Consider the following 113,921-nt stretch of genomic DNA (forward strand, 5'->3'; position numbering starts at 1 on the left):
ACAACACACTGCTACGACAACAACAACAGCTATAATTTGACATAGCTCCCATATAACTCGATCTTACGATTAGACTTGTTTAGAGTCCTAAAGAGAGCAATTTTAACCAATTTCGTCCTATTAGTCTGTCATCCTTTATGCTCAAGACTCTAAAGAAGTTGATAGAAACATATCCCAAGGATCTTTGCCCTAAGTTTACTTCTTATCGTTTTTACATTTACATTTAGTTTTAGCCATACGAGTATCTTAAAAATTACTCAGGTTGTGTTATCAATGTAATATTTTTATGGGCCTTATAGGCTTCATATTACAAAGAATGCTTAATAAAAATTAAATTGCGGATTAATGTGCGGATTGCCCGATTTTGGAACTTTTTACCAGTGGATTTGAGGGTTTTCTCCCACTCAAATAATGCTTTTCGTTTAAAAATTGTCAACTACTTGCAACTCTGAAGTATCAGATATTTCTGCACACTTTAATTGCGCTTACTTTTTAAATGTACGACTGTGCTACTGCTTCTAGATATGTTAACTGTTAATTTTTATATATAATGCTAAATACTTCCTACTTTTGACGTTGTTGCTTTCAATATAGGACTTTTTTGGTATATTTTTTGTATTCTACCAATAATTTTTGGCTGGGGAGCCCATAGGAATACGATTTGTAATCTGAAAAAAGATATAGATTAAGAATAGTTTTATACGCTTATTGCTACTTAGGTGTATAAGTTATGTTTGTAATACAAGTATTTTGGCCTAATTGGCTTAGTATTGCAATGAATGAATAAATAAATAAAAATAAAAAAAAATAAATTAAATGAATCGCCTGTCTTGGCAACAGGATGCATATAGTAAGGGCAAGTCCACTGAAACTGCCGGTCGCGACCTCGTCGCCTACATTTCTCTCGCTGTCAAGGAACATACAATGGTAGGATTTCTTGACATTTAAGTTTGTTGTTGTTGTAGCAGTGTGTTCTACACTGGGACGGCAGCCCTTGCCGATGATGCAATCTATCGGGTCAATCCGGTACGTACAACCGGCTGCCATGGGATTGTGAAATTGAAAGTGCTTTCAATAATGTAAAACCGATGTCAATCATGAAGGGGCTGCAGTTTCTAGACATCAACACTACCGTAAGAAAGTTTATAATAACTTACTAAAAAAAAGATGCATTATCTGTATATCTAAAAAGATGGGTCAGCAGTGGAACGCCTCTAGGTGGTGTTCTGTCTCCTCTACTCTGGAATATAATAGTCATTAATAATATATTATTGTCTCTGAAAGAAAAAGGTTAGAGAAAGTTTCCAAGCCCTTTTAGAGATATACTTTAGGAACCTCTACGTGCGACAGTGGGCTCGTTGTCTATGTGTCCTGTTGTGATGCCGAAAGCTATACTGATCTACTGTTTACTTTCTTTCAGTAATATTCTCGTTTTCCGGCAATCCGGATCTGCCCATAGGAGTTTCGCAGTTCCACAGTGTAACATACGCGTTCGTAGCCCTTGCTCTTAACTCGGACTGCATCGACCCGAAAGGGTTCGGGTTAGCGAAGTTTATTGGCGAAAGTCCTCTGGCCTTTTTGATAAAAAGGACTATACTATTACTCCTGATAGGACCGTTGGAACTTCAATATTACTGGTAATAGAAGTTACATAGACTTCTATACGGATGGTTCCAAACTAAACGACCAGGTGGGCTTTGATGTGTACTCTAAAGATCTGGAACTGGTTATATCGAAAAGGTTACCCGACCACTGCAGTGTGTATCAAGCAGAGATCCTTGCAATTAAAGAAGTGGTGGAATGGCAAAGATATAATTTCATTGCGACGATTGGCATAAATATCTTCTCAGACAGGCAGGCAGCCATTGAATACCAACAAGTAGTATTGCACCATTTATAAAGTTCGTTGAGATCAAATTGGTTGGCCTCCTCATTAAAAGTATAGAAACATTTTACATCATCTGCGTACATTAGAACCTTACACTGAAGTATTGCACTAGGCAGGTCATTTATAAACAATGTAAGTAAAATTGAACCCAGATGGCTTTCTTGAAGGACACCAGACGTCACATTAATTTTATTAGAAATAGAATTCCCTATTTTCACCATTTGAGCTCTACCCAAAAGGAAGGATTTTATCCAGTTCAATAATGCGCTGGAAAACCCCATAAGATACAACTTTAATAACAATAATTCATGATTAACCTTATCAAAAGCTTTGCTGAAGTCCGTATAAATACAATCCGTCTGATATCGACTTCTAAGCCCTTAATTCACAATTGTAGTTAATTCCTAAAGATTTGTTATAGTAGACCGATGTTCCCGGAAGCCCTGTTGAAATTTATTAAAAATTTATGAAACTTGAAAAGATAATATTTCAGTCACCATCTTTTCAAATAATCTCGGAATTGTGTTTAATTAAGCAATTCCTCTATAGTTTGATGCTTCAGTTATACTACTCGATTTAAATAAAAGAGCAATGAAATATTCTTTCCAAATTGGTGGTAAATTGCCAGTATCCAAAGAGGAAGTGCAACATTTTCTGCGCAGTATTTAAGTCTACACGAAGGGATTCCATCCGGGACCCGGGACCGTTGTGCCCTTTAGGCATTTCAGGTTACATAACACTGTTGTAACATCTATTGTAATAATCCAACATTCTGTAATACCATAGCGATTGTGGTGTGTAGAATTATGTACTTTATCAGAACAGGTTGTTTTAATAAATGAGGCTAGTAGATTCGAAATTCCAATGTCAGCATCTGCAACATCTTTTCCGAAATGTAACCCCTTTGGACAATCATTAGATTGACGCTTAGATTTAATGAAATCATAAAAAGATTGATGATTATATATCAATTTATTCTTCATTCTCGACATATAGCCATGATATAATATATTATTCAAGATAGTATATTCTGATCTTCTGACGAAGTAATTTACAAAGTCCGAAGAAGAACCACTTTTTTTTAAATCTTTTATAAAGCTTTTTTTCCTATTCTATAACCTTGCAAAGCAGCAGAATTCCACGGGGGACCAGTATTCCTAGAGATAATTTTTTTCGCAACAACTTTAGATATTCAATTTTTCCAAACAGAGTAAAACATTTCGAAGTATAGCTATAGAGAAACTATAGCTAGTTTCATCTAAATAAGAGTTAGCAGAATCCTTAGTAGAGGATGATATTTATCTCATGGAAAACCCAAAAAATCGTCAGGATGACTTGGACAATACTTACCATGGGTGTTGGAAGTCTCTTATCATTTTGCTTAAAGAAGAATCGGGCAGCACTCATTGATATGCAAGAAATGTTCCGCCTGTTCCTTAATGCAATGTCGTGGGCAAATTTGCAACATTGCTCTTCAGCCCATCAACTATCCAAAACAATCCCATGACAGCCGGTTGTACGCACCGGATTGATCCCATGGAATCCTTCATCGGCAAGGGCTGCCGCCTCGGTGTACAACACACTGCTACACCAACAACAACTATCCAAAACTACATGGTGCCATATTTGGCAGCATTTTCTCCGCCCACTGTAAGTTATGACAAATTCCGTAGTAGGAATAAATCCTTAAGCCGCTTTCCGGCAGCACTAGGTCCAGCAGCCGTCCCAACCACCAAGAAAAGCAGCAACTGACCGGAAACAACCCCTGACAACCCCGGCACGGGACGACTATGAACACAACATAGGATAGAACTTTGAGCTCCAATCTGTTGAGAGCTACCGGGCGCTTCCATAAGTTTTTGGCGCCTTTAAATAGCCAATGGCCACAAAGTTCCTGCGGCGATCGGTCCTATAGGCTGAAACGAACATATTCACCTATTGGAGCTTGACGAGGATCACTAGCTCCATAAAAAGGCATGTGGGTACAACAACAACAACCGTCACAGCATTCTTCACGAACAAATATAAGTAAATCACAATACTACTCACTAAAGCAGTTTTGCCAAACAACGATCCGGTTGATTAAGCCACCTAAATTCCTTTTGGTAAGAGAAAAACACCAACGTGCTGGATGCGTATGTAACCAGGCGCAACACGACACAATTATTCTGTTAATCTGTCCACCACATCACTCTGGAAACGTCATTTTAGCTTACGATTGTTGCATGAAAACGGAGTTGCTATCACAACACAGAAATAGTATTGACAAGCTGTAGGCCATAATTGTGCACTACTAAAATACAAGAAGTAAAAGCGTGCTAAGTTCGGCTGGGCCGAATCTTCTATACCCTCCACCATGGATCGCATTTGTCAAGCCTTTGAAAAACTTTTTCAAATAGGAAAACTTCAAATAGAAAAACCAAAATTTCAGCAAATCGAGTAATAATTGCGCCCTTCAGAGGCTCAAAAAGTCAAAGTGGGAGATCGGTTTATATGACAGCTTTATTAGGTTATATGCCGATTTAGACCTTACTTGAAACAGTTGTTGGAAGTCATACCAAAACGACATATGCAAAATTTCAACCTAATTAACTACGCCATCTAGAAGCTGAAGAAGTCCATACTTGGCACAGTTGTTGAAAGTGATATCAAAACACTACGTGCAAAATTTCAGCCAAATCGGAGAAGAGTTGCGCCCTCTAGTAGCTCAAGACCTCAAGACCCAGGATCGGTTTATATGGCAGCTAAATTAAAACATGAACCGATTTGGCCCATTTACAATCCCAACCGACCTATACTAATAAGATGCATTTGTGCAAAATTTCAAGCGCCTAGCTTTACTCCTTCGAAGTTAGCTTTCTTTCGACAGACGGACGGACGGGCATGGCTAGGTCGACTTAAAATGTCATGACGATCAAGAATATATATACTTTATTTCGAGGTGTTACAAACGTAATGACGAAATTAGTATCCTCCCCATCCTATGGTGAGGGTATAAAAAGTAAAAAAAAAAAACATTACAAAAGAAACACTAAACATGATGCAAACTTTTTTAACAAGTTTCATAACTTATTTTCGCTTGTTTTTCGAAAATTGTACTCTCCTCTCTCAATCAGAATAGAAGGATTTTACTAGTGGGAGAAATTTATTCTCTAGTTTATTCCCAGGAAATTTTCAGAATTGTGTTGATAATAAAAACCTCTCTGCAAAATTTCAACAATATCGGACAAAATGCGGCTTTCAAGGGCTCAAGATATCAAATAGGGAAGTCGGTTTATATGGAAGATATATATTACGTTATTGACCGATCTTAAATGTACTTGACACGGTTGTTAGAAGTCGTTGTTATTATTGTTGTAGCCACATTCTCATGTGGAGGTGGCGATCCTCGTCAAACTCCTGTAGGTGAGCAAGCTCGTTCCGGTCGAAAGGGCCGTTCGCCGCGAGAACAGGATGGCCATTGGTTTTTTAAAGGCGCCAATAACTCGCCTTGTCATATCGAGCATCGTAGGCACTCAGTATATGTGCAGGAGCCGGTGCCGGCCAGCCTCTCAATGAGACTCTCCGATCGATAGTCGCGGACAATCAGCAGTGTCCGCGACTGCCGTTGCAGCTACTCCGTATGGAGCATTCCGCTATCCGCAACCTGTGGACGCGCCCGGTATCTCGCAGCTAAGCTTCTCGTGACAGTAATGAACACCGCACCGATCAGACCTCAATGCTCCAGCCTGTGCGGTGCTCACTGCTATCTCCGTGCAAAATGTTAGCCCAATCGGATAACAATTGGGCTGAAAATGTCAATTCGGAGGACCGCTTAATATGGGAGCTATATCAAAATCTGAACCGATGTGCCCACTTGCTTTCTCCCGCGACCTGCATCAATAAGAAGTGTCTCCAAAATTTTACGCAAAATGAAAATTTGCCATTGTTTCATTACATTAAGGAACAGGTGAAATACTTCAAGAAAATACATACTTTATATCAATCCCATTGCAGCTGGTTGTACGCACCGGATTGACCCGATGGAATCTTCATCGGCAAGGGCTGCCGCCTCAGTGTACGTGTTCGTGTTTTTTCGTTATGGGAGAGGAGTGCTTTCTCCGCACGCTTCTGGTCCGTGCCGGGATTGAAAAGAACCCCGGACCCTGATTCTGTTCGGTTTGCCAGAACCGCCTCCATCATAGGTCGGTGTCGGTAAGGTGAAACCGGTGCATGGAGTGGGTACATTTCCGATCTTGCTCTGGCCTCACTTCACTACGGGAGTATAGTCACACCGGTTATGTCGCAAGGTGCTGTGCGAACATAGCCAGCAGTGGGTCACAAGCGTCGTCGTCGTCGCCTTTTGCGTCCTCGTCGTCGGACTATGTGACCCCCCGACCTCTTCGGTACGTCAATTTACGCAACGGCAGCATCCCAGACCAAATATTGCCAGGCCAGTGGCGGAAAGTGTATCGTTTTTGCAGTTAAACTGCAACGGACTTCGTGGCAAGAACTTTATGAGTCGGAAGAGCATATTGGTCGCAGCGATCCAGAAGACAAAGCTGACCAACACCTGCAGCTTGCACAGTTGTCACGGTTACAATGTGCTACGTAAGGATCGCTCAAGGAATGGAGGTGTGGGATTGGCCTTCGTTATACACCATTCCGTGCAATATAGACCTATCTCGCCTGCGCATGGCGCTAGTGACCCCTACAAGGAATGCATGGGGATAGCAGTCAGGTCCGGTACTGCCGAGATAGAGCTATACAACTTGTACATACCGTCAGTAGCTAGCTGTGTCCCGATTAATGCCCAGGCTTACAACCTCGACATAAGTGGGTTGCTATCTGGCCATATCGCATCACAAGTTATGGATTCTCCCCTAGGTAACGACCAGCGTGGCATCACGTTTTGCACGGAGAATGAGGATTCCCCCACTAGGATTACGAGGACGTGCAGCAGCTCGCCAGACATCTCCATTGCATCCCCTGATCTCCTGAGTGACGTATCCTGGCAAGCCGTCATCTCTTTGGGGTCAGACCACCTCCCCATAATTCTCACCATCGACCGACCACCCGACTTCATAACCTCTGACCGCCGGACGTTTATCAATCATAAGAAGGCCGATTGTGCTGGCTTCAGAGAGTATACCAATCGCCGCTTCAGTGAACTGCTACCCCCTCTGATGTGCTAGTGGCCGAGAGGAAATTCCGGGACATCATTAACACAGCAGCCGTTCGCTTTATACCGGCCGGTCGAATACCCCAAGTGCGGCCCAATTTCCCGGCGCAAGCAGTGGTACTCTCAGACGAGCGTGATGGGATTCGTGGTATGAACCCCGCTAACCCCAGAATCAGCGAGCTGAATCTGGAAAGAAACAGGGTAGTCAACGAACATAAGCGGAATTTGTGGTTGGAACACTTGGAGCAATGTAACTTAGGCACCGGTGTAGGCAAACTGTGGTTTACTGTTAAGTCACTCTCGAACCCCGGTAGACGGGATGACAGGACCTCAGTCACTTTTGGCGCAATAACCGTGACTGATCCGAAAAGATGCGCCAGGTTGTTCAACCGTCAATTTATTGTGCATCCCGAGAGAGACAGGGCAAGGAGGAGAGCCATTCACCGTATTCGTGGTCTCCGAGACGATGAACAGCCATCACAATTTACCGTGGGCGAAGTTACGAATGTCATCCGTGGCGCCAAATCTTCCAAGGCGTTGGGCCCCGACGGAATCTCTACATTGATGCTGAAGAATCTGAATTTACCTGGAGTTGAGTATCTTACCACTGTCCTTAACCTGTCATTGAACACTCTTATAGTTCCCGATGTCTGGAAATGGGCAGTGATCCCGCTACTGAAGCCTGGTGAAGACCCGAGTTTGGGGGAGTCGTACAGACCGATCTCCCTTCTCTCACCAGTGGCTAAGACGCTTGAGGCATTACTGCTCCCGAGCCTCGTAGGAGAATTTCCATTCGCCGAGCATCAACATGGATTTCGAAGACTGCACAGCACAACAACAGGTTTGCATGCCATCACCGCACTCAGCCCAGGCCATGTGATAGGACGGTCCTCTTGGCACTGGACCTATCGAAGGCATTCGACACGGTCAGCCATGCCAAACTATTTGATGACATCGCCAACACGTCCCTCCTGGCAGTCATTTGTGGAATTTAGAGATAAGAAGTCGAAGCACCGTAGAGTGAAACATGGAGTTCCCCAAAGTGGGGTGATATCTCCGGCACTGTTAAACCTCTACCTATCCTCCATTCCACCCCCTCCAGACGGCATAGAAATCGTATCATATGCGGACGATTGTACGATCATGGCATCAGGCCCCCTACCCATTGATGACATCTGCGATAGGTTGAACGTCTACCTCAACGAACTTGCCTCATATTTCGCTGCAAGAAATCTGAAGATATCCGCCACCAAATCTTCAGCCGCATTGTTCACTACAAATACGCGTGAGGTGAATACGCAGTGGTATAATATTCAGATCTGTCAGAATGCCGCCCTCCGAACTTCGACGGGCTGTCTCCTCAGTTCTCATGTGGACCCCCTCTATCAGGAGACAAAGATCCTACCAGTGCGAAGACATAACTACTTGTTGTCTAAGCAATACCTTTTGGGCTGTTATCGCAGAAACCATACAAATCATCATCTTGTGGGTAGATATCCACCGCCCAGAAGACTTAAGATAGATCTACATAATCTAGAGCGTGAGGTTGAGCGCTACAAGAGAGAACCTCTAGATCAAGCGCAATATCAAGCAGGTCTGACTAATATTCATGCAAACACGGTAGCAGAATGTAGTCCTTGGAGAACGACCGTCTCCCATTGCACCTGAAGAAATCGACCTTCCCCGGCAAACTAGAGTAGTTCTGGCTCAATTACGTTCCGGCAGATGCAGCCGCCTCAATTCCTACAGAGCTAGGATTGGTGCCGACGTGCAAGATGTATGTCCCGATTGTAACCAGGGCCCGCACGATACACGCCACCTGTTTAACTGCCCGGCCAGACCTACTCGACTCAGACCGAGATCCCTGTGTACGCACCCCATCTTATTCGCAGAGTTCCTGGGTCTTGACACTCAACAGAATCAAGCAGGCGAAAGATAGAACACAATAAACTGCTACAAAAACAACAACATACTTTATAAAATCGCAGATGATGTTACCTCGAAATATTGAAACGAAATGGCTAGATTAGTATACGCCCCATCTTGTGGTGGTGCGTAAACAAAATTAAAAAGATTTGGGTGTTAAATTCATTAGGGTCCAACATTTTTTTCCTTTCATAAGAATAGTTTCCGTAATTCGAGATGCGCCAAGTTTCGGACTCCTCCCGTCAAAGGGTGATATTTGTCGCCGCACATCTAACCTATAGATCATATAACGCATTATAAGTACGTAGAAAATGAAACTGTACTAAAAATATGGGTAAATTCCTAATATGGTTCCATATTAATTCCAAATTACCTAATGATGCAAACAGTTAACCGGTTTTCAAAATTTCTACCTATATTTGCCGATTGTGTATGACGTTCACTGTACATTGCATAGAATTGATTTTAGTGGCTGACAAGAACCGATATAATATTCCCATCTAAAGGGCACACATACACATTGACCTTTCGAATAAACATGGTTGTTTTTTTTTTTTTAATTTATTAAATTAACATTAATAGAATTTTTATTTAAAAAGTGTATAGTATTTGGTTAATGAAAGTTATATAAATATAATTGTGTAATTTAAAACAAAAAAAAAAAAGAAAAATACTCAACAAAAAAGAAAATTAGTGCTTATTCGCACGTAATATACACTTGTATGACTTCCGATGATACATATGATATGTATACATATGAATTGGTATACAAGTGCTTACAAATGTGAATGAAAGTGTTAATAAAGCATTCTTTTGTTTTCCAATACAAACGAGTACATACAAATAAATGGTCATTGATCCCCCTTGACCGGCAGTTGGAACGTTGCATTTGAAGATGGTGATTGTGCTCTTGTCAAAAACTAAGAATGTATCTCAGACTTCTTATGTTTATGGTTTAAACGATAACCTTAATCCTGCTGCCACTGTAATTAAGATACAATTATTGATTATTAACCATGGCCACAAGATAAAAGAATTAGCTTCAATATCAAACCCTTAAAACTGGTTGTCCCCCAGTTCGAGCGGCTTCATCTTCACGCTTTTGAATTTCTTCAGATCGTTGTTGTTGTCGTTTTACCCTCTCCGGATCTTTTATTCCTCTTGTTTCATTTTCCATTCGTCGGCGTTCAGCTGCTTCCAATTGTTGCTTTCTTCTAGTTTCCTAAATCATTGAAGACTCAAAATTCGGGCGTGTGAGTTCTTAAGTTATTCTTCAAATACTCACTGGTGATGGCATTAGATTGGATTCCTCGGAGGAACTTCCACAACATGATGAACATAAATTGCCCATAGTTTAAATGCGTTTCAATCTTGTCCAATAAATATAAAATAAATTATTTATTGTTGTACTGATACTTAGTCATTTATTTATTGCAATCAGATGTCTTTGGAATCCGTTATGTTGCGTTCGCTACTAAACGTCACGTATTGGTGAGCTGGGGCAGTGTTTGGTGTACTTTATTTACACGATGGTGACTTGCATGCGATTCGACGATATAACCAAGTAAAAGCCGCATCTGACTGCCTTCGTACAATGTATGTATGTATGTATATATTTATTTGAGTCTTCTTCTTTTTCGATTACATGTGAATGTGGTTTTCGATTTCTTAATAATATTTAGAACTATTGTTGTCTCGTTCTATTACACGATTAGTATAGATAATTGCTACGCGCTTGGAAGTATAGAGTATACTTATGAATATGAATAACATAACAAAATGAAAATGAAAACAAAAGGCTTGCTCTCGGCCTTTACTGTTGCTTACAGAGCAAAGAGAGTCTGTATAATAAATAACTTATAACTAGACAACAACTACAACGAAATAACAAAATGTTCTGCAATTACTATAGCTAACAGAGCGAATTGGCATAACCAGTTATGAATGAAAATGTAAATATCACAGTTTGTACGAATGTATGTATGTATAAAAATATAATGTATATGACATATGTTTATATGTTTCGTCTCAATCATCAAAGAAGAGTATTAGAAAACGAGTTGAGCTGTGCTCATGGTAAGTATTTAGAAATACATAAAGAACAATTAAAAGCAAATTTATGTAAAAAATTGCGTTATAAAACTAATATTATTTTATATTTTTTTTTTATTTCTCATCCACGATGTGATCCAGGTGTAGTCTTGCGGAAAAATTCTGGCAACATGGAAGGGGCTGATTCATTGTCGAAAGTTTCATTGATTATGGCAACTGGTGAAAGGTAAGCTGAATCAGCCCATGATGAACGTTCTTCCAATTCATAAATGTCTCTTATCAGGTCATTTTCGTGCGTGGCCATTTTTTTGACGAATATTTCTAGAAGCTTGAAACCATAAGAACACAATGGTTCGATGTCTGAAATATCGTAGATGTAAGAGTTGGAATATTTTTTTGTGCGGCTTTGGTAGTGCTTATTTATACATTTCCTTAACACTTTCCTCTCTAGGATTTCCATTTCTTTGGCCACTGTCGGAGAGATAGTGAACCAGATTGGAAAGCCGTATATCAGCACGGGTCTAATGGCCACTTTGTAAAGCAGTAACTTAGTGGATTGTGGTAAGTATTTGCTATTAAATAAATAGGAAAATGAACCTAATATTTTTTTTGACTTTTGCAGTGATCCTCTGGCATGTGGGTTGAATTTAAGCAGCTTGTCAAATGTGACACCGAGATATTTGACTTTGGATTCGACGGGTATGCTGACTCCATTAAGGGTAAGTTCCAGTCTCTTACTCTGAGGTACCACATAATTTGGGCATTTGCCTGATGCATTCCTTACACAAACTGCTCGTGATTTCGCTTCGTTTATCTTAATACCCCATGTCTTATAGTATTCATCGATGCGTCTAAGGTGTACTGCTGCTTTCTCCATGGCGATCTCTGGGGATTTATCGTGAGCATATATAAGGCAATCATCTGCGTATAGAATGGCCTGCGAATCTTGCGATGTATGGGGAAAATCGTGCAAAAATATGTTGAAAAGATGTGGTGCTAGGACACTGCCTTGGGGTACGCCACTGCCAACGGACCCGAAGTTCGACAGTGTCCCCTGTATATCTACACAAAATCTTCGATTTGAAAAAAAGCTGTGTAAAATCTTAACAAGGTACGGATCAGTCTCTAACTCTATTAGCTTATACAAAATGCCAGTATGTATAACAGAGTCGAAAGCCTTCTCTATATCAAGGGATATGGCTACCGTGCAGGATTGATCTCGAAGATTGATGGTGATGTCGCTATGAAATTTCAATAATGCGTGTTGGGTGGAATGTGTCTTTCTGAATCCAAACTGGAAGTCAGGTAAAGGTTCAATTATGTAATCGTTTTCAATTTTCTCTTTCAGAATGTGCTCAAATATTTTCCCAATGTTGGACAGGAGAGAAATTGGGCGGAAATCGGACGGAGCAGCACACTCAGTTTTCTTTTTGATTGGGAGAATTTTTGCTACTTTCCAATCGGACGGGAAGTAGCCATTGTTTATGCAATTATTGAAGATGAAGGTGAGAAGATTTAAAGTTGATTCTGGTAATTTCTTTAATACAAAATTTGATATTCCATCTAGGCCACTCGATTTCTTATTGTTCATGCGTTGAACAATATCTTTGACACTTTCTGGAGTTGTGAAGTGCAAATTATCCTGATTTCGGGCTGCGTTGATCTCGTAATCGAAATTATAGATATGTCGGGGAACCGCGTTTAAACAATTGGAGACCTTTGATTGCAGATCCTCAACTGGATGAAGGGGTAATCTTGTACGGAAGGTGTCTGAGTAAAAGGCATGGAACTCGTTTGCGATGTCAGTACTATTGGTGAGTATACTGTTGTTGCGGACGATTTGTTGGCAGAACGGAGATTTAGATTTTCCCGTAATTTGATATACTTTTTTGAAAGCGGAAGGACCTGGTTTTATATCTTGCAATCTTTTGTTAAAGTAATCAGCTTGTTCCATGTTCACTGATTCTTTAATAATGGTCTTTAGCAGCTGAATCTGTTTGGACAGCACATTATACTCACTGCTTAAGCGGTTCCCCGTTCGATGAAAGATTTTCTTCAATTCCTTCTGCCAGCTATGCTTGATCTTATAAAGTTTTTTGGTTTTCTCCGAAAGTGGAAATTTATCACCCTGCGTTAAGATTTGCCTAGTGTGAGCGTTGTGTATGCAATTGAAAGATGTTTTAAACTGATCTATCATTTCATCTATTTCATTGTCCTCTAGATTAAAGCTAGAGATCGGCATAATTCGGCGGGATGCCGAGTCCATATCCTGAATGAAATTCGGCCAGTTGGTGTCCTTATAGGAGATGTATGTCCGGGGGGTCCTCAAGATGAGCTCTGGATGATCTATTCTGAGTGACAACTTTATTGGGAAGTGATCGGAAAAGGTTGGTAATGTCGAGATCTCAAAATTTGGCAGCGTTCTGTTCAAGAGATGCGGACTCATCAAAAAGTGGTCCAAAAATGAAGGGCCGTTTGGATATGACGGCTCTGCATCGCATAACCGGTCCACTTCGAGGCTATTGTCTTCTAACCATCCACGCAAAGATTTACCGTTTATATTTTCCATATTATCACCCCAAACCGGGCTCCTTGAATTCAGATCACCACCTAGGATGAATCCATCAAAATTGCCACAAAGCTGCAAAAGTTTGGCCAGATCTGCTTCAAATTTATGCGGAGGATAATTGCACTGGACATAAATCGATCCAATTAAATATCTCTTTCGAGCGCCATCATTCATAAACTCTATCTGGGCCAGGGAAAGATTTAATCCAATGTCATCCAAAAAGATCCGGTTATATTGAATTGTATTTTTCATAACAATGGCAACTCCAATTGGGGAACTGTCATAAATGAAATTGTAACCATCTATTCTTGCCCTCTTATTCCTTTTCAGATGACATTCTTGGATGAAGCCAATGTCAATTTTGTTACGGTGGAGAATGTCTTTAAGATCTATTTGACGACTAGTATCAACAAGAGATCTTACATTGAAGGTTAGTAATTTTATGAATCTATGGTCCATAACTAATTCTAACTTTGTTTAGAAGGCGCAAAAATTCAGCTTTGGCCTCAGACTTTGACATATTGGCGTATTCGGAGAGGAATATGTTGACCTCCTGTTCCAGGGTCAATTCATCGGGATGCAAGAAGAGAGATGCCAATTTCAAAAATTGGTCGATTATTGGCGGTTTTTGTTGAGTTGCACCTTGCTGTGACGGACGAGTCTGGAACAAGTTAGAGAATGTATGGCCTGGAGTCACCATGGACATATTGACCGCCCTACTGACGTTGGATTTTGCTCGAGAATTCTCCTCAATGGCCTTAGACAATCTCTGCTGACGTGCAGCAACATATTTCCTATAGGTTGGGCAACCCCGCCAATTCGCTGGATGGCCCGCCTCACCGCAATTATTGCAGAAGGGATCCGACGAATCCTCCTTTGTTCGTTGGCATTCGCCTGGGCCGTGCTTTTTGTCACATTTCACACAATTGTATGCAGAGTTGCAATTTTTTGAAATGTGGCCCCAGCGTTGGCACCTGCGACATTGGATCTCAGAATCCTTTCTTCTTGGTTTCTCCCAAGATACAATTTGGCTTTGTATGCCCCTTATATTAGAAACATCGGATAGCTGTTTCCCAGGTAATAATGAGACTAAGAAAAGACCAGTTTCCTTATTCCTTTGTGTTTTGTAGATTGTCACATTGGCCACAGTATTCGGAACCAATTCATCTAACTCAGACTTTATTTCTTCTATTTCCGTGCTAGAAGTAAGCCCACGCAATATAAAGGAAGGCTGTTTCAGTTCCTTCGGAGTAAAGGAGTATGAGTGGATGCCCTTCTCACGTAGAAGAGCCATCATTGAAGAATGGACAGACGGATCAGAGAAAAAAATCTTGCTTTTATTCTTATTAATATTCTTTACTTTAAAAGAAAATTTAGGTATTGTCTCCCTCAAAGAATCAACCAATGCTTTGATGTTGACATTATAAATAAAAATTGGTGGGCACCATTTTGGTTTTGTCTCACCGTTGTTGTTGTTGTTGGCGTTTGTTTTACCATTATTGGCCTGGTTGTCTTGCGTTGCTGCAGTTGAAGTTGCTGCAAAATCAACTTGTGTGAGGACACTAAGTATTCCAAATGGGTTGTCATCCGTCTGCTTATGCTTTTTCAATCTTTCCCTCAGCTCTGGGATTTCAATGTCGTTAGAATTCACTGCCGTCTCATTACGCTGCCTCTTGATAGCGCTAGTCTGCGCGCCCTTGTTGCTTATTTTGTCTGCATTCAAATTATGCTGCGAAGTAGAAATTTCCTCCTCAACGACATCGCAGTCCATGTCGTTGGGTTTATAGCCAGGCATCTTGTTTGCAAAATCTGCAGGTGGGATGCCTGTTAAGCGGTTTATTTATCAAAACAATTTATGAATTAAAAGATTTATTCTCCGTGTTAAAAAAAATGCGTCTGGATGCTTTCAGAGTTGCCGTGTTTTTCCCTGCCTTCGTACAAGTGGTACTGAGTTCTATGAGTAAAATAGTAGCGACATGTCGCTGCATCAGAACAAATTTCGCACAATTTTAATTGCAAATGTAATTAAATGCTCACGAAATGGGCCGAATCAACTCTGCATCAGTGTCTGTCAAAATCAGTGATTAATGCAACTCTGATTTTGTGTGTGTTACAAGTTTGCGCCATTTTTTGTTGCTTGTGTGTGCTATGTGCTCAGCTATTTACGGTACACTACCTGGTAGTTTTGTCATGTTCAGTACTGTTGTCTTTCAGGATTCACTAATAGAAGGTTAGGTCACTTGCGATAACATAAGTGGATACGCTCCATGAACATCATTAAGGTTGTCAAATCTGCCAATTGAAAGTGTCATCAACTAGCATGGCGAAACAATTAAAGGTGGTCTCATTTGTACAACAACCACAAATCATATGATGCAATCTGCCAACTTGTCATCAAGCTGATCGTACAAAGAGAATGCAAACACAAATCTGTTATCTCAATACCGTCAAACCTGACCAGCTGTCAACGGCAGTTCGCGTGAGACCACCTTTTTAAATCCGCCTTGATCAAATGGGAGAAAACGTAAACTAAGAATGAATGTTAAAAGAGAACAAGTTGACATGTTCAATGCCAAGAACTGCGAAAAATTAAAAAAACTGTATGTCGGCTGATCGCTTGGCTTAACCTTATTCAATGAATCCTGGCTGTTTTTCTTGTGTGTTGTTGTTTCACTTTTTTGTGTTCTGACAAAGAAAAGAGTCCTTCGAATTTCGTAATAATTTTATAGTCATTTTCGCTGTGAATGAAGTTAGTACTAGGCTTAAATGAAAATGAGCGGTTTTCGTTCGCTCCAAAGCCTAGTACTGGCTGAGCGAAAGTGCCTATTAAATTATTGGCGAAACTCTATTCTTTGCCAGAACATAAACAAAAATCAAACAACAACACACCAAAAAGACAACAACACTGAAACAGAGATGATTTGTGCCCATTTCGTAAGCATTTAATTACATTTGCAATTAATTGAAGTGACATTTCGCTTATAGAACTCAGTACCATTTCTACGAATGTGTTCGCATTTTCTTCATCGCCAAATCTTTTAAAATGAGTTTTGACGAATATCAGTATTAGACTTTAGGGTTGGAATTTTATTCTGCTTTCGGAATAGTCGGTGAAATTTTTAATTGTTCCGCGAGCGGAATTTGACAGCGATTAAATGGTTTTGCTTCCATACCAAAACATGTTTTTTTATCTGCACTCATTGTTTTCGCTATTTAATTTATTTTTTCGCAAATAAATAAAGAATACTAAGCATTGAAACCAATAAAACATACAACAATGATGCCGGCAATGGTTTCAAGTGCCATTTTCATCACTATAAACGCAGTACTACTATTTCGCTTATTTTTAGCCAACGTATCGCCGACGTTTGTTTTTATAAGGAGTTTGACCACAAAAGCTGAACAGAATACTCAGATTTAAGCCCAGAACTGATTTCCACTTTTAAACGGACAGGATTTGTTTTTGGATTTAAGGCTGGTACTATATTGATTTTTGTGATATTATTCGCCAATTACTTTTTTTAGATAATAGATTTTAAGGCAAACAAACTTGCTTATTTCATTCAGTATCAATAAATAAAATTTTTATTTTTTCATTGTTGTTTTCGTAATGTTCCAAAAAATAATCTCAAAAAAAGGGTTTTCAACGGTGAAAAAAGAACAAAGTACCAGCCATTAGTTAAATCATTTGTACAACAACCACTAATCATATGGTGCAATTCGCCATCTTGCTTTCAAGCTGATCGACGTTTTGCCAACACAGGTAAAGAAATTTGTGTGCTTGTGTGTATACGTGTATACATATGCAGAGAATATGCGAGAAAGAAAATAACAACAAAGAGAATGCAAACAAAAATCTGACATCTTAATACTGTCAAACCTGACCAGCTGTTAACAGCTGCTCGCGTGAGACCACCTTATTAAATCCGCCTTAATCCAGATCATAACAATTTTAATGTAAAACGCTGCAGGAAGAAAACTTTAAACCGCTTCATGTGTCGTCCGCACTGTTTCCCTTTTTTGATATTTGGTCACCCCATGAAACTGCAATCCGTGGCGCAGGCATGGTATCAATTCCAGTGATTGAATGGAAGGAAAAAATCAAAACAGAAACTTAAAATTTTTTGTATCATCCAAATTCGTTTGTTAGTTGTATGGTTGTGTCAAATCAGTTGGCGGCTATTTTCGTGAGTTTTTTTTTGTCTTGAGTTTGAGGCGATAAGAATATTTATTTCGTGATTCTGAATTGTAAAAACCGGCGCAGGGTGAAGTGCAGATAATTTGTTGTAAATTGATTACTGGAAGTAAACAAACTGTGCATTGCCAATATGTTAAACGTTCCAGATGAAGGAAAGGTAGGAGAAAAAGACCAACCAAAAACTTCAACAAGACTTCTTATTGGACTCGAGGTTACAATATTTTGGTCTCATTTAATTTAATTGACTACAATTTTATGATATTTTTTATAATATATATATGTATATATAAGGATGAATGTAGGGGCTATCAATTAATACAAAGAAATATTTAATGATAGCAATGGTAGATAGTTTTTTTGTAAGAGTATGATTCTATGTTCCTTCAGTTGAATTCACCTTCATGTGACCTTAATGTATTAACGATTTTCAATGGTGCCTTAAGACGAGGGCATTTTCTTCATGATTGACAAACATAATACTTGAGTAATCTAACTATATAAAGCCGATATCTTGCAATATTGTTTCTTATATTCATTTTGAATATAACATCTGTATAAAAAAAAACATCGCCAATGTATATATTCTTTTGTGACTACCCCTGTGAGCTGGCAAGGGATAATAAATCAAATAAAAAATTTAATAAGAAATTCTACTGATAAATGTGAATGGGAATTCGTTATGCGTTTCGAATAATTTCACCATATAAGCAGAAATTGCTTGTTCGAAAAAAGGTTAAAACCCATGGTTTAGTGAGTGCTAAGCCTGATAAACTTTGCTATGCATTGACATTCAAGTGTTTTGGAATATTATCGAGTTCGTCATAAAACTAATATTCACTGAATGTGAAGACATGACATAATATACATATGAAGTAATGCCGTTCCAGTTAGTCATTACTTTAACGGTTAGCGGAGGTGACAAACAATCTTCACTTACGTGGAGTTTCAGACGAAACCTGATACAGTTAAATGGGGAGCAGAGAAATGATTCAGAACCCCTATGTACGAACGCCAAAGGGGCTACCGAAAGTGGTTATGCAAATTTGTCCACGAACACTCCATTACGGAAAAGGGAAAATTTCTCACATATAAATGAATGCCGTCCGATTCAAGTTTAAGCCTTATGATAAGTGGCCTCCTTATTATAGACGAGCCTGAACGGAATGCTGCAGTGCGACAACTCTTTGGGCAGAAGTTTTTACATGACTGCCATACCAATGGTATTGTACCTTTCAAATGTCTGTAGCGTTAGGAGGGAATAGATTAGGTTAGGTTTAAGTGGCAGTCTGCCATCACTCACTTAGACGTTTTCGTCCATTGTGATACCACAGGAACAGAAGAAGGAAGATGCCTTCTAGTTCCTACCGTCGAACATCCAGATCGCTTTAAAAAGCCCAATAACTTGCGTGTATTCACATCCGCTAAATCAGGCAGGTTATCAAAGAAATGAGAACCTAAAGTGAAACTCTTTCTGACTGCTAGTGCGGAACACACACACACAGAAGGTCTTCTATACTCTCTTCTTCTTCGATGTCCTCACAGCGTCTGTAAAATCGTTGCTGGCAACCTTCAGTCTGTCAGCATGTTTTCCTATTAGAAAGTGACCTGTCATGATGGACACAATGACTGAGACGTCTGTTCTAGCTAGTGACAGCAAAGCGATCGACCTCTTCAAGTCTAGATTAGGCCACATAGTTTTAGAGCGCCTACAGCCCCCTCTTTGTGGTCATCTATCATTCGTTGTCCTTTAGGCCTGATCCTAAAAACTTAGCTTACGTGTCGCTAGAGGCATACCCACAGATTCCAGTATCCATGGAATATGTAGGGTGTTTCCAGGTCTCGCAAGCTCGTCCGCTTTACAATTCCCTGAGATATTTTGTGTGGCCCGGCACCCAGAACAGGTGAACTTTGAACTGTTCAGCCATCTCGTTGAGAGACCTGCGACAGTCGAGGGCGGTCTTTGAATTCGGAAATACGTTAACCAGGGATTTAATGACTGCCTGACTGTCTGAGAAGATATTTACGCCAATCGTCGTAATGACATTATAAATTAGCCATTCTATCACTTCCTTAATTGCAAGGATCTTCGCTTGATACACATTGCACTGGTCGGTTAACCTTTTCGATATGACCAGTTCTAGATCTTTAGACTACACCCCAAAGCCCACCTGGTCGTTTAATTTGGAACCATCCGTTGTTGTTGTAGCAGTTTATTGTGTTCTATCTTTCGCCTGCTTTATTCTGTTGTGTGTCAAGACCCAGGAACTCTGCGACTAAGATGGGGTGCGTCCACAGGTTACAATCGGGACATACATCTTGCACGTCGGTATCAACCCTAGCTCTGTAGGAATTGAGGCGGCTGCATCTGCCGGAACGTATTTGAGCCAGAACTACTCTGGTTTGCCGGGGAAGGTCGATTTCTTTAGGTGCAATGGGAGGCGGTCGTTCTCCAAGGACTACATTCATCCGGTAGCCTTTACCATCTACCCTGTCTGCATGAATGTTGTTTAGACCTGATCTCTTGTAGCGCTGAACCTCTCGCTCTAGATAATGTAGATCTACCTTAAGGCTTCCGGGCGGTGGATATCCATCTATGATTTGGATGGTCTCTGCGATAACACAGAAGGCGACGCTTGTTATCCTGCTGGCTATGTTCGCACAGCACCTAGCGACATAGCCAGTATGACTATACTCCCGTAGCGAAGTTAGGCCAGAGCAAGAACGGAAATGTACCCACTCCAAGCACCTCACCGACACCGACCGATGATGAAGGCGGTTCTGGCAAACCGAACAGAACCAGGGTCCGGGGTTCTTTTCAATCCCGGCACGGACCAGAAGCGTGCGGAGAAGGCACTCCGGGAAAGGCCTCTCCCATGACGAAAAAAGACGAACACGTACACTGAGGCGGCAGCCCTTGCCGATGAGGATTCCATCGGGTCAATCCGGTGCGTAAAACCGGCTGCCATGGGATTGAAGGGATTTGTAGAACAGACGAGCTTGTGAGAATCGAAAATACCTTACACATTCCAGGGGAACTGAAATCTGTGGGTATGTCGCAAGCGACATATCTTGCATGTAGCGAAATGTAGGCGGAGGATTCAAAAAAAATAAGTTGCCCAAACTAGACTTGAAGAGGTCAACATCTCAGTTACTGTTGTTGTAGGCTCATTTGTCTGTAGGATAGCGATCCTCGTCAAGCTCCATAGGTGGGCAATCTCATTCCGGTTTATAGACCCGATCGTCACGAGAACTTTATGGCCAATGTTCCGGCACGGGATAGCTGGCTAGACCATTAAGGTCCAATCTGTGTGGTGTTCATTGCTGTCACGCGAAGCTACGAGCTACCGGGCGCGTCCACGGCAGTGGCGGACAATCAGCGCAATCGAACGGAGTGCCTCAGTAAGGGGCCGGATGCCTATGATGCTCGTTATGACAAGGCGAGTTATTGGCGCCTTTAAATAACCAATGGCCATCTTGTTCCCGCGGCTTTTGGTTCTTCGGGCCGGAACGGGCTTGCTCACATAGGGAGCTTGACGAGGATCGCCACCTCCAGATGAAAATGTGGCTAAAACAACAACAACATTGCCATTGTTTATCTAAGCGTGCCATTGTGTCCGTTATGCCATGTCACTATCTGATCCAATCCCGATCCAATTGACCCGTAGAGATTCTTCAACGGCAAGGGCTGCCTCCTCAGTGTACAACACATTGCTACAACTGTCTGATCGGAAAACATTATAGAATTCCCCTTGTTAAACACTCAAAGATCCTAGGGCTTACTTTCGACACCATCCCCTCATCGTCGGCCCATATTACTATAATCTGCTATAAAGCAATAACCATAAAAAAGGGTTTCAAGTCGATAATTGGGCCTTAATCGGATGAGTGGCAATGTGAAAAAAGACGTAAGCAATTTGCTTTGTAATCGGGTTTCACTATAGATGTATTGGCGTGAATTATAAGAAGACATGTGTTAAATCGCGCGCGTTTTAGGAATTAGCTTTCATTTGTTTTTTTTTTACATATTCCATGTTCCAATTAATGAAGACTACTTTTCTGTTTTTCTACGAGTTGTAGCGTTTTTTTCGCCAAATGTACGTTTTTCTTCAAACTGTAGATCTGGACACATCTTCTCTCACTCTCAAAACGTAAGGCGATGCGAATAATAATGAAATAGCTAGTGAAACCCATACTCACTTAAAGAGTGAGTGACTACCAGTCTTTCTCATAGCTTGTCACTCAGCTTAGTGAAACAGTCTCTAAACTAAAGGATCATTGAGAGATTTTCTCCAATTAATAGTTTCGCCTGGGTTGTCTTCGTAGGAATTACCTGAATATTTGGATGTTTGGAGATGCTGTCCAACAACATACCCATACCATCTCCGATCCCAGCTTTGTATGCATCACAAGACCCCTACAATAACAATAATCTATTTTAGTATTCGAAAAACCAGTATAGACAAACTGCACAGTCCTTATAGACTGCTCCAATGAAATAAAACAATTTGTATACTTGGAATGGGCCAATAACGTGACTACTGTCAATTTAACGCCCCACCTTTATGTTCTAACCCGAATATTTAGGAAGTAGTTTGCCTAGTAGTTAGCATGGGTGATCGGGAGTAAAGAATGGAAAATTAAAGACAACGTTTTATAATTTATCGCTTAAGCTTTGAAGAAGATATTGAGAGAAGACAGCAAAAACAGATGATACCGATTTCATGATTCGGTTTGTGATAGATCAGTAGATGGTACATCGGTCTAGCAGAAGGTCAGAGGATCAAATCCTGGTGAAAGTGTATGAAATTTGGCACAGATACGTCTTTTTGCTGCATGCAGGTTAAGTTCTTGAACGGGCAAAATCGGACCATATTTGGGTATAGCTGTCATATAGACCGATCTGTCTATTAAGGGTCTGAAACCCATAAAAAAACTGCATTTATCCCCGATATCTGATTTAAATATGGTTCAGATCGGACTATATTGAAATACAGCTGCCATATAGACCAGTCTGACACTAAGGGTCTGAAGCCCATAGAAGCTGCAATTATTACCCGATTTCGATGAATTTTGAAACATTGAGCTGTTTTAAGCCTCGCGACATCCGACCTAAATACGGTTTATAATGGACTATAGTTATATAGTCCGATCTATCGAATAGGGGTCTGAAGCCCATAAAACCTGCATTTACAACCCTATTACGGTCAAATTGGTAATAGAGAGTTTTTTTAAAACTCTTGACCCAAAATATCAGACTATATACACCGTTCTTCCAATTAAGGGGCTTAATCCCATAAAAAACGGATTTGTTGCCTGATTCGCTTAAACTGTTACTTGTGTAAGAGTTCTCGGGACCTGAATAAAATATGATCGAGACCAACCCCAATTTAGATATAACTATGGATATGGTAGTGGAGTTATAATAAAATGGGATGATTAATATATCCATGGTGGTGGGTATCCAAAGTTCGGGACTTCCGAACTTAGCAAGTTTTTAATTGTTTTTATTTATTTATTCAATTTCAGTAGCAATACAGAAATAAGCCACCAGGGCCAAAAATTGAATTACATTGTAGCAAAGCCCAAATTAAATATATTTCAATTTAGAATACTAAGTCAGTTACAAGTGGTTCCCCAACCGCAATTAAAATACGTCAGCAAGAAAGATGTCAGTAAAGTGGTTGTGAATTTCCTGTCTGTTTATTGTGAAAATTTTACGCCTTTTTATCTATTTCCTCCGCTGCTCAATCGTAGAACCTAGTATTTACACATTTTGCCCTAGTATTCATACATTCCATTTACCAAAAAATTTATAACTTTAAGTTTTGCAAATATTTTTTTTGTTTGTTTCTCCTTCGAGACGAGCTCAATGATCGGAGATGCAAATGGAAAAGGAAAGCCAAAGATAGCAACACACACCAACCACTATGGCACGCGTTTCGTCTTTGGTTAGAAGACTTTCTCAACCATATTAGGTGTGATGGCTTCAAGGGCCGGGCGTTGGTATGTTGTATTTGAATCGTATTAATTGCGAAAATGCATCTTTTATACAATTACCACATTAACCAAGCTCGACAACCCTGCTTATTAGCTGTACTTTTTCCAATGCATTTATTTTTGTGTAATGACAGACATTCTGTCTGTGGTAAATTACACTTCCTGCAAATAAATCTAACTATGCAGTGTAATACTCAAATCCTATAGTTTAACCTTTCAAACCTTTGTATAAAAAATCGGAAGATTGTTGAAAAGGAAATTACAACACATTGGTAACTGATTCGAGAAAAAATACTTATTTAGTTCAAGATAAAAGATTGGAATAGTCAAAAATGTTTCATCTGTGCGTAGGCAATTAAAATCTATGAATATCTACCAGAAGTTCACTGAACCGCTTGTGATTATTGTAAATGCAAACATGGTATACGCTGCCAATGATAAAATATTTAAATGAAAACATTTATAAAAAGAAAAAAACCCAAGCCAATCAAAGAAACAAAACGCAAATTAACAGTAGCAGTCCACATTTGAATTATTAATACCATAAGAAACGGGGTAACATCTAAAATTCCGAATATTGTCCTTGTTATCATCTTTAGAATTTTCTTTTGTTCGTCCCACCATTGATTAAATAAATCCTGTCTATTGTTAAAAGTTGAAATATTATGAAGTTTTTTTTTAAGCAATATAGCGCCCCTGTGCCTTAATGGAATGTTTATGAGCAAATTTGTGCGTCTGCGCCTTAAGTACATAAAAACCAAATCCCTTAGTGATTTTTTTTGGGTGCCGGGCCATAACGGAGTAATGGGAAATGAAAGGGCAGACGATTTGGCGGTGGATAACCCGAAGCCTTTCGGGTCGACGCAGTCCGAGTTAAGGAATTGGGTGATGAATGCGCATGCAACATTGTGGAACAGCGAAACGGTCGGTAGGACGGCGAAAATCCTGTGGGGGGATCCAGATCGTTAGTAGACTAGGCTATTACTGAAAGGAAGTAAGAAGGAGGTCGTTGGAGCTCACTTATGTAAAATCGTTGCGGCAAGTGATAGCATGTGTAGGCCATGAGGGGAAGATGATGGGACGTTGGGGCATTTCCTTTGTCATTGCCCGGCTTTCGCGTCTAACAGATACCGAAACCTTTTAAGAGGTTACTTTATAGTTTTTAGAGTGCCAATAGTGGCATGGGGCGAATAATATCTGCACCCTCTTTTCAACCTAACCTAACCCAGTGAATTTTTGCCCAGGATCAAATTTTTTCCCTGGGGAAGTTGCTTCAAATGACTTGTCCTTTTTGATTTGTTTAAATGCTCGCATAGCCTAGGTTATTATTTAGTAGAATGTAAGAAATCAGCTGTGGAAGATTTATCAAAGATTGTTAAATATATGGGTATAATATATGTATATAAATTAAAATATTTACTATAAATGTCTATTAAATTATGTAACACCCAAACTAAGACGGAGTTTCTTACACATAAGTTAAAATGGGAATGTACATATTCTTAGCCGTAAATTGATGAAAAAGAATAAAAACCGAAAAGATTTTATTTGTGTGGACACACTTCCAGTTGGAGTTACGATTTATGGATTGTCTACGGATGAACCAATTCGAACCATACTTTGCACAGTTGTTGAAAGTCATAGCTAATACTGTGCGTACGAAATTTCAGTCAAATCGTTTGGTAATTGCGCCTTCTAGAGGCTCGATAAGTCATTTCTGATGGGTTTATATGGCAACTATGTCAAAACATGGACCGCTACGGCCTATTTACAATCCCAAACGACCTACACTAATAGGAAGTATTTGTGCACAAATTTCAAGCGCCTGGCTTTACTCTTTCGAAAGTTAGCGTGCTTTCGACAGACAGACGAACGGACATAGCTTAATCGACTTAGGCCGGGTTATTCATTCTTCGATTAGAATTTTTCGTATCGTTATTCTTCTTGTCAAGGGAATTTGTTTTTCTGAATATATGCTTTTCGCTTATACTAACGATAAACCTCAACCGGCAGATGGGTGCAGGTTAGTGATTTATCGGTGCATTAAATTCAAAGAGATGGCAATATACAATCACCTGTTTTTTGTTTACCTATTGCTGCGTAATGTAAGGTGTGTTCGCGTACTTATCCAGTAACAATTTTCCAGTCAAAATTTGCAGGAGAGTAAGCAAGGCGGATTTAATAAGGCGGTCTCACGCGAGCAGCTGTTAACAGCCGGCCAGGTTTGACAGTATTAAGATGTCAGATTTTTGTTTGCATTCTCTTTGTTGTTATCTTCTTTCTCGCATATTCTCTGCTCATGTACGCACACGTATACACACACGTACACAAATTTCTTTGTGCGTGTTGGCAAAACGTCGATCAACTTGATGACAAGATGGCGGATTGCACTACATGATTAGTGGTTGTTGTACAAATGATACCACATTTAATTGTATCGCCATGGAGAGTAAGAAATTTCTGCTGTAGAAAAAACGTTCAGTATAAATTCGCAACCTTCCATTTACAAAACTGCGACTGAAAAACATTTGGGTCGCACGCTTTTTCTTACTGGTAAAGTTTCAGTAAAGTCGTTAGTCAAGACGATCAAGAATATAAATACTTCGTTAGGTCTCAGATCATTATTTTGATCGAGTCTTAACCGTTTCGTAAGTGTCTCGCGAGGGTGTCCTGAGTTGCCCTCGCCCTCACGCACGAAGAATTTAATTCAATCACGGACACGCACATTCACATGATTGGATCTTGATCTCACTCACGAATCACGTGACTCACGCGTGACACGACAACTCATCAAGTTATGAACCGATTTGGATCATACTTAGCGTGGATGCTGGAAGTCTATACAAAATTCGACGTTAGAAATTTCAGCCAAATCGGATAGTAATTGCGCCCTCTAAAGGCTCAATAAGTCAGATCGAGAGATTGGTTTACACGGGAGCTATATGAAAACCGACCTCCTTCACTTTTGACAGACGGACGGACAAGGCTAAATCGACTTAGAATGTCAAGACGATAGATAATATATATACTTTCTTGGGTCTTAGATCAATATTGCAATGAGTTATAACCGGAACGACGAAAATAAATAGTATACCTCCATCGTATGGTAAAGGGCACAAAAATATGTTTTTAAAAGAGTTTCTTTTTTTATTTTGTTGGAGTGGAGCGGTATTTGAGAATGGAAACCTCTGCGATTCCGCTCCGCTCCGGGCTCTAAAAATGTCGCTCCCGCACCGTTTAAATTAGGCCTGCTCCACTCCGCTCCGAATCCTGATAGATACATTAATAGAAGAGCTATGGTGGCGTATTACGAATATTTCACCTGGTCAAACTTTGCTTTATTTTACTTGTTTCGCAGTTATTCGTAGGTTTGCTAAAAGTAAAATAGACTATTGTGTTTGTGAATACGAAAAAATTGGGTGATCAATAAACCCCCTTTTTCCCAAAAACGGGTTTCGAACCTTTCGAAAAATAGTTTTTTTTTTAGCAACCCGGTTTAAATTTATGAGACTTTAAAAACCCGGTTATTTGCATATAACAGTAAATCCTTAGATTTTTAGAGCTTTTAGAAGAAGTCACAAGTCAACCAGCATATCCTTTTTAGTTTCTGAGACAACATTGATGAAGACAACATTTAAATTTCGGTGAAATTTTTCTTAGAAAAATTAGTACAACATTTTATGAATAGAAGAAATTTGAATGAATTTTTCAATGCAATTTTATCTTAAGACTTTTTTTTCAAAAAAATGTTGATGATTTTCTTTAAATTTGTTTTTTGAAATCTTGTCAATCTGCATTCTTTTTTAATTTTCTTTATAGAAAAAAAAGTTTGATATAATTTCCCTTAAGACAGAATTTCGATAAATTTTTTAAGACATTTCCTCTATAGGCCAAACTCCAAGAATTTATTAAAAAAAACAAAATTTCAATGAAAAGAAGCGACAATTGTCACAAATAAAGTTTAAAAATTAACCATTAGTAAGAAATCGGTTATTTTGGCTGGTTTATTAAAAACCCGAAAAATTGGAATTTTCAAGAAATCAATTAGCATATTCAGCTCAAAAAACCAAAAACCTGGTTTTCAAAAACCACATTGATCCCCCTAAAACACACATTTTATCTATTTTCGGTTTAGATAGCTGTTTTCATTCTTTGTCAATTCGTCTGTGAATTTCTTAATTTGAGATAGATATTTATTAAAGAATGGTTGTAGGGAATAAGTGCTCTATAGATTGTATCTCCTTCTCAATCTCAAACGCATTGCTGGAGTTGTGAAACCCATGCGTCTAGCATTATTTCAGGATACTGATCGAAGATAAGGAAAGTTTTCCAGCCGAAATACTGGCCGTTGTTGCACGCCTACCCCGTAGCTGAGTCATACTCCAGTCTGGAGCAGAATCGAGGTGAGCCCGAATTCGAAATAGTGCAGGGTTGCGGCACCCCTACTCCGTAGCTGCTGAGCCATACTCCCAGTCTAAAGCAGAGTCGAGGGGAGTTTCAATTCTGAATGGCGCAGGATTGCTTAATCCCTAAGACAAAGAACAGGATAATGTTTCCCCATTATTCACACTGTAGTTCCCTATACCTTTCGGATTACATAAGTACACCTTCATCCAACGGGGGTGGAATATTAAACAAGCTTTTTAATTCTAATTTTACCAAATCTTTTTTATCTCTCCTGAAAAATTTGAATTTTGGACAGAAGCGATTACTTTTGAATACCATAGTTATGTATTTTATTTTGCCATCCTCTTAATGACCCCATACACTTATGAATATGTAGTCATGTGGGTTTGTCGAAATTACGATATAGTTTGAAATGAAGCTTATTAGCTTTTCGTTGAGGATGGCATATGAGCCACATCGATTCATATTTGAATATAACATTCATAAACCGATCCTTTGATTGGATTTCTTGAGCCTCTTGCGGTATTAATTTTTATTCAATTTGATAGGTGTAGTATAATTATCCCCTTATATACCCACAATCAATACGGTTCAGTTGGTCCCTAAATAAATGTAGCGCCCATATAAACCAAACCTGCGATGTGTCTTCCCTTGTGTGCGATTTGTAGCGTCAACTGTTAACCAATTTAGCAGAATTTTGGTATATGACCTTCACTTATGACATTCAACATCCATAGCAAGCACAGCCCAAATAGGTGCAAAACTTAATATAGCCCACATATAAACTGATACTTCTCATTGTGAGTCAGAGCCCTCGCACTTTGGCTGATATATTTAATCATAATTACACTTACGATTTGGTTTCTGGAGCTCCTAATAGTCGTATTCTTTCGCGATTGCCTTTGTCCCAAATAAACCATATAAAAATATGTGTTGGTGCGTATCAAAGTTTCGGCCCGACCGTACTTTGGATATTCTCCTTCTTCCTACATATACTTTTCCTTTATCCAAAAATTTTCTTTGATTTTATGTAACGATTTTAAATTCAATAACGCTATGAAATCGATAAGATTTACCAAACATATCTCCAAAGTATCTTAATGACTTTGTAGCAAATAAACAATATCAAAAACTCGAGTTCGTAAGCTTGTTACTGTTGCCGGCGTTAATGATTTTTTGGGTCTGGCCCAGGGTTTTACTTACTGACCCTTATCTCAATAACCGCACACGACGGAAACATAGTACTCAAACGCACCACTTATGGCCATGATCGGTATGGTCAGATGAACCTAATATGTAAATACTCGTCGCATATCGGTTACCGGCAATAACAACCACTAATAGCCTGGAACAGCGGTTCATCGCAATGCCAAAACAAAACAAACAAAATCCAACAATAAAACAAACAAGTAAAAGCGTGCTAAGTTCGGCCGGGCCGAATCTTATATACCCTCCACCATGGATCGCATTTGTCGAGTTCTTTTCCCGGTATTTCTTCTTAGGCAAAAAAAGGATATAAGAAAAGATTTGCTCTGGTATTAGAGCGATATCAAAATATGGTCCGGTTGGGACCACAATTAAACTAAATATTGGAGTAAAATGTAAGCCAATTCGAATAAGAATTGCGCCCTTTGGGGGCTCAAGAAGTAAAATAGAGAGATCGATTTATATGGGAGCTGTATCGGGCTATAGACCGATTCAGACCATAATAAACACGTATGTTGATGGTCATGAGAGAATCAGTCGTACAAAATTTCAGGCAAATCGGATAATAATTGCGACCTCTAGAGGCTCAAGAAGTCAAGATCCCAGATCGGTTTATATGGCAGCTATATAAGGTTATAAACCGATTTGAACCTTATTTGACACAGTTGTTGAAAGTAAGAATAAAGTACGTCTTGGAAAATTTCAGCCAAATCGGATAGGAATTGCGCCCTCTAGAAGCTCAAGAAGTCAAGTCCCCAGATCTGTTTATATGACAGCTATATCAGGTTATGAGCCGATTTGAACCATACTTGGCACAGTTGTTGGATACCATAACAAAACACTACATGCAAAATTGCATTCCAATCGGATAAGAACTGCGCACTCTAGAGGCTCAAGAAGCCAAGACCCAAGATCGGCTTATATGATAGCTATATCAGGTTATGAACCGATTTGAACCGTACTTGGCACAGTTATTGGATACCGTAACAAAACACTACATGCATAATTTCATCCCAATCGGATAAGAATTGCGCACTCTAGAGGCTCAAGAAGTCAAGACCCAAGATCGGTTTATATGGCAGCTATATCAAAACATGGACCGATATGGCCCATTTACAATACCAACCGACCTACACTAATAAGAAGTATTTGTGCAAAATTTCAAGCGGCTAGCTTTACTCCTTCGGAAGTTAGCGTGCTTTCGACAGACAGACGACAGACGGACGGACAGACGGACGGGCATGGCTAGATCGACATAAAATGTCGCGACGATCAAGAATATATATACTTTATGGGGTCTCAGACGGATATTTCGAGTAGTTACAAACAGAATGACGAAATAAGTATACCCCCAATCCTATGGTGGAGGGTACAAAAACAAAAAAATAGTATTTAAAAAATAAAAAAAAAATTACTTTATCATCGCACCAGTACTTGAAGATTTCCAGCTGACAACAGTACTTGATTGGAGCTCCGTCCATGTAGTACGAGTGTTAATAACAGACGATTCCGTTGGTTTGCTCTGTGGCAGGAGAGACGCTGCTGCTCGCTCAGTGCTCTTGGCGGTGTCAGTATCGGTTTTGTTTGTTTTGATCGCGGTTGCTCTCAGTTCTACTACAAAAGCGTCCATATCTCAATGTGCAGGCAATTATATAGTGGTGCTATACAATTGCGCATTCTTTTTTTTTTTTTAATCGAAAACACTTCTCATCGGAAAGTTTCATTCATATTCGATGTCTAGACGCGGACGAAAGTTGTGTACAAAAATATTGGGGACATTAGAACTATAGCCATTCCATTAATCTAGAGTTAAAAAAAAAGTAAAATTTTGATACAATAATTTTGTGAAATTGTCAAAGAAGAAGAATACAAAAATTACAAGAGCCAGAAAAGTGATAACATTTTCATATTTTTTTTTTATTAAAGTGCACATTGTTTTAGTACAAATAGATATTTTGAAAAAAGAAATAAAATAGTAAAAAAAGTATTCTCCAAAGGCATTTCAGCTGTGATTCTTGTAGTTTAATTAAATATATGTTCCCGCTTTATCATAATTTGGAAAAAAATAGTTAACAAGTAACATGAGCCGCCCTATTGATATTCTTCTCGGTCGTGTAAGTCATGTTATGAATTATTAATATTTAAAAAAAAAGTTTTATTTCAAACCATATATTAAATAATGAAAATTATGGTCTTAAAATTGACAATAATTACATTTAAAAATTAGTATAAGAGTATGCAAGTTCCACTTAAGGTCTCATACAGATCCAATAGAAAAAAAAAACAAGGTGAAGGGTGCATAAGATTTCGCTCTCCACCATGGATCACAAGTGACAAGTCTTTGAATGACTATTTCACATAAGGAGCTCGGCTGCTTATGTAGGAGCTTTATTTGGTTATGTAGCGATATGGACCTTACTTCCCGTGGCTGCTAGAAGTCGTAAGAAAATACCACTTGCAAAATTTCAGCCAAGTCGGCTTATAAATAGGCCCTCTAGAGGCTCAAGGAGTTAATTCTTGAGATCGGTTTACGTGTGAGCTTTAACAGGTCATGTACCGATTTGGATCACACGTAAGATGGATGTGGAACAAACCAGACACTGCGAGCAAAATTTTAGCCCTCTAAAGGCTTAAAAAATCAAATCGGGAGATCGGTTTAAATGGGTGCTTTACTTACTTTACTTTAAATGGCTATGAAAAAACATTTGTTCCACTAGCCAAACGTAGAATAGCGTTCCAAGCGTCTCGATCTTCTGCGCTCATTTCACATAAAATCTCTGACACATTAAGTTTTGAGGTGTCTCCCATTACTTGATCTTTCCATTGGGTTTTTGGTCTTCCCGGTTTGCGTGTACCACCGTGTTTGCGATCAAAAGACTTCTTTGCTTGAGCTCGTTCATCCATTCTGACAACATGACCTAACCAACGCTACCAATGTATTTTGTTTGTTTGATACGTGTAGCTATGCTATCGTCGACATACAGCTCGTGGTTCATATGACGCCTATATTCTTCATTAACGCAAACTGGTCCATATATTTTACGTAGAATCTTTCTCTTAAATACTCCAAGCACTGTATCGTCTGCTTTCACAAGTACCCATGCCTCAGAACCATATAACAACTCGGGTAGTATCAGTGTCTTGTATAGTGTAATCTTCGTCTGTCGAGAGGTGGCATTGTTTCTAAACTGCTTACTTAATCCAAAGTAGCATCTGTTTGCCAATATTATTCTTCGCTTTATCTCAAATCTGGTGTCATTCGTTTCGGTTACGGCGGTGCCGAGGTAGATAATGTTGCTGACTATCTCTAAGTTGGGGTTCCCAATTTTCTCCATTTTCTTCATCTGCTCGGTTGTACAAGGCGTTTTAGGAGTTGAAACCATCCATTTCGTCTTATCTCCATTTACTGCCAGACCCATTTTCACTGGCTCTCTTTCGATTCTTTCAAAGACTGCAGTTACTACTTCCGGTGACCGACCGTCGATATCGGCATAGGCGAGTAGCATTTGTCCTCTTGTGATTAGTGTGCCATATCTATTCACATCTGATAGGCTGTCTCCTTGTTTGAAACCTCGTTTGGTAAAAAATGTTTCGGAGAGATTCTTTCTTATTCCTACCGAGGAACACGTATCAGCAAATGTCATCATGCAGAGTCTTATTAATTTTGCAGGAATCCCAAACTCAGGCATGTCTTGAAATACCTTTGAACGTAAAGGGGTATCGAAAGCGGCTTTGTAGTAAACAAAGAGATGGTAGGTGTTGACTTGTCCTTCTCGGGTCTTTTCCAGGATTTGGCGCAGTGTGAATATCTGGTCTAGGGTGGATTCACCAGGTCTAAAGCCGCGTTGATAGGGCCGAATTATCTTATTGACTTTAGGTTTTAATCTTTCACACAGTACGCTCGAGAGTATCCTGTATGCGATGGGGAGCAGACTTATTCCTCTGTAGTGGGCACATTACGTCTTGTCTCCTTTCTTGTGTAGCAGCATCGGGTATGCGTTCTTCTAGCCAGATTGCACAGATAAGCTGATGCATACGCCTTATCGGCGTGTCGCCTCCGGTCTTAAATAGTTTAGCGGGTAACCCGTCTGCTCCTGCTGCCTTGTTGTTCTTGAGTCGGGTCACTGCTACTTGGACCTCATTCTGACTAGGAGGTAAACATTCTATACCATCATCATTAATTGGTTCTGGGGTATCCTCTTCGCCACCAACGTCGGACACTAGCAGTTGGATAAAATGTTCTTTCAATATCCTCAGCATGCTATCTGTGTCAGTTACCAGATTTCCTTCTTTGTCTCTGCAGGAGGATGTGTTTGATATTTAATTCTTTGGTAGAATTTCCCGACTTCATTCTGACTCCTGTACATCTTAATTCGCTCACACTCACGTCTTTCCATTTCCTTTTTCTTTCTGCTGAATAGACGTTTCTCCCCTCTCCCTTTCTCCCGATACCTCTCCTTCATCTGGCGCGTTGCTTCTGATGGCAGGGTTGCTCTATATGCCTTTTCTTAAATAGGTGCTATATCAAGTTATAAACCGCTTAGAATTTTACATGGTAAAGAGGTCATAGAAGAAATCGTCATGCCATATTTTAACCAAATCGGAGAACAATTGCTGCCTCTAAGGATACAAGAGTCAATTCGGTGGATCAATTTATATGCCCAATCACAATCCCCAATGACTTATATCGATGAGAAGTATCTGTGCAAAACTTCAAGCGAATTGCTTTATCGTTGAAAAGCTATCGAGGGACGGACGGAAGTTGCTTAATCGAATTAGATTGTCAAACCAATAAAAAAGGATGTACGAGGGCGGTACCAAATGAACCCGAAACAACAAAGAAAATTCGAAAAAAATTTCTTTATTTCTCAACATAACCTTCTTTTGCTTGATACATTTTTTCTAGCGAGCTTCGTTACCCTGTTTGTGGTAAGAACTGTCTAGCTCCTCAAAATAGCTATCAACCGCAATATCCACCTCATCATTACTGGCAAATCTTTTTCCGTCAAGCTGTTGTTTTAAATATAGAAACAAAAAACAACCAATGGAGCTAAATTTTCTGAATAGGGTGCGTGCTGAAGCAATTCGAGCTTTATATCATATTATCTTACCATCGCAATGGTGGATTTGTGAACGGCGCTGCACAGTGGGTTTTTTGGCATTCAAAATGGAGACCAATTCAGGGAAGCGTAAATCTTTCGTACGACATACAATATTAAGGCTAAAGTAGCCACAATTTTGCTTCGATCTTTACAAAATTTTGCATGCGAATTTCTATTTTACTTCGCAATATGTTTGTTGTCCTCCAATCAACCGAATCATCAGCTCGGCCAAACCCGAAATAATTTCTTTCTAACGGTTGGTACTATGTTCGTATTTTGCGAAATTTTTTCGTGGTTACTTTTACCCCCACCACCATAGGATGGGGGTATACTAATCTAGTCATTCCGTTTGTAGCAAATATTCGTTTAAGGCCCCCCATAAAGTATATTTATTCTTGATCGTCTCGACGTTCTGAGTCGATCTAGCCATGTCCGTCTGTCGAAATCACGATAGCGGTCGAACGCGTAGAGCTAGCCGCTTGAAATTTTCATAGATACTTACTATTTATGTATCTCGTTGGGGATTGCAAATGGGCCATATCGGTTCGGATTTAGATATAGCTCCCATATAAACCGATCTCCCGATTTGACTTCTTGAGCCCTTACAAGCCGCAATTTTTGCCCGATTTGGCTGAAATTTTGCATGTGGCGTTCTGTTACGACTTCCAACAACTGTGCCAAATACGGTATAAATATTACCTGATATAGCTCCCATATAAACTGGTCTCTCAATTTCCTTGTTCGGTTCGTAGAAGCTTTAATTTTTGCTGGTTTCGACAGAAGTTTGGTATGTAAAATAAATTTGTGCCCTTTAACTAAATTTATTTTGTATACATTTTTAGCAGAATCTATGGTGGTGGGTTCCCAAGATTCGGCCAGGCCGAACTTAGCACGCCTTTTCTTGTTTTAGACAATAGATTTTGAAGCAAAAAAACTTTCATTCAGTACACAGAAAAACAAGTAAAAAGACATTAACTTTGTAGAACAAAATATTGGTCTTTTTGGCTGCTATATCCAAATATAGACCGATCTAAACCATATAGGACATGGATGTCGAAAAGCCTGACATAAGTCACTGTTTCAAATTTCACCGAAATCTGATAATAAATGCATCTTTAATGGAGCCAAGACTTTAAATCGAGAGATCGGTCTGTATGGCAGCTATATCCAAATCGGGACCGAACTGAGCCAACTTAAAGAAGGACATCGAAGGGCCTAACATAACTCACAGTCCCAAATTTCGTCGAAATCTGACAATAAATGCGCCTTTTATGGGCCCAAGACCTTAAATCATAAGATCGGTCTGTATGGCAGCTATATGCAAATCTGGGCCAAATTGAAGTATAATGTCGAGGGGGCTAACCCAAATTTCAGCGCAATCGGACAACGAATCAAGTGAAAAAAGAAAAAAAGTTAGTGGTCTAGGCCATCATTGTTTTATTGAAAAAGATAACATTTTCAATCAAATTTTATATATAAAATTTTTTAAGATTCATTAAAAAAAAGGATTGAATCAATTAATTTTTTAATTGAAAATGACAAAAATTTCCAGTACGATCGTAATTGAAAAAAGTTCAGATTCAATTCAAAGTTCCAGCCTTAAGGCAAAATTTCAAAATTATTTTTTCGGTTTGAAGCCACAGTAAGGTTGCCTTTTAGAAATCCTATAAAAAAAACTATGCAACGTGTTGCCTTGAAACTTAAAAGATATTTTTTAAAAGGTTGTCACTAATTGTGAAAGTATTTATTTTCATACTACTACCGCCATTTATATGTCAGGTCGGTGGCTTTTAGGACTGCCCTCGTGTTCTATGAAATCTAAGATATATAATTCAAGATGTTACATGTTGAATGACAAGATTAGTATAACCCAATTCAGCCAATTAGCAGTGACCAGAGCAGCAGGAGCCGACGGTTACCAGCTGAACTATTTAGGACCGGAGGCGACACGCTAATATGGCGTATGAATCAGCTTATCTGCGCAATCTGGCTAGAAGAACTTATTCCCGATGATTGGAACCGCAGCATACTATGTCCCCTACACGGAACCCTAGTATTGCCATCTGGAAGATCATGTTACAAGGATGGATCAAAGCTAGAGGACAAAGTGGGTCTGGGGGTCTTTACCGACAGTAAAATTGCCATAAGGGAAATAACAACCAGAACCGTAAGGTCACGAACAATCTTGCAGTGTAAGAAGGAGATTAACGCCTTCTCTGAGAATGGCAAAATCCGCATCGTTTGGGTGCCGGGCCATAACGGAGTAAGGGGAAATGAAAGAGCAGACGATTTGGCGGTGAAGGCCAGAGGACTGCCGTCAATAAACTTGATTAACCCGAAGCCTTTCGGGTCGACGCAGTCCGAGTTAAGGAATTGGGCGACGAATGCGCATGCAACATTGTGCAACAGCGAAACGGTCGGTAGGACGGCGAAAATCCTATGGGGGCATCCAGATCGTGAGAAGACGAGGCTATTACTGAAAGGAAGCAAGAAGGAGGTCAGTATAGCTATTGGTATCGTAACGGGACACATAGGACTACGAGCTCACTTATGTAAAATCGGTGCGGCAAGTGATAGCATGTATAGGGCATGCGGGGAAGATGATGAGACTTTGGAGCATTTCCTTTGTCATTGCCCGGCTTCGGCGTCGAACAGATACCGGAACTTAGGTGGAGACACAATACCAGACATGAACCAACTTAGGGGAGTGGCATTGAAAACAATTAAGGATTTTGTAAGAAGCACGGAATTCCTAACTTAAAATTTTCTTTTTAGAGGTTACTTTATAGTTTTTAGAGCGCACAACAAACCGATTACTGGCTTAGGTGTATGTCCATAGTGGTATGGGGCGGAATAATATCAGCACCCTCTTTTTAACCTAACCTAACCTAACCTAAATATGTTAATAATATTCACAACTTTAATGTTGAATGAAAGGTTTTACAAAGTGTGAATCCTATTTCCAATAAAAATCGCGTAGAAAATTGCCAATTGTACTTTAAATATGAAATGAAATGAAACAGTCCACTTAAAATTAAATGGTCAACAGATAAAACTTCATAACCCTTAATAGAGCCCTTATATGGGAGCTTATATAAAATATGGGTCGATTTGTCTCTGGATTGGAATATACTTTCGCACGCCGAGAAAAAGTTCCTTGCTAAATTTAGGCAAATGGAACAAAAATGGGGGTTTCAGAGCAAAAGTACCGAAAATTGGGGGTACGTTAGTAGTATGTATGTAACGTTAGTATGTAACGTTCACCTAAAATTGGACCGATATGGACCATATTCGATATATTCTAGTTTTATAGGCTTAATATGTTTAACGTAGATATCGATCTATATGATAGCTATATCAAATATGGAATGGGAAGAGTATATTATAAGAAATGTTTCCAAACTAGCAAAATCTGTCACATTTTTCTATAAAAATACGCCTTTTAGGAGCTTAAGATTTCAAATCTGGAGCCCAGTTTATGGAGGGGCAATGAAAAGATATAGTCCTATACAGCCCATCCTCAAACATAAACGTTTAATGGATAATACATAAATTTTTGCCAAAATTCAGCTCCCATAATAATTCGACTTCCATTAATACTATTAAGATGAATCTTACACTCATAAGGACGTAATCGCTAAAATTTTGCTTGGATATGCACAAACTTTGGCACGAGTTATTATTACCCATCTGAATATCGCTGCTCAAGTTCATCACATCGATTCAACTATGTAATGATGTTACCTTATTTTGCCTTCGGTTTAAATAACTACTCAATTTAAAGAACAAATTTATACCAACAAGAGTAAACCAAAGAACAATGAATCGTAGCACTTGAGAATAAAGTAACCAAATGCATCTCAGAGAAATTGAAAACAATTCCTTTCTAATTAACTCGATTTTTTGGAATGCATCAACATAAGCAAAGTCAAACTTGTGCAGCTTTCTTTTCGACTATTCGCCTTTTTAATCATTGAAAGTCGACCTCGACTTTTTTAAACAAAAAGTCGATTTGTCGAAAGTTTACTTTGGGATCCCTAATCTAGCCATGTGGTTTCGTTTGTGAATATTACGTTATAGGTCAAATGACTAAAGGTATCCACTTTAAATTCCACTTAACTTCTTGAGCCCCAAAAAGCCTACATTTTTACATTATTGGGCTGATATGTGGTATGTGAAATATTTCTATACCCTCCAACACCCACAATAAATCCAGCACAAACAGGTCTAAAAAAAGACATAGTCTCCATATCAACCAATTCCCGCATTTGACTTCTTGAGCCCCTAGAAGCCTTTATTAGAAGTCGATTGGGGTGCAATTTGATATGTGAGGTTCGTTTATACCCTTCAACATTCACACCAAATCCCGCCCAGATAATTCCATAAATAGATATAAAAACCCATCTCTCAATTTGATTTCTTGAAACCCTAGAAATTTGGTTTGTGATATACGTTTTATATGTTCAAATATATTAGTCTTAAAAATTAGTACCGGCCGTGAAATTAGTGGTCAGTTTATATGACTTCTATGGATGCAAGAAATTTGTTCAATACAGAAAGGTGAATTTTGGATTTTTGACCTTTTGAGGAATTGGTGAGCATAATTGTTATCCGATTTGGTTTACATTTTGCTTGTAATGTTAACTTACAGTGTACCACTGGTGTTTGGGTAATTTTCTGAATTGTTTCATGTTTAGTAATAACTCCCAGATAAACCTAATATCTTTTTATTCATTTGCTAATATATAATTTATTAGGCATATCATACTACACTCGTGTATGTTACCCCATACGTGTTTTATATATTAAATACTTATTATTCTCTTATTTTAATATAAATTGGTTAACATTTTTCATCTTCTTAAACACTCTGTTCTCTGTTCGTATGCTGTTTTGTTTTTTTTAAGTTTTTTTAGTGCCACGCAGAAGGTGAATCCATATTAAAAAAGATTTGGTAATGTATCTTTGGTTCGAAGCTCATAGTATGAAGTACTTTTTTCTAAAGTGCTTTGAAAAGGTTGCTTGGAAATAAACATTTCTATTGTGCGAATATTCACATACCAGCGAAGAAATACTACCACTTTAACGACTAGTCAAAATTACACTTAAAAATGTTTACCTGTCATTAGAATTAGCCATTGTTGTCGCACATGTTGAACCTTCACATAGTCAAAGATAAGATGGTCAAACATTTTTGAGAATATTTTTATATTATTTCGAAACATCCATCGATTGCGTTGTAAAGTAGGAGCCTATATATCATTGAGCTTAAACTTGGATGGAACTCATTGTTATTGAGAAATTTGCATTTTGACTGTATTTAAAAATTAAGATGAAAAAGAAAAATTTTTACATCTTTGAGGGAAGTTTGCTTATCTCCTTGGAGAAAAGTAGATTAGGTTAGCTTAGGGTCAGAAAAAGTCTGCCATCAGACTATCTTAGACGTTATCGTTCATTATGATACCATAGGAACAGAAGAATGAATATGCCTTCTAGCTCCTACTGTTGATCCATTCAGATCGCTTTAAAAAGCTCGCCAACTTGCGAATGTCCGCTACATCCGCTAAATGATACAAGTTCACTAGGAAATGAGAAACTAAAGTATAACTTTTTCTGACTGCCAGTGCGGGACACGCACAGCATATGTTCTATAGTCTCCTCTTCCGTAACGTTCTCACAGCTTCTGCAAAGGTCGTTACTTGCAATTTTCAGTCTGTCAGCATGTTTTCCGATCAGACAGTGACCTGTCATGATGAACCCAAAGACTGAGACGTTTGTTCTAGCCAGCATCTGCAAAGCGGTAGACCTCTTCATTATTTTGGAATGTTCACAACCGCCCTTTGTGACCAGTTCCCAGTTCCCCTGGGTTGTGTAAGGTAGTTCCTAGTCTCGAAAGCTCGTCTGCTTTACAATTTCCTGGGATATCTGTGGCCCGGCAACCAGAACACAACACTATATGGCATTATTGACATGACACGCGGTTTAAACCTTCAACTTTCACCAATGCCTTTCTTGCAGGTGGGTAGGGCAAGAGTTGCATTTTTGCCTTTCCAAAATGTTTGATTTGAAGTTCAATTCGCTGTCAAGCTAAATGAAACACTCTCTCCTCCCAACGAGGCAGGTGCCACTGTGGGTAACTTGTATCTTCTGCTGAAAATAACTACTTCTGTTTTGCACGGATTTACGCCTAGACCACTTTCGGCAGCCCACTTCGCTGTCGTATGTAGAGCTTCCTGAAGTATATCTGTAAAATATGAGGCATTAATATCTGAGTTTATAAGATTGAATAGTCCAGTTCTGAATGCTAATAGGACTAAATTTGTAAGATTCCGACATTATTTAATAAATGGTTCAATATTTAGTGTTTTGTAGAAGGCAATGAAATGTTTGAAACTTGTTCTGTGAAATATTTAGGAGTTTCCCTTCGGAATAAACTAGGGTTGCTCTATAAATTTAATAATAAATCTAACAGATTAACAAAGTTAACTTTGTAGCAGTCCCTGATACATAGTCACTTGAATTACTTACTTATTATATATGCTAATAGCTTAGATCGCTGTAAACGCTGCAGAATAAGGCGCTAAAAACGGTTTTCAACCTGCCATTAACATATTCCACAATCTAGCTGTACAAAGAAATATCAAAAAATATCCTTCCAGTTGCAGGTCTCTACAAAATGCAATGGCTTTTGTAAGTCTTTAAATCTATTAATAATATAGGACATCACACAATAAATTTTGAAGCAAATCAAACCCAGATAAACACAAGAAACAATGCAAATCGTAGAACTGTTTGTTGCCAGTTCGCCTTAAAAATGCCCTAGGGGCGCTGAGGCAGTATTACATTATTGTACTACTTTTATATCCAAAGATTTTTTATAAATAAATGCGAATGAATTATTAAAAAATAGTGCTGGTGAACTTTCGCCTAACCGCAATAGTCACGTTATACCTCTTTCTTCCAGAGACAATAATATATTGGTAATGGCTATATACCAAAGTAGAGGAGGCGTTCCTGCTTACTCATAGGATGGGAGTACCCACCCCCATAGGATGGGAGTATACTAATCTAGTCATTTCTTTTGCAACAACTAGAAATATTTACCTGAGACCCTTTAAAGTATAGATATTTGTCTTAACATTTTGAGACGATCTCGCCAAGCCCGACCGTCCGTCCGTTCGTCTTTCGAAATCACGATAGCTTTCGAATGAATGAAGATATTCACTTGAAATTTTGCACAGATACTTTTTTCGATGTAGGTATTTGGATTGGGCCATATAGGTTCAGATTGGGCCGTAGCCCCCATATAAACCGATCCCCAGCCCGGACTTTTGAGCTCTTAGAGCCCTCAATTTTCTTCCGATTTGGCTAATTGACACAAAGACTTGTGTTCTGACTTACAACATTAGTGCACATAATGATCCGAATCGGTCAATAAACTGATATATCCCCCATATAAACCGATTTCCTGATTTGATTTCTTGACCCCCTAGAAGCCTTAATTTTGATAAAATTTGGCACAAAGACTTCTGCTATAACTTCCAGCATTCGTGCCCAGTATGATCCGAATCAGTCTATATACTGAAATAAGGTCCCTTTAATACCGCTACCCCGAAACGAGTACTTGAGGCCATAGCAGCCTCAACCAAGTCCCGATTTGAGTGTTGTAAAATAATTCAAATACAAACTGAGTTAATCAAGGCAAACTTTTAGCGAAATCTATGGTGGTGGGTAGACAAGATTCGGCCCGGCCGAACTAAGCACGTTTTTTACTTGTTAGATCTACAGACTCACGCCTGCCGTAATTAATCTTTTAGTAAGTAAGTAATTAATAAACTTTCTTACGGTAGTGTTGATGCCTAGATCTATCAATCTCTCTAGAGTTTTCAGTACAAAGGATGACTGACTAATAGAACGAAAATCGTTCGTCTTCGTGTGGTAAGGTTTTCCTGCTTGTGGATTGAAACTTACCTTTGTGTCCCTCCATACCACAGGTATATGCTGATACAAGCAGAGTATATCTCCGTAAGTTAAGGAGCCAGTCTATCGCACATAGCTTGTAATTCATCAAGGCCTGGCGACTTAAAGGAGTCGAAACTTTTTATAGCCCAAAGGACTTTCGACTCAAATACAATTTCGCCTAAAAGTAATTATGCGTTTTTCTTTAATATTTTCTGTTTTTGAGATATAGCTCAGGACCATAATTTGTCATAATTTTCTACCCAGATTTTCGTTCTTTGGATAAGAATTCGCAACGAATATGTTGTGTGCTCAATCCAAAAAATGATTGTTGTTTGCGGTGAATATATATCTGAAAAATATGTAAAACCTATATCGAACTTTGTATCAGCAGTACATCAAAATAGAATTACGTCATCAGAACTAATCATGCGTTCCTCATATTGTATGGTAGAAATGTGTTATATGTCCACAGTTATGGTCCAATCGAATTAGAGATGCCTTGACGTTTGTAACACCAAAGAACCTCTGTCGGTGGATATAAGAGTGCCACATACACTGATTGAATGAATTAATAGTATATCTAACAAACAACCATTTAAAATAATTTTGAAGCAAATCAAACCCAGTTAAACACAAGAAACAATGCAAATCTAAGAACAGTTAAATGTCGGTGGGAAAATTGCTAAACCTGAAAACAAATCGTAAATTATGGTCCCACGCTCTATCTGAAAAACAAGAGATATTGAAGAAAGCTGATGATAGCTTTGGAAAAAAATCTGCTGTTTCAGAGGAAACAGCCAACTTTTTCACATTGTTGACCAGTTTAATGTTTTATAAGCCTTGAATAGATCACAGACAAAATTTTGCTCAATTAATTTATACACAAATATTATCCGGCTATTTTGCAAACTAATAATTAGGTTCTGAGTTGTGCTACCTATAAATGACATGTCGTTTTCGAATGGAAACGATGAGGAGTACCTATAGCATTTTTCTAGAGATAATGATCAAATGCATTTTGCTAGCATTGAAATTAAAATGATTTTGTAGAGGGACTTGGTTACGCAATAAGTGTACTTCGATTTTCTTTAAGACATCGACGTTATCAGTGGCATTTCCATTTTTTATTTAAATTAGAATAAATATATGTGCATATGTATGTCATATTTAGCATTTTATTTAATAATAATAATTCGAATTGACATTTATTAGACACGTTTACAATATAACTGATGGTTTGATGATGATTAAATGGCGACAAAATGGGGACTGAGATACTGACCTTGGGGAAAATAAACGCTTCAAGGTCCAGCAATCTGTTACAAAAAACTGTATGGGCTTGTGCTGCGTGGCGCCATAGGCACAAGTCGATCTATTTCAGTAAATGCATTTGTATGCAGTGGGAGAATAATTAAAAAAAATATTCTTCAAATGCGCTGTCATTATACAGAAGCTGAATTAATGATGTTGTGATCAGTGTTGCCACTCAAGAAAATTATTTCCTACCAAAACTTGAGAAAAGTCCTACCAACACCTAACAAATGTTCTACTGGTCAAAAATGTGGTATACTGTGTATTTTTAACCACCACCGAACAGTTGGCCATTTTGTCATTCTATTTTGAACATATCAAATTGCATTATACACATTTTCAACTTTACAAAGTACTAGATGGTCGTTCTTCATAGAGGCTCTAGACGTACCCATTCGTCTGTATGTTGAAATCAAAATGGTCTTTATCTTGATATAATACCCTGTATACTGATCTCCTGATGAGTTATCTTAAGTTTATAAAGTCGTGTTTCTATTCCAATTTCAATGAAAGACCGTGCCGAGTTTGGACAAAGCGATCTCCCAATTTAAGTGTTTGAGCCCAGAAATGGGTAGTAACATTTTCGGCTTTACACTAAGTTGAATGGACCATGAGTATGAAACATTTTTGTATGCAGTTGCCACATATGTCTGTTTTCTGACTGAACGCATTTCCTACCCAGATTTACAAATTTAGAAGAGATCCCTTAACACTCGTACCAGTTATAGTCAATATCAAAACCTACGCCCTTTTTCCTGAAATTTGCAATAGTGAGACCTCTTGTAACAGTAAAATCCATGGTTTTATTCTGTACTCCTAACGAATACACAGAAAAGTTTTGAGTTATTCCCGGCGATTTTTTTAGTAGTTAAGCTGGTATTTACGTATGTGTAAGTTGGAAAAACCTACCAAAAATTGAGATCAGCCTACCAAAAGGATAAGAACCTACAAATTTTGGTAGGAACCTACCAAAACCGGCAACACTAGTTCTGATGTTTTTTTGTAAACTAAGTCGTGAGTGTTGGAGATCACCTTACCGCAGGGGTTAGCAATTCCGCCTATGACGCTAAACGCCTGGGTTCTAATCCTGGCGAGGATATCAAGAACAAATTTTCAGCGGTGGTTGTCCCCTTCTAACGCTGGCGACATTTGTGAGGTAATTTGCCATGTAAAAGCTTCTCCCCAAATAGGCTCGCCGTTCGGACTCGGCTATAAAAAGGAGGCCCCTTATCATTGAACTTAAAACTTAAATCGCACAGCACTCCTTGATATGCAAGAAGTTTTCCCCTTTTCCTTAATGGAATGTTTATATATATGTATATATTTACCAGATATCTTCGAAATCCGGTGATATATTAACCATTTTTTAACCCATAGGAGCTATATCAAATATCCGATCTAGACCAAACTCAGCACGCATCTTGAAAGATCTAATGCCACTCACTGTGCTTAATTGCGAAAGCGTACCATGAATCGGTCTATATGGAATCTATATTCAAATATGGTCCGATGTGCGCAATATTCGGGAAAGGTTGGTAGGGTTCTAGCACATCTCTAGTACTAGGTTCTAGTACAACTGTACTAAAATTTATGCGCGAAAGACTTTCAATCTGGGCATCAGTTTATATGTTACCTATATCCAACTATGGTACGATCTGGACAAAACTCAACACATATGTCGAAGCTGTGCCAAATAAGGGAAATCAGGTAATAAATGCGGCTTTTATGGGCCTAAGACATTAAATCGTGGGTTTTGTAAATTGTCCGGTATATAGCCCATCTTTTAATTTAAGATGGATTAAAAGAATCTGTTCAAAGTTTCAGCTCAATATCTCACTTAACTTTAGTTGGCCATTACAGAATATTTGCTCCTCTACCCGAATGTAGAATAGACTTCTAAGCTCCTAGACCTTCTGCGCTCTTTCTCCAATATCTGTATTTTTTAAGACTGCGGTGTGATTACAACAAGTAGACGGACATGGGAGGATAGTATTAGAATTTTATGACGATTGGGCCGAAAAATAAAGGCTCCATATTAAACGATCCCTACCATATGGCTTATTGAGACCCTAGAAGCGTCACACAGTGGGAAAAAATCGAAAAAATAGTAAAAAATCTGTGGTTTTATTTTTGTCCGATTCTCCCATTTTAAGCTCTTAGTTCCATAAAAGGTGCTTTTTTGAACCGATTTCGCTGAAAATTAACACAATGGGTTGTGTTAGCCCCCTCGTCATTAGTACTGAGTATGATCAAGATCGGCCTATATTTGGATATAGGTGCCATATATGTATACGGATCTCCCGATTTCAGTTCTTGGACCCATTAAAGCAGTGTTTACTACCTGATTTCGTTGAAATCTGGAACAGTGAGCTGACATCCGTGTTCAACATGGCTCAAATAGGTCTATATTTGAAAATTGCCGCTATATAGACCGATTTCCCAATTTAAGGTTTTGGGCCCATAAAAGGCGCATGAAATTTGGCACAATTTATTGTATTAGGCCCTTACATATCCTTAGCGAACAACCACCGCCGAAAACTTTTCCGATTTTCTCGCCATCTGCGCCACGGTGTCCTCAATCCTAAACATTATAAGCTATATATGTATGCATATTTAACTACAGTTGAACCTTGATTATCCGGGCCTCTATTAACCATGTTACCCCTATTAACCGGCATGTTGTGCTTTTGGTTTTTGACCTCTACTAACCGTGGTTTACCTCTATCATTCGTGCTTCAATAAACCTCCCTTCATTAACCTTGTTCGTGCACCACACACATGATTGTTGGAATCCTTTTTATTTTGAGTTAAAGTTCTATCTGTCAGTCTGTAAAATCGCTTCAACACCAAAAGAGAAAAGAACGTAAAGTTCTTTTAATTCAGGAACAACTATAACTGAATAACGATGACAGTAAATACACATCTCGGTTGGTTTGAAATCAGAAAAATATGAGGTTGGCGAACAAATTTTACGCGATTTAATAAAAAAGAAGAAACCAATGTTAAAATATGCCTCTAGAAATGAATCTATGGATGGTTTGAAAAAAGTGATTTTGCTTCTAGATGAGAGCATAACAGATGTAAATGTTCTGACATCTGAAAAAGTTACAGTAATATTTATTCAGCCGAATGCTACAGGCATAAATCAGCCTATGGATCAAGGAGCAATCTGAAGCTTCAAACACCGTAAACTATTCATCCAAAAACTTTTGGCTTTAGAAAGCAAACATAATTTCGTCATGTCTCTGAATATCAAGACTGCTTTGTGGATAGCTGGTATATCTTGGAACAATGTAACACAACAAGTTAAATGTAATGCTTGGAACAATCTGCTGTCCCAAGGTAACGAAAATGCAAATTATGCTGCTGAAACATTGTAATAACGCCTGGATGTTCAATCAATGACCTCCCAAATTAGAGGGAGTGCGATGATGATGTCACATCCAGTTTTATAGAATCTGATGCCATCATACATACGGCTAACAAAAGCGAAGAATACGAGCAATTGGTAATTTCGAAGAATCAGACGTAGGATCCAGAAACTCTGCACTAGCTCAAGCAATAGAGGCATGCAGTCTTGTACCTCCAGTACATGCTAGTTACATATATTCCATAACAAGCTTGATTCTGATTTTTTTATTGGCAAAGAGAATAACTATTATTGCACAAATAGTTATTGCCTTAAGGTTTATCTCATCAACAATTTTTTATTAGTGAGGATATTTCCCAACTATATTTCCCCTTGCTGCTTTAGTTATTGATTTGATTTAAGTTTGCTTTTTTTCAAGGTCTCATATAATGAATGCATTTCTAATATTACAGTAAATCAAATTGCAACTCGTCATCGGTTGCGTGACCATAAATGATGTGAAAGTTTGTACTTTGCTATTGCAATGTTCATCATGGACGATGTACTTCAAACTTTTAGCTGTTCAAGCCATATCTATGAATGGATCTGGAATCGAACCCCAAAATCTTTGGTTTCTATTTATTAATTCGGCTAATTATGACACCACTCGCGGAATGGATTTTTTTTTGGTTGACGTTACAGCATCATATCATATCTATGGCAAATGCTTTCGAAAACCGAATAATTTTTTTAATTATGTCGGGCCACAGTGAATCATTAACTTCTTATCAGCACAAGAAGCAATATTTACTCGAATGTCACTATGGTATATATTGCCAACCGAGTAAAAAGTTCATGTTCAAGGTTTAAGCACATACAAAACTCAGTAGATAGCATTAATGCTCAGTAAGTTTGTTGGTTATCTCTGCCAAAAATGGTTGAAAACTTATACCGGAATTAATTGGAAACATATACCGGAATTTGTGTGTACAAATATTCTGACGATATGGGAACAAATACCAATTGATGATCTATACTGATTTTAACTCTGTAATTGCCAAAACAACTACCTCGAATGAATGGACGCACATGCAATTTATATAAAACAAAAATTATTTATTGAAATCTTCTACGCAAACATCGGTTAGCGGCTAGTAAAAACAAATAATTCCATGACAAAGCAATATTTATTTGAATGGTTTATTCAAATCACAAATATTGGATAGACAAATCAGCTTACGCCAAGTTCCATTTCCCTTCTCTCTTTCCAACACATAGAATCAAACTGAATAGGCAATACCTGTACAAGTGAAGAGTCATAATAAACTAACTACACCCCTCAAACAAGTTAATTACACCAATTAACGTATAAAGCATGTGCCCTGTATAGTTTGCATTTTCTGTATCTTTAAATCATTTTGTCCTGTTTTTGTTTAATCATGATAAAAGCTAATTTTGTAAGAGAGGGGCTAACAAACATTAATTTTGAGTGTTGTTTACAAATTTCGAATATAGATAGCAGCTAGTTTTGACTCTTTTGTATTTTCTCCTGTATTTTGTTTTTCTTATTGAGTTCGTAAGAAGATTTTCTAGTCAACATTATGCATCATTGAAGAAAATATATGACCCTGATGTGAGCCTTTTATTGCATACTAAATTCCGTATCCGTATTCATTCCCATTTTCAAATAAATATTTCATTGCATCTTGACATTTGATTTAAATGCCTTAAGGATTGCAGCCGTTGAAAAGTTACTTCAAATAACGAGATCTTCCTGTTTTGTAATTCATCATTTCTAATAGTTTGGTTATTGTCTTCAAAAATCGCTCTAAACCACAGTGCGACAGAATTAGGCCAACATATGAATAAAGACATTTATAACGCTAGTGCTCTTTACAAATATATCTACAAAGTACAGAGTAATATTCTCAAGAGACACATATCACGCACATTCCAAATATGATAAGAATAGAGTCATTGCCTATAATAAAAATTACTTGCATGAAACCTGTTCGCCACCAACTTACCGTGGACTGATAACTAATGTAAGAGCAAATATTACATATAACAATTTGGAAAATTGCAATCTACAAAAGTGCATTGTGTCATGATAACGATTCGTACTGATACACAGAACAATGATGCAACAGCTTGTCCTTTTCTAAGGTTATCAATGTAGAAGGCGGTACATAAAATTAAGAACGATGTGAACTCTAGCGTACACTCGGATAAATTTGTTAATGAAAACAGCAACAAATTTTTATGCAACAAAAGAAAGTCTGCTGAGAATTGGACAGCAGTAATTTTTTGCTGAAGCAGCAAACATTTTCAGCTGTTTTCAGACGGTAAAATTTTAAAAATGGCCTTAAATACTATTTTTTAATCTTAAGGACATATAGCATCTTACATTTGTTTTCAATTTTCTGCAAGTTGATAATATTTTAACGATTTTAAATAACAACAGACAAAATAACTTCTAAAATCATATGTATGCTTAAAATCAGTAAACATTTAAATTTGTATGTAGCAAATTTTTCAATTATAGTTTAGAAGTTAATAAATTTTTTATGGTTTCATTTGTTTAAATAATTAGACAGTATTTGCTGATATAAGCAGGTAGTGATTGCTGATATCAGCAGGCTGTGTTTGCTGATATCAGCAGACTAATTTCTCTGAGTGCAGCGAGTGGGCTTTAATTCTTTATAGCGGCGTGTTAACATTTACGTATTATAAAAAACACACTAGACCTGCATATCAGTCATTAAACAACATTTATGGAAATCAAAAAATGCAGTGCAGTTTAAAGTGCCGATTTCTAGAATGTACTAAAGTTTACTTCAACCGCATGTTGAGTTTTGAAGTACAGATAGATAATATACAAGTAGATTATAATAATCGTTTGCTTTTTATTGATTACTAGCTGGACAGGGCCCGCTCCGCTGCCCCTTATTTTACTTTATATGGAACAAAATGATCGCTTGAATATTTATTTTCGACAATTAAAGAGCTTTTAGTGAATACCATGCTACGAAAATAGTTAATGTATATCGGTTGACTAACAGCATAACAATGTTTTGGGGAAGGGCTAGACCCCCAGAAAATAGGTCCCCAATACCTTTCAGTTTAGTCCCACATTGACATGGTTGGTAAAAATGCCCGATTTTATTGAGTTTTGGGGAGTGGGGTGGTTCCCCAAACACTTAGCTCTGAAAATATATCAGGATCGTTCTCTACTTTCAAATATCATTTATTTGAACCCCATTTTGCCGTTGGCCTCAAAATTCGATGTTAAATTTGTTTTCTAATCTTAAATACCTTCCATTAAAACCCCTTAAAGCAAAAGTCCGCAAATATATCCGGTTTGGGTCCTAACAACTGTCAATATCGAGCTCCACTGTCTTGAAGACCCAAATTGTCTTGGTGTGCAAATACGATCTATTTGGGAGTTGTTATGGTGGTGGGATGTCCCCTAGACAGTTGGTCCTGATTGTTGATATCAGAATGGTTGGAATGGTTAGCAAATATGTCCTATATGGGTGGTGTGGCTCCATAGACTCTTTTTCCCGAATATTGATTCTTGCTTTACTCCAAATGACCTTTAATTTGAGCCCCATATTGCTATGGTCGTAAATTTGGCCTCTTTGGAGGGTTTTTTGGGAGGGGCGGCCCCCCAAACACTTAGCCCCACATTTGGATATCAAATTCGTATTCTACACTCAAATACCTATAAGTCCTGTTTGGGGGGTGTTTTGGGGAAGAAGTAAACCCCCAGAAACATGGTCCCACATTTGTATATACGATTCGTATTCTACTCGCAAATACCTTTCATTTGAATCCCATATTGCCGGTAAATATGTCCGATTTAGACCTATGTTTTGGGGGTTAGTGTGGTCCCGCAAACACTTGGGATATCAGATTCGTTTTCTAATCTTAAATGCCTCTCATTTGAGTCCCATATTGTCGTGATTGGTCTAAATATATATTGGGTTGGTTTTAGGGTGGGGTGCCCCCCTAGGTACCCCATCCGAAATTTGGATACCAAATTTTTATTTTTAAGTAACTACAAGAGAGCACACAAAATGTCGCTTAAATCGCACCACTCATCACCGAGATCTGGCGATTCTGAAAATTAGGGTAAGGGGGAAGGTTACGGCCAAACGGCTGAATGGATTTTAATGAATTGGACATCAATCGAAAGATATTTTCCTAGAGAAGCGACGAATTTATATTGAAATTAATTTTCCGAAAAGAAAATCCATGAAAATGATTAATTCATTTTCAATAAGAGAAGAAGCAGAAACACAGCAAATTGTTGTTGCTTTTTACTTAAGCATCCGTTATTTGTGTGAGTGCAAAGCCATAGGTGGGAGTATTAGTGTTGAGAGTAAGAGAAACAATTGGGGCGAGAGAGAGAGAGTTTTACTATTTAGATAAGGGTTGTGTGGCGGTATGATGTGCATGTCGGTCAGCCAATTCCTTAAGGCTAGCTGATTTTATAACTACAGGTCATATGCAAGGTGGGTTTTATATAAGCGAGTTTGTGGTACATATTACGGCAAAACAGCTGAATAATTTTTACTGAAATTGTCATGAATCGAAAGATATTTCACCAGAGATGTATATATATACATATTATTACACGGCCAAGGGTTTTAAAAAATCGAGTTTGAGTCGAGTTTTAAAAAGTCGAGTTTGAGGCTGAATGAATTTTAACGAAATTGGTATCGATCGAAATATATTTTTGCAGAGATGTGCAGAATTTTATTTATTTTCCGCAAAGAAAACCCATGGAAATGCGGAATTAATTTTCAATAAAAGTAAAAGAAGCAGAAACACAGCAGATTGTTGTTGCTTTTTACATAAGCATCCGTTATTTGTGAGATTCCGAAGTATTAGTGGTGAGTGGGAGTATTAGTGGTGAGAGTGGGAGAGGTGACAAGTATGTGCAAGAGAAAGAGTATGCTTAAAGAGGGCGTGTGGCCCAACTTGGTGTTCTTTGGCATGAAGGTCAGTCAGTAGCTTATGCTGCAGCTATGGATAAGGACGTTTGCGGCTTAATATGTTGACAACGGTTAAATACATCTTTGGCAACGCACTTATTTAAACACTGAAGTAAACATTAAAAGGAGTCAAAATAACTAATAGTGTGACCACATATGCACTTAATGAATGAAATACTTGGCGTAGTTAAAACAAGTAAAGGAAAGAGGGTGCAGTATTTTTGCTTACACTATGAGATGTGTCCCATATATTTTATTTATATTTGACTTGAGTTGGAGTTACATACCACGCGCAGCACATATGCGTGAGCGCAGCACATATGCGTAAGCGATCAAATGCGCCCACATGCGTTCTTTGGGTTTGGTTACATACCATGCGCCTTTTGCTTCAGGCGAATTTCTAGAAATCAGCTTTTTTGAGTAATAATAGTTTCAATGGAAATTGTCAATAAAGTGGTTTAATATTAAAATCAAAAATAATCTGTCTAATTTTGAGAGTTGGTTAACTTATTCCGTCAGATGCATGCGTGCATTTGTTGTGTAACCCACACAGTACAAATCAACCTATTTTAATTCATTTTGAAATGCACGCAAAGTGCTGGGCTAGGTGTGTAACTCTACCTTTAGATTTACTTGCAATATTCAGATAGTTTAAATGATCACGTGATGGAAAAAGTGCACTTTATATTTCAATATCAAAAGGGGGTTGTGTGAGGGATTGTCCTGCTATTGAACAACCCAATGCGGCATGTAGCGTGACCTGGTAATATGGGGTATCGAATGGAAGGCAGAACGAAGACTGACTTACGTAGTATTTTGTTATGATAACTGTGCCAAGTATGGTTCAAATCGGTCAATAACCTGATATAGCTACCATATAAACCGATCTTGGGTCTTGACTTCTTGAGCCTCTAGAGCCTTTAGAGGGCGCAATTCTTATCCGATTGGAATGAATTTTTGCACGTAGTATTTTGTTATGATGTCCAACAACTGTGCCAAGTATGGTTCGAATCGGTCCATAACCTGATATAACTGCCATATAAACCGATCTGGGATCTTGACTTCTTGAGCCTCTAAAGATCGCAATTATTATCCGATTTGTCTGAAATTTTGTACGACGGATTCCCTCATGACCATCAACATACGTGTTTATTATAGTCTGAATCGGTCTATAGCCCGATACAGCTCCCATATAAATCGATCTCTCTATTTTACTTCTTGAGCCCCCAAAGGGCGCAATTCTTATTCGAATTGGCTGACATTTTACACAAGTCTCCAACATATAATTTAATTGTGGTCCAAACCGGAGCAGAGCAAATCTTTTCTTATATTCTTTTTGCCTAAGAAGAGATGCCGGGAAAAGAACTCGACAAATGCGATCCATGGTGAAGGGTATATAAGATTCGCCCCGGCCGATCTTAGCACGCTTTTACTTGTTCTGGATGCATTGGTAGCTCTCACAATGCTTTCGGCTGATCTTCACTCCCAAATGGACAATTCTGCTTATTTACTTACCCATTGAGCCCAAAAAGGATCTTGGCGTGGTCGCTATTTTATTGTAAATTGCTTCTTTTTGAAGTTTGTACTAAGCAGACCCCATGAATTAGAGAGGTGACTTTAAATACGAGTTAGATGAATTTGTGCTCATTTAAAAGGGAAAGCAGACATGGCTGCTGTTTAAGCAAACATTTCGGTCAGCTATTTCAGTAAACAACATCTTAAGCAGCAGATGTTGTTTGCTGAAATAGCTAGTACAAAATTTTGCTAAAATATTAAAGACGTATTACTACTAAATTAAAAAAAAATTGCTTTTTACATTATGCTATTATTTATTGTTGTCTTTAACGTTGAGATACGTGTTTTGGGTGATTATGCAACGGAGTCGATAGTTTTAATCTGTGGAATATAACCTAATCAACCACATAACATCGCTTGCAATTTGTTATTATTTTTGGTATAAAATCTTCCCCTTCACTTTTTTTGGTTTTCTCTTCCTCAAACTATTCTATCATAAATTAAGCGGCAGTTATTTTCATCAAACAACAGACTTTTCAGCAGTCAGCCTACTGTTCTGAAATTGCAGAAATACTACTGTGTTAGCAACAAAATTAACTACTAACAGTCAGCAGACAGTGATTGCTAGCATACATTTTTCTATGAGATTAAGTTATAGTCGCAGTCTGTTGAAAAGATGATTGCAATACTGAGTGAAAAATCGGCATATAAATCAGTATGAGAGAACCCAACAGAAAAACTTTAAAAATAAACAACAGTTTAACGTGCGATTTTAATTAGATTGCAAAATGGGGGGGGAAAATAAATAATAAGTACTAAATAAAATCAATTTATGTACTCGCCCTCAAAAAATCGGTGCGGCAAGTGACAGCACTTCCTATGTCATTGTCCGGCTTTCGGGGCTTACAGACACCGGCACTTAGGTGGGGACACAATACCAGACATAAACCAACTAAGGGGCGTGGTATGGAAAACAAATAGGGATTTTGTAAGCAGCACAGAATTCCTGACTTGAATTTTTATCCGAGTTTTCAAGCCGATTACTGGCTTAGGTGTATTTGTATACTGTCGTGGGGAGGATTAATATCCGCAGCCGCTTTTCAAACTAACCTATTCTAACCTACTCGCGCTCAAAGCAGTGATTTTTTGAATAACAAATTGAGTATACTTATTATATTCCTTCTATTTGTTACAAACAAATGCATAAGTTGTATTACCCTGGACCACAATAGCGGTAAATCGTTGTGTGGTGTCCAAGATTTGGAAGAAATAAAAACGGCTTCTACGTACAAAAGTTGGATTTTTTAAAATAATTTTCCTAAAACCTTTTTCTAAAATATATACAGAGTAATGTTTATGTAAGTACTATACTCGTCTATTCACACACAGATACATTATGCATTTTTAGTGACTTAAAATATATGATGAAATGGGACGCAAGCAAGTCTTTATTGGCTTTGAATTCTCAATGCGTTTTCTGCAAGAGTTTAATCACAAAAGTTGGCACATTCATACATGTGGACGCTTCAAATGTAGGTTAATTGATAGCTAATAAAAAATAAAAAAATATAGGCATTTTAAGTATCGGTTAACCGCAAGTCCGACTCTGTTTGGTTTGGCTGCGGTTACCAGAGATGGGCAAATGTGCACCAATTGTTACTGGAAGTCGTTCGCGTACTTTATTTGCCAACTAAAGAAAGCGAGAGAGTGCGTGAGAGTAATCAGGGTTTTGAGAGTTTGGAATTGAGAGCATCGAACAGCTGTTTTTTTTTAACCACCTGTTTTGTTTAAATATATAGCAAAAGAGATTAACGGTTGTTCTCTCTCTCCTGTACATTTTTACTGGCAAACTGTTCCTGGAAAAGTACGCGAACAGACCTATTGATTTTTGGTCTTTTTAACAAAAAAAACTTTGTGAGCTTTGATCAAATGTTGATGAAAAAATTTATATCAAAATAGCTTGTACCGAAAATGAAAAAAAAAAAAATACAAGTAAAGGCGTGCTAAGTTCGGCCGGGCCAAATTTTTGGAACCCATCACCATGGATTCTGTTAAGAATTTATACAAAATAAATTTAGTTGAAAGGCATCAACTTCTGCCAAGCAATCAAAAAGTAAAGCTTTTAAAAACCGATCAAGGATGATCGAGAGACCGGTTTACATGAGAACTATATCAGGTTATAGACTGATTTTGGTCGTACTTGGCACAGTGGTTGGAAGTCATAACAAAACACTACATGTCAAATTTTAGCCAAATCTGACAAAAATTGCGGCTTGTAATGGCTCAAGAAGTCAAATCGGGTGATCGGTTTATATGGGAGCTATGTCAGGTTATAGATCGATTTGAACCGTACTTAGCACAGTTTTGGAAGTCATAAAAAAACACTACATGCTAAGTTTCAGCCAAATGGGACAAAAATTGTGGCTTCCAAGGGCTCAATCAAGTTATAGACCGATTTGGACCGTAGTAGACACAGTTGTTGAAAATCATAACGTAACTCTACATGCAAAATTTCAGCCAGAAATTGCGGCTTCAAGGGGTTCAAGAAGTCCAATATGGAGATCGATTTATATGTCCGCTATATCTAAATCTGAACCGATATGGCCCATTTGCAATCCCCAACGATTGCACATTCGACTTTATCGTGATTTCGACAGACGGGCGGACATAGCTGGATCGATACAGAATGACGAGACGATCCAGAATATATATACAGCGGTCAAAAAAAGTATTCATCATTCAATGTTTTTTTTTAATAAGTCTACAAAAGACAATTGGAATAAAAACATATTAAACTAATGATGCAGTAGTGCTTGTGTGATATATATGTACACAATTTCATTGTTTTTAAAGAAAAAAATAGTATTTATTGGAACAAAAAGGGCCATTTTACAGCTGAACACAAAAAATTAAACAAAAAAAAGTATTCATCATTGCAAAAAAACAAAAAAATAAATAACATAATTTAAAAAAATTAATACTTTGTTATTCGACCACCGCGTCTTATAACTTCTTTTAAACGGTTTGACATCGATTGGACTAATTTAGCGGTTATATTTTGGTCTATATTAGTCCATTCCTCCATTATCACCTGTTGCATTTGACTCTTGCTCGAAAAATTGCGCGTTCTCATATTGCGTTCGAGATGTTCCCAAAGATGTTCAATTGGGTTCAAGTCGGGACTTTGAGGAGGAGTTTTAATGACTTTGGGGCAGTTATACAGCATCCACATCTTGGTATTTAAAGCAGAATGTTTGGGGTCATTATCTTGATAATATTGAAAGTTATTACCAAGCCCAAGTTTTACAGCACTATCTTTTAAATTCCTCTTTAAAATGTCAATGTAATACTTATGATCCATTACTCCATTAATAATTTCAAGATTTCCCGCTCCTGAAGCCGCCATACACCCCCAAACCATTAAACCACCTCCACCATGTTTTACAGTAGCAACTGTGTTTCGTTCTTCAAGCTCTGTATTTGGTTTTCTGTACACTATGACCTTTCCATCGCACCCAAAAAGATTAAACTTGCTCTCGTCTGCAAAAATGACTGTTTTCCAAAATGATTCGGGCTGTTTTACATACATTTTTGCGAAGTTTAGCCTTTTCACTCGGTTTATTTTATTTATAAAGGGCTTCTTACGTGCAGTTCTTCCTCTGTAACTATGCCTTTTGAGTGTATTTCGAATTGTTTGTGTAGTAACTTCCTTCCCTAAATATTCCATAGTGTTTTTACGAAGAATGGTCGCATTTGTCTTCGGAGTTTTCTGAACTTGCCGCACTAGCCAACGCACATCTCCAACTGAAAGTGCTTTTGGTCGACCAGATCTTGGTTTATTGTCAACAGTTTTCGTTTCTGTCCACTTTCTGATGATGGATTGTATAGTAGATCGTGGTCTATTTAATATTTCACTGATAGTTTTTTGAGTTAAACCATTCCTGTGGTGTTTTATTATCAAAACTTTTACCTCATCAGAAACCTCGTTTTGCTTACAACCCATTTTGACAAAAACTATATTTTCAATGAAATTAAATATTTGCTGTCAAGGGCAAAGCCTCCTTTACTAAATAAAACAGAAAAGGGGGATTCCCAAATAATATTTGAATTTGACTTTGATGATAGCACATCAATGATGAATACTTTTTTTGTTCTGTTTTTGGTGTTATTATATAAAATTGCATTTTTTGCGCTAATTAAATTTATTTTTTGAATTTATTTTAAAACATATTACGAAAAATAAACTATTGCATAAAACTGCATTATTTGTTTACTTTAAATTTTCTTCAATTACCCAAAATAAGTGAATTTATTATCAATTTTGCTAATGATGAATACTTTTTTTGACCGCTGTACTTTTAGGGGTCTTAGACAAATATTTCGAGGCGTTACAAACGGAATGACTAGATTAGTATACCCTATCTTATGGTGGTGGGTATAAAAACAAATTATTACTTCCATGGACTGGAACCTGTTTTTTTCATAAATTACTATGTCGTCTTGTGAAATTTAAATGTGTGAATCATCTGCGTCCAACTGCAACTCGGCGAGTTATTGGATTTTTTAGGGAACAATGTCGGTGCTTAGGCGAAAAGTTTATACAATATGGTGCAACCATATCAGGTTAAGGACCGATTGAGACCATACCTCACACAGATACGAGAAGTTGTTGTGGAAAATGTCAGCCTAATCAGATAAGAATTGCGACCTCTAGGGACTCATCGTGGAGACCGCCGTAGCGCAGACGTAAGCACGTCCGTATATGACAATGAACACATGGGTTCGAATCTTGGCGCGAATATCAGAAAATAACAAATTTCTCCGATGGCTATTTCCTCCTTATGCTGGCGACATTGAGCTTAAACTTGAATCGGACAGCACTCATTGATTTGTGAGAAGTTTGCCACCGTTCCTTAATGGAATGTTCATGAGCAAATGTCATTTGCAGAGGTTCAACAGGTACAATCGGGAGATCGGTTTATATTGGAGTTATATCAGGCTATTGAGCGATTCAAACCATTCTTGGCACAGATGTCGGCACGGGATAGGAGTAAGCACCACACAGGCTGGAACATTGAGGTTCGACCTATGTGGTTTTCATTGCTGTCGCGAGAAGCTTAGCTGCGAGGTACCGGGCGCGTCCACAGGTTGCGGATAGTGGAATGCTCCATACGGAGTAGCTGCAACGGCAGTCGCGAACAATAAGTGGTATCGAGCGGAGAGTCTCAGTGAGAGGCCAAGTGCCTATGATGTTCGATATCCCAAGGCGAGTTAATGACGCCTTTAAATCACCAATGACCACCATGCTTCCGCGGCGCGAGCTAGCTCACCTACAAGAACTTGGTGAGGACTGCCACCTCCACTTGAAAATGTGGCTACAACAACAGATGTTGGAGGTCGTATGAGAAGTTATTGTGCGAAATTATAGCCAAATCGAATATTAATTGCGCCCTTTACTGGCTCAAAAAGTCAAATCGATGGATCGGATTATATGGGGGCTACATCCAAGTCTCAACCGATATAGTCCATTTGTAAATCTCCAATAACTTACATCAAGAAATATCTTTGCAAAATTTCAAGTGGCTAGCTTTATTTGTTCGAGCTCTATCGACAATTCTGCAGACAGACGGCTCAAGACGATCAAGAATATATGGTCTTTATAGGGTCGTAAATCAATATTTCGATGTGTTGCAAACGGAATGACTAGATAAGTATTATAAAAACAACTTTGAAAACAGGAAACATTTTGTTGCAACTTTGACAAAAACCAAATATACAAAAAAAAATTTTTTAATTTTGTTTTTTATTTTATTATAACTTAATCTATTCTCAATTAAAAATATATACTAGCAAAACAAAATAAAATGTATCCTAAGCGCCACAAGTTGAGAGCCGCTAAATCAACCAATTTGCCCACAATAAGGCGCCTACTCATCTCTCTCTGTTCGCTGTCTAGTTGCTCATAGATTGGGGATGCCCTTTTTTGATTGTGTGCGCATAAACCTTTTTGGTACATGAAGCCTCTTTATAATCTACACAACCATTGTGGTAGTGTAGAAACCATGTAACATGTGTTACATGTATATAATACCATGTAACTAAGAAGGATACGATGTAGACCCATTGATAAATATACCAATTGGCTTAGAATCACTTCCTGATTCGTTTTGGCCTTGTCAGTCTGTAATCAAGGTATTATACAGTATTGTAATCAAGGTATTATATAGTCGGCTCCGCCCAACTTTTGCCTTTTTTATTGGTTTATATATGAATGCAGTTGCATTTTTGGTTGAATTTCCATATCTGCCTTGCCTATGAACATTAGTCTTTAATTTTTTGGAAAGTTTGTTGTTGTTTTTATACCCAGCCCCATAGGATAGGGGGGCATACTAATCAAGTCATTCGCTTTGTAACACCTCGAAATGTTGATCTGCGATCCCATAAAGTAGATATATTCTTGATTGTCTTGACATTCTGAGTCGATCCGGCCTAGTCCGTCCGCCCGTCTGTGGAAATCACGATAGCGAATGAACGCGTAAAGCTTGCTGTTTAAAAATTTCACAGATTTTTCCCATAAAAATGATCCCCTGATTTGATTTCTTGAACCCTTAAAAGCCGCAATTATAGTCTGATTGAGCTTAAATTTCGCACGTAGTGTTCTGTTACGACTTCCAATAATCGTACCAAGTATGATCCGTATCAAAATTTGGTATAGGACTACGTTTTGTTTCATGTCAATGAGTGCTGTCCGATACTTGTTTTAAGCTTTAACTTTTTTCCGAAACAAATGAAAATGAGCTTACTTTCCATACATTTACTTTGTGGCTCATCTAGCAGTTGGCTTTTGATCTACGTCTTATTTGAGTTTTGACACCTTTTATGACATTCCCGAAACGATACAGTACAGGATTTATGGTTTTTGAAATTTTGTTGGAAAATTAAGTTCTTTCTTTTTATTGAAATTTAAAAGCGCAATGCGAAATAAGTTACGCACAGGTTCGCTCTTTAATAACCAATCCTCTGATTTGGTTTTAACCTAAGGATAATGGAGAATATAGGGCGTGTATTCAAAAATTTTGCTCAGACATAGATAATGGCGTTTTTACTTCTATTTTAATTTATTTCCACTTTTAGCGGTTTTCTTAAAAATTGGGCTATCTATGGAGTGGCCACGAAATAACTCCCCAAAACTGAACTTTAAATGAATCCCCAAATTGGGAGGTTATTTCATAATGAAATGATGTATTTATTTCTCTAGCAAAATACACTCAAAAAATTGTTTGTCAAGCTACTAATATAATTTGTTTAATACCTTTTTTGTGTGTAGAATGAACAACAATTTATTTTCAGTGCACTGCAGCGTAATAGCATAATGGATTAAAAATACTACCCTAACTCTCAGTTTAATAAACCATTTATAACTATGCATTGCTTATAAATACGTTCCAAAAAACAACTAGTTTAATTTGAGGATAATTTGTATTACGGTCTTTTTCTTATCCTGCTCGAAATCCGTTATAAAAACCTTTGACTTCATGTCATAAGAATATTTTCTTTTATTGGGTTGCCCAAAAAGTAATTGCGGATTTTTCATATAGTCGGCGTTGACAAATTTTTTCACTGCTTGTGCCTCTGTAATTGCATTCTTTCTTCTGTCAGTTATCAGCTGTTACTTTCAGCTTGCTTTAGAAAAAAGTGAAAAAGAGTATATTTGATTAAAGTTCATTCTAAGTTTCATTAAAAATGCATTTACTTTCATTTAAAAAATCCGCAATAACTTTTTGGGCAACCCAATATATATACTGGTAAGAAGTTTGCCCCTGTTCCTTAATGGAATGTTCATGGGAAAATTAGCATATAAGTAAACCGTGATACACCGCAAATGTTTTTATCGGAATATTGGGACTTGTCTTTGAATGTTTTTAGAGCCTTTAGCTCCATAGAACAATCCTCTTCATATTCGTGGTTGTGCTCCGCATAATTTTTTGCTAGCCTAGGTTGAAAAGAGGGTGTAGATATTAATCCGCCCCATGTCACTATGGACATACACCTAAGCCAGTAATCGGCTTGTTGTGCGCTCTAAAAACTATAAAGTAACCTCTAAAAAGAAAATTTTAAGTTAGGAATTTATTGACGGCAGTTCTCTGGCCTTTACCGCCAAATCGTCTGCCCTTTCATTTCCCCTTACTCCGTTATGGCCGGCACCCAAACGATGCGGATTTTGCCATCCTCAGAGAAGGCGTTAATCTCATTCTTACACTGCTCAAGACTGTTCGTGCCCTTACCGTCCTGGTTGTTATTGCCCTTATGGCAATTTTACTGTCGGTAAAGATGTTCACACTTTACCGCTTTTTGCTAAAACACACTTGCCCTCGGGGAGCTAAGTTACCCTGGCTTTGCAAGATTCTAATCTGCATTCATATTTAACTTTTCGGTCGATCACGTACAACAGCTAACTGTTACCGCCAAAAATACCCTCAAGAGAATGGTATTTGGGAGTAGAGCACGAATTTGATATTCAACTTTGGTACCAAATGCCTGAGGGGCCTTTCCAATACCAAAAACTACCTCAAAAAGGGCGGGGCAATATTGGGCTCAAATAAAATGCATTAAAGAATGAAAGAAAACGTAGCGGAGCGGGTCAGTTTCAGCTAGAAATACCACACACACCATTGTTTCTTTCATAGCCTATTAATACGTACCGACACGCAAAAAAAATAAAATGTTTGGGACATTTTTACGACAAAAGAATATATTTATCACGAAGTTTTTCTTTTTTGTAACCGTAACTTACTTTGTTTGTTGTGAAGCCTTTAGGAGCTTCGTCGACGGTAAAAGAACCTTTCTTTTGTTGTAAAACCAATAACTCTTTGATAGCGAAAGTGTTTCAATATCCTCAAATGATTATTCGTTTACCGGACCAATAATTATTCTCTTGTATCTCTCCTACTCGAGCAAAAGGGGAAGTATTTGAGCGTGTAGAGCAGTGATGGGCAAACCCACTTACACCATTGCACATTACTGTGTACGTACACAAGAAAATAATCCCTAGAAGCCCATGGGCTTGCAGATATCGATATAAAGAGGTTGAATTACCAACTGAGATCTGTTTATAATTGGTAAAAAGTTGATTATCACAAATTCTTGCAAGAATTTCTCGCAAAAAACTGTACTTTTGTCGTTAACGAGGTCTTATGTTTCTCACAAAAGTAGTTAACTTGGCGAAAATTTCCTTGATGTGAAACGAATTATTTTTCTGCGTCTAGATAGCCCTTATCTTATGTTATGTATGTTTCCTGTATACTTTTATTTTATAATATTATTTAACTATCAATATCTTAGACAACTTTATTAAAAACAAAAACAAATTCTTAATTTTGTCATTTCGTGCAAAAACCTAGCGACGTTGTGGCCTTTGCAAGTTTGTGGTATTACAATATTCTGAATATAATTGATCACACTTGGCAGAATGCTCTCGAAACTCCTCTACACTGGGCATATGTGCGTAGAAACTTTCAACATTAAATGGTTTTTTATTTTCCATAGATTCTTTACCATCACTAGCGTCTCCACGAATACGTTGCTTCAGAGATTTTTGCATGCCCCATATAAAAGGTGAACTCTTGCACATGAGCATTTTTACACAGGAAGTCCGACCCTCTTCTGTTTCATAACTTTCTATCATATCGATAATTCTATCGGATAAGTTGGAATCAATGGCCTGATCTAGCAGGGTTTTCATTTTATTCGATGGATTCTGGAGGAACCAATCAAGTGGTGTGCCTTCTTTAAGTTCTCGAGGTTGATGGTCGTTGGGCGAGTACTGCTCTTCGGGACCAGTCTCGGCATTATTGTATTCCGTTGGAGAGGAATAGTAGTCCTTAGTACGTTGTGGTCTTGTGTTGCCCAGGAGCGTGGTTCCTATCTAGAATAGAACAAATTGTAGGTGAATGCGGAAATTTTGAAAGTGAATCAAATGTTTAAAAAAGAAGCACAAAGTTACCGTGGATGCCACCATTATTAATACGTTAATGGCTAAAGCTCCCAGCTTGGTGGCATCAAATCCAACCATGCGCAACATGTTGGTAACAAACTGCGTCGTGCTTAAATTCACACCATTTTTTTCCTTGGTCGTAGATGATGAAACCTCCTCAGATCGGTCTTTGTCATGATTATAGTCACGTAGATTCTCTGCCGTTTGTCGTTTTTCCGTTTGTTTGTTTTGCTCCTCGGACGAAGTGGACGGCGCCGAGGAGGGTATTGCTTGCAAACCCTTTTGTATGAGGGAAAATAAATCAGGTTTTCCTCTGTTGTTTGTAGTGGAAAAGGCCTTAGCTACCAAATTTGCCACATCGGCAGCTGTATTGACACCTGAAGAAAATTCAAAATTTGTTAAAAATCTATCGAAAACGGATTCCATCACAGATGCCTTGCCTAACATTTGTCCTGCGAATTTAAGACCCTCATTCAAATTGTCCATAACTCCACGTTTTTGCACCGATTTTGCCGCACCATCAACTTTTAGGAATAACATCGTCCCAAGGAACACAAAGAGTAGGCAACTTGTTAATTTCATGGCTTCAGTTGTTGCGTTCGATGTTGTTTTCAAAGACTTTGGTTCACCACTAAAATAACGATGGCGTTTTTAAAAATGCAACACCCCAAACAAATGCGATGATGTTCATGGAAATTTTTGTCACATGAGTGGCTTTCTTTACGCTTTTTAAACCTAATTATGTTTGCCTAAATTTCCAGTTACATTATGTCTCGTCTTGTAAATTTTTAATTTGAGAAGTTTTTCAGTGTCTTCATCACATAGCGAACACAAAAGAGACGCATAGTAAGTTTGTTAATCGACTTGCTACACCCAAATATGAAGATTACCTAGCAGGGGCAAACTAAAACTTTCATAATAATTTGAGCTTTAAATATATATTTTTTTAAATTTTTAGTTCTCTAGAAAATTCTTTCGAAATTTGACTTTTGTAAAAACGAGCTAAAATTTTTTAACTTTTAAACGATGGAAATTTTTTGCTAAAGAGCATCAATGTGAGTAAATATTTAAGTAAAATATTTTGTGTGCTCTTATTTGAAATCGAAAAAAAATATTAAATTGTAAAAATTTATTTATATACATTGAAAATTGTTGTCCTAATTTGAATGATTCGAGCCAAAGATAAGTTAACTTAAATAAAAGATGATTAATTTTCCAACTTTTTAAGAAAACATTTCTTGGTGAAAGATAAGATTCCTTGATATTAAAGATTTTTTATTTTAAATGGTAGGTTAATAGATCCTTAACTTTGCGTCTTGTTATTAAATACAAAAATCTAAAATGAAAGTCAAAACATCGTTGAAAGTTGGGAAATTGACTTTGGGACAAGCCAATAGTGTACCTTTGTTAAAGATGTAAAATAGCCTTGGAAATAAGAGCGCCTTTAAATGTTTAGTTTTTTTTTTAGTGCTTAGTATTTAGCTAAACAAAGAATTTTTCAAAAAAAAAAATAAAAGTTGGACAGTCATCTGTGCAGTAAAAAATGAGAATCAATCAGCGATCGAAATTTGAAACGGATAGTAGTGTCTATTAGTAAATAGGAAATAAAATTTAAAGATAGCATATTTGTGTTTTTCATCTGTTTGGCCTTTAACGGCCGGTCATGCGAGTCAAGGTCATGCAAGTCAATTTTTGTTCATTGTCTTTCAAGTCGAGCTTAATGACCAAGCAAATGCAACATCCAAAGGAGAGATTGATAATTAAGTCTTGAAGAAAAGAAAATGCCAGTTCCTCAGACAAGACAGGACACATGTCACCCCACTGGTGGACGCATTTCGATAATTGGGTTTCATTATCTCATCGGCACCATTGTGAACTATGTCCTTCCGTCTGACCGGCCTACAGTTCACAGCCTGTTGTTCGTAGTACTTATAGTTGAGATCATAACCACAAATCCTATGTGAAATCTCAAATACTACTACCAGACTGTTCGCTGTAAGCTGTTTCACTGAGCAATATCTCTTCAAACAAACTCCAACTCCCCTCTATGGCTTTTGCATTCATTTTATTCCCTTTTCAACGTGGCAAGCTCTGCTTGCCGACGTCAACATTTGCTCAGTGAAAAAGCTTACAGCGAACAGTCTGTTAGTAGTAGTTGAGATTTCACATAGGATTTGTGCTTATGATCTCAACTGAATGAAAATTGAACTAAATGGTAGTAAAATTGACCATTTAAAATACTTAAGAGTACGAGGAATGGGAAACACAGAGTCTGTATTCTTGTAAACAGTGGTCTAAATATTTTTCTTTTTCCGTCGCTAAGCACTGAAGATTCAGTAGTAGCCAGCCTTGAAATTAATAAGTTTCATTACTGGCTGGCTTCCTTATATATGGCAAACGATTCAGAGATGCCGCCTTTAAGCCTTAAGTTGCTGGTTGAAGCGGCTGCTGCAGGTAAAAAAGGGCCTCAAGGGCTAAACAGGAGAAAGGTGGATTGGGATAAATTTCGGCACTAATTCTGCACGATATCCCTTCTCGACCAGAAAAGGAAGTGGAAACTGCATCCACATAATGAAGAACATCGACAGAATGGCTCTAAATGATTCGCACAAAGGTTTCATTTTCAAAAGCTGGAAAACCATATCACACGAAGGCGAAAGATTTTTGTTCTATTGCTCCGTCATCCCCTATGCTCAAAATTCTAGAAAAAATATCTTAGGGAAAAGATTCCTGGAGATCGCCTCCCTCATCAACAGCATACATATAGTAAATATGAAAAGACGGGTCAGCCTAGGAACACCCAAGGAGGTGTATTGTCTCCTTTGGAATATGGTCATTAATAATATATTATTGTCTCTGGAAGAAAAAGGTGTAAGAGCGTAAAAGTTGGGGGTTTAAACCGCGTGTTATCAACTGGGTATATATGGCAGTTGTCAGACCTATATGGTGTTGTGGTCTGGTGGACGGCGTTTCAAAAGTCCACGTACTGTTCAGTACTCAGCCGAATCCAAGGGATAGCTTGTATGTGCATCATAGCCGCACTGAGGACTACGCCATATAATGCATTGAATGTAATGCAACAACTTATGCTTGATACAAGGCCCTATGTTCCAGACAGTGTGGATTACACATTGCCTGAACCGCTTTTTGGTAAAAAGTATTGTACCACTATTCCTGATAGAACAAATTGGAACTACGATGTTCGTGGTAAATTAAGTTCCGTAGACTTCTTTACGAATGGTTCCAAACAAAATGACCAGTTGGACTTTGGGTGTACTCTGAAAAACTAGGACTGGTCAAATCGAGAAGGTTACCCGACCCCTGTAAAGTGTAGAAGTGGTGGAATGGCTAAGATATAATGTCATAACGACGATTGGCATTAATATCTTCTCAGACAGCCAGGCAGCTATCAAATCCATGGTTTTTCAGGGACGCTACAGAAGTAGAGCGATAGGGAGAGCAAACGACGCCATATTTTTTTTGGTCGCTCTTTTGATATTTCTCTTCAGTAAGGTTTGCCATTTCATGATGGAAATATAAACGAGCCAACAATGAGTTGAAATTGTTAAAATTTACTACCGAAATTCGGAGTAAGTGGCCTCATTGTTTACATCGAAAAATAATCTTCAGCGATGAGGCTTATTCTAACTGAATGGCTTCGTCAATAAGAAAAATATGCATTATTGGTCAGACAGCTATTGGGTTGCCCAAAAAGTAATTGCGGATTTTTCATATAGTCGGCGTTGACAAATTTTTTCACAGCTTGTGACTCTGTAATTGCATTCTTTCTTCTGTCAGTTATCAGCCGTTACTTTGAGCTTGCTTTAGAAAAAAAGTGTAAAAGAAGTATATTTGGTTAAAGTTCATTCTAAGTTTTATTAAAAATGCATTTACTTTCTTTTAAAAAATCCGCAATTACTTTTTGGGCAACCCAACTATTTACACGTACTCGCTGAGTCATCATTGCATCCCGAAAAAATTTACAGTTTAGTGCGGTTTATGTGCCGGCGGCATCTTTGGGTCGTACTTCTTCCGTGATTATCAATGCCAGCTCCTTACTGTGAATAGGAATGGCTACCGTTCAATGAATTTTGTTGGCCCCAATTGGATGATATTGTCTTGGAGGGCATGTGGTTCCAATAGGACGGTGCCACAAGCCACACAGCGAATGTCACAATCAATTTATTGGAAACTAAATTTGGAGAACGTGTTATCTCGCGAAATGGTCCAGTCGATTGGCCGCCTCGGTCTTGCGATTTGACGCCGTTAGACTATTTCCTGTGGGGCTACGTCAAGTCTATGGTCTATGCCAACAAGCCAGCGACGATTGATGAACTTCGTACGATTATCGAACATGCAATTGCAGCAGTATCAACCGATTTGTGCTTGAAAACTGCCGAAAATTGGGTTCAGCGTCTGGACTTCTGCGGCGTGCCCGTGGTGGCCATGCAAAAGAAATCGAATTCCATATATAATGGCATCTAACGTACTTTCACAGATATCAACAACCGTTTTTGTTTTATTTACAAAACGTTTGTAGCACTCTTATTGAAAAACTCTTTATATCTGAATTTAAAAACCGACCTCGACTGTCGCAGATCTCTCAACGAGATGGCTGAACAGTTCAAAATCCACCTGTCCTGGGTGCCGGGCACATAGATATACAGAGAACTACCTTACACATTCTCGGGGAACTGGAATCTGTGGGTAGCCTCTAGTGACATGAAAGCTACGTCCTCAAGATCAGGCCCGAAGGGCAAAGGGGGGTTGTGAACACTCCCAAATTATATGGCCTAATTTTCTGGCTAGAAAAGAGGTCTCAGTCATTGTGTCCGTCATGACAGCTCACTGTCTGATCGCAAAACTTACTGACAGACTAAAGGTTGCAAGTAACGACTTCTGCAGAAGTTATAAGGACATCGAGGAAGAAAAGACTTTAGAACGTCTGCTGTATGTGTGTTCCGCACTGACAGTCATAAGGAGAACTTGTCTGATTTAGCGGATGTGAACATTCGAAAGTTGTTAGGCTTTTTAAGCGATCTAATTGAAAGCTGTCCCATTTTCAGCAGACTTTTTTGTTACAGCAACATTTTCACTGTTTTAACCAAACATTTTCTCTGGGCGAATATCAGTACTATCGTGGAGTCTATAAAGTGTAACAGTTAACGCAAGTTTAACATAGGTTGATATCTATTAGACAAGAAGCAATCAAAGCGTTGAAATCACGGAAGTCTTGAAATGAACCAGTGAGATTACGATTGCTCTGAATAAGGTACATTTCGCATCGCTTGGCTGGCAAGAGCAATGGGATAACCGTGAATAAACTTGGTGAATGCAAAACTCTCGTGGCAACACAGTTGAGGGTTTGAGTTATAAGCGTCCCATTGTGGTATAGAATCTTAAGATTTGACAGCCTGAACAAATTTTCGAAATGCAGAGTTGACTTACTTCAGCGCCCTGCCTAGAGACGTCCGGGCCATCTGGGGAATTTCATCTCGATAACACCTGTAACCATTGAACATTTCAAAGAGTTATCTCTGCCCGTTCTCAAATAGCAGGTTTTTTTCGCAGAATATTTTGCATTACAAAAATTCTTCGATCATTAAGCTCGTCTCAAAAGAGAAATTATATGAGAATTATAAAGTAAAATGATCTTTGTCTTAATTTTTTTTTTCTTAAAACTTAAATGTTCAATTTATGTACGACTATACCATGCCACACTTGGTTATTTGAAGCGAGAATTTTAGAAGCGAGTTTTATAGTTTAGTTAATAAAGGGTGATTTTTTTGAGGTTAGGATTTTCATGCATTAGTATTTGACAGATCACGTGGGATTTCAGACATGGTGTCAAAGAGAAAGATGCTCAGTATGCTTTGACATTTCATCATGAATAGACTTACTAACGAGCAACGCTTGCAAATCATTGAATTTTATTACCAAAATCAGTGTTCGGTTCGAAATGTGTTCATTCACCGTAACGTTGCGTCCAACAGCATCTTTGAAAAAATACGGTCCAATGATTCCACCAGCGTACAAACCACACCAAACAGTGCATTTTTCGGGATGCATGGGCAGTTCTTGAACGGCTTCTGGTTGCTCTTCACTCCAAATGCGGCAATTTTGCTTATTTACGTAGCCATTCAACCAGAAATGAGCCTCATCGCTGAACGGTGAATGAACACATTTCGAACCGAACACTGATTTTGGTAATAAAATTCAATGATTTGCAAGCGTTGCTCGTTAGTAAGTCTATTCATGATGAAATGTCAAAGCATACTGAGCATCTTTCTCTTTGACACCATGTCTGAAATCCCACGTGATCTGTCAAATACTAATGCATGAAAATCCTAACCTCAAAAAAATCACCCTTTAGCTCTAATTGCCTAATTGGCTTGGAGTTATTTTCAAATAGTAAAAATAGCAACAACGTAAATATAGCAACAAAGTTTTTACAATCTCTCATACCTCAAAACCAAGTATACAATTCATTAAATTTTATTTTCTTTTACGGCTTTGCTTACAGGTACGTGGCCACCAAAGAGCACCATCGGATTCAAAAGAATTTCACGAATTGACTAAACGCGATGCTTTGCGGCAGCTGGAAAATGATTTGGATAGGCTTTTGCAAACAGCCGATTCAGAAAAACGTACCGCCCTTCGTCTGGAAATGGAACGTTTTGCCGATTTATTTGGACGCTTTTTACAAGAAGGTTAGTAAAGTAGTAAAGGTTTTTTCTGCATGCTTTTGTTGATATTGCTCAATAACTATTCTTCTCTATCAACAGAGGGACCTTCCATTGACTGGAATAAAATACAAAAATTACCTGCTAATGCTGTTATGGACTATAGCTCTTTGAAATCACCAAAAAATGATCAGGTTGGTATTGAGTCCTTGTGTATTTGAAGAACTTTGTGTGTGTGTGTAGTATCTTTGGATAGGTCCAAAATATTGTGCACGTTTTATTTGTATTTGGTCAAAATATTGCAGGGACGTGGTATTATCTATGCTGTCTATTATGGATAGTAACCTAACCTCAGTTGCGTTGCCAACGGGCACAATTGTTTCAGAAATTAGGATAGAGGGAATATTAATTCAGTCATTCCATTTGCAACAATTTCCGCCCTACAAAGTAGATATATTTCTAATCATTGTAAACTTCTAAGATGATTTCACGATGTCCTTGCGTTTGTGCACCCGTCTATTGTCTACTTTTAAAAATTGAGATAGAGAACTGATCCCGATCGGACTATATGAAGATATGGTTGCCATACAGACCGATCTCCTGAAATAGGGATTTAAAGCTATAACAAGCGCTTTTATTACTCGATTTCGCCAAAATTTGAAACAGTGAGTTGCATTGAATCTCCCGATATCCGAATCGAATATGGCTCAGATCGGACCCTATTTATATATAGCTGTCATATAAACCGATTTGTCAATTTAGGGTCTTAAGCCCATAAAAGGCGCATTTTTTAACCGCTGGGATTGGTATAAGATTTCTGAGCATCAAAGGCAAATATGATACAGCAAATATTTGGATACAACTATGGATATAGTGGAAACAAAACAATAATAAATTTGTACGGGTGGTGGGTACTTACTACGTTTTTACTTGTTTTAATTGTAATGACTCGGACAGCGTAATTTTTAACACAATTGTCGAACTTAACATCTGCGCTATGTATTCCCTAATTCGATCCGCAACTTCATACAGCTTCTAATCACAATGCAAAACAAATCTTGTGAGCTCTTGAAGTCCGTCAATTATTATCAGATTCGTTGTTTACTCTAATACCTTTCATTTGCATCCCATATTGTAGTGATTGATATCTTATATATAACAAGTAAAAGCGTGCTAAGTTCGGCCGGGCCGAATCTTATATACCCTCCACCATGGATCGCATTTGTCAAGTTCTTTTCCCGGCATCTCTTCTTAGGCAAAAAAGGATATAAGAAAAGAGTTACTCTGCTATTAAAACGATATCAAGATATGGTCCGGTTCGGACCAAAATTAAATTATATGTTGCGTTAAGAATTGCGCCCATTGGGGCTCCCGAAGTAAAATAGAGAGAACGATTTATATGGGATCTGTATCGGGCTATAGACCGATTCAGACCATAATAAACACGTTTGTTGATTGTCATGAGAGGATCCAACGTACAAAATTTCAGGCATATCGGATAATAATTGCGACCTCTAGGGGTCAAGAAGTCAAGATCCCAGATCGGTTTATATGGCAGCTATATCAGGTTATGAACCGATTTGAACCTTATTTGATCCAGTTGTTGAAAGTAAAAATAAAATACTTCGTGCAAAAATTCATTCAAATCGGATAAGAATTGTGCCCTCTAGAGGGTCAAGAAGTCAAGACCCAAGATCGGTTTATATGGTAGCTATATCAGGTTATGGACCGATTTGAACCATACTTGGCACTGTTGTTGGATATCATAACAAAACACGTTGTGCAAAATTTCATTCTGATCGGATAAGAATTGCGCACTCTAGAGGCTCAAGAAGTCAAGACCCAAGATCGGTTTATATGGCAGCTATATCAGATTATGGACCGATTTGAACCATACTTGGCACAGTTGTTGGATATCATAACAAAACACGTTGTGCAAAATTTCATTCTGATCGGATAAGAATTGCGCACGCTAGAGGCTCAAGAAGTCAAGACCCAAGATCGGTTTATATGGCAGCTATATCAGGTTATGGACCGATTTAAACCATACTTGGCACAGTTGTTGGATATCATAGCAAAACACGTCATGCAAAATTTCGTTCCAATCGGATAAGAATTGCGCACTCTACAGGCTCAAGAAGTCAAGACCCAAGATCGGTTTATATGGCAGCTATATCAAAACATGGACCGATATGGCCCATTTACAATACCAACCGACCTACACTAATAAGAAGTATTTGTGCAAAATTTCAAGCGGCTAGCTTTACTCCTTCGGAAGTTAGCGTGCTTTCGACAGACAGACGGACGGACGGACGGACGGACGGACATGGGTAGATCGACATAAAATGTCACGACGATCAAGAATATATATACTTTATGGGGTCTCAGACGAATATTTCGAGTAGTTACAAACAGAATGACGAAATTAGTATACCCCCCATCTTATGGTGGAGGGTATAAAAATCAATTTGTGTTTGTTTGTATGTTTGTGTGTTCCTTATAGACTCAGAAATGGCTGAACCGATTTTCTTGAAATTTTCACAGATGGTGCATAATGACCCCGTGGTGAAAATAGCGTACTACATTTTTTGATATTTGTTGGGGGGCGGACCCTCCCCCTTATCCTAATTTTCAGAAACGCCAGCTCTCGGAGATCACCACTCATCTCCGATTTAAGCGAAATTTTGTGTGCTCTCATATAGTACCTTAAAAATAAAAATTTGGTATTCAAATTTCGGATGGGGTACCTGGAGGGGCTGCCCCACCCTAAAACCTACCAAACATATATTTAGACCAATCACGACAATATGGGACTCAGATGAAAGGTATTTAAGATAAGGAAACTTATCTGATATCCAATTGTCGGTCCAAGTGCTAGGGGGTGGTTCCCAAGCCCCAAAACACCCCTAAATCGGACATATTTACCGACCATGGCAATATGGGACTCAAATGAAAGGTATTTGCGAGTAGAATATGAATCTAATATCCAAACGTGGGACCACTTTCTGGGGGTCCACCCCTTTCCCAGAACACCCGCCAAACAGGACCTATTTTTTGACCATGGGAATATGGGGCTTAAATAAAAGGTATTTGAATGCAGAATACGAATCTGATATCCAAATATGGGACCAAGTGTTTGGGGGCCGCCTCTCACCAAAAACATCCCCCCAAGGGGACAAATTTACGACCATAGCATTATGGGGCTCAAATGAGATGTCTTTGGGAGTAAAGCACGAATTTGATATCAATATTCGGGAAAAGTGGCTATGGGTGCACCCCACCCCCACAACACCTCCCAAATAGGAAGTATTTTCTGACTATTGCAATATGAGGCTCAAATAAGAGGGTTTTTAAAGTGGAACACGAATCCGATATATATTTTCAAGGCCAACTCACTGAGTGGCCCCCCATCCCACAAAACACCCCCGAAGCCGGTCATGTTTGCCGACTATGGAAATATGGGGCTCAAATTAAAGGTATTTGGGAGTAAACCACGTATCTGATATCAACATTAGGAGACAACTGTCTAGCGAACGTCCCACCACCATAACAACCCCCAAATAGGACGTATTTGCTCACCAAGACAATTTGGGTTTTAAAGTGAGTGGAACTAAATATTGACAGTTTTTAGGGCCAATACCCCAAACCGGACATATTTGCTGACTTTTGCAATAAGGAGTTTAATTGAGATAAGAAAACGAATTTGATATCCAATTTTGAGGGCAATGGCAACATGGAGTTTGGGACCAATTTTCTGGGGGTCTAGCCCTTTCCCAAAATACCCCATAAATAGCAACTTTTTAGGGACCATCGCAATATGGGGCTCAAATAAAGGTATTTGGGAGTAGAATACGAATTTGATATCCAAATGTAGGACCATATATTTAGGGCATCATCCCTTCCCCAAAACACCCCCAAAGGGAAAAAATTTTTCGACCATGCCAATATGTGGCTCAAATGAAAGTTATTTGAGATTAGAAAACGAATTTGATAACCTATTTTGGGGCCATGTGTTTGTGGGACGCCCCATCCTTTAAACTCTGCTTAAACCAATGGCAATATAGGGTTTAAATAAATGGTATTTGAGAGAAGAGCACGATGCTGATATTTTTTCAGGGCCAAGTATCTGGGGGACCACCTCTCCTCGAAAACACCACTAAATCAGACTTCATGAGAATATCGAGCTGAAATGAAGTATTTTAAGAATGGAGTACACCTTACATCCAAACTTAAATTCGTAGACCAATAAAGATAATATGGGCAATAAAGATAAAGGCACTTATATTGTTAAACTGTTAGTCAAGCGATATACTATTTTCGTAGCATGGTATTTCACTAAAAGCTTTTTAATTGTCGAAAATAAATATTCCAAGGAAAATTTTGCTCCATATAAAGTAGAAGAAGGCGCAGCGGAGCGGGCCCGGGTCAGCAAGTATATATATATATATCCATTTGGCGGGTTTTGGGGGTGGAAGTTCTCGGTACCCCACCGTAACAATGGATACCCAATTTTTGTTTTTAGGTTAAATAAGAGTGCAGAAAATTGTTAGATTGCTTGGACCCCAATCCCCAAAATCTGACGTTTTTGAAAATTAGGGGAATAAGAAGTTCTTTTTGGGGTTGGTATGGCCTTTCAGACATTTGGCCTTAAATATAGATATCAAATTCGTGATCTACTCCCAAATATCTTTAATTTGAGCCCCGTATTGCCATTGTCAATAAATATGTACGATATGTGGGTGTTTGGGACCACCAAACACTTGGCACCAAAATTGGATATCTGATTCGTTCTCTACTCTCAAGTACTTTTCAATTGAGTCCCTTATTAATATGGTGGGTCAATCAACCTATTTGAGATGATTTAAAGAGTTAAAGCGCCACCTAGAACTAAGACACAAATTTTTATGTCGTATTCGTTACCTACACTCAACCAAATTTGTTATTCAAAACAACAAAAATGTTTGCTAAAACAGCAGTTTTTGTCTGCTGAAAATGGGAAAACAGACATTTCTGCTGTTTCAACAAACACGGCTGCTGCAGAAGATTTTAATCTTTGGAATATTAGCAGTCATTTTCAGCAAACATCAGACTTTTCAGCAGTAAGCCTCCTACTTTGAAATTGTAGTACTACTGGTGTAATATGAGAACTACTGGTACAATAGCAGCAAAATTAACTACTCGTATTCAGCGGACAGTGTATGCAATTTTCAGCAAACTTTTTGCTATGAGTGTACTCCTCACAACCCTTCATTTTAGCCCCATATAGCCAGGTTCGGCTAATATGCCCATTTTGGAGGTGGTGTGACCCCCCATTACTTGGGTTTGATTTGTATGCCATATTCGTAATCTACTCCTCAATGTCTTCCATTTAAGCCCCATATTAACATGACTTGCAAATGCCTGTTTGAAGGAGTTTTGGGGTTGGATCATCCCCCTGGGTAAATGAACCGATTTTTTAATATCATATTCGTATTATACTCTTTCATTTGATACCCATATTGTTTTGATAGATTCCCTTTTGTTTTTGGGTGGTGTTTTTGGGGTTTTTGACTTTTTTACTTTCTTTTTAAAACGCTCCATTTCGAGTTATTTTCTGTATTTTGCTCTGTAAAGATCACTTTTGTGACATATCACCATATTGATCGATTCGGTTAAAACTTAGCACTGATGTTGTAAGGCATAAGATAGGTTTTTGGGCCAAATATCCAACAAATCAAGTGAAAATTTTGGCTGATCAGGGCTGAGGAAGTCAAATCCTGTTTATAGACCGATTCGGATTATACCTGGCATGGAAGTTGGGAGTTATAACTTAAGTCGTTGTTCCAAATTTTAGGCAAATCGGATGAAAATGCAGTCTTCTACGGTCTCAAGAAGTCAAATCGCGGGATCGGTTAATATGGGGGCTATATCCAAATCTGAACCGATATGACCGATTTGCAATCTCCAAAGACCTAGAAGTATCCGTGCAAATTTTACGCATTCGACTGCTATCGTGATTTCGACAGGCTTTTAAGAGCTCAAGAAGTCAAATCCGGGGATTGGTTTATATGGAGGCTAATCTGTTTATAGACCGATTCGGATCACACCTGGCATGGAGTTTGAAGGTTATAACTCAAGTCTTTGTTCCAAATTTTAGCCAAATCGGATGAAAATTCAGGCTTCTAGGGGCTCAAGAAGTCATATCGCGGCATCGGTTTATCGGATCATTCTTGGCATGGATATTGGAAGCCATAATTCTAGTATTTGTTCTAAATTTCAGCCAAATCGGTTGAAAATTGAGGCTTCTTAGGGTTCAAGAAGTCAAATCCGGGGATCGGTTGATATGGGAGGCTATATCTATTTATAGACCGATTCGGATCATACCTAGCATTGAAGTTGGAGTTATAACTCAATTCTTTGTTTGGTATTTTTCTCTTTAAAGATCAGTTTTGTGACTATTGCAATCATATCTAAAACAAGTCTTGGGTACCCATCACCATGGATTCCGCTAAAAATTTACCCTTATTAACTGAGTTTGTATTTGAATTATTTTGGTCTCAAGATGTCGTATGAGGATATCGATACTTAAGTGGGCCTATATCACCATATTCACCCATTCGGATAAAATTTAGCACTGATGTTGTAAGTCATAAGATAGGTGTTTAGGCCAAATATCAGCCAAATCAGGTGAACATTTAGGCTTCTCAGGGGTCAAGAAGTCAAATCCGGGGATCGGTTTATGTGGGGGATATATCTGTTATAGACCACCAGGTATGATCCGAATCAAAGTAAAATTCAGGCTTCTAGGTGCTCAAGAAGTAAAATCTGAACCGATATGGCCCATTTACCATCCGCAATGACCTACATCAATTAGAAGTATCGGGGCAAAATTTTAAGTAGCTTGCTTAACGCGTTCGACTGCTATCGTGATTTCGGCAGACGGACGGAAGGACATGCCTAGATCGATTCAGAATGTCAAGACGATCAAGAACATACATACTTTGTTGAGTCTCAGATCAATATTTCGAAGTGTACCCCAATCCTATGGTGGTGGGTATAAAAATAGTTGAAGCAGTCGGCGACAAAAATCGACTTGAAACTAAATCCATTTCAACTTATCCGACTTTACGGCTTTTAGCGGCTTTTTTCGACTTTTTACCCTTTTCGATCTTTTTTGACTTCAAAGTCGACTGATTATTCGACTTTTTTAAATAGTAAAAGTCAACTTCGACTTTTCTGCTTTTTCACACAAAAAGTCGATTAATCGATTAGTTGAAATACCTACAAAAAAATTAATGAAACTGACAAAAATTTTCAACTTTATATTAATTTTTAATTTATATTGGCTGACAAAAATGTTCAGGTTTACAAAAAGCCTTTTTAACGATTTAATGTAAAGATGAGTTACAATCTATAATCGATCCATAAGTTAGATCTTCCACATTCTACTGAATAACAATATTTTGTTACTATTGGAACGTCACTTGGTAATGACGAATTTTAAAATTGAATGAAACTTTAAGTGTCGAAGCAAAGAGTTAGTTTTTTTTTGTAAAAGTTTTTCACGTAAAAAAAATCCAATAATTGCCGAGTCATTATAGTTATGAGCTTTGGCGTAGCTAGGGTGGGTGTTAAGCAACCCCAAGCGAATCGTTAGCACCACCACAATTCTCGTTAGTGTTTATTACTGTTAGCTATTAATTGTATTCCACTGTAGAAGTTCAAATCATTCTTAAAGTAAACAGTTGAGGGAAACCTGTTTACGAAAGTCGTTCGCGTATTGCAAAGCAATGGGAAGTGTGACGAATTGAGAAGCTGGAGGCATTTTTCATAAAATTTATAATAAATTGCAAATTACAAATTTGCCCATGAACATTTCGTAAAGGAACAGGGGCATACTTCTCACATATCACTGAGTGCTGTCCGATTAAAGTTTAAGCTCAATGATAAGGGACCTTCTTTTTAAAGCCGAGTCCGATCGGACTTTGGGGACAAGTTTTTACATGGCTGCCACAAACACTGCTGAAAATTTTTTTATGATGGTCCCGACAGGATTTGAACCCAGGCGTTCATCGCCATAGGCGAAAATGCTAACCGCAGCCCTACGGTGGCCTTCTTATAATAAATACTCTTGCTTAATTCCTTAAGCTCTTATCATTTTAACAGCCGAAAAAAATTCAGACCAAAAATTTGGGAAAGGAAACCAATCAAATCCTTCCACAGCCGACCCAAATTAAAAACAAAAAAAGCTCAACTCACTCAATATTCGTATTGAAAAGTGATGTTTATTATAGAGTAAAACTTACAAAGAGTTAAACTTAGACTATGGTTTTACCAATGTAAATAGACAGACACATATATGACAGCTATATCTTCTCTTCGGGAAATGGGACAATTTCCAAACCTGTCACGGGATAGGTCCTCTGGTGATAAGGACCGGTTCCAGTAGTCGTTCCCTTAAATGGAAAAAAAACCTATCACTTTGACGAATTGCCACCATTCTAACACCGTAGGATAGGTCCTGGGACAGTTCGAGTATTTTTAAGGGAGATAACATTAGTTAGCAAATATATTTAAAGGATAAGCAATTTTTAACAATAATTAAGCGACTTTTTAAAAAATAATTAAGAATCATAAGTTATGACAATTGAATCTTTTCATACTCTATAGGATATGTCCTGTGATGGGTAACTAATTCTGCAGTTTAGGACCGGTATATTTGGGGCAATTGACTACACATTTCCCGTAGGGATATGACAGCTATATTTTAATCTAAACCAATTTCTTTTAATTTCGGTTATGGGTCTCAAAAATCGCCATATTTTTAAGATAATCCAGTCGAACATTCGATCAGTACCTTGTACACAAAAGTATACGAACGGACAGACCCACATGGCTAAGTAGAATCAGGAAGTGATTCTGAGTCCATTGGTATACCTAAAAATGGGTCCTCTTTAATAGCCGCTTTTATTACCCGATTTCGCCGAAATCTGGCACATTGAGTTGAGCTAAGACCTGCGACATTCGTGCCGACTATGGTCTAGAGCGGACTATATCTTAAAATAGTCCCAATATTGACCAATCCCCAGATTTAAATTATTGGGCCCATAAAAGCCGCATTTATTGCCCGATTTCGCAAAGATTTGACACAATGAACTGTGTTTTGTCTTTCGACGTCCGCACCGAGTATGGTGCTCATTTTTAAGTACAGATCCCATATAGATCGATGTCCCAATCTGTCCCAAACTTTCACCCATAAATGGCGTTTTTTACCCGATTTTGCTACAATTAAGTAATATGAGCTACTAAAATTAAACTCCTATGTATCGGCCCGGAAAAGGCGATTTATGATCTTGAAACCATATTAGATTCATTTATTATCCGATTTTGAACAGTGAATTGTGGCGAGTTTGGTCCATATCGTACTAAATTCAATACATCCAAAACATTTGCATCCACAGTTAAAGTGAAAGAAGCGAAAATTGTGAGGTTAGGCCTATATCTAGCATACCACATGAAGTGTCTCCATATTCCCATGTGGCATTCTTTTGAAGGATTTTGCAAGCACTATCAAAGAAGGAAAAAAATTTTAAAATCGGACCGCAAATGTGCCTTTCAAAGCTGAAACAAATTTTGTGGGAGTCAATTTTTATACCCTCCACCATAAGATGGGGGTTATACTAATTTCGTCATTCTGTTTGTAACTACTCGAAATATTCGTCTGAGACCCCATAAAGTATATATATTCTTGATCGTCGCGAAATCTTTTGTCGATCTAGCCATGTCCGTCCGTCCGTCTGTCTGTCGAAAGCACGCTAACTTCCGAAGGAGTAAAGCTAGCCGCTTGAAATTTTGCACAAATACTTCTTATTAGTGTAGGTCGGTTGGTATTGTAAATGGGCCATATCGGTCCATGTTTTGATATAGCTGCCATATAAACCGATCTAGGGTCTTGACTTCTTAAGCCTCTAGAGTGCGCAATTCTTATCCGATTGGAATGAAATTTTGCACGACGTGTTTTGCTATGATATCCAACAACTGTGCCGAGTATAGTTCAAATCGGTCCATAACCTGATATAGCTGCCATATAAACCGATCTTGGGTCTTGACTTCTTGAGCCTCTAGAGTGCGCAATTCTTATCCGATCAGAATGAAATTTTGCTCGACGTGTTTTGTAATGATATCCAACAACTGTGCCAAGTATAGTTCAAATCGGTCCATAACCTGATATAGCTGCCATATAAACCGATCTTGGGTCTTGACTTCTTGAGCCTCTAGAGTGCGCAATTCTTATCCGATTGGAATGAAATTTTGCACGACGTGTTTTGTTATTATATCCAACAACTGTGCTAAGTATGGTTCAAATCGGTTCATAACCTGATATAGCTGCCATATAAACCGATCTGGGATCTTGACTTCTTAACCCCTAGAGGTCGCAATTATTATCCGATATGCCTGAAATTTTGTACGATGGATCCTCTCATGACCATCAACAAACGTGTTTATTATGGTCTGAATCGGTCTATAGCCCGATACAGATCCCATATAAATCGTTCTCTCTATTTTACTTCGTGAGTCCCAATGGGCGCAATTCTTATACGAATTGGCTGAAATTTTACACAGGTCTCCAACATTTAATTTAATTGTGGTCCGAACCGGACCATATCTTAATATCGTTTTAATAGCAGACCAACTCTTTTCTTATATCCTTTTTTGCCTAAGAAGAGATGCCGGGAAAAGAACTTGACAAATGCGATCCATGGTGGAGGGTATATAAGATTCGGCCCAGCCGAACTTAGCACGCTTTTACTTGTTTTCTTTAATTTTTTTAGTTTTTTGGTTTAAAAAATTTCTAGCTACGTCAATGGTATGAGGAATAGGTTTCCTATTTTTCACCTTCGAGTTATTAAATTTGTATGTATATAAGTGTTTTATGCCTTATTAATACTCAGTTATCTACTTTTGAAGCTATCAACTATTATTTGCAAATTGAAGTAATTTTTTGTTTTACTTTTTACTATTCACTTCTCTGTTATCACTTATTGGTTGTGAGTTATCGGTAAATGACTTTTAATTTGAATAAGCATTCTAGGCCAGCCTTCAAGGAGGCTCTCAGGTCAACCTAGCCTATTTTTTTTATAATAGACACCTCATTATTCTGGAGGTACCGCAATTAAGTAAGTTTGAAGTTTTACTCCCATTTCTTCTGTACCGAGAAGCATCATGTTGCAGATTTGTTGTTTTTTCTTAGCCGGCTGAATCGATTTTTTTGAAATTTTCACTGATGGTGTAGGATGGCCTTGGGGTGAAAATAGGGTACATCATTTTTTGATATCTGAAGGGGGAGTAGGGGAAGGCAATCGTCAATATGGAACTCGAGGTATATGAGAGTAGAAAGAGGATCTTATATCCAAGTTGGGCAAGGACGCCCCTACCCCCTAAGTAAGGTTATGTATAAGTGGCCATTAGACTCATATACACATTTTTGCCCATTGTGATATCACACGAATAGGAGAAGGAAGACGGCTTCCAGTTCCTATTGTTAAACCACCCAGAACTCTTTAAAAAGCTCAACAACTTGCGAATGTTCACATTCGCGTTCCCAAAGAAATGGGAACCTAAAGTGGAACTCCGTCTGACTGCCGTTGTGGGACACACACAGAGTAGATGTTCTATAGTCCCTTCTTCTTCGACGTCCTCCTAGCTTCTGCAAAAGTCGTTACTTGCATTATTCAGTCTGTCAGCATGTTTTCCGATCAAATAGTGGCCTGTCATGGCGGACACAATGACTGAGACGTCTGTTATAGACATAGCCCTCTTCAAGTCTAGATTGGGCCTTATTATTTTGGAGTGTTCGCAACCCTCCCTGTGACCATCTGTCAATCGTTGGCCTTTGGACCTGATCCTAAAGACTTAGCTGGAGCATACCCACAGATTCCAATTACTCTGGAATGTCTAAGGTAGTTCGTAGTCTCGCAAGCTCGCCTGCTCTACAATTCCCTGGGATTTCTCTGGGACCCGGAACCTAGGACAGGTGAAATTTGAACTGTGGTTTTTGAGTTCAGAAATACTTTCTTCAAGCATTTAATGGCTGCGTGGCTCTCTGAGAGGATATTTATTCCAATCGTCGATTAAATATCTTTTTATAAGGCCAAGCCATTCTACACTTCTTTAATTGCAAGGATCTTCGCTAGATACACACTATAGTAGTCGGGTAACCTTCTTGATATGACCAGTCCTAGTTCTTTAAAGTAGATCCCAAAGCCCACCTGGCCGTGTAGTTTGGAACCATCCGTTTAGAAGTCTTTGCAACCAAAGGGAAAGCTCGCCTAGCCTCACAGCAGTGGTCGCAGCAATTCGTCTAGCCACGATGTCCAGAAACATTCGGTGTAGCATTAAATTCAATGCATCAAATAGTATCGTTCTCACTGCGGCTGTGATGCACAAACAAGCCATCCTTTGCACCCGGCTGAGTATTGAACAGTTAGTGGACTTTTAAAGCTCCGGCCACCAGACCACAACACCATGTAGCATCCCGGCACGGGATAGCTGTAAGCACCACACAGGCTGCAACATTGAGGTCCAATCTGAGCTACAGAGCGCGTCCACAGGATGCGGATAGTGGAATGCTCCATACGGCGTAGCTGCCACGGCATTCGCGGACAATCGGCGGTATCGAGCGGAGAGTCTCAGTGAGAGACCGGGCGGCACCGGCTCTTGCACTAATAGTGAGTGCCTATGATGCCCGATATGACAAGGAGAGTTATTGGCGCCTTTTTATAACCAATGGCCACCTTGTTGCCGCAGCGATCGGTCCATTGGACCGGAACGAGCTTGCTCACCTACAGGAGCTTGACGAGGATCGCCATCTCCACATGAAAATGTGGATACAACAACAACAACCATATAGCATTATAGGTTGACATGCGGTTTAAACCCCCACCTCTTGCAGGTGTATATGGAAGGAGTTGACTTTTTAGCCCTTTCCAAAATGTTTGATTTGAAGTTAAATTTCTTGTCCAGCAAAACAATTAGACCCAAGGATCTATACACGTTTGCATGGGTTTGAACCAGTTGTCGAAGCACTTTTGCCACTCTGATTGAGGTATTGAAAAATAAAAAGAAGTAATTCGGTGCCAAGTCAGCACTTTACGGGGGGTGACTCATCAAATCGATGTTTTGAGTTCTCTAAAATGCAGTTGTTTCGTATTTTTGGTGCATTTCTTTCGACCAATCGACACGAGCCTTTTTTTGAGCGATTGTCAAATTGTGTGGGATCCAATGCGAACAAATTTCTTTGACGGTCAAATGTTCATGCAATATTGAATGTATGCTGGTCCTACTAATGCCTAAGGTTGTCTCAATCTCACGATAGGTCACATGACGATCTTGCAATATCAGTTGGCACATAGCCTCAGTGGTTTTTTTGAACAACAACTAATTTTGGACGACCTTCACGGAATTCGTCTTGGAGTGAACTACAACCCCAGTTGAATTCACCATACCATCGATAAACACTGGTCCTTGATGGAGCTTCATCGTCAAAAATTAAATTCAGTTCATCGATGCACTGTTGTTGAGTTAATAATCCACGTCGAAAGTTGTAAAAAATAATCGAACGAAAATGTTCACGATTTAATTCTATTTTTTGGGCAAGATGCATTTTTTAAGCTACAAATAGCGCTCGTGTGTTAAAACGTTCTGAGTACGTATAACCTTAAAAATGTCAAGTTTTACGATTGAGCTGCCAGTTGGCAGATTGCAACACAAGGCTTGGTCAATCCCGAAATATAAAAGGCAACCCGTAAAGGTCTTTGGTAGTTGAGTACACTTTTTATCCTTAAATTAAAAATGTGGTATCCCAAGTGGCTGTTGTTGTGGCAGTGTGTTGTACACTGAGGCGGCAGCCCTTGCCGATGAAAGAATTCCTCGGGTCGATCCGGTACGTGAACGGCGTAACCAATACAAAAAAAAATTATTAATGTGGATCTAAACGAGACCCGTGGCTCTGAATGAAGTAGATCTAACATCCAAACTTTAATGGACGTGCCCTTCCCTTCCCTTTTTCTATGGAAATATAAACCAATAATGCCAATATGGGGCTCAAATGAAAGGTATTTTAGACTAGAGCACGAATCTGATATATGGGTGTCCACCTCACCCCCAAAAATAGCCCCATACCGGACATAGTTATCGACCATAGCAAGGCTCAAATGAAAGGTATTTTGGAGTAGAGCACCAATATGATATTGGGGCAAAATTTCTGAAAGGCCGTACCAACACCCCCAAACAGGACTTATTTCCTCACCGTGCCAATACTCGTATAGGGCTCAGATAAATTAAGAGAGTGGAAGAAGGCGCAGCGAAGCGGGTCGCGTCCAGCTAGTAGCTGTGTATTGACCAATTTACCGAATAAACGTCTTGGGTTCATAAACAATCATTTTTTCAATAGATTTCAATAAAATTTAAATATATATCTATTGTGGTGGATACCCACCCACCATTGTTTATCATTTGGAAAATCATTGCAACAAATGATGAGAAATGTAGCTAAGCATTGTCAACTATGTCCAGAGTAGATGACACCTCTATTGTTATTCGTTTTTGCCAATTGTTTCCTTTACAAAAAAGTTGCACAATATTTTGGCCAATTTATTTAGAACTTTATAGAATGAATGATTGCACGAGGAATTATTCTTAATTTTAATCAACGATAAAATTTATTATTTTAATTTGCATTTTACATTTTTTGAATTAAAAACAAAAAAAAGTTATTATAAAATTTATCGTTGAATATAGTTTTTAAAGATACATAATCACAGCTATACATATATCCCTTCCTATTTTCCTTTAAAACAATTCCTTTAATTGGATGCGTTTATGTTTTTAACTGTGGTTCTGTTAAAAGAATGAGGTAACCTATTTCTTTATTTTTCTTTACGATGTTTTTGCTTTATCTTAAAATGCTTATAAATTTTTAATTTTTTAGAGCACCGTTGTAAATGAATTATAATTTTTTTTTTGTTAATTTTTTTAACAGCCTAATATTTTATATGAATAAGCTTTTCGAATTTTTAATTTTTTGTTTCTTTTTATTTTATTACATTTTTGTGTTAAAAAATGATACCAAATATTAGGGTCATCGAATTGGTTTAAGAAAATCGCTTTTTCGTCTTTTTAGGCTGAGTATATTGGGTTGGGCAGCAAATAATGCCTGTTTTCAAATTTAATAAAAGTTCAAATGTTTTTTTTTATCAAATAGCACTACCAATGATTAATTATCTGCTTTAACTTACGACCTGCTTACGCCTGATGATGTCGCAAAGAGAGATCATCGGTGGCCTTCTGTTTGGTATTTTCTGCTGCAGAGTCTCGTTTATTCGATGTGTGTACTAGCGACCATTTTCAGTCATGTTTATACCCACCACCGAAGGATGGGGGTATATTAATTTTTTTTCATTCCGTTTGCAACACATCGAAATATCCATTTCCGGCCCTATAAAGTATGTAAGTATAGCCATGTCCGTCCGTCTGTTGAAATCACGATACACTTTTTAAAAACTAAGATATTGAGCTGAAACTTTGCACAGGCTCTTTCTTTGTGCATAGGCGGGTTAAGTTCGAAGATGGGCTATATAGGATTATATCTTGATATAGCCCCCATATAGACCGATCTACCGATTAAAGGTATTGGGCCCATATATCTGCTATATAGACCAATCACTTGATTTAAGGTCTTGGTCCCATAAAAGGCATATAATCCGATTTCGCACAGTGACGTATGTTAGGGTTTTCGACATCCGTGTCTTTATGGTTCAAATGGGTCTATATTTGGATAGCTGCCAAAAAGTCTAATATTAAACCAACATTGAACAGTTGTTTGCATTTATTAGAGCACTCAATGTCCGTGCCGAATTAGGTCCAAATCGTACCATATTTCGACATAGCTGCTATGGGTGCATTAGTAATGCATTTTCACCGGATTATGACGAAAGGTGGTTTAGGTGGTGGGTAGTTCGGACCGGCCAAACTTTATGCCTTTTTACAGTTTTATTTTTTTTTTTATTTTTAAGCAGTCCAGTCCCAGTTAGGTTAAATTAGGTTGAAAAGAAGGTGCAGATATTATTAATCTGCCCCATGCCACTATGGACACACACCTAAGCCAGTAATCGGCTTGTTGTGCTCTCTAGACTAGTCCCAGTTACTACCAATATCCCTACTTAATGAAATGCTCATGGGTAATTAAGTTAGTCCTAGTCCAGTCCCACAAAATGCGGGTCATTGTATTCTTTGTATGTAGCTCCAGATTGAGAGTTATATAAAGGGTGATTTTTTAAAAGCTATAGAAAAGTTCATGAATCTTTATTTGAATCGATAATACGGTCCATATAATTAAATGTTTGAAGATTATTTCATGCAAATGTTGATCGTGACTGCTCCTCAAAAGGTCTCTCCAACATTTCGGCCGGTATCACACGAATAAATGCTTCAATGTTGTCTTCCAATGCGTCAATTGAAGTATAGACATAAGTAGAGATGGACGATGGGTAAATAACCAAATGGTATTTACCCGGTAAATTGGGTAAATACCCGGGTATTTACCCATTTATACCCAAAAGCTGGGTATTTATAATTTTGAAGATATCTTGGGTATAAAAACATTTTCCAAACAATTTTTGATGATTTCGTATTCTTTCCATATAAACCTGACCTGATTTCATAAAATCGGATTTTAGTTATATATGGCCGCTATATATATATATCGATCTCCAGATCTACAATACCATGGCAGCCGGTTGTACGTACCGGATTGACCCGATGGAATCCTTCATCGACAAGGGCTACCGCCTCGGTGTACAATACACTGCTACAACAACAACAACATCTCTAGACTTAAAGTCTTGAGGCAATAAATTGGTCATTTTCATCCGATTTCTATGAAATTTGGCACAGTGAGTTCTGGTAGACCCCTACCAATTTCTGTGAAGTGTGGTTCGGATCAGACTATATTTGCCTACAGACCAACCACCCGATCTTCCGATATAGGGTATTGAGGCCATACAAGATCCATTTATTACCCTAATTCGATGAAATTTAGCACAATGTGTTTTGGTAGAACCCTACCCATTCCTCTCAAATGTGGTCCAGATCGGACCCTATTTGGATATAGCTGCCATATAGACCGATCTCCCGATATAGAGTACTGAGTCCAAAAAAGGAGCATTTTTCTCCAATTTGAATGAAATTTTAAACAGTGAGTTTCGATAGACCTCTAAAGATAGACCTATGGCAGCTATATCCAAATATGGTCCGACCTGAACGATATTCAACAAACAGGTGTAGAGGTCTATAGAAACTCACTGTTTCAAATTTCATCCAAATTGGATGAAAAATGCTCCTTTTATGGGCTCAATACTCTATATCGGGAGATTGGTCTATATGGAAGCTTTATCCAAATATTGTCCGATCTGAACCAAATTTGAGTGAAATGGGTAGGGGTCTACCAGAACACATTGTGCTAAATTTCATCGAATTCGGTTAAGAAATGGATCTTCTATGGCCTCAATACCCTATATCGGGAGATCCGGTGGTTGGTCTATAGGGCAGCTATATGCAAATATAGTCTGATCTGAACCACACTTCACAGAAATTGGTAGGGGTCTACCAGAACTCACAGTACCAAATTTCATTGAAGTTGGATGAAAATTGACCAATTTATTGCCTCAAGACTTTAAGTCTGGAGATCGATATATATAGCGGCCATATATAACTAAAATCCGATTTTATGAGATCAGTTCAGGTTTATATGGAAAGAATACCCAAGATACCTGCAAAATAATAAATACCAAAAAAGGTTGGTATTTACCCGAATAAACTCCCAAGCGTTGGGTATTTACCCGGTAGAAACCCATCTCTAGACATGAGCTTTAACATAGCCCCACAAAAAATAGTCTAAGGGTGTTAAATCGTACGGCCTAGGCGGCCAATAACCTACTCGCCTCTGCATCTTACCATTTGTCCCTTGTTACGCGTGCTGTGTGGCATGTGGCACCGTCTTGTTGAAACCACATGTTATGCAAGTCAAGCTCTTGCATTTTGAGCAAAAAAAGTTGGATATCATCTGACGGTTTGCAGTTACGTTACGATTCGCATCTTTAAAGAAGTACGGTCCAATGATGCTGCCAGTCCATAAATCGCTCCAAACAGTGACTTTTTCTGGATGCATCATATTGCAAGTCTTCTGGCTGATCTTAACTCCAAAATCGACAATTCTGCTTACAGCGGTCAAAAAAAGTATTCATCATTAGCAAAATTGATAATAAATTCACTTATTTTGGGTAATTGAAGAAAATTTAAAGTAAACAAATAATGCAGTTTTATGCAATAGTTTATTTTTCGTAATATGTTTTAAAATAAATTCAAAAAATAAATTTAATTAGCGCAAAAAATGCAATTTTATATAATAACACCAAAAACAGAACAAAAAAAGTATTCATCATTGATGTGCTATCATCAAAGTCAAATTCAAATATTATTTGGGAATCCCCCTTTTCTGTTTTATTTAGTAAAGGAGGCTTTGCCCTTGACAGCAAATATTTAATTTCATTGAAAATATAGTTTTTGTCAAAATGGGTCGTAAGCAAAACGAGGTTTCTGATGAGGTAAAAGTTTTGATAATAAAACACCACAGGAATGGTTTAACTCAAAAAACTATCAGTGAAATATTAAATAGACCACGATCTACTATACAATCCATCATCAGAAAGTGGACAGAAACGAAAACTGTTGACAATAAACCAAGATCTGGTCGACCAAAAGCACTTTCAGTTGGAGATGTGCGTTGGCTAGTGCGGCAAGTTCAGAAAACTCCGAAGACAAATGCGACCATTCTTCGTAAAAACACTATGGAATATTTAGGGAAGGAAGTTACTACACAAACAATTCGAAATACACTCAAAATGCATAGTTACAGAGGAAGAACTGCACGTAAGAAGCCCTTTATAAATAAAATAAACCGAGTGAAAAGGCTAAACTTCGCAAAAATGTATGTAAAACAGCCCGAATCATTTTGGAAAACAGTCATTTTTGCAGACGAGAGCAAGTTTAATCTTTTTGGGTGCGATGGAAAGGTCATAGTGTACAGAAAACCAAATACAGAGCTTGAAGAACGAAACACAGTTGCTACTGTAAAACATGGTGGAGGTGGTTTAATGGTTTGGGGGTGTATGGCGGCTTCAGGAGCGGGAAATCTTGAAATTATTAATGGAGTAATGGATCATAAGTATTACATTGACATTTTAAAGAGGAATTTAAAAGATAGTGCTGTAAAACTTGGGCTTGGTAATAACTTTCAATGTTATCAAGATAATGACCCCAAACATTCTGCTTTAAATACCAAGATGTGGATGCTGTATAACTGCTCCAAAGTCATTAAAACTCCTCCTCAAAGTCCCGACTTGAACCCAATTGAACATCTTTGGGAACATCTCGAACGCAAATTGAGAACGCGCAATTTTTCGAGCAAGAGTCAAATGCAACAGGTGATAATGGAGGAATGGACTAATATAGACCAAAATATAACCGCTAAATTAGTCCAATCGATGTCAAACCGTTTAAAAGAAGTTATAAGACGCGGTGGTCGAATAACAAAGTATTAATTTTTTTAAATTATGTTATTTATTTTTTTGTTTTTTTGCAATGATGAATACTTTTTTTGTTTAATTTTTTGTGTTCAGCTGTAAAATGGCCCTTTTTGTTCCAATAAATACTATTTTTTTCTTTAAAAACAATGAAATTGTGTACATATATATCACACAAGCACTACTGCATCATTAGTTTAATATGTTTTTATTCCAATTGTCTTTTGTAGACTTATTAAAAAAAAAACATTGAATGATGAATACTTTTTTTGACCGCTGTAGTTACGTACCCATTGAGCCAAAAATGAGTTTCGTCGCTCTTTCCGTTGTTTGCTCTCCTCACCTAATATAATTACCCTATCTTCCTTAAAAATTCCACAGTGATATTACCGTCATACTCTGCGCATAGATAAGCTCTGCGCAGCCTACATTGCGAAATTCAACTTTTGTGTGCTTTTGCATTTGAAACTTATCGATGATCTCAAGATCTCTAACAGACCCATTGGATTTTTATTATTGTTCTAACAAACTGAAATGAAAGCTATTTTGATAATTTTGCCAGCCTTAGTGTTTTGTGTTTTTATGTAAACGCTAAAAGAAAACAATTTTGCATTATACACAGCTGCTTTAAAAGTTTAATTAGCTGCCATTTTGGGCATTGAGTTCCTGTACTAATATTCTCTTTATTTGGTCGAACAACAAAAAAAAAATACAATAATAATAATGCGTAAACCTTTTCTTTGTTTCCTACGTTCTACATGTTTAGATTCGTTGTATGTTGGATAAATTAGTGGTAATCAAGCTCAATGGCGGTCTTGGTACCTCAATGGGTTGTCATGGTCCCAAGAGTGTGATACCTGTGCGATCGGATTTGACTTTCCTAGATTTAACTGTCCAACAAATTGAGGTAAGATTTACAGTTGAAACATACCATTCTGGCTCTAAAATAATCGGAATTATAAATTTGTAGCATCTAAATAAGACCTATGATGCCAATGTGCCACTAGTTCTTATGAACTCATTTAATACCGATGAGGATACCGAGAAGATCATCCGCAAATACAAAGGATTCCGTGTGCAGATATACACCTTCAATCAAAGTTGTTTTCCACGCATAAGTCGTGAATCATTTTTGCCTGTTGCCAAAGACTTTGATGTTGAAAAGGACATTGATGCGTAAGTAGTAAATTTGTACAAGTTTCGTAAAGCGTAGAACACAGTGGCTCAGAATGAAACAAATGGTCAAAAGAAAATATTTATGCAAATGTAGGTTGGAGACAAAGAATTTTTTTTGAAAACGGCTATAACATAACAACCCTGAAAAGCGCAAAAAAATGTGACCGCATTATTTTTCAAATAATAGCTTGATTCAAAAATTTCCACAAATTTATCTAAAGTATGATTTGGTCTTTTCGGTAGCAGCAGAACGGCCCCGAGCATTGCCAGTATTACTTTATTGCCCGAACTTATTCCAAAGGACAAACAAGTGAAGACTGGCTGAAGCCTATAACTATGTTTGACGTTGCGCACTATAAAACATACACATAGTCCATAAAGTCTGCGTTCATGTGACAATTTCTTTTTTAATGATTAAAAAACAACATAAAAAAATAAATAAAGTTAAGTTTTGTTGTATATGTTGTTTCTTTGTATTTCTTAAATTAGAAAACAAAAACAAAAATACAAGTTTGCTTTTGCTTTTTTGTTCTAACGGTACTTTTGTCTCATAAGAAGAAATTATGACAACCAAAAAGTCTGCGTTCACTTTGTTTACTTCGAAAGTAACGTTACTTTTTATGATGCTTGTTCTTATTTTTGATCAGATTCAGTTCATTATCATAACAAGTGATAGTTACACGTGTTTTTTTTTTTTTTTTTAATTAATAAATTTGGAAACATGGGAACTAAAGGCAAGGAAATATACATATCTGAAAGAAAAATAATTATTAAATTGTGGAAAGAAGGACAAAGCTTTAGAAATATTGGTGGAACAGTAGGAAGAACGTATTCTTCTGTCCAGCACGCAATTAATAATTACAAAGAAACCGGTATTATAACTTCAAAGCCTCGGCCTGGGCGTCCAAAAAATGATCCGTTAGAGAACAGCGCAAAGTGATTAATATGGCAAGCAACAACCCTCGTATAACATCAACCAAAATTGTTGAAAATATTAAAACAATGTTTAAAAAAAGCATCTGTGCCGAAACTGCCAGAATAATATTACATAGAGCTGGATTTCATGGAAGAGTTGCTCGAAGAAAGCCGTATATTTCAGTCATAAACAGACAAAAGCGGATAGTATTCGCTAATACTGTCATCAATAAGCTTCCTGAATTCTGGAAACAAATTATTTTCTCCGACGAGAGCAAATTCTGTATTTTTGGCATTAGAGGTCGGCAAATAGTGTTGCGCAAGTCCGGTGCTAGTGGAGTGGGTCAATTAGAATTTATTGAGTCCAAAATGGATAAATGGGGTGATCTCAATATTTTGAAAAAGAAAAATTGAAACCAAGTGCTGCTAAACTAGGGTTAGCAACGACATTTTGGTTCCAACAAGATAACGATCCAAAGCATACATCGGAGGTTGTTAGGCTTTGGCTTCTATATACCACTCCAAAGCAGCTTAGACACCACCCCAATCACCAGATCTCAACCCCATTGAGCATCTTTGGTATCTATTGGAGAAAAAAATTCGTCATCACGTTATAACCAGCAAGGAGATGTTACGAAGTGTCATGCAGGCGGAATGGGCGAAAATAACATCTGAGGAAACAGAGAAGTTGGTAAACTCCATGCCAAATAGACTAAGTGTAGTCTTAAAACAACGTGGCTATCCTGCCAAACGTTAGGAATGTGTTAATATGTTTTTATTTTGTGTTTAAATAACTCTTTTGTTTATTTTTAATTAGCTGACCCGGGCCCGCTCCGCTGCGCCTTCTTTTACTTTATATGGAACAAAATTTTCCTTGGAATATTTATTTTGGACAATTAAAGAGCTTTTAGTGAAATACCATGCTACGGAAATAGTATATCGCTTGACTAACAGTTTAACAATATAAGTACCTTTATCTGAATTCCATATGATCTTTGTTGGTCTACGAATTCAAGTTTGGTTGTAAGGTGTACTCCATTCTTAAAATACTTTATTTCAGCCCGATATTCTCATGATATCTGATTTAGGGGTGTTTTCGGGGGTGAGGGGGTCCCCCAGACACTTGGCCCTGAAAAATATCAGCATCGTGCTCTTCTCTCAAATACCATTTATTTAAACCCCATATTGCCATTGGTTTAGGGGAGTTTACACGATGAGGCGTCCCCCAAACACCTGGCCCCAAAATAGGTTATTAAATTCGTTTTCTAATCTCAAATAACTTTCATTTGAGCCACATATTGGGATGGTCGCAAAATTTTTACACTTTGGGGGGTGTTTTGAGGAAGGGGTGATGCCCTAAATACATGGTCCTTCATTTGAATATCAAACCCGCATTCTACTCCCAAATTCGATTATTTGAGCCACATATTGCGGTGGTCAGTAAAAAATTGCTGTTTGTCTGGTATTTCGGGAAAGGGGCAGACCCCCAGAAAATTGGTCCCGAAAGTGGGTATCAATTCTTGCTCACCTCCCAATACCTTTCATTTAAGCTCCACATTCACATGGTCGGTAAATATGGCCGATTTAGGGGTGTTTTGGGGATTGGAATGGTCGCCCAAACACTAAGCCCGGAAACATATCAGCAACGTGTTCTATTCTCAAATATCTATATATCATTTATTTGAAATCCATTTTGCCATTGGTCTCAAAATTGGATATCAAATTCGTTTTCAATCTCATTTAAACTTCTTATTGCAAAAGTCAGCAAATATGTCCGGTTTGGGGTAATGGGCCTTAAAACTATAAATATTTAGTTCCACTCGTGGGGGTTTTTTGGGGGATGGGCGGCCACTCAGTGAGTTGGCCTTGAAAATATATACCGGTTTCGTGTTCCACTCTAAAAAACCTCTTATTTGAGCCTCATATTGCAATTGTCAGCAAATAAAGGGTGATTTTTTTGAGGTTAGGATTTTCATGCATTAGTATTTGACAGATCACGTGGGATTTCAGACATGGTGTCAAAGAGAAAGATGCTCAGTATGCTTTGACATTTCATCATGAATAGACTTACTAACGAGCAACGCTTGCAAATCATTGAATTTTATTATCAAAATCAGTGTTCGGTTCGAAATGTGTTCATTCATGTGTTTAGCGATGAGGCTCATTTCTGGTTGAATGGCTACGTAAATAAGCAAAATTGCCGCATTTGGAGTGAAGAGCAACCAGAAGCCGTTCAAGAACTGCCCATGCATCCCGAAAAATGCACTGTTTGGTGTGGTTTGTACGCTGGTGGAATCATTGGACCGTATTTTTTCAAAGATGCTGTTGGACGCAACGTTACGGTGAATGAACACATTTCGAACCGAACACTGATTTTGGTAATAAAATTCAATGATTTGCAAGCGTTGCTCGTTAGTAAGTCTATTCATGATGAAATGTCAAAGCATACTGAGCATCTTTCTCTTTGACACCATGTCTGAAATCCCACGTGATCTGTCAAATACTAATGCATGAAAATCCTAACCTCAAAAAAATCACCCTTTACTTCCTTTTTGTGTGGTGTTGTGGGGGTGGGGTGGTCCCATAGACACTTTTCCCGAATATTAATATCAGATTCGTGCTTTACTCCCAAAGACCTTTCATTTAAGCCCCATATTGCTATGGTAGTAAATTTGTTCCCTTTGGGGGATGTTTTGGTTATCAGATTCGAATTCTACACTCAAATACCTTTTATTTAAGCCCCATATTCACATGGTCAGTAAACAAGTCCTGTTTGGGGGGTGTTTTGGGGAAGGGGTGGATCCCCAGAAACGTGGTCCCACATTTGGATATTAGATTCGTATTCTACTCGCAAATACCTTTCATGAGTCCCATATGGCCATGGTCGATAAATATGTCCGATTTAGGGGTGTTTTGGGGGGTGTTTTAGGGTGGTCCCCCTAACACTTGGACCGACAATTGGATATCAGATACGTTTTCTTAACCTAAATACCTTTCATTTGAGTTCCACATTGTCATGATTGGTCTAAATATATGTTTGGTAGGTTTTAGGGTGGGGCGGACCCCTAGGTACCCCATCCGAAATTTGGATACCAAATTTTTATTTTTAAGGTACTATATGAGAGCACACAAAATTTCGCTTAAATCGCACCACCCACCTCCGAGATCTGGCGTTTTTGAAAATTAGGGTAAGGGGGAGAGTCCGCCCCCCTCCATATATCAAAAAATGTAGTACCCTATTCGCCACGGGATCATTATGCACCATCTGTGAAAATTTAAAGAAAATCCGTTCAGCCGTTTCTGAGTCTATAAGGAACACACAAGCATACAAACAAACACAAATTAATTTTTATATATAAGATTACTGAACGCAGACTTTGTGGTGCTTATATTTAATTGTTATCATATTTAAATCGCTCTAGAGTGAAAGTGCTTAACCAAACTTAGAATTTTGTTTTCGTTTTTTAATGTTGGGAATATGAAGAAAAAATATATGTAAAAGAGTTGATTTGATTTATAATTTTATTTTGTGTTCTTTAACCAATCATAAAAGTTTGTCAGGTGAACGCAGACTTTATGGGCTATGTGTATATGCCCTTCATAATGGATCGCGTTTGTTAGGTTCTTTGCACCGTTTCTCCTTTCAGGCAGAAGCAAAAGAAAGATATTGGGATGTCATAACAAGAAATAGCCGTAGATTCTTATATATTTTGATAAAAATAACATTCTGTAGGTGCTCAAGATCTCAAATCGAGAGATCAGTTAGATGGGATCCTACTTTACGGAGTTATTGGAATTCATAGAAGGAGTCATTGTGGAAAAATTTAGTCAAATGGAATCGAAATTGCGCCTTCTAGAGGCCCAGGAAGTCAAATCGGGAGATCGGTTTATATGGCAGTTACATCAGGTTAAAGACCGACTCGAACCATATTGGGCACAGATGCTGGAGGTCATAAGAGAACAAGAATTGCGACCTTTAGAGGCTCAAGAATTCAAATCGGGAGATCTGTTTATATGGAAGCTACATCTAAACATTGAGCCATTTGACCCATTTACAATCCCAACCAACCTATATTAATGAGAAGACCAGCACGGGATAACTATGAGCACCACACGAGTTAGGAACATGACCTCGTTATCTGCATCAGCAGCTGTGGTGCTGCAACGTCAGCCACGGGCAATCAGTGGTATCGAGTGAAGAGTCTCAGTGAGAGGCTGGGCGGCATTGTGTACTTTGTACACATGATGCTCGATATGACTAGGCAAGTTGCTGCCGCCTTTAAATAACCAATGGCCATCACGTTCCCGGGGCAATCGGTCCTATGGACCGGAACGAGCTTGCTCATATATACTAGGAGCTTGACGACGATTGCTACCTCCACATGCAAATGTGGCAACAACAACAACATAAATGAGAAGTGTTTGTATAAAATTTCGAGCGCCTAACTTTAGTTTAGGTTGAAAAGAGGGTGTGGATATTAATTCGTCCCATGTCACTATGGACATACACCTAAGCCAGTAATCGGGTGGTTTTGCGCTTTAAATACAAAAAAGTAACCTCGAAAAAAAAACTTTGTTAGTTATGCATTGCTACTCACAAAATCCTTTATTGTTTTGCTAGCCCGTAAGTTCGTTCATGTCTGGTATTGTGTCCCCACCTAAGTGCCGGGGTCTGTTAGCCGCACCGATTTCTCATAAGTGAGCTCGTAGTCCCATGTGTCCCGTTATGGTACTGAAAGCTATACTGTCCTCCTTTGTCGCGTTGAAAAATGCAACTCTGCAAACAAATGTTAAAAAGGCACAACCCGCAAAAGTTAAATAATTTTTAACTTTGACGACTAAAAACACTAAAAACACTGATGCTTTCAAGCATCAAAGTGGACATTTTTTTACTTTTCCGGTTTGTTTTTGTAATATTTGTGTGCATAGTTGCATTTTCGCTACGCGACCCTCAAAAACAAAGCTCAACGCTCAACTCAATCTGGTTCGGTCTTTAGAGTACCATAATGATCAAGAACATATTAGGGCGGGTTGATTTGTATGGATAAAAACAATTAAAAATCGTATATCTACATAAAATTCTAAGAAAATTCTCCGATGAAACCATGGATCTAAAATCAAACCCTCCCTAATTCGCGTCTCTCGACACTATTATTTCTAGCATTTATTTTGTTGTTGTTGTAGCCACAATTTCAGGTGGAGATGGCGACCCTCGTCAAGCTCCTATAGGTAAGTACGCTCATTCCGGCCCAACCTATCGTGGGAACGGGTTGGTCATTGTTTATTTAAAGGCGCCAATAACTCGCCTTGTCATATCGAACATCATAGGCACTCAGCATTTGTGCAGAAGCCGGTGCCACCCGGCCTCTCACTGAAACTCTCCGCTCGATACCGCTGATTGTCCGCGACTGCCGTTGCAGATGCTCCGTATGGAGCATTCCACTATCCGCAACCTGTGGACGCGCCCTGTAGCTCACAGCTAAGCTTCTCGTGACAGCAATGAACACCACACGAAATGCAGCTCAATGTTTCAGCCTGCGTGGTGCTCACAGCCATCCCGTGTCGGGATATTTATCAAAGGTGGGCATATACATTTTCAAGTCGAGAGGCGCGGATTTGGATTTTTATTTATATACATGGTTTCTTTGGAGAATTTTCTTAGAGTTTTATGTAGTTTACGTTTTTGTAATAAAATTTAAAAAAAATCGACCCGCCCTAATATATTTACTCGTATAATGGAGGGTATAAAAATGGCAAAGATAATGCGGAAATAATCCACTGAAGTGGTTCTGAGTTCTATGAGCTGAATAGCAGTGAAATGTCGCTGCATCATCATAAATTTAGATTAAAATAATTCTAATACATGCATGTTAATGCCTCACGAACTTGGCCACTTTGCTTCAATGATGTTGTCTGATTTGTGTATTGTTGTTTGACTTTTGTTTACGTTTTTTTTAATTAAAAGTACTGTACCACATTCCCTGATAGAACCGATTGGAACAACGATATCCCTGGTAACAGAAGTTACCTAGACTTCTATACAGATGGTTCCAAACTAAACGACCAGGTGAGGTTTGGGGTGTACTCTAAAGATCTAGAACTGTTCATATCGGAAAGGTCAGCCGACCACTGCAGTGTGTATCAAGCGGAAATCCTTGCAATTAAGGAAGTGGTGAAATGGCTAAGATATAATGACATTACGACGATTGGCATAAATATCTTCTCAGACCATTAAATACGTGGAGAACGTATTTCTGAACACAAAAACCGCCCTCGACTATCGCAGATCTCTCAGCGAGATGGCTGTACACTTCAAAATTCACCTGTTCTGGGTGCCAGGCCGCAGAGATATCCCAGGGAACTGTAAAGCGGATGAGCTTGCGGGACTAGAAACTACCCTACACATTCCAGGGATACTGGAATCTGTGGGTATGTTTATAGGATCAGGCATAAAGGACAACGAATGATAGATGGTCACAAAGAGGGGGCTGTAGGCGCTCCAAAACTATGTGGTCATTGTGTCCATCATGACAGGTCACTGTCTAATAGGAAAACATGCTGGCAGACTGAAGGTTGCCAGCAACGACTTTTCCAGAAGCTGTGAGGACATCGAAGAAGAAAAGACTATAGAACACCTTCTGTGTGTGTATCCCGCACTAGCAGTCAGAAGGAGTTCCACTTTAGGTTCTCATTTCTTTTGACAGGTTCTGATTTAGCGGATGTGAACATTCGCAAGTTTTTGGGCTTTTTAAAGCGATTTGGATGGTTCAACGGTAGGAACTAGAAGGCATCTTCCTTCTTCTGTTTCTGTGTTATCACAATGGACGAAAACGTCTAAGTGAGTCTGATGGCAGACTGCCACTTATAACCTAACATACCTAACCTAGCCTAACCTTTGTTTATGTTTTGGTTATGAATAGAGTCTGTCTGCTTAGAGTCGAGACGAGTATAATAATTCCAGATCACTTTAGATTTATAGAAGATAAAATAAATCTAAAACTAATGGAATTCGGCAGAGGTGTACAGATAAATTAAATTGACCTAATGCTTGTTAGTCGGGCAGTAGATATACATATGTGGAAACTACATCTAGCAACCTCGATCGCTAGCCACTTAACTAGGAGACCGTCCGTCCCCGTAGAAGTCCATTGTGTTGGATTTACAGGATTAAAGGAGAAGAAATGAGATAGAGTTCCATCATAATGCGTTGCAAGAGAGTAAAAAGAAAAAAAGAGGGAAAGGCAAAACAATGCGTGCGACAAGAAATGTTGAAAACCTAGAGGGGTGGAGAAGAGAGGCCTCAAGGCTTCTGCTATAGTCCAGCAAGATGTACAAAAAGGGTTGTTCCTCCAGGTGGTGGTCGAAAGCTCGAGGTCATGCTTCCTCAGCCCAGGATGTGTCATCTTGTTCCTTTATGAATTCAGCCACAGGGTCTTGTCTAACATTAAAGGATCAGCCTACCCCTTATTTGCACAGCCACCGTAGAAAGCGTTCCCTCCGAATGAACTCGCACAGGGAAGATGCACTGATTCCGTAGCATGACCAGCACGCATTCCAGGCCAGCACGTCAGCCACTTCATTCCCCGTCACCCCTTAACAGCCCAGGAGCTAGTAATACCCGACAGCCTCTATTCCATCCACGGTTACCAAATTTTTTTTAAAGAGAGATAAGCTTCTTGTGACAGCTATGAACACCACACAGATCGGAACCCAATATTCCAACCTGCGTGGAGTTCACAGCTATCCCGTACCGACTTTTGTTTTTGCTTAGGTGTATGTTCTTAGTGCCATGGGCCGGATTAATATCCGTACCCTCTTTTCAACCTTATCTAGATTTTCGTTAAGGCAGGAAATGAGTTGTTGTTATTGTTGTAGCAGTTTATTGTGTTCTATCTTTCGTCTGCTTGATTCTGTTGAGTGTCAAGACCCAGGAACTCCGCGACTCAGACCCAGATCCACAGGGATCTGGGTCTGAGTCGAGTGGGTCTGGCCGGGCAGTTAAACAGGTGACGTGCATCGTGCGGTCCCTGGTTACAATCGGAACATACATCTTGCACGTCGGCATCAATCCTAGCTCTGTGGGAATTGAGGCGGCTGCATCTGCCGGAACATAATTGAGCCAGAACTACTCTGGTTTGCCGGGGGAGGTCGATTTCTTCGGGTGCAATGGGTGGCGGTCGTTCTCCAAGGACTACATTCACACGGTAGCCAATTACCGCGTCTGCTACCGTGTCTGCATGAATGTTGTTCACACCCGCTTGATATGCCGCTTGATCTAGAGGTTCTCTCTTGTAGCGCTGAACCTCACGCTCTAGATCGTGTAGATCTACCTTAAGGCTTCTGGGCGGTGGGTATCTATCCACAAGATGATAATTTGGATGGTTTCTGCGATAACAACCCAAAAGGTATTGCTTAGACAGCATGTAGTTATGTCTTCGCACTGGTAGGATCTTTGTCTCCTGATGGAGGTTACCACATGAGAACTGAGGAGACAGCCCGTCGCAGTTCGGAAGGCGGCATTCTGACAGATCTGAATATTATTCCAATGCGTGTCACAAAGTTGACGTGGCCACACTGGCGCTGCATAACTTACCACAGACCGGCCAATTGCTTTGTACGTGGTTAACAAGGTTTCTTTGTCTGCACCCCAAGTGCTGCCAGCGAGTGACTTGAGGACCTTGTTTCTACTTTTGACTTTATTGCAGATTGCTGTGGCATGTGGGGAGAAAGTGTAGGAGCTGTCAAATGTGACGCCAAGCATTTTGGGACACTTGATGGTCGGAATCATTTCTCCATCGACCATCATAGTCAGCTCAGTATTCACCTCACGCGTATTTGTAGTGAACAGTGTGGCTGAAGATTTGGTGGCGGATATCTGGGATGGAGTGGGATGGAGGATAGGTAGAGGTTAAACAGAGCCGGAGATATCACCCCACCTTGGGGAACTCCCTGTTTCACTCGACGGTGTTTCGACTTCTTATCCCTAAATTCCACAAATGACTGGCGCCCACACAGAGATAATTTGCGACCCATCGTTTCAGGCTTGGCTGGAGGGACGTGTTGGCGATGACCTCAAATAATTTGGCATGGCTGACCGTGTCGAATGCCTTCGATAGGTCCAGTGCCGGGAGAACCGTTCTATCACATAGCCTGGGTTGATTGAAGCCACGGCAAATGTGTGTGGTCTCCGAAATCCATGTTGATGCTCGGCGAATGAAAATTCTCCTTCGAGGATCGGGAGGAGTAATGCCTCAAGCGTCTTTGCCACTGGCGAGAGAAGGGAGATCGGTCTGTACGACTCCCCCAAACTCGGGTCTTTTCCAGGCTTCAGTAGTGGGATCACTCTGCCCATTTTCAAGACATCGGGAACTATAAGAGTATTCAATGACAGGTTGAGGACAGTTTTAAGGTACTCAACTCCAGGTGAATCCAGATTCTTCAGCATCAATGTAGAGATTCTGTCGGGGCCCAACGCCTTGGAAGATTTGGCGCCACGGATGACATTCGTAACTTCGCCCACGGCAAACTGTGGTGGCTGTTCATCGGCTCGGAAACCACGAATACGGCCCTGTCTCTCTCGGGATGCACAATAAATTGACGGTTGAACAACCTGGCGCATCTCTTCGGATCAGTCACAGTTATCTCGCCAAAAGTGACTGAGGTCCTGTCGTCCCGTCTACCGGGGTTCGAGAGAGACTTAACAGTGGCCCACAGTTTGCCTGCACCGGTGCCTAAGTTACATTGCTCCAAGTGTTCCAGCCACAAATTCCGCTTATGTTCGTTGACTACCCTGTTTATTTCCAGATTCAGCTCGCTGATTCTGGGGTTAGCGGGGTCCATAGCACAAATCCCATCACGCTCGTCTGCGAGTACCACTGCTTGCGCCGGGAAATTGGGTCGCACTTGTGGTATTCGACCGGCTGGTATAAAGCGAGCGGCTGCTGCGTTGATGATGTTTCGGAATTTCCTCTCGGCCACAAGCACATCAGAGGGGGGTGGCAGTTCACTGAAGCGGCGATTGGTATACTCTCTGAAGCCAGTCCAATCGGCCTTCTTATAATTGATGAACGTCCGGCGCTCAGAGGTTATGAAGTCGGGTGGTCGGTCGATGGTGAGAATTATGGGGAGGTGGTCTGACCCCAAAGAGATGACGGCTTGCCAGGAGACGTCACTCAGGAGATCAGGGGATGCAATTGAGATGTCTGGCGAGCTGCTACACCTCCTCGTAATCCTAGTGGGGACATCCTCATTCACCGTGCAAAACGTGGAGCTATCTATCTGCTCTGCCAAAGCTATGCCACGCTGGTCGTTACCTAGGGGAGAATGCCATGACGTGTGATGTGCATTAAAATCCCCCAGAACCAGACGATTATGGCCAGATAGCAAACCACTTATGTCGGGGTTGTAAGCCTGGCCATTAATCGCGACACAGCTACCAACCGGCGGTATATACACGTTGTATATCTCTATCTCGGCAGTACCAGACCTGACTGCTACCCCCATACATTCCATGTATGGTCACTAGCGTCAAGCACAGGCGAGATAGGTCTATACTGCACGGAATGGTGTATAACGAAGGCCAATCCCCCACCTCCATTCCTTAAGCGATCCTTACGTAGCACATTGTAACCGTGACAACTGTGCAAGCTGCAGGTGTTGGTCAGCTTTGTCTCCTGGATCGCTGCGACCGATATGCTCTTCCGACTCATAAAATCTACGATCTCATCAATCTTGCCACGCAGTCCGTTGCAGTTTAACTGCAAAAACGATACACTTCCCGGCACTGGCCCGGCAATAGTAGGGCTAGGGTGCTGTCGTTACATAAATTGCCGTACGGGAGAGGTCGGGGGGGTCACATAGTCCGACGACGAGGACGCCGAAGGCGACGCTTGTGACTCACTGCTGGCTATGTTCGCACAGCACCTAGCGACATAGGCAGTATGACTATACTCCCGTAGCGAAGTTAGGCCAGAGCAAGAACGGAAATGTACCCATTCCATGCACCGATTACACCTCACCGACACCCACCGATGATGAAGGCGGTTCTTTTCAATCCCGGCACGGACCAGAAGCGTACGGAGAAGGCACTCCGGGATGTGCCTCTCCCATGACGAAAAAAGACGAACACGTACACTGAGGCGGCAGCCCTTGCCGATGAGGATTCCATCGGGTCAGTCCGGTGCGTACAACCGGCTGTCATGGGATTGAGGGAATGAGTGAAATTGTTGCGCTTTGTTTGTTTGTCTGTTTCGTATAGACTTAAAAACGGTTGAACCGATTTTCATAAAATGTTCACGGTTTGAGCCCCCGGTGAAAATAGGCTACTACATTTTTTTATATCCGAAGGCGGCGGACACTCCCCTTAACCTCAATTTTCAAAAACGCCAGAACTCGGATAGCACCGATGCATCGATTTTGTATGTCACCTTATGGTACCCCACAAATATGAAATTTGTATGAAATTTTGGGGTTAAATAACCTGGGGGGACGCCCCACCCCAAAATCTTCCCGAACGGATATGTTTACCGATTGGGACAATATGGGTATCAAATGATATACAAATTGCACCCTAATTGTTCAGGGAGGGGGGATCCCCCACCACCTCACGAACAACCTCCAACGGTACACTTTCACCGCTTTGGATAATATGGGTATAAAATTAAAGGTGTTTAAAAGTAGAGTACAAATCTGACATAAAAATGTATTCCTTGGAATCTGAGGTAGGACATATTGTACACAAAGGACTCGTCAGAGGAAATCCCCCTCCCCCCATCCCACACAAAACAAAAAGGAATAAAAATAATATATGAAGGCCAAATGCGATTGGATAGGACAACAATAAAAGGTCTTTGGTGGTAGTGTACACTGTTTGCCCTCAAATTGGGGACCTGCGGATCTTTAAAAATGTGCTATGGCAAGTGGTAGCTAATAAGATTTTGAAAGAAGATAAGTAATAAATACAAAACAAAATTAAATAGTGTGGATCTGAACGAGACCCGTAGCCCTGTATATCTTGATCACCAGCTTAAAAATGCTTAAGAAAAATCCATTTCCAAAAAGCCATTTTATGGTGTAGCGAAGCACACCGGGCCAGCTAGTAACTTATAAACAAACAATATCGTATCTCATTTTTGAAAATTTCTTTGTTAAGAATTTTTTCATGTCAATCGAAGATGTACTCATATGTATAAATATTGGGTTGCCCAAAAAGTAATTGCGGATTTTTCATATAGTCGGCGTTGACAAATTTTTTCACAGCTTGTGACTCTGTAATTGCATTCTTTCTTCTGTCAGTTATCAGCTGTTACTTTTGGCTTGCTTTAGAAAAAAAGTGTAAAAAAAGTATATTTGATTAAAGTTCATTCTAAGTTTTATTAAAAATGCATTTACTTTCTTTTAAAAAATCCGCAATTACTTTTTGGGCAACCCAATAACATATATACGTCATAATAATCAATATTTTGTTTTACAGCTGGTACCCACCCGGCCATGGTGATTTTTATGACACTTTCCGTAATTCCGGTTTGCTGAAGAAATTCATTGATGAGGGCCGTGAATATTGTTTCTTGTCGAACATTGACAACCTGGGTGCAACTGTCGATTTAAATATTCTTAATAAATTGGTGGGCGAAGAACGCGACGATAAGCCTGTGGAATTTGTTATGGAGGTTACCGATAAGACGAGAGCTGATGTTAAGGTAAGTCAAAAACCTCTCTCATATTGCCATAATTTTGATGTGACGATTTGGTTTTTTTCAAATCAATACTCTAGGGTGGTACTTTAATACAATTCGAAGATAAGCTGCGTCTTTTGGAAATTGCCCAAGTCCCTAAAGAGCATGAGGATGAATTTAAATCTGTTAAGACATTCAAGTTTTTCAACACGAACAACATTTGGGCTAGTCTTGGAGGTATGTTACACAGGAAAAAATAAACAAAATTTTATTAATTTCACTTAATGAAATACCGGTATTTATAAAAATTAAATTCCTGCAAAATTATTTCACAAAATTTTCTTATAACATTTGTACTTTTTGTATATGAAAATTTAATTTTAATGAAATTTTTGTGAGAATCCAACACTTGCGTTGTTGACGCTTGTTTAATTTAGGCAATTTATTCTATTGTTTAAGCTATAGTTGCATTAAAACAAACATTTCGATGCTTTCTTTGACAAATTTCCAATATTTGGGTTGACTTATTCAAGTCGTTTTCAGGGCTGTGTTTAATTAAAAAAAGATGACGAAATATCATAAAACATATTCTTGAAAATGGTTTGACGGAGTCAACCGAACCTATTGGACCATTATTTAGGAAAATACCCCCTGATAGAGTTGGTTGACCTTGGCAGGTCTGAATCGTATTCCGCTGCGTGTCGCTAAGCTGGCGAGTCCACACCGGCATTGAATAATTTACTAATGACCTGGCTTCTTTGTCCGCATTCCAAGTGCTGCCGGCTTCTACTTCTGACTGAGTCACAAATTGGAGTAGCATGTGTCGAAGACCTGCAAATGCTGATGTTATCAATGAGGTCCTGAGGGCATGATCGTATGATCGTTAGCATTTGATTCGATTTCGATTACTCTGGGGAAGTGGAATAGAGAATAGGTAGAGGTGAAACGGTAGAGGTGTCGGAAATATCATCCCACCTTAGAAATTCCGTTTTGTCTTACGGAGCTTTGACTTCTTATCCCTCAATTCCATGTTGATGCTTAGCAAATGAAAGCTCTCCGACGAGTCTCGGCAGGTGCAGTATCTTGGCTACTTGGAAGAAGCGGAAAATCTGCCTTTGATTGTCCCCTACGCGAATCCTTTCAAGGTTTTAATAGCAGGACCACCCAGCTCATTTTCCAGGACTCATCATTGAAAACTATGGGAGGGCTCGTATACGGATTGATGACCTTGCTCAGATACTCGATTCCGGTACATCCAGATTCTTCAGCACCAGCGTCTTGAATGGTTTGTTTATCTCGATGAATATCCTGGCGCATCTCTTCGGATTAATCACTGTTACGTCGTGACTGGCAAAATGACTGAGGTCCTGGTTCGGGAGCGGGTATTGTTTCAAAACTGCCTACTTTTAAGCCAATGTGCTAAACTACTAACTACTTTTAAGCCAATGAGGTCTACAGGGACCTTGTACTTTATGTATGGATTTTTTTTTATGAAAACGCATTTTTTTTAAGTTTTAAGACATCAATGAAAAAGGTCCCTAGGGACCTTCTCACCCGCCGGAGAGTTAATAGTTCAGCTGGTAACCAATCAGCTTCTGCAACGTTGTTGTTCTTCAGCCGGATTACTGCTACGCTGACCTCATTCTGTACCACCATCACGGATTTTTTTTTGAGGCAAGGATGCACTGTATTCCTCATTCTTGTTTAGTGCCTGGTTTTTCGATACTATTTTTGCTGTTTTAGAAGACTCGCTGCTGTGAAGTCTGTTGTTTTTTTTTATGGATTTTTTCAAATTACCTTTTTATACCCACCACCATATTATGGTTGTTGTTGTAGCATTGTGTTGTACAATGAGGCGGCAGCCCTTGTCGATGAAGGAATCCATCGGGTCAATCCGGTACATACAACCGGCTGCCTTAGGATAAGTTGTATGCCACCATACGATGGTGGCATACTCATCTAGTCATTCCGTTTGTAATGCAAATTTTGCATGAAGGGGAACAGGGGCAAACTTCTCACATATCAATGAGTGCAGTCCGATTCAAGTTTAAGCTCAATGATAAGGGGCCTCCTTTCTATAGCCGAGTCCAACCGGCGTTTCGCAGTGCGACACCACTTTGGAGAGAAATTTTACATGGCATAGCATAGTACCTCACAATTGTTGCCAGCATTAGGAGGGGAAAACCACCGCTGAAAATTTTTTCTGATGGTCTCGCCAGGATTCGAACCCTGGCGTTAAGCGTCATAGGTGAACATGCTAACCTCTGCGCTACGGTGGCCTCGGTTTCCCTTTTGGCACATCTTGAAATATAGATCTGGGACTCCATAAAGTATTTATTTCTGGATCGCCTTGACATTTTGAGCCGAACTAGCCATGTCACTCCGTCCGTCTTCGAAATCACGATAGTGGTCGAACGCGTAAATTGATGTAGGTCGTTGTGGATTGGTTTAAATCTGGATATAGCCCCCATATAAACCGATCCCTTAATCTTCCTTATATGGGACCTTAGTTTTCGTCCGATTTGGAACAAAGGCTTGTGTTATGACTTCCAATATCCATGCGAAGTATCATCCAAATCGGTCTATAAACAGATATAGCTCCAATATAAACCGATCCCCGGATTTGACTTCTTGAGCCCTTAGAATGCTCAATTTTCAACCGATTTGGTTGAAATTAGGAACACAGCTTGAGTTATGACTTCTTACATCCATGCCAAGTATGATCCGAACCGGTTTATAAACAGATATAGCCCCCGCTTTGACTTCTTGAGGTCCTAGTTTAGGTTGGGTTGGATCTAAGCACACTTTTACTTGTTTTACTGCAAATAATTATCATTTTGGATTTAAACAAAGTTTTTTTATTTATTATTGTGTTGATGTCATTTCAGCTATTGATCGTGTTCTGCGTGAGCGTACTCTAAATCTGGAAATTATCATCAACAACAAAACCTTGGAGAATGGTCTTCGAGTAATACAGCTGGAAACCGCTGTAGGCGCTGCCATGAAATGCTTTGATGGTGCCGTTGGCATCAATGTGCCACGCTCTCGTTTCTTGCCAGTGAAAAAGACCTCTGACTTGCTGCTGGTTATGTCCAATTTGTATAATTTGAAAAACGGCAGTTTGGTTATGTCACCACAACGTATGTTCCCAACAACGCCTTTGGTCAAATTGGGCGAAAACCATTTTGCCAAAGTGAAGGAGTTCCTAGGGCGTTTCGCCAATATACCTGATATCATTGAATTGGATCATTTGACGGTGTCGGGAGATGTTACATTTGGACGTGGTGTCTCATTGAGGGTAAGGCTCGCCCATTAGAAATAAATGTAGGATTAACTAATTTGGGCTTTCGTTTCTAGGGTACCGTCATTATAATCGCCAATCATGGAGATCGTATTGATATACCAGCGGGGGCCATATTGGAGAATAAGATTGTGTCTGGCAACATGCGTATATTGGACCATTAAACAGATGGACCATCTGCAGATGTTTCAATTTTCCTGGGAAACTATATTCGCTCTAACTAACCGCCAACACCTCGTGAAAACCAAATCAAACTAAAACTTATCAGTCAGCCAACTCAATACTGTAGGCATAAGCTTTAAATAATCAATTGTTAATATCCCCCCATGTAGTTGTTCCGGAGATTTGATCTTTTTACTTTACACAAAGTATGATATTGAAATTTTCGCAGAATTTTCGTAGCGGCCGATTGTTTTTTCTTCCTTGCTTGTCTGTCTTATCTAATTAGATTATATCTCTGCTAGAAAGTTTATTTTATTTTTGTTCTTATTTAGCATTTTTATATGTGTATATATATATGATTTGGTGTAATTTAATCTGCAATCGATTTTATTAATTATCCCTCTGTTGTTGTAGGATGTCGTTTTTTTATGTAGATTACCCATTAGGTTTATATTTATTATTATGTTACATTCAACTGTGTTTGATGTAGGAAACAAAAAAAAAAATGCTTATTACTGCGCAAATATTAAGAATACAAGTATAAAAATGAGTAATGATATTGTGACACACAATTGTTAATATATATATAATCACAAATTTATATTTTGTTGTAAAATTTTGTGAAAAATGGCAATAAATAAAATTGGTCTTGTTATTTAATAAAACATTAATTTTTTTGGTTTGTTGCGGCGAGGGGATTATAGGGCAACCGTAGAAGAGTTTATGGGCTCAGGAATACTTTTAGAAAACATTTCCTTTTTGGTTTGCCCTTGGAGTTCCTGCCGAAATTAGTAATGATTGTTCAGGTGGGTAGTGCCGATGCTTGATTTCTAGTGAATAAAAAATATACCTTCAGTACTAAGCAGTTTTGTATGTTGGCCGCGCTGCCGGCGGAGAAGGCTGGCTTTGATAATTTTTGGGAATTTACGATGAAAGCATACTTTCAGGCGGCATAGTTAATTACAAATAGCATGTAGTGGGATGATAACGGAGCAGAGGCGGGGTGTCTTTGGAAAGAGGGGATCGAAGGCAAGAGAACATAGTGTAGTCTCATTGGGACAATTCAATGTTTAGAAATATACCTGATTTGGGTTTTGGTGTGCAGGCGATGGCGGCATCATTGAATGGTGCAGGGAATGATTCAGAAATTCATTTTGTTTAAGAGTCCGCAAGCCACCATCGTCCTTTCCTAATGAGAACTTGGATAGGGCTGAAACCCGTCATTATGACGTGTGGTTGTGTTGTTTAAGACATGCCCAATGTGTTTTATAATTATTTTATGGTGTGTGATGAAGGTTTTTTCTTGTATTATTTCATGTTGTTGTAGCAGTGTGTTATACACTGAGGCTGCAGCCCTTGCCGATGAAGGACTTCATCGGGTCAATCCGGTGCGTACAACCGGCTGCCATGGAATATTTTATGGTTATGATTTGTGTGCTTGCGTGAGGAAAGTCAAGTTCGATGAATTGTTTTTTTATGTGCAATGTGGTTGGTTCAGATGGCAGAAGAAGTATGCGAAGAGGAAGAAAATGAATGCAATATAGCATATGTGTGGTGGGTTATAGCATGACATAATTTCCAGGTAGTGTACCGTAAACAGCTGAGTAAATTTTTTTCTCGCGAAGTACACTATCTGTCAACGAGTTTTGGTTGTGTGTGTGTGTGTGTATTATAGTTATTTGAACTGTATACTTTTTTACAATTTACTTAGTAGTAGAACGTTCAAAACACTGACATCTAATGAAACTGACAAAAATGTCCAACTTTAAACTTATTTTTATTTCTTCTGGCAACGCAACTATAGTTGAGTTGCCATCCATAATCGACCCCTTATTTGAACAGTTGACATCTGAATAGTGCAAAGTTATTTTGAAAGAGAGTCAGAGGACATTTTATTTTACTCGAAAAATTATGTTTGTTCTTTCTAAAATATGATATATAGTCTGTTTCATTTCAGGTGGTGTTTCCTAACTGCGAAAATAATAAATAATAAGAGACAATTCGCCCGGAATACCGTGAGGTTCGTGTCCTCCGGAATTAAGATCTGTATACTATAAAAACTATAAAAAAGTAGGGATTAAATTGACTTTGCAGCAGAAAGACATACCTGACAGTTATTTCAATTATAAGGTTTCACATATAGGGGGCGGTGGTTACAGCAGCGGCAAGACGAGCAGCCAAAGCTTCAGTTCTGCGTTTTCCTTTGTGGATTAGGTACACCAAATCATATGCATGAGTCCAGAAGAAGTTGGTTACAATTTGACAAAAGTCGTCTGTAAGTTCAATAAGGCAAACCAAGCACCAAAAGTGCATGCAAGGTCAGTAATTACCCTTTTTAAGAAAATTTGCTTCGATTTCGGCTGATGAAAGAGGGAAAAAGTAACATAAAGGGCTGGACTTTGAACCCACTAACAAGCTAATGGCAAGCAGGAAGAGAAACTATTGTATATGTCTAAATTTGAATGTATATAACAAACTAATATGTGATAGATTATTACCTTAAAAAACGAAAGTTTTGGTTTAAGCAAAGGCGTATTTAATAAGGTGGCCTCATCGGCGAATTGCTACAACAAAGGATCTTTTTTGGGAACTTGATATGTTAAAATTTGTAAACAGGGCGAAGAAAATTCGATTCGCCTTGACATTTAAAATGTTCGGCAAATTAGAGCAAGAAGAAATAAGTTAATTTTTTTTGAGTGTCTAGCAAAAAACACATCCAAAATTCCAATTAGCTTCGGAGACTTTACTCATAAAACCATCTAGATGGCAGGTTTAAATAGTTTTCATTAGGTTGTCATCATGGTGTGAGGCCGTTCAGAGTGCATATAGTATTCTGCCGAAATTGGCCAATGGGTAAATATAAACCCCAGAAAGATCAAGTTGGTACTATTCACCAATACTAGGTAACTTGGTATATTCAAGGGACCTCTCCTAGATGTGATGGAGCTGCCGATCTCACTACTGAAAGTCCTGTTGTTGTTGCTGTAACCATATTTTTATGTGGAGGTGGCGATCCTCTTCAAGCTTCTATAGGTGAGCAACCTCGTACTGGTCCAAAGAACCGATCGCCGCGGGAACAAGGTTGCCATTGGTTATTTAAAGGCGCCAATAACTCACCTTGTCATATCGATCATCATAGGCACTCAGTACTTGTGCAAGAGCCAGTGCCACCCGACCTCTCACTAAGATTGTCCACTTGATACCGCTGATTATACGCGACTGCAGTTACAGCTACTCCGTATGGAGCATTCCACTATACGCAACCTGTGGACGCGTCCGGTAGCTCGCAGCTAAGCTTCTCGTGACAGCAATGAATACCACCCAGATCGGATCTCAATGTTCCAGCTTGATTGTTGCTCCCAGCTATCCTGTGCCGGGTCGTGAAAAGCCATAGTAATGTCAGGACTTTAACGTTGCGCTGGACACATGGTGGACTTAAGCTTGATTTGTAGGTTTGAGGAGGAGTCATTAACGTTTAGGTTCTTATTATTGGACTGCTCTGAAATTGCGAGAGTAGGGGGCAGGATTATGGCTACACAAACACCTATTTCCCTGTTTGAATTATCTTCATGCAATTGTCCATTCTTGGCTAATATAGCATTCAATGGCATTTTTGGAGGAAACTTCCCCAGACCGCCTTGCCGTTTTGTCATGCATGTTGGCTCCTAATCTTCTTCATTCTAATGTCTGGCATTGTACTGACGTAAATTTTATCAAGTGTTCTTCTGCGCTTTTTGAATCGGCGGCAGTTTTTGGAGTGCTCCATCGATGCTCCGATCTTTCTATGGGTGGCGTCTTGGTAGTCAACCTGGCTAGAAGAACACATACCCTATGATTGGAATCTCAACATACTATGTCCCGTACTCAAGAAAGTAGACAAGACGGAATGTGCCAACTACAGAGGAATAAGTCTCCTCTCCATCGCATACAAGATACATTCGAGCGTACTGTGTGAATGATTAAAGCCTAAAGCCCTATCAATGCGGCTTTATACCTAGTAAATCCAGCCTAGACCAGATATTCACACTTTGCCAAATCCTGGAAGAGACCCGAGAAGGACATGTCACAACTTACCACCTCTTCGTTGACTACAAAGCCGCTTTCGACAGCCCTATACGTTCAAAGTTATGTCAAGCCATGTCTGATTTTGGTATCACTGCAAAATTTAAAAGACTACACTTGCTGATTCATGTTCCTCAGTAAAAATAGGAAATAATCTCTTTGAACCATTCAATACCAAACGAGATTTCAGACAGGCAGACAGGCAGACAGCTTATCGTGTCATCTCTTTAATTTCCTGCTAGAGAAGATTATACGAGATGCAGATGTGAATAGATATGGCACACTAATCACAAGACAACACATGCTACTCGCCTATGCCGACGACATCGACATCATTGGTCACCGGATGTAATAACTGCAGCTTTTAAAAGAATCGAAAGAGTATCAGTGAAAATGGGTCTGGCAGAAAATGGTGATAAGACGAAATGGATGGTTTCAACTCCCAAAACACCTTATCGAGCAGATAAAGAAAATGGAGAAAGTTGGGAACCAGAACATTGAGATAGTCGCAATTTAATCTACCACAGCACCGCCGTAACCGAAACCAACGACACCAGTTTTGCTATTACTTTAGGTGAAGTAGGCAGTTTAGAAACAAGGTCACCTCTTGACAGACGAAGATATATCTTTACAAGACACTGGTACAACACGTGTTGTTATGGCATGAGTACTTGTGAAAGCAGACGAGGCAGTGCTGGGAGTGTTTGAGAGAAAGATTCTTCGTAAAATGTATGGACCAGTTTGCGTTTCAAAATACAATGGCTGCGTTAGCTAGGTCATGTTGTCAGAATGGATAAAGAAGCTCCAGCAAAGAAGTCTTTTGAAGGCAAACGACCAAAAGCCCGAACACGTATTTCGGGTTTTTGGTCATTTATCGCAGAGACCATCCAAATCATCATCTTGTGGATAGATATCCATCGCCCAGACGCCTTAAGATAGATCTACATGATCCAGAGCGTGAGATTCAGCGCTACAAATGAGATTCTTTATATCAAGCGGCATATCAAGCAGGTCTAGACAACATTCATGCAGACACGGTAGCAGATGCGGTAAATAGCTACCGGGTGAATGTAGTCCTTGGAAAGCGACCGACTCCCATTGCGCCTAAAGGAATTGACCTCCCCCGGCAAACCAGAGTAGTTCTGGCTCAATAACGTTCCGGCAAATGCAGCTGCCTCAACTTCTACAGAACAAGGATGGATCCCGACGGACGACAAGATGTGTCCCAATTGTAATAGAGCTGGCAAACGATCGATAATCGCAAAATTCGATATTTTCGATAGATTTAATAATAAATATCGATAGTATCGATACTATCGTCACCTACATTTCAAACAAAAATGAGAAGTAAAAATCATGAAATCGATTTATATATTGGGTTGCACAAAAAGTAATTGCGGATTTTTCATATAGTCGGCGTTGACAAATTTTTCACAGCTTGTGACTCTGTAATTGCATTCTTTCTTCTGTCAGTTATCAGCTGTTACTTTTAGCTTACTTTAGAAAAAAGTGTAAAAAATGTATATTTGATTAAAGTTCATTCTAAGTTTTACTGAAAATGCATTTACTTTCTTTTAAAAAATCCGCAATTACTTTTTGGGCAACCCAATAGATAGAAATAAAATGAAGGTTAATAAAGACATTTGGAAATCATGAGAGAAATCATTGTACAAAATGTAATGTACAAAGTGT

General features: G+C 38.8%; 3 protein-coding genes across 4 annotated transcripts; 1 reads left to right on the plus strand and 2 right to left on the minus strand.

The window, feature by feature from the left end:
- Positions 1 to 9,554: 9,554 nt before the first annotated feature.
- On the minus strand, positions 9,555 to 10,441 carry LOC106081695 (small VCP/p97-interacting protein). Its single transcript, XM_013243848.2, has 3 exons — positions 10,261 to 10,441; positions 10,030 to 10,197; positions 9,555 to 9,958 (listed from the first exon to the last, which is right to left on the minus strand). The coding sequence occupies exons 1-3, from the start codon at positions 10,324 to 10,326 to the stop codon at positions 9,944 to 9,946; spliced, it is 249 nt and encodes an 82-aa protein (XP_013099302.2). The 5' UTR covers positions 10,327 to 10,441; the 3' UTR covers positions 9,555 to 9,943.
- Positions 10,442 to 17,748: 7,307 nt separating this feature from the next.
- Positions 17,749 to 108,838, plus strand: LOC106090077 (UTP--glucose-1-phosphate uridylyltransferase). 2 transcript variants are annotated; one of them, XM_059365839.1, is made up of 9 exons: positions 17,749 to 17,951; positions 70,161 to 70,347; positions 70,423 to 70,514; positions 90,706 to 90,846; positions 90,910 to 91,115; positions 104,503 to 104,728; positions 104,803 to 104,941; positions 107,593 to 108,002; positions 108,062 to 108,838. In XM_059365839.1, exons 1-9 carry the CDS (start codon positions 17,925 to 17,927, stop codon positions 108,167 to 108,169), a joined length of 1,536 nt encoding a protein of 511 aa, XP_059221822.1. In that variant the 5' UTR covers positions 17,749 to 17,924; the 3' UTR covers positions 108,170 to 108,838. The 2 variants fall into 2 exon arrangements, with proteins under 2 accessions (XP_059221822.1, XP_059221816.1); XM_059365833.1 differs by lacking the exon at positions 17,749 to 17,951 and adding an exon at positions 30,880 to 31,518.
- Positions 63,032 to 64,074, minus strand: LOC106081686 (uncharacterized). Its single transcript, XM_013243835.2, has 2 exons — positions 63,647 to 64,074; positions 63,032 to 63,568 (listed from the first exon to the last, which is right to left on the minus strand). Exons 1-2 carry the CDS (start codon positions 64,061 to 64,063, stop codon positions 63,041 to 63,043), a joined length of 945 nt encoding a protein of 314 aa, XP_013099289.2. The 5' UTR covers positions 64,064 to 64,074; the 3' UTR covers positions 63,032 to 63,040.
- Positions 108,839 to 113,921: the final 5,083 nt, after the last annotated feature.

The sequence above is a fragment of the Stomoxys calcitrans genome, chromosome 1 (genome assembly GCF_963082655.1).
Source record: "Stomoxys calcitrans chromosome 1, idStoCalc2.1, whole genome shotgun sequence".
Lineage (NCBI taxonomy): Eukaryota > Metazoa > Arthropoda > Insecta > Diptera > Muscidae > Stomoxys > Stomoxys calcitrans.

Coding starts and splice junctions, on each gene's coding strand:
- LOC106090077 (XM_059365833.1), top strand. CDS start 31,486: ATGAGCCGCCCTATTGATATTCTTCTCGGTCGT. Junction 31,519..70,160: donor TTGATATTCTTCTCGGTCGT/GTAAGTCATGTT, acceptor CTTTGCTTACAG/GTACGTGGCCACCAAAGAGC. Junction 91,116..104,502: donor GTTGAAAAGGACATTGATGC/GTAAGTAGTAAA, acceptor TTTGTTTTACAG/CTGGTACCCACCCGGCCATG.
- LOC106081686 (XM_013243835.2), bottom strand. CDS start 64,063: ATGGAATCCGTTTTCGATAGATTTTTAACAAATTTTGAATTTTCTTCA. Junction 63,569..63,646: donor TAATAATGGTGGCATCCACG/GTAACTTTGTGC, acceptor GTTCTATTCTAG/ATAGGAACCACGCTCCTGGG.
- LOC106081695 (XM_013243848.2), bottom strand. CDS start 10,326: ATGGGCAATTTATGTTCATCATGTTGTGGAAGTTCCTCCGAGGAATCC. Junction 10,198..10,260: donor CCAATCTAATGCCATCACCA/GTGAGTATTTGA, acceptor TCAATGATTTAG/GAAACTAGAAGAAAGCAACA.